Genomic DNA, 144,179 nt, shown 5'->3' with positions numbered 1-144,179 from the left:
TGCGCCCTGGGCGAGCGCCTGCCTGTTTGGGGTTGTTTTTCTCCTCCGGACAGAGCACCTAGGACCTAGGGTGTCCCTTCTCCCTCTTCCCCTACTCCCAGACAGTCACTGAACACGTCCCTCGCCTGTCCCAGAAGCCCTAGGACATTCTTATTTATTGCCACCCACGCCAGTGTCGGTTTGGATGGCGATTTGGATGATGTTTTTATCCCCCCGAGAGCGGAGAGATGAAGAGCTCCTGAAGCCGACTGAACCTTGAAAGCCCCAAGGCAGGAGCGCCAGGAGTTTCTCGTGCGCTAGACCACACTAGTTCATGGTATCCATGCTACTCATCTATGTGTATCTACATATCTATTCTTTTTGGAAATGGCGTGTGTGACCGAGGGAATGAGGAGTCCTGGCAGCGCTCCCCTCTCCCCCCCCAAAGGAACCCCGGGAACAGGGGTGGATTGGAACCTTGAAGGATTTTTTTTCAGAGATCTTGGAGAGCGAGCGCCCCTTTGGGCGTTGAATGTACGAGAAGGAGCGTCGTCGCCTCGTGTGGGGACCCAGTATTTACCCTCCCAGAATTGCACCGACTAGTTTGGGGCAAACTTGTCACTATGGTTTGCTCCCAAGAAGCCCCCCCCCCAAAAGGAAGAAGGCAACCCCAGAAACCTTCGGCAGAAACTTCCTCGCCTTTCTTTCTCTTTTTCTTCTCTTTTTCTTTGTTGAAGGAAGTTTCAAACTTGTAGCACTTTGCAGTTGTTTGTAATCAAATGACGGTTATTTTTGTATTCAATGTGAAGAGGCCTTGCGCGCCATTCCAGGGACCCTGGGCAGTGGTGCGAGGGGATAAGAGGGTTTCCCCTGTCTGCACGGTCACCCACACTCCCAGGACCTGCCCCCCACCATTTTCCCTCCCTCCCCACAGGTGATGCAGTCAGTCTGCAGCTATTGCCTGTCCCCCACTGTGCACTCTGATGCTAGCGTATTAAGGCGAAGAAGGTTCCTGACATTTGAAAGCTCTAAGCGCTGTATTTTTCCCCCCTTTAATTTATAAACTTTTAGTTTAACGTGCCAAACAGGATGGTCTGTGATTTCTGGGCCTCTCTGCATCACCTTTTGGGAGAAACCAATAACGTGGACTTATTGAGGAGAACACATTTTCCCAATATCTTCACAGTGTGGGACAGGGACACCTGCCTGTCTCGCCTCCGGCCACCCACCCATCCAGAGTTGCTATGCTGCTTCTGGACTGCCCTGGTACATACGCACAGACACACAGACACAGACAGACACAACACCCCACCACCACCACCACCACAACTAGCCCAGAAACTCTTGGCTAGATTCACAAATGGTCTTTCTGAGTTTGAGTTTGAGCTGCATTTGAGTTTCTTTTCTGCGCCTCCTTTCTCTCTATGGTGGTGGCCATCAGACACTTGGTGATCAATTTCAGACTTTTGGAGTTTTTTTTTTAAACTTCATTTATTGATTGGTTGTTTTGGGGACCACATCTGGCGGCGCTCAGAGGTGACTCCTGGCCCTGCACTCAGAAATCGCCCCTGGCAGGCTGGGGAACCATATCTGATGCTGGGAGGGAATCAAACCGGGTCCTTCCTGGGTCCCCCACATGCCAGGTAAATGTCCTTCCTACTGCTGTGCTATCTCTCCAGCCCCAGCTTCAGACTTTTGGAAGCACCCACAATTGAGCCCACCCACATCTTCACCCGTTGACTAGATCTCTGCTCCTAAGTAATGGAGCATTTCTCTAGCTGACACTATTTTTTTTTGTGTGTGTTTTTTTTGTTTGTTTGTTTTTGGGTCACACCCGGCGATGCTCAGGGGTTACTCCTGGCTGTCTGCTCAGAAATAGCTCCTGGCAGGCACGGGGGACCATATGGGACACCGGGATTCGAACCAACCACCTTTGGTCCTGGATCGGCTGATTGCAAGGCAAGCACCGGTGTGCTATCTCTCCGGGCCCTGACCCTATTTTTATTGCATTTGGAGAATCAGCTAGCAAAACACACATATACAATAGAAAATTTGGAAGCAATTTGAGGAAAATCTGGTGCTGAGACAGAGCCACCTGCTTTGTCCCATCACTAACCTTTTCACCAGCCTCAAGCCCACAACCCCTTGAGAGGGTGGCATGATGCCCTGGGGAAGCCCACCTGGGGTCCAAATAGTAGAGGTGACCACACTGTGCCAGTGTTGGGAACCCGCAGAATGTACAGATAGAAGAAATCGTGGCTCCTGGGTCTTAGAAAAGCTTGCAGGTTTCCTTGCAGGCTCTTCCACCCCGCGTTCTGCAAATGCAGCTGGACAATGCCAAAACCCAGGCCTGGGTACTTGGAATTTCACCCCATAAAGGGAGAATACTTCTTCCTCATCCCCATCTTTCTCAGCTGGTGGTTTCTGGATATCTGAACCTCAAAGACAAGGATCAAATGGCAGAAGCTCTTTGGGCAGGCTCAATGTGTATTTTAAACCAGGGTGAGGAAACAAAGGCATTGTGCTGTGCCCAAGCAAAAATGCCCTCAAGATGCAACTTCTCACAAACCAATCCACCTCGCCCACAAATAATTTCCTCCATCATTTTCTTCTGGACATGCTTCGACATTCCACTTTCGTTTCATAATTAATCACAAAGCTATTTTCCTTGTAAAAAAAAAAAAAAGTCAACTTGGCTAAGATTTCCACCCTGTTCCACCCACAGGTTTCAAATGTGTAAAGTTTGTCCTTTTCCTTCCAAAATGCATTGTAAGAAAGTAGTGTGTGTGTGTGTGTGTGTGTGTGTGTGTGTGTGTGTGTGTGTGTGTGTGTGGTGTGTTTCTCTTCTATCCTACAGTGTTTTAAATTGGAAACTTACTTCCAGGTTTGGACATCAGTAATCTTTTGGGTCTGAAAAACTCTTCTGGGTTCCAGGCTTTTTTGGCCTGCTGTATTGGCGTCACTTGGGGATTTTTCTGCAGTTTTACTCTGTGCTGACTTCAAGAGAAACCTGGAGAGCTGACACAGGCTAGAGGTGTTTCTGTTTCAGCCAGAGACTTTCCCATTGTCTTCCCAGTCCAAATCTTTGCCTGTTGCTCCCCACATCACTGGTGGTGGTGGTGGGGGTCATGGTGGAAATCTGCAGTATATCTCATTCCCTTCCCTTTTCTTTTTCAGTCTGCTTGCCTACACACACACACCCTTGCCTGTTTGGTTTTGTTTGTGAAGATTGAGATCCAGCTCCCTGTTGTTCAGGCTCTATTGAAGGAGACCTTCCACTCACCTCCTGCACCCCTCTACCAAGTTGGGAGTCCCCTGAGTGCCAAGATTCTCTGAGTCTGCTGGACTTTCGGAAGGCAGCCAGAGGTGTTTTGGGACTTGGCTCTGTCCTCAAGGGGTTCACATTTGAAATGTTTAAGGGATGCTGGGGATAAAACCGGGGTCTGCAAGACAAGTGCCCCACCCTTCTATCCTGTTGCTCTGGCCTCCAGTAGATTTTTTTTTTTTTTTAGTTTTTGGGTCACACCCAGCAGTGCTCAGGGGTTACTCCTGGCTCCACACTCAGAAATTGCTCCTGGCAGACTCAGGGAACCATATGGGATGCTGGGATCCAAACCACCATCTTTCAGCATGCAAGGCAAATGCCTTACCTCCATGCTATCTCCCTAGCCCCAAGACTTTTGATCTTTTTCTTGTTCTCAGGGCTGTTGGGCTCTTAGTGAATCTCAGAGCTGGTCTAGGGAACTGTGGAATGAATCCCCCTATCTCCTGCCATCCATCGGATGGGTAAACTATGATGCTGGTGAGATTGGAGAAAGAATGGGAAAACTTATGTCCCCCTCAACTAAACTCCAACTCCAGAGACCTTGTCTGGGCAGAAATTTGGGGACCAGGTAGTCTGCCAACTATGGCTGGTGTGTGTGTGTGTGTGTGTGTGTGTGTGTGTGTGTGCGCACACACAAGTCCATGTGTATGTCTGTGCTTATACATGTTTATGTGGATGTGTGCACATGCCTGCTGGCCATGACAACACCAAACCCAGTTCCTAGTGCCTCATGCTGGGTCATCCTAGCTTTCCCCCAAGCAGGAATCTTCCTATAAAGCAGGTGATGAGCCAAGGCCAGAGTCTACCTTTTTCTGCCAAACAGGGATAAGAAGTGAAAGAAATGTCAGTTGGATTCCCTCCATTTTAACTCCTGTGATTTAAGACTCACCCATGAGTACCATGGGAGGGTCCCTGGATGCTATCACAGCTGTCTTGCCCAAAAAGTTTAATCATGGGGTCACTTACCCACTCTAGATGGTTTTGAAGTTTCCTAGTACATTCTGGAAGTCTGTTTAGATAGCCTGGAAGAGGAGATACCCCCTTCTCTCTCTGTATGTGTTTTAGGGGTGTCAGAGTCATGCTGCAGCCCCCAAAGACATTTATCTTCTAAAATTAAACCTACCCCCCAAATCCCCTACTTGGAGCCCAGATATTCTGAAATAGTCTCCCAGGTGGCCCTTCAGCCTAGTCAGATGGAATGAACTCAGCCATTTTCCCCCAAATCACTGAAGGGGCAGAGGAGCTTTGGAGTTGAAAAATTTCAGGCAGGACACAAGTGACCACATCTCAAGCTGTAGCTGCCACAAACTTCCCTGTCTAGGTTCAGGTAGAACCCCTCCAAATTCCCAAAGAAGCTTAGTAATTCCAAGATGCCGAAGACTGGGCCAGTGGAGGGGTAGGATCTAAGGTACTCAAGGGTGCTGCTGAGCCCCCCTTTGTTGGGGATAGCTGGCTCAAAACTCAGAAGAAAGGAAAAGCTGAAGTTCCTTATCCAACAAACGCTCCCAGAGGGTCAGTCAAACAATCCAGACAGACAGACAGACAGACAAACCTCAACCCACTGTCACAGCTTTCACTGCATTTTTGTTTAGGGCTTTATCAGGAAAACCTTGTTGGGCGTGCTGAGATCTTCTACATGTAGTGCTCTGGAAGAGCACTTTTACCTCAGATGGGGAAACTGAGGCTCAAGAAGGTGATGTGAGATACCCAAACTCTATTTATGGATGGAGTCAGGGCCCGTCAAAGTTCAGGGACACAGTTTAGGCTTCAGATGGAACAGGATGAAATCAGACACCCCCCCCCCCAATTGTGCTCAACCAGATCTCCTGATAGAAAATATGGAAAATAGCTTGAAAATCGATGCCAAGACAAGGTTGCAAAAATATTAACTATTAAATAAGCCATTATGTTAAGTTAGGAATGGTAATGCCAGGCACTGACTCGGGCTTTTGTGCGTGGTTACATAGAGGTCATTCATCTTGCGTTGGGTCGTTCGCATTTTTAAAGCTTTTATTAAAGAAAGATTCGGGTGCCAGGGCTCCGCACTCAGGACGCAGGGGTGGTCCGCTGAGGGGTCCAGGTTCAATGTGAAGCCTTGCTTCATGGACTTGGGCTGTCCGGCTTGTGTGTGGGGGGGGTGACTGTGTCCCCTATTAGTCCCCTATTACGAAAAAGAGCAGCTTCCAAATTTGGGGCATCACTCTAAGGAGAGAATAGTGCAAACAAAACAGCCCTGCCGGGAGCACTTCTTCTGGGCTTTTGGAGGGGAGAGAAAGGCAGAAGCTGGGTGCTCTCTGGCAAGACCAGGCTGCTCGGGCATCCGAGGGGCCCCCACCCCGAATTGCACCATTTGGATCTGGATGGAAAGTCAAGTTCAAAGGGAGATGCCAGAATGTCAAGAGATCAAAGCAAGCGCACCACGTTCCCCAGAAACTCGGGTAAGGTAAGCACGCTCCTGTGCCCCCAAATTCCCTCCGTGCGGTGCTTGTGTGGGAAGAGCTCCTCCAGCTTAGGCTAGCTTCTCTCTCTCTCCCCCCCCCCTCAAATTTCTCCCTTAGCGCCCCACCCCTCTGAGCTCTAAGTGAGGCCAGATCGAAGATTGCATCTTCTCTGCAAGGGCGTCCCTGTGCGCTCCTCCGACGTTTCTTTCTTTTGCGCCCATCTGCAGAAGGCAAGTGTGGAGTTGTGAGGGTCACAGGACTCCCTCCAGCCCCACACCTTTAGATCCCCAAATTCAGGTCTCCGGGCTTCAAGGGAGGTCCTGCTTCCCACCACCCGGGCGTGCGCCTCCGCGCTGGTGCGAGATGCCACAGGTGAGAGAGGCTCCCTCCAGAACGCACAGCCGCGGAAGGTGGGATGTGGTCACTTGAGGACTCAATGCCCTCCCCCCGCCCCGATAGATCCAGCCACCGTCTGGTTTTCTGACTTGGAATCCAGACCCTCGCTCTCAACTACCGGCTGGATATATCCAGAGGTTATTAGCTGCTCTTCACTGAGTGAAAAAACTGAAAAATAAATAGTGGTGAGATGTTGCGAACACATAGGATGGAATTCTAGGCACAACCTCCTTCCTAGGACTTGCAGTCACTGGAATAGAATTTAAAATTTAAAATAGATTTTAAAATCACGAATCGTGACCCTTTCTAAGTATCTGGGGATTATGGCTGGTCGAATGGATGTGCTTTGCTTTTCTTTTTTTCAAAAAGAATTTGGGTTCCCCAGTTGCCACCGGGAAGGCCCGGCCAAGGTCATTATCTTTGGGCCTCCTTCCCAGGCCTGGGTGGTCAGCTGTTTTGGAAAAGTCCAGCTTCCCCCCAAACCACGGTGCTCTGGAGGGATAAATCCTGAGGCTATTTACCTCTGCGGGCACATTGAGTTCCTGGGAGTTCCCTGCCCTAGGCTGAAAAATCCGTTAAGAAAAAGAAGAAAATAAAGGGAATGCCACCAGCACTTTCTCGTCCGTGGTCTCCCCAGAAATCAAGGGTGGGCTGGGCGCCCTCAAACAAGAGCCAGGAAAGTCATTTATTTTAATAAGCGTATTAATATTTTTCAATGGCTCCTCTTGTGCGCGCCAAGGCCTCCCTTGGTGGGCTCATGCTGGGCGCTCTGGGGGCAAGTTTAGCCCGGAGGGGCTGCGGGGTGCTATTGAGGGCCAGTCGGAGATGCCAGCCTTGCAAAAACTGAGGAGAATACAATGTGTGGAGTTGACTAAGGGGTTCAAGTGACCATAGAGGAGACCCCAAGAATCACCCCAATTACCCCCGCCCATCTTGGAGGCGCTTACAGGTTTGGAAGGAGAGTGCTCATTTTGTTTGGGTTTTTGCTCAAAACCCTAACATGAGCACTGGAATATGCAGTTATCTGGGCTGGGCTGGGTCAACATTATCTGGTCACCTGGACAGATGCCCCTTCCCCAGTCTCAGGGACAGATGCCCCTCCCTCATAGAGGCTTCCTTCAAAGTCTCTCCTCTTTCCAAGAGAATGGGGGGACACCATCTATTTAGCCCCTCGGATTATGGAGAAGGGAACTATGACCACACCCCATACAAAGTGAGACAAATCAGAAAGAGGACAACAGAAGAAAACATAGGATAAGCGAAAGTATTCTTTGATCCAGCTCTCTGGATCCCTGAAGTCTTGACTCAGTGGTCCCCAATCTTCCTGGAAATCAGCCTCCCTCCCCCCAGCTTCTATTGAAGACCCTTCCCAAGTCCTTAGGTCAAGTCAGCCTATTTTCAAAGGTGCAGTGCTTGTTATTGGCTTGTTATTGGCTACAAGCACCAGGCTCTTGACTTCTCAGAAGCCATTAACCAAGGCCTTGTCCCACAGTGGCCCTGGCATCTGTGGCTCTTTGGCATCCTCCACACACCCAGGAAACAAAGAACTCATGACCAAGTTCCTAGATCCATCATTTTACCCTTACCCTTGTCTTTCCCCTCCATGCAACCGCAACCTCCAGCTAGCTGTCCAAGTGTAGACCCCTGGGCACTCTGCTCATTTTCAGCCAACCACTGATAAGCCCAGGGCTGGGTGATGACTCTAGGGATCAAGTTCCCTGAGCTCAGCCACAAGATTCTTTCTGGGCCCTGGGACTGTGGGTTTAGATTTGAGCAAACTCTGCTTCCCTCACCCCACTCCAAACCTACTCAGTTCTCTGATTTGTGATCCTATGAAAAAGCCCCAAGATGGGAAATGACCACAAGTAATCAATCATTCAGTTGTAGGTTGATACAAGGAAATGGTCCCATTTTTGAAACTGGCCATGTGCCAGGCAGTGGGAGAGACACATGCATGCATGTGTCTCTTGGGTGCTAAGGGAAGAGGGATTCAATTGGACCTATGCTTGGGGAGTTTCAGGTCCTCTTAATTGCTCTGGGCTGAGTCCTGAGGGTTGGTTGCTGAGTTGGGACCAAAACATCAGTTAATAGGAAGATGCAGGCTTGTTGAATGCCCAGTTCAGACTCTGGTGCACTCATAATTTTTAGATATGTGTCTTCCTGTAAAACATTGTCTGGAATAAATCTTTCTGGACACCATCCACTCAGGTTGGCCAGTTCTGGTCCCTTGAGAAGCCATGATGGAAGACACTGATGATCCACCAAGAATGTGTTTCGGAAGAGCTGAACTTGGTCACTTGGGCCCAACATCCTTTTCTCTTGCCCCCGGGGAGGCACATGGAAGCTAACTCCCCCCAACTCCAGATCACAGGAGGGATGTGGAATGGAGCCCTTCAGAAAGACCTAATTGAACTGCCCTGCAGAAAATATGGAGACTTGGCAACAAAAATGGGACAATTTTTCCTCTATAGCTGGAGCTACAAAGTGCTCATAGCTGGATCATTCATCCAATGCAAAAGCCAACGAGGGAGAACTCCCCCCCAAAACTATTACCTAAGAAGGGCCTGGAGAGATAGTGCAGAGAAGGCAACCCATCTGAATTCCATTCCCTTAAACCTACAGTGTCTTTTGAGCACCTGAGTGTAGAGCCAGGAGGAAGCCCTAAACATCACTGGGTGTGGCCCCAAACAAACAAACAAACAAACAAACAAAGAACTAATATATGCTCTAGCCTGTAAGTGAACTGAATGTGACTGGTTGTAAACTCAAGTCAACTCCCATGGATGCCTTTGAGGGAATGATTTTGTGTTTCTCTTGCATTTGTAGGCTAAAAACAGTCCTCTGTGAGATGGTTAAGGTTCTGAAGGTCCCACTGTGTAGTCACTTAAAGTTTCCGAGGGAGGGAACTCCTTTTGCTTCTTCCTGCACTAACGTACTGGAGTCTCTTTATTGGGTTGACAGTGATATTTTCAGGCACTATCTGATGGACTCCCTATCTTGCTTTCTTTTTTTCTTGAGTGGGGGGTGTTGTTAATGGTGGTTGAGGTCCTGTCTTCCCACTCAGACTTGAGAATGTGATGGCCTGAAATAAGAACTTGGAGGAAAAGCAAACATTGGATAAGTTTTGTTTGTTTTGTTTTGTTTGGGGGTCACACTCAAACAATAACCCCAGAGGTGCTCAGGGGTTATTCCTGGCTCTGCATTCATGAATTACTCCTGGTGGTGCTTGGGGATCATATGGGATGCCAGGAATCAAACCCAGGACTGCTGTTTGCAAGGCTTGTGCCTTCCCCCACTGTACTATTGCTTCTCTGGCACCATGTATGAGAACAGGAGGGAGAAAAACCGGGGCCATTGGTGGCTGGAAATATGCACTGATGAAGGGTGTTAGATATTGACTGAAACTCAATCATAAAACACTTTGTAATTGTACAACTCCTGGTGACTCAATTAAATAATTTATGTATTAAAGAAAAGAAATGGAATCTTCCCAGTGGTGGCCAGGCTTCACCTGATTGATGGATCAAACAAGAATCCTTTTCTTTTGAGTTAGATGCCAGCATGAAGTGCCAGGGACAGAGAAGGCACTAGAAAGGAAGGCAAAGCTGTGGGGTGGCAAGTACTACTGAGAAGTCAATCTAGGAAGGTCTTTGCATCTTTTGTCTCTGTCAGACTGCCTCCTCTTTCCAGAGAGAGTGAGTCTCAATATTGGACTAAATTTTCTTGGTGTTGTTTGGGGACCACACCTGGCTCTGAGCTCAGAAATTAGTCCTGGAGGGCTAAGGGGACCATATGGGATGCCAGGAATGAAACCCAGATCAGCTGCCTGCACAGCAATCACTCTCCCCGTTGTACTACAGCTCCGGTCCCACAGTGCTGGACTGAACTAATCCAGTTCCTAGGTGTTCCTGGGTATTGGGTTGACCCTCTCTTGCTTGCTCCTGGGGGGTGGCAGTGCTCAAGGCCCCTCTGAGGAAAACAGGATCGGAGGATTCCGTATCCAGTGCTGATATTTCTGGAGAGCACTTGTGGAAGTGAGGGGACTACATCTCTTGCTTTTGTCTTCCTGGAGTGCTTTTGTCTTCGTGGAGGCAAATATCCCCCATGCTATTGGATTTAGACTTCAGCCAATTGTTCTTAGGCCTGCCTGGAAGCAGTGTTCCTGCCTTTCTCCCACTCTTCCTTCATGTCTCCCCATGTCTCCTCATATCTCCCCATGTCTGTGGCTACTCTGGCTTGGGTTCTGTCGAGACTGCCTGGCTCCCCAGTCCTCAGGGCTGGCTGCCTTCCCCTTCCCACTGTTTCTCACCACAGAGGCTCCTCTGCGAGGTGCCCAGAGGGTGCAAGTGATGCCCGAGGAAGCGCCTTGGCCAAGAGCTCACTAACTGTCTCCAGTCCAAAGCAGGAGTCTGAGAGGAACAGACTCAGGCTGCCTGATCCCAGGCCTTCCGGGCCAGAAAGGTGTGATGGTTGACAGAACCAGGTCAAGTTGGGCTCTCCTGGCTTCTGCTCCCGAGCATTGTGGCTTTGGGGTGATGTCCTGCATCTCTGGCCCAAAGTCATCCACTAGAATTTCTTGGAATCTTAGCATTGAGGGTAGACATAAGGTGGGAAAAGAATAAAGGAAAAGTCATCCTGGGGACACCCCCCTCTATGTCCCCCTTCAATCAGCACTTTTTTATTACAAAGAAGGGCAAGGTTCTTTGTTCCCCAAACTCTTTACAGGGGATAAGAAACTTATGTGGGGTGTTCTTTTTATGACTGAAACTCAACTACAATCATGTTTATAATCATCACGGTGTTTAAATAAAGATATCATTATAAAGAAGAAGAAATTGTTTTCCTGTCTTTTATTGTTTTCTTATGGCCACCCTGCTGTGCTCAGGGCTTACTCCTGGCTCTGTGCTCAGAATCACTCCTGGCTGTGCTCAGAGAACTCTATAGGCTTCTTGGATTGAATCTCAGAATTCGTGGCTGCACGCAAGGCAAAAAGCCTTCCACACCCCTTCTACTATCGCTCAGGTTCTGAGTGTGGGACACTTTGAACCCCTTTCTTAAGAGCAGGGATAAAGAGAAATCTACCTTGGGTTTATAGTGTTCTGAGTTCTCTCCCTTCTCTCCCTTCTCTCTCTTCTCTCTCTCTCTCTCTCTCTCTCTCTCTCTCTCTCTCTCTCTCTCTCTCACACACACACACACACACACACAGACACACACACACTGTCCTCTTAGATCTTGGATCTTGGCCTTTTTCAGAGCTAGATAGACAACACCTTGCAGCTGCCCAAACCTTAGGACCACCCCCCACCCATTGCAGATACAGAAGCTCCAGGAAGGTAGAAAAGGACCCCTCAAGTTTGGAGTCCATCCATCCAGTGCTTGGCGCTAAATCTATTCACAGAAACTTCAGACAGCAGGAAGTGGCTGGGGTGTGAGTGACTGGGGTTACCTGTCCTTTAAGGAGGAGGGGACAAAAGTTGGGGGCCAGTGACTGGAGGCAGGTCTACCAGGATTGCCAAGAGAGGGACCTGAGAACTCTCCTACCTCAGGGAGGGCCAAGGAGGAAACTTCAAAGCTTCCAGGGACTGCAGTCCACACTTTTGCTCCCCACTCCCACTTTTTGAGTGTGGAGGGAAGAGGAGGAGAGAGGATGAGGGGTCCCCCTCCTTGGGGCAGGGCAGGGATATTAATTCTTGGGGCAGTTTCCCATTAAGAAAACACCACGGGCTCCAGCCTACCTGCTCCCCGGGGCTGGCCCTGCGTCTCCTGAAGGCGAAGCCTGTATATTTGTAGTTTGATTCCGCCCGTCAAGGCTAATTTCTCCCTACAACTTAATGGACTGGGCTTGACGTGTGTAATGATTCCTAATCACGAACATTATTTTCGCTAGCGGGCAGACAAATTCCAGTTGTGACAGATCCCGTTTCAGCCATAATGACGGAAAATTACCATTTCTAATTCTCCGGTTTTTGACACCTAATTCCACAGACCATATGTGGCAAGTGTGTGAGTATGGTGTGTGTGTGGTGGTGGGGAGAGTACAGCACCCCGGGATCCTCCAGCCCCAGTAGCCACAGCAAAATGCTCAGATTGGTGCCTTCCTGGCCAGGTCTCCCATTCAAAGCACCCCCACTTTTTTTCTCTTCAGAGGGATGGAGCTGAAGAACTTGACTCTGCTATCTGCCTTCTCTGTTAGCTGGGGGGTCGGCCTTCTCAAGGGGCCAGAAAAATAGCAAGCAGGAAAGGCCGGGCATTTGCTTTGCACTTTATTTGCCAGATTTATCCCCCAAATCCTCCAGGAGTTATTCCTGAATACAGAGCCAGGAGTAACCTCTGAGCACCACCAGGTGTGGCCCCAGAGCAAAACAAAACAAACAGCACAAAGGAAGATGAATGAATGAATGAATGAATGATAATAATAATAACAACAATAATAATCTTTAACTGCTAAGACAGGTATATTCTGAGATCCACTTTTTAGGCAGGGACCCCAAGAGGCCTGCAGGGAGCTGGCAGTACTCTTCAGGGCTGGTTGTTGGCTGGGACACTTTCCTTATACATTTGTGCGGTTCCCTTCCCTAGAAAGGAAGCCCCACAAGGAAGGAGTCTCAACTTCATTGACCAGAGTTGCCAAAACCTCCAGAAGAAGAGTGCATCCCTCCCCCCCAGAGGATATCATTTGCCCGTGATTGTCACAGCCCCTGTCTGACCTGGAAACTGGCTAAGGGTCTCCATTGTCTTCCTAAGGTGCTTTGCAAAAGTGTGTCCTGCCCAGCAGTGCTCACAGAAGCAGGGTGTGAGTTGTGACTCCCCCATTTAGGTGCTCAGAGGAACTAAAACAGGCACCCTCTCTCCCAAGTTCCAGGTTTCTTCTCAGTTTTCCAGACTCTTAGGAGCCCCTACATTGTTTAATTCACTTCAAGAATCAGGACTTCCAGGTGCCCTGCTCCCATTGGAGGGCAAAGGGAGGAATCTGGAAAGCTGAAACAATACGTCAAGCCTGGGGTTTTCCAGGGGCAATGCACATCCTGCAGGAAGTGGGGAACCGCCAGAATCTCCCAACTATGATCTCTGCAGACCCGGGAACCAGGTGCCTTTTGTCCCTCCCTGAGAGGAGCACGTGAAGCTTTGTGTGGGGTCCCCAAGTGCACCCTACCATCTGAAGGGCCCTACTGCCAATCCCAGAAGGCTGGTGTGGTGACACTGGCATCAGACCTGGGAGCTAGATTTACATCAGAGGGTGCAAAGAAGCCTGGGCCAAAGGCAGCACCAAGTGGTACCTGGCTCAGGTATCCAGAGAGCCCTGACAGCCCTCACCAAGTGTGGCCCACGGGAGGAGGGGGGTTGTCATGGACCTGCAGGGTCAGCTAGGGATGTCAAGCACAAACATAGCCTTGGCCCATTAGGTACCCTGCCTCCAGCCCTGAGCCTTGGAGATGCTGGAGGAATTCTAGAAGGTTGAGGTCACAGAGCAGAACACCCCATTCCACAATGCACACCAGCAGCAATCCAGACTGCAACACCAGTCTAAAGCATCCAACTACATGCCATATTGGGCACCTGCCACAGTGGATGCCAGGCACTTGGGGACCACCCAGCTAACCTACCATCCCATGCCCTAGCCGAAGTGGTTGCTGTTGCCTCAACCAGGAAAGAGAGAACAGAAGACTGATCCATTATAGTGCTAAAGTTGACTTCTCAGTTGCTTGTGGGCCTCAAAGCCCAGTTTTGTTAGTTAAAGAGAAAAATGTTAGGGAGCAGAGAGCCATTACTATGGGTGGATTCAATCCCTGACACGATATAGGGTCCCCTGAGCCCACCAGGAGTGATCTCAGAGGACAGAGTCAGGAATATGCTCAGAGCACTGCTGGGGTGTGACTCAATAAACAATAAACTGACCCCCCAGTTCTCTCTCCTCACCTCTACCTGCTTCCTCAAGGGAAGACACCAAAGGAAGGGCATTTGCTTTAAAAGAAAAGAAAAAAAATGGGGCCAGAGTCATAGCACAGTGGTAGGGCATTTGCGTTGCACACAGCCAATTCAGGGTGGACCCAGATTTTATTTCCCACATCCCATATGATCCCCTGAGTCTCCCAGGCTCCAAGCCTGCCAGAAGCAATTTCTGAAATTTCAGAGCCAGGAGTAACCTCTAAGTGCTGCTGGGAGAGGCCCAACTCCCCCAAAAGATAAAAATTGGAGAGAGAGGGGGTAGAGAGAGAATAGAGTACTTAATTGCAAAAACCTTTCTCTCCAAGAACCTCTGTGAACAAAGAAGTTGAAGAGTTATTTTATGCATAATACAATTAAGGCATGAAAACATACTGATAGAGAGCACTGCAGTAGGTGTCCCTGTCTTGCAATCATATTCTGCACCAGATTCTGTGGATAAAAACATTGGAACATTATTATGGACCTTTGTAGTGTGAGGTTGATTGAATACCTGTTTGATGGAAACTACTGTTTTATTGTGATATAAAAGAGAGTAAAGGCTTTGTGTTTCTCCTTCTCCTCGCTAGACCTTGGTACCTAACATGTTCAGAGTATCTAGCATTTAGACTGGTGTGTTTCTTCTTGGAGTTTCCACCTATAAGTGATATCATTCTGTATTTATCCTTCTTCTGGCTTACTTCATTTAGGGGTGAGGGGGTGTCTCACCCCAGCCTTTAAAAGCCCACCAAGGAAAGTAACCATTTCTACTGTACAGCGTGGACATCAGAAGGGTCATATTGGATGGTTCTGGGGACTGGGATCCTTGGAAACTTCTCTGACTGACAAGCAATGCTCCCACTTTTCTTTTTTGATTTTTAAAGATTACTACATTTAGATGCCATGGCTTACAAGGTAGTTCATATCGTTGTTTTTTGTTTTTCACAGTTTCAAAATAGTTTATAACAGAAACCCAGCTACCAACATGTTTGTAATCATGTAATCAATAAATAAAGATTATTTTAAAAAGAGAGATGATCTCTCATTTGCATGGTACATAGATATATATTGATGGAACTATGACTACTGAAAGAAAACGGAAACTGGTATTCAGTAGGAAACAGGCCATTTGAGGGTGTTGGGAAATAGGATGGGTGGAAAGAAGACAGTGGCATCTTTAGTGGAGTGAAGTGTTAGGTATGAAACCCAATCAGCAACAGTATTAAAAACCATAGCGACACACAGACACACAAACACACATATAGGTATATAACTAAACAAAATGAAACAAAGTTGTTCGTGATTGAATTTCAATGTCCAACACCCTTCACCAGTGCACATTTTTGGCCACCAATGTCATCCCCCCCCCCAGTTTTTCTCCTGCCCTGCCCCCTGCTTTCCCTTCTGCCTGCCTCTGGGGCATCATTCTCTCTCTTTCTCCTTCCTTCCTTCCCTCCCTCCTTCCCTCTTCCCCTCCCTCCTTCCCTTTCTTCTTTTCCCTTTAGACACTGGTTTGCAATAATATTATTACTGAAGGGATATTATGCATTTTACTGTATCCCTTTTTATCACCCAGTCCTTATCTAGAGTGTTCAATTCCAAATCTCACTGGCATTGTGGTCCCTTCTGCCCTTACTGCACTCCCCCCAAGACAGCAAATCCTAGATTGGCTGTACAAGCTGGGGTAGGTGTGCTTTGCAGACTCAATAGACACCATTCACATTCTACTGGGCTCACCAGATAGCCCCACTAGGATGCTGATGTTCCCATTGTTATTTCCTCTCCTGGGTTGGGATAGACTGACTGGGTTAGTTGATTTTTCAATTAAAAAAGATTTTTCCCTCCTTTCCCACCTCCCTCTTTCTTCCTTCTTAAAATGTCAGTCAAATGAGACTCCATTATTTATGGTTTGCAAGCAGCTAGAAGACAATCCTAACCAGGCATCCCAATGTTCACTAGAAAAATGGCAGCTTCTTTAGTTTTGCTTTTGGTACACGCCAGTTGATGCTCAGGGGTTACTCTTAGCTCTTGACTCAGGAATCACTCCTGGCTGTGCTTGGGTGATCAAATTGGATGCCTGTGATGAGACACAGATCAAAGGCTTGTAAGGCAAGCATTCTACCTATGTACCATTGTTCCACCCCCTAAAAATGGGCAGCTTCAAAAATTAATATCAATGACAAGAAAAAATAAAGGCTAAGTAAGACCTTTGGGATATAGCTATTGAAAGGTACCAGGTGTATTTATAGGAGAATACCCTTCCATGCTAGAAATTTACACCTGGCTCTATAGTTTTGGGGGTGCTCAGGAGGCGTCCCTACTCAGTGTGAGACAAGCTTCTTGAAGCCACTTTTTCACCGACCCAACTGTGGTGTTTTTTAAGCCTTTCTAGAAAGTACATTTTATCAATGAGTAAATGCAGAGCAAAGAGGCCTCTTCTTTTGTTTTTTTCTTTTGGAGATACCTTAGGGTGGTGATCTCTCGGCATGCTGGGGTCTCCATTCCTGTGGTCAGTCAGGGTAAGCCCTAATGTGGGGAGTTCAAAGGCAAAGAACTTGATTTACAAGCTTGCGGGCTTGCTGGATGCCTTCAGCCCCCTAGCTCAGTGCTCTATGCCTGTCTGGTGGCTGGCAGGATCCACAGGGCTTGCTCTTAGTGTCCCTTAGGGAGGGAAGGAAGGAGAGGAGGGGGAGAAAGACAGAGGAGAGGGGGAGGGAGAGAGAGTTAGACAGACATCTTACACTTTTTTGGCTGGTCCTCAGTCCAGAGTCCCTTGAGAGCTCGGGGTCTTGGGCTAGCATCTTCAAGGCACGCCATCTCTGCAGGATCTTTGCCCCAGTATCTTGAGGAGAATAGGGCTACATTGCAGAGAAAATGACCTCTTCCCATCAGCTAAGCTGTCATGTTTATACTATGAAAAAAAGGGGGCAAGCACCCCCCAACACACAACTTGCACAATTTAAAAACAATCAAGGTACAAAGAACCAAGATTTTCTGGGACCGGGACCATGGACACTCGATCTGATCCCTGAGAACTTACAGCCTAAGCTCATATGGGTACAGTGGGGAGGGTGGTTGTCTTAATTCTGGTTTAATCCCCAGCATCCCACATGTTCCCTAGAGCCTGACAGAGTAATTTCTGAGCACAGAGATAGGAGCGATGCCGGACAGCTGTGGGACTTTGGATCCCTCCCCTTCCAAATCACAGAAGCTCAACTTTCTGCACCCGGCAGATTCCTCTGAATATTTGCAAGAGAAAAAGATGAGGCTCCCGGTTCCCCTCCTACCACAGACTGGAGCTGGCAGGAAGAATTCCTGTACCCTGGATTGGACTCAGGTAGCTGTGTTGACACATGTTCGCATGATCCAGAGACACTCTACATTTTGTGGTCCCAGGCTAGGCATCAAGGTCTGTGAATTATCCACTCCATTTTTGCCGGTATAGACCAAGGGTGTCTCCGTGCCACACTCAGAGTTTTAATTTTAATTTAATTTTAATTTAATTTCTGAAAGGCTCTGATGGGAAGGACAAGCCCATTACTCACCCATTGTTCCTCTGAGACCCTATGAGTCCAGTGTCTGTGTAGGCTGTAGGGATTTCTTAGGGTGTTTTGCTGCAGTGACCCCATGAAGTCTTTCAACACTGGTGGAAAGAGCTTTGGTCGCATGGTCGCTGCAGTGGCGGGTAAGGGTGTAGGGGACACTCAGGGGTCTCAGGTGCCCAGATGGTCTCAGATGTTTGATTGGGATGGGGTTGAGGGGTGCAGCCCTGGCTTTCTTGGGGGGATGACCCGAGTGGCAGGGATCAGCTAGGCCAGCGACCCCACCCACCTTTTTGTTCCTTCTCTAAGGCTGGGTTGGGGTGGGTTGGAGGCTGAAAGGGGGGTTCGGAGAGGGTTCTGCGCTCAAGCTGCGGGGTTCACGCCGCCGCAACCAGGCACTATCCCCCTCCACCCCCCAAGACCGCCGGGGTCAATCCCTGCGGGTGGGGAGGGAGCGTGGACTCAGTCGGTTGCAAGCAAGCACTCTGGACAGACCCCTCCCGATCTAGGGTAGGGGGTTCTGAGGTTTGGGGTACTCGCTCCCCTCTTCGCTGTCTAAGGCGCTGCCCAGTCCGGGCCCAGAAAAGCTCCAGAATCTATAGCAGAACACAAATCCAGAGTGTTCCACTGTGCATGTTTGTGTCTGTTTGATTGCATTTGTGTGTCTGTGTGTGCAGGCTTCTATGTCTCCGTGAGCACGCGTCTGGGTGTCTCTGTGTGTGCTGTTGTGTGTGTGTGTGTGTGTGTTGGGTTTTAACTGGTGACGGTGACGGTCGACCTGGAATCTGCCTGTTTACCCCTGGGGTGGTCCTGGAACACGTGGTCCGGGACCTCCCAGGGAGCCGGAGAGGCGGGTGGTGGTAGAGGTGGAGTCTGGATTCGGTTCCATTCCAAGGGGGGCCCGGGCGCCACGGGGCTCAAGCGCTCCTGGCCTTGCATTTGGGGAGATGGCAGCTGGTGGGTTGGACACTTGGTGAGATGCTGAGCCGGGCCTGCACTCACTCTCGGGGTCACCTTCCCCTCCAGCTTCGCTTTGGTTTCTTGGGGGGTTAACTCGGGCACAGTTTGTGGGTCCTGAGCGTGTCTTCAAGAGGTGGGGGTTCTCCTGGCACGGATAAGGGGGCTTCCCACATTGCCAGTCTCTGCTTGGGCTCCCTGGCTCCCTGGCAGGACAACCAGCCGCACGACAAACATTCTACCGGCTTGGACTGTGGAGGAAGCAAAGCAGATTTCCTCACTGCAGAAAGAGGAGGTTGTATTTGCTTTATTAGGGTCCCCCAAAAAAACACTAGTGCACTCTTCAGACCCCCGCACCCCAACAGGCTACACTCCTAGATTTGTTCTCCTGGCTCAGAAAAAGGGGGGTCGCTTCCTTTGGTAGTGTGGGCTTTCTGGGGGTTCATGCCAGGCTGCCCAGCAGGAGGGTTTGCAAAAGTTTGGCTCCTAGCAAGGTGTCCTTCATGGCGAGGGCGGAGCAGGGCCCACCCCACACTTCGGACCCTTTGCTCCCCTTTCTTGGCTGGTGGAAGCTTGACTTAGACCCACAAACAAACAGTGTCTGCTCCCCTTAGCCCCTTCCAGAGGAATGATTTGATGTGATTTCTCTTTTCTTCCCCCCTCCCCAAGAAAACCACAGCGTCCTCTCCTTTTCCGCCCCCCCCCCCTTTTGCTTGACCGCTTATGAGAAATTGATGGAAAAACATCTTCACTGGCCTTTGGGTTCTCCTAGAAAAACAACCCCAACTCAGACCTCACTAAGAAGAGGGAGAAGTTAAAAAATTCAGTTCTTTCTTTTCGACTTCCCCAGGTTTTAAGAGGACAACGGCAAACGTGTCTGGGCTGCAAAATCTTCAACCTGATTCCTGGCTCTTGGATCTAGATGGCTTGGCCATGAAAGGGCTGAATATATATATATAAAATGTGGATTCTGGCAAGTTCTAGAATTTTCTTCTTGCCCATCGGACTAGAGTTCGACTCATTAAGATAGAAAGTTTTCGGTTGATTCTTTTCCCCTTCAGATTATCAGAGTAAACTGGGAGAAGATGGAGAGAAGGGAATTCAGAGAAAACGGGTTTTCCCTTGGTCATCATAACCTCTGGATTGCTTTTATGTGGAAATTTAATATGAATTAAGTGGAAATTCCTTATGAAATAGAAATGATTTATGTCAAAGTTTGCCGTGTTATATCAACCCTGAATCCAGGAATGAAACAATTAAGGAGCACGTATAGGCTTATTAATTATGCATCTTGCACATGCCTAGGAAAATGACATTTTTTTTTCATGACTATGAGAGTTGTTAGATGTATAAAGTAGGTACATTAGTGGGCACATTAACACACTAGGGAAACTTGAACTTGTTCATTTCCTGACTTTTATGGGCCTGCTTGGGCTGTATGCTTTGCTCTGCTCAAACTCTCACGCTCTGGATCTCTTCTGGAGTTCCCACTGAGGAGAAAATGCAGGTGGTTCCTGTCACATCCCCATTGTTATTGTCTTTGCTGCCTGAGTCTGAGTAACTGCCCCACAATCACACTGGCTCTTAGTCAGGTGAGGCAGGCACTTTTTTTGTTTTGGGCTACTCCAGTGGTGCTCAAGGTTATTCTTGCCCTTCACTCCAGGAATCACTGCTGGTGGTATTTGGGGGATCATATGGCATGCTGGGGATTGAACCTGTGTCTGCTGGTTGCAAAGCAACATCCACTGTACTATCTTTTTGCCTCGTGTGTGTGTGTGTGTGTGTGTGTGTGTGTGTGTGTTACTATCAGAGTCACTCTGGGCATTTTGAAGAGCTTACTCTTGACTCTACATTCAGGAGTCGCTCCTAACTGGCTCAGGCTTCCATATAGGATGCCAGGGGCCTACTGTATTGTCTCTCTGGCCCCATTTTCTGTGTGTGTGTTTCGTTTGTTTGACATTGGAGCGACACCTGGCAGTGCTCAGGGCTTCTTACTGGTCAGGCTCGGAAGAGCATATGTGATGCTATGGAGAGAAGCTGCATTGAACATGCTAGCAGGCTGTTGTACTATCTTGCTGGGTCCCTGAACTTCTCCTGAAAGTGCCAGAGGCCTTTCTGCATTCCAGTCACCGTGCAGACACCGCAGAGTAAGTCCATCATTATGTTGGCGCTATTTTGTTTGTTGCCAGAAGTCTGCTTGATTTGTCACACGGACTTTGTCTTGCAGATATGACATCTAAATGAATACCCTACTTCCATAACTGAGTTCTGTAGCCAGTTCTCTTCATGCAAATGAATTTCAAATAACACCCACACAGGCAAGTTGACACCGGTGGTCCTTTTTTTTATTTGTTTGGTTTTTCTGGGGGGAGCCTTACCCGGTAGTGCTCAAGGATTACTCCTGGCTCTGCACTCAGGAATCTACTTCTGATGGTGCTCTGGCTACCCCATGGGATACTGGACACTGAACCCAAGTCAACTGTGTGCAAGGAAGACCCCTCCCAGCTGTATTATAACGGCAGCCCACCAATGGTTCCTAATCTAGGATTTTCGACTGCTGGATTCTCAGTTATTAACTGAGAGTGATTTTAAGAGGATAATTAATTCCAGAAACTGGTTATTCAATAAACACGATAGGCAAGTAATAGAGTCCCTATCCAGTTCAGTTTTCTTTGTAAGTAATATAAATCAAGCACACACACATATACACAACACACAAACACCATAAAGTATTTGGGGGGTAGAGTTTGGGCCATACACGTAATGGTGCTCAGGGGTTACTCCTGGCTCTTTGCTCAGAAATCGCTCCTGGCAAGCTAGGGGACCATTTGGGGTGCTGGGGATAGAACCCAGGTTTGTCCCAGGTCAGCCCTGTACAAGGCAAATGCTCTACTGCTGTATTATCTCTCCAGCCCCATCACAAAGTGTCTTAATTGAATCTGGACTGAAGGGAAAAAAATGAGGCTCAGAATTCTACTTCACTATACTATGAGGAAAAATATAAAGTCAGTTTTTTTTTTTAATTTTTTTTTTTTTTGTTTTTCGGGCCACACCTGTTTGATGCTCAGGGGTTACTCCTGGCTAAGCGCTCAGAAATTGCCTTTGGTTTGGGTGGACCATGTGAGATGCCCGGTGATGGAATCGTGGTCCTTCCTTGGCTAGCACTTGCAAGGCAGACACCTTACCAATAGCGCCACCTCACCGGCCCCTAAAATCAGTTTTAAGAGAAACCTTAATAATCATTTAAAATACTGTTGTGGGGGGGCCAAAGGGATAGCATGGAGGTAAGGCATTTACCTGGCATGCAGAAGAATGGTGGTTCAAATCCTGGCATCCCATATGGTCCCCCGAGCCTTCCAGGAGCTATTTCTGAGAGTAGAGCCAGGAGTAAACCCTGAGCATTGCCGGATGTGATGCAAACACCAAAAATAAAATAAAATAAAATACTGTTGTGGGGCATCAGATAGTACAGCAGGAAGGGCACTTGCCTTGCAAGCAGCTGACCTAGGTTTTACCCCTGGCATCCATATGGTCTCCTAAGCCCTATAGAGAGTGATCCCTGAGTGCAAAGCCAGGAATAAGTTCTGAGCACTGTTTGTGTGGATGTGACTCTCCCCCCACCAAAAATAAATAAAATACAATTTGGTTTACATGCAATGGGCACAATAGTTTTGGGGATGGAAAAGGACTTTTGAAGAAAAGTAAAAATCTCATGTGTCACATGTATGCTCTTTATATAAACAAATATGTATTTATCAATATATATTTAAGGGCTTCATAAATGGTGCAAATGTGAAATGTTTTTATGGTAGAAATAAGCATTTGATATTGAGTCAAGTGAAAGTTGGGCTGAATATTGATACCACTGAATAAAATTTGATGAGCTATTTAGTCTTTATCATCTTAAAATTTGTTCCAGTTCATGAAAATAAATGGGCCCCATTGAACTTGGTGATAATAATGATAGTTACTGAGGGCTTCTTTTATGCAAGGCACTGGACTGGATGCCTTATAAACATGATTTTATTTTCTTTTAAAGAAATTTTTTGAGGGGCCAGAGAGATAGCATGGAGGTAAGGCATTTGCCTTTCATGCAGGAGGTCATTGGTTCGAATCCTGGTGTCCCATATGGTCCTTCGTGCCTGCCAGGAGCAATTTCTGAGCCTGGAGCCAGGAATAACCACCCCTGAGCACTGCCGGATGTGACCCAAAAACCAAAAAAAAAAAAAAAAAGAAAAGAAAAAAAAGAAAAAAAAAGAATTATTTGACATGATTGCCACAGAACAATATTGAATAAAGAAGAATACTAGAATTGAGTGAGTACAACTTTCTGGTCATATCTACAGCAATTGAATTGAGACCTTCTGGTCATAAGATCAGAATGCTAGCCAGCACCTTAACTTCAATCCCTCCATTGGCATAAAGAGTCTTGTTTTTCAGAACAGTCCTGAATTCACGGAACCTTGTATTAAACCAATGTTGACTAAACTAAATGGTTCAAGTTGGAGTGGTAGAATTGGCTCTGAGTTTAGATTTGGAGAAAAATTACCTGACTTTTAAGGAGGTGGTCTTATTTGTGAGGCCTAAAAGTTTTTACTACACTGGCCTGTGTGAAATGTTATTTTTTTGGAACAAAACCAGTAGTATGATTCAAGAATGGAAATGGCAATATAAAGGATGAAATGCTGGAACCTTTTCAAGCTGTGAACAAGAGGGAGTTCAACTGAGGGGAGTTTACTTCAAAATTTCATATCAGACCTTTTTAGACCTCTGCTAGAATTTGTGTGGCCTCTTCTGCTAAAAATACTTTCTTTTTTAAACATTTGCTTGCTAACATGTAGAACCCCCTGACCAAATTACCTGGCCTGCGGAGGAAAGATACTCAGTTTTGTTTAAATTTTGATACTTAACTTTTTGAGTGTTGAAAAGAACTGAGAATCAATCCTTGCAAAAATTCCTTCCATTTGCAAGCTTGCTAATGCAGGATTTTCAAAAAGGATAGTTGGCTGAGGCAATCAAATGTCACTTGACTATGCAGAAGTCAAGAAAGAACATGTTCTTCAAAGCAAATCTATAAAAATGTTTTTGTCACTTTGGAAAAATATTAGGTGCTATGTAAGTTAGTTTCCATTTCTCATGAACATCTTCCTTATTTCCTGTTGCCTTGTTGTTGCCTTTTAAATACATATATTGGAACCCAAGTTATATAGCATTTAGCTATACTATAGCTTGCCTTGCAAGCGGCCTACTTGGATTCAATCCCCACCATCCCATTTGGATCCCTGTAAGAACTGCTAGGAATGATCCCTGAGTGTAAAGCCAGAAGAAAGGTCTGAGCACAGTGGGGTGTGGCCTCCAACCTAATATATATATGGGATATATATAATATATATATATGTATCACACACACACACACACACACACATATATATAGCCCAGGAACAACATAAGTTAAAATTAAATAGTTTAATAACTATCTTCAATTCTCTTCAACAGAAAAAAAAAGGAAAGCACAATTAAGATACATGCTATTGAAGGTTGAAATTTTGTGTTTGGTACTAACAGTCCCAATACTTAGAAAAAGAATCATTCTGGGCTTAAAGAATATTTTATTGAATAGTGTTTTTAGAATTTGGCAAATATTGGTTGAGAAGGCCGAGATGGGACCCTTTTTTGGCAAGGGAAGCAAAGCTGTCATTTATTGGGGTCTACTTCCAGCTCTAAATATGGTGTAGAAGATTGTTCTTGGGAGGGACCATGCAGTACTTGAGAACAAACTCAGGACACCAATATATACAGTGTGTACTCTATCTGTGGAGTATTTCTCTGGGTGCCCATGTTACTACTTCTTCATTTTTCTTCTTCTTCTTCTTCTTCTTCTTCTTCTTCTTCTTCTTCTTCTTCTTCTTCTTCTTCTTCTTCTTCTTCTTCTTCTTCTTCTTCTTCTTCTTCTTCTTCTCCTCCTTCTCCTTCTCCTTCTTCTTTTTCTTCTTCTTTTTTCTTCTTCTTCTCCTTCTCCTCCTCCTCCTCCTACTCCTACTCCTTCTTCTTCTTCTTCTTCTTCTTCTTCTTCTTCTTCTTCTTCTTCTTCTTCTTCTTCTTCTTCTTCTCTTCTCCTTCTCCTCCTCCTCCTTCTCCTTCACCTCCTCCTTCTCCTCCTCCTCCTTCTTCTTCTTTTTCTTCTTCTTCTTCCTTCTTTTTCTTCTTTCTTCTTCTTCTTCTTCTTCTTCTTCTTCTTCTTCTTCTTCCTCCTCCTCCTCCTCCTCCTCTTTAATAAATTTTATTGTGACCAAAAGTGAATAATAAATCTTTCACAGTAATATTTAAGGTACATAGTGACAATAAATCAGGGCTATTCCTACCACCAGGGTTGTCCTCCCTCCCCCAATTTTCCCAGCATGTGTCCTAAATCTCCCCCCTTTGCCCCCCCCAGAGTGCTAGTATAACTGTTCCCCTCTATGTATAGCTTGTTGTAGATAGGATATCAATTATGTTATTGTTGACTTTAGGTTTGGTGTTTAAGTCTGATCATATTTTATTTCCACTCAATGCTTATAGGGCTGTTTGTTCCCATGCAACTTCTTAAACCAGGAGTCATTGCTAGCATCTTACCTTCCAGAGGGACAAACTTGGAGACATTTTTCAATTCTGTGAATACTGCTGAGGACAAGTTTTTTTTTTGTTTTTTTTTTGTTTTGTTTGTTTTTTTGCTTTTTGTTTTTTTTTTGGGCCACACCTGGCCATGCTCAGGGGTTACTCCTGGCTGTCTGCTCAGAAATAGCTCCTGGCAGGGACGGGGGACCGTATGGGATGCCAGGATTCGAACCAACCACCTTTGGTCCTGGATCAGCTGCTTGCAAGCTGGTTTGCAAGGCAAATGCTGCTGTGTTATCTCTCCGGCCCCCTGAGGACAAGTTTAAAGCAATTTTCCTGAATTTGATTTGTAATTGTTTGATTTGTAATTCCAGCACTTAGGCCAGGCACTGAGAGGTCAGTAAAGAACAGTGATATTCACATTGGTGTGATTTTTCATTTCTTGGAGCTGGGTTGTTCTGCAGGGTGATCACTTCACATGGACCGGATACAGGGCATCAAGAAATGCAGCATTTAAGCAGCTAATGAAGTGTCTGAGAAAGGCTGAGCCTACACATCACTCATGTGTAGCCTGAGTTTGCTCAGAGTGAGCAAAGGAAGCTCTTAAAACAAACAAAGAAACAATCAATCAAAAACAACTGAAGTTTAAAGTAGAAGATCATGGACTGTCTGCTATCTCAGGGAGGCCACAGTTATGTGGAGCAAAAAATTCTGACTGTGTTTTATGCATTTTAAGCATTTTTATAAGAGGCAGCTTGGCTTTGCTCCGGTAATATTTTTGCGCACCCTTTTTCTGAATGGCCTTATAAACATGGAGCTGTGGATGGTGTGAATTTGGAAGCTACAGAATTCAGACAAAGGTGAGTTCATAATCTCAACACCCTGAGAACTCAGTAGGGGCCCTCTAGCTCAGGACTCGGTAATTAGGCAAATAAAAGAGAAAAGATGACTTGGATACATTCTTCTTACATTTTTGCAATCTCTCAGCCATTTTCAGGTTTCACTTTTCATTTTAAAAACAAAAATCTCATAGGCCCCCTTCCAAACTATTTAAATTACCCTGCCAGCTCAAAAGAAATAGGCAGCATAAATTGCTTTTGGAAACTCTGAAAGAAAGGTACCTGTATTTCTAAACGGAATGTGGTAGAGGCCTTAATTAGGTATAATAGAAGATTTTATACCTTCAATCTGCTAGAAACGAAAGTGAAAACACTTTCTCTTAGGAGTAAATGTTAAAAAAGGGTTCAAATGCAACAACTAAAAGGTTATTATACAAAATAGAGTAATTTTTTTCCCTCTTCCTTAGTTATAATTATGTCACTTTGGCTAAGACAGAGTAAAAAAGTTCCAGGAAGAAAATTTAAGGCTATCTAACTTGCCATCAGAACTGGTACCTTGATGTTTGTAAATTGTTATGCAGTTTTTGAGATGTAAAAGGCACATTATTTGATTTATAAAAGGCATTTTTGTGAAATTTCCATTAAAAAGAAAATCTATGATGAATGCTAAACTTTTGGTATTTGAAGAAAATTACTTAATGTGCTTTTTCCTCCTTTAAGTCTGTTTATATCCTATTACTGTGTCCTTTTGAATTTAATGCCACAATGACAGCGATAATCTAAATGAAATTTAGAATGAGGTGTTTAAATTTTCAAAGATAAGCCATTAATCTGCATTTGTTTAAATAATTTAATTTTTATATTTGAATAATGGCAAGGTAAACACATAAAATTTCCAATTTAGGCTTTTCCTCCTACTCCAGTCAGTACTTTGATTTCCATATAAAAGAAATTCATTCTAAAATTTAAGTTTTTAAGGTTAGCATTCAAAGCTTCTTTGACCATTAAGAAAAATTAGCATACTTACAAAAGAATAAATATTTTCCCGGGAATGCGAGAAAACTCTCATTGGAAAAGAAACTCAGATTCACACTGACAGCAAATAATTTGGAGAAATTTTTATTAAATTTATGAGGGTGGCCCTCATAACTGCAAAAGAACATACTCTCTCAGAATTTCTCTTTGTCTTTTCATTACTCGGGCAATCGGAAGTGGGCATAATTTATTACTATTAAGAAACTTTATGAATGGTCTTTCTCCTATTTCCCCTTTGGAAGCTATTAGATAATCTGTTTTTGTAATACTGGGGCAAACATTTGGTTGAATAAATTTTTTTTTAGAACAGACCACATAATCATGGGATTATTAGAACTCTCATAATTTCTGAAGGTATCTTAAATCTACGTGCTTTTTCTTCTTGTGCTGGGTTTCCTAAAGGTACAATCTTGAATTCCCATTCTCAAAAGTAAACAAACAAAAATTGTTCCCCAAGATACACATAAAACACACATTAAAGGTGTTTCCTGCTCTATGTTTTTTTTTTTTTCTTTTTAATTATCCGTCTACCTTAACACCCAGCAGTGTTGTGGATTTAAGAGAGTGGGACATAATTGAGTAAGTAAATTACCAAAAACCTACACAACCATGACAGACACTTAGCCATTTCTTAGTTCTAATGTTCTCGTATTAGCACATTAAAATGAGCAGAAAGGAGGCCCTTCATTATGCCTTGCTTTACGGGAGCACAATAAATTCCTTTTGCTGACCTTCTCGCAAATTCAATGGTGTTTTTGTGCAGTGTCGAATGAAGAGATATGAAGCATCGGGGAGATTGAAGGATTATTCTGAGTATTTAGAGAATGTGTAAGTAGGTAGTAATGGCCCCTCGGAACAACCAGATCTGCTCCTCTGCATGAGAAAGTACCCCTTATCCAACATTTCAAACTGACAGCTTGTAAATGTAAATTTTATTAAATGCACTGCAATAAAAATTTGTAGGTTTCTGTCACTTTGAATTTTAGTGGCTCCCAATGAGGTCTCTAGCCTTTTAAATTGCAGCAGGTTAAAACAGAGCTCTCAAGCATCCAGCGTTTCAAAACTAGCTCTTTTTTTCCAGGCTTCACTCTGGGTCTTTGCTCATAATATCCTTTGCAGGATTCCAGAAGGGATGTGTTGGTTAGGTCTCTTAGCAGGCCTGCATTTTTCCCTGGGCTCTCTGTCACAGTTCATACAATATGTTTCTCTCATACTGGTTGAGATTGGGAGGAGGGTGGATTGGGCGATAGAAACAGAGATAGAGAGACTGCAAGATTTAAAAAAGAAAACAGAGACACAAAGATAATGAATCAAAAAACCAAAAAGACAGTGATGAATACATTATTTCAGAGTGTAGATGAGTGTATTTTAAATGTTTGGGTTTTTTTTTGGGGGGGGAGGGTTATGCTTAGGGTTTCACTCCTGGGTTTGTGCTTAGAGATTACTTTTGGTGAAAATCGGGGAAACCATATGAGGTGTTGGGGATGAAACCTAGATAGGTCAGATGCAAGGGAAACATCCTAAACACCAAACCATCTCTCTAGCCCTGCTATATTTTTATTTGTTTGTTTGTTTTTTTTTGGAGCCACACCTGGCAGTGCTCAGCAGGGGTTAATTATGGCTCTGTGCTCAGAAATTACTCCTGGCAGGCCTGAAGGACTATATGGGATGCTGGGGATCGAACCCAGGTCAGTCATATGCAAGGCAACCTCCCTACCTCTGTACAATTGCTCCAGCAACCTGGCTGTATTTTTTCCTTAATAAATCAAATTCATTTTTTCTGAAGAGTGCAGGAAAGAAATACCGATTGATATCATATAAAACAAGCATAGAGTGAGACAATATTGTGCAAGAAAAAAATTTGTGGTTAAAATTTCCCAAGGTTTTCTAGAACTTGGGAGAAGGATAGAAGCCATGCATCCATATACCAAGGCTCCCTTTAATAGAGAAAAGGAGAATTGGCATTTGGTTAAAGGAAAGCCCAACACTAGATTCAAATACCAGGTGTTCCTTATGTATTATTTCTTTATTGTCCTATGGAGAAGCATTTTCTATTGACATTTGAGAAACTTTGGAGTTTAACCCTGGTAATTGAATATGCCTATGTCAAGAAATAAGACTTTGCCTGGGTGAATGTTGTTGCTCTAAATGACTTTTCTGATGAGACCTAGGAGGGAGCATTTGGCCACCTGCAGTGGTTAAATATCCCCCTGGCAGTTTTGTTCCAGAGTTGAAGTATTACCCCATGGCTTTGGCTACATTCCAGTTGGGGCTAATAGCACTAGTTTTTTCCCAGTTTCCTTTGCAGCTTTAATTGGGGTTGACCCTTTTCTTCTTCACTCTATGGAGCCTTCTTTCCCCTTCAACATTCCCACTCAGGGAAAAAAAAAGACACAGTGACCACCCCCTCACAGGCCACATCTTGGCCCATCAGTAGAAACTTCTGTACATAATCCAAATGGCTAAGAGTAAACTTTAGCATTTGCATACAGTGAACATAATAGAGGACTTTAGCCCTGACAGCTTGGAAATGCTATTAGGGGCATGCGTACAATCTTTCTTTGAAAGATATTTTTGTTTGCTTGCTTGATTTTATTTGGGGGGGGGGCACACCTGTCAGTGCTCAGGGATTACTCCTGGGTCTGTGCTCAGGAATCACTCATATCAATACTTGGCAGACCATATGGGATGCAGAGAATGAAACTCAGGTGGGCAGAAAGCAAGGCAAATGCCCTCCCCATTGTTTTATTGCTATGATTCCTACATGACTTTTAAATTTTTATTTATTTTTATTAAGGCGCTGTTGAATTACAAAGTGATTCATGATTGGGTTCCAACAATACAAGGTTCTAACACCAATGTCTTCACCAGTGACTTGTGAAAAAATTTTATTTTTAGAGTGCATTAAGGGATCACGTAAAACAGGTAAACTTCAAAGTTTTAATAGTGTATATTTTTTTATTTAATGGTCGAAATTAAGAATGACTTGTAAAGATAACTTGCACCACCTATTTAGGGATGACCATTATCAATGTTGGGACCTGAATTCTGAACAAGGAGGGACGCCATTTTGTAAAGGCCATATGGCAGGCTTCTTCTTAGGTTCTGAGTAGGGAGAGAAACCATTTTATAAGAACCACATGGTGGAAGTCACAGGTTGGGGCTTCACTAGCTTATTTACATAGACCCTACCCCAAGCTACCTGGCTATACTAGGTAGCCTATGAGGGAAGGACAAGGGAGCAGTAGGATACCCCTAAACAAGAGCCAATCCTTTTAAAGATGATCGGAAAGCTAGAATCTTCTTATATTCCTTCCCTAGATAATCTTCCTCATGACTTTGGGCAGGTCTCATCTCCTTCAGGGGATCACTCTGGCTGGCCAGTGTGGGGCCCTTTTTGGCACACTGATTAAAGTAATAAACTTTATTCCAGACCCTGATAACCAAGATACTCATCCCATTTGGGGAAATCAGGTTTTCCTTTCTGTATGTAAAAGTCTAAAATTCTTTCTCAAAGCCTTCTGTGGGTCAGCTAGTATTTACTGAAAGAGATTCCAATTCTGCTGTCTTTTCCTATTGCTACATCTCGTGAACAGAAAAGAGTTGATTGTGGGGCATTGCGGTCAAATAGTTGTCAAGGTTTCTTTAGCTACTAAATTTAAATTTGAGAGACAGACACTTCCTATTACTACTTTCTCATCTTCCACTGTAAAATAAAAATCCATGAGTGAAGTGGTGAGACCTCCTCAAGCACCATGTTTCTAACCCCTTAGGCAGATAGGTCTAAGGAAACTGGGTAGCAGTAGAGAAATAATACCAAGCCAGTCAAAAGATTCATTGGAGTCAGTTTGCTTTTTTTTTTTTTTTTTCAAATTAAAATGTTTTTATTGGTATTTGATAGATTTTTTTCCTTTATCTTTATTTAAACACCGTGATTACAAACATGATTATAGTTGTATGATTACAGTCATGTAAAGAGCACCCCCCTTCACCAGTGCAACATTCCTACCACCAATTTCCCAGATCTCCCTCCTCCCCACCCCCCTACACCTGTACTCGAGACAGGCTTTCTACTTCCCTCATTCATTCACATTTTATGATAGTTTTCAGTGTACTCATCTCTGCAACTGCACTCATCACTCTATGTGATGAGCTGCATGTCCTGAGCTGCACCTACCAGCCCTCATCTCTCTTGTCTCTGAGATACTGTTAAAAATGTCCTTCATTTTTCTTAAAGCCCATAGATGAGTGAAATCATTCTGCATCTTTCTCTCTCCCTCTGACTTACTTCACTCAGCATAATAGATTCCATGTACATCCATGTATAGGAAAATTTCATGACTTCATCTCTCCTGATGGCTGCATAGTATTCCATTGTGTATATGTACCACAGTTTCTTCAGCCACTCATCTGTTGAAGGGCATCTTGGTTGTTTCCAGAGTCTGGCTATTGTAAATAGCGCTGCAATGAATATAGGAGTAAGGAATGGATTTTTGTACTGTATTTTTGTGTTTCTTGGGTATATTCCTAGGAGTGGTATAGCTGGATCGTATGGAAGCTCAATTTCCAGTTTGTGAAGGAATCTCCATATCGCTTTCCATAAAGGTTGTACTAGACGGCATTCCCACCAGCAGTGAAAAAGAGTTCCTTTCTCTCCACATCCCCGCCAGCACTGCTTGTTTTCCTTTTTTGTGATGTGTGCCAATCTCAGTGGCGTGAGGTGGTACCTCATAGTAGTTTTGATTTGCATCTCCCTGACGATTAGTGATGTTGAACATCTTTTCATGTGCCTTTTGGCCATTTGCCTTTCTTCTTTTTCAAAGTGTCTGTTCATTTCTTCTCCCCATTTTTTGATGGGGTTAGTTGTTTTTTTTCTTGTATAGTTCTGTCAGTACCTTGTAAATTTTGGATATTAGCCCTTTATCTGATGTGTATTGGGTGAATAATTTCTCCCACTCAGTGGGTGGCCTTTGAATTCTGGGCACTATTTCCTTTGAGATGCAGAAGCTTTTCAGCTTAATATAGTCCCATCTGTTTATCTCTGCTTCCACTTGCTTGGAAAGTGCTGTCTCCTCCTTAAAGATGCCTTTAGTCTCAATGTCCTGGAGTGTTTCACCTACATGTTGTTCTATCTACCTTATAGTTTCAGTTCTGATATCAAGGTCTTTAATCCATTTGGATTTTACCTTTGTACATGGTGTTAGCTGTGGGTCTGAGTTCGCTTTTTTGCAAGTGGCTAACCAGTTGTGCCAACACCACTTGTTGAATAGGCTTTCCCTGCACCATTTAGGATTTCTTGCTCCTTTATCAAAAACAAGGTGGTTATATGTCTGAGGAACCTTCTCTGAGTACTCAAGCCTATTCCACTGATCTGAGGGTCTGTTTTTATTCCAATACCATGCTGTTTTTATAACTGTTGCTTTGTAATACAACTTAAAATTGGGGAAAGTAATGCCTATTCCTTTTCCCAAGGAGTGCTTTAGCTACTCGAGGTTGTTTGTTGTTCCAGATGAATTTCAGAAGTATTTGATCCACTTCTTTGAAGAATGTCATGGGTATCTTCAGAGGAATCGCGTTAAATCTGTACAATGCTTTTGGAAGTATTGCCATTTTAATGATGTTGATCCTGCCAATCCATGAGCATGGTATGTGTTTCCATTTCCGCCTGTCCTCTCTTATTTCTTGGAGCAGTGTTTTGTAGTTTTCTTTGTATAGATCCTTCACATCTTTAGTCAGGTTGACTCCAAGATATTTGAGTTTGTGTGGAACTAATGTGAATGGGATTGTTCTCTTAATGTCCATTTCTTCCCTATCATTATTAGTGTATAAAAAGGCCATTGATTTTTGTGTGTTAATTTTGTAGCCTGCCACTTTGCTATACAAATCTATTATTTCTAGAAGCTTTTTGGTAGAGTCTTTAGGGTTTTCTAAGTAGAGTATCATGTCATCTGCAAACAGTGAGAGCTTGACTTCTTCCTTTCCTATCTGGATTCCCTTGATATCTTTTTCTTGCCTAATCGCTATAGCAAGTACTTCCAGTGCTATGTTGAATAGGAGTGGTGAGAGTGGACAGCCTTGTCTTGTACCAGAATTTAGAGGAAAGGATTTTAGTTTTTCTCCATTGAGGATAATATTTGCCACTGGCTTCTGGTAGATGGCTTTGACTATATTGAGAAAGGTTCCTTTTATTCCTATCTTGCTGAGAGTTTTCATCAAGAATGGGTGTTGAACCTTATCAAATGCTTTTTCTGCATTTGATAAGGTTCAACACCCATTCTTGATGAAAACTCTCAGCAAGATAGGAATAAAAGGAACCTTTCTCAATATAGTATTAAATACTTTGCTGGACCCTCATTCGGTGCGTATATGTTTAGGAGAGTGATTTCTTCTTGCTGAACAAATCCCTTGATTAGTACATAATATCCATCTTTGTCCCTTACAACTTTTCTGAGTATAAAGTTTGTGTCATCTGATATTAGTATGGCCACCCCCGCTTTTTTAAGGGTGTTGTTTGCTTGAATGATTTTCCTCCAGCCTTTGATTTTGAGTCTATGTTTATTCTGACTATTCAGGTGTGTTTCTTGTAGACAGCAGAAGGTTGGCTTCAGTTTTTTGATCCATTTCGCCACTCTGTGCCTCTTAAATGGTGCATTTAGTCCATTGACATTGAGAGAAATAATTGTCATGGGATTTATTGCCATCTTTGTGTAGAAGTTTGGTGTGTTTTTTGTTCTGTCTTGTTTTTAGAGTAGATCTTTCAGTTTTTCTTTTAAGGCTGGTTTTGAGTCTGCAAAGATTTTGAGCTGTTGTTTATCTGTGAAGCCGTGTATACATCCTTCAAACTTGAAACTTAGTTTTGCTGGGTGCAGTATTCTTGGCGAAGCATTTATTTCATTGAGTTTTGCCACTACGTCCCACCACTGCCTTCTGGCCTTGAGTGTTTCTGGTGACAGGTCTGCTGTAAATTTCAAGGATGCTCCCTGGAATGTAATTTCCCTTTTCGATCTTGCTGCTTGCAGTATTCTATCTCTATCGGTGGGTTTCATCATGGTGACTAGGATGTGTCTTGGGGTGTTTCTACTGGGGTCTTTTTTAGCTGGTACTCTTCGGGCATGCAGGATTTGGTCACATGTTTTCTTTAGCTCTGGTAGTTTCTCTGTGATGATGTTCTTAACCATTGATTCTTCCTGAAGATTTTCTTCTTGGGTCTCTGGAACTCCAATGATTCTAAAGTTGTTTCTGTTGAGCTTATCAAAGACTTCTATTTTCATCTGCTCATATTCTTTGAGTAAATTTTCTATTGTCTGATCATTTGATTTGAGGCTTTTTTCCAATCTCTTCTGCTGTGTAAAGTTGTTATGCATCTTGTCTTCTAAAGCACTAATTCTATCCTCAGCTGCTGTTAACCTGTTGGAAAGCTCATCCATTATGTTCTTCAATTCGTCTACTGAGTTTTTCAGACCTGTTATCTGATCTGATATTTCAGTTTGGAGTTTTCTGATTTCTATCTTCATATTCTCTTGATTTTTATTAGTGTTCTGATTTATACTTTCTTTGATTTCTGTTAGCAACCTCCATATTTCGTCTCTAAACTCCATTTCTGAAAGACTGCTTAGGTAGTTGGCCATTGTTGGGTCATCAGAGTTTCCATCTTCATTCTCTATAGTTGAAGTTGGTCTTTGTAGTCTTCCCATTGTCACGCTTACGCTGTGGGTTTTTCTATGTGTTGTGGTGGTACTCATTGGCTAGGTGGAGCGCGCGGCCGCAAAGCACAGCGGAGCGGCCACGCTCCGGCCCACAAACACTCACCTCAGCAGAGGCAAGCCATCAGAGGATGCCTGGGGAAGCCCCCAAATGTCTGCCAAGCTAAGGAAACCAGCAAAATTCTCTTGTCCACAACTCCAACAGAAAACACACGCCTCAGCCGAGACACACCTTGAAGAGATTAATCGTCAGTTTGCTTTTTGCCTCAATGTCCTCTCTCTGCCATGTGCTGCTTCTTTGCCAAAAGCCAGAACTTCTCTTTCTTTATTCTCCAGAACCAAATCCACCAGGGTGGGGGAAGGTGCTATAATCCAAGTGGCCTTTTAAATATTAAAGGAAGGGGTTATTAGGAAGAGAAAGTTGGGGAAACACCTTTGTTTAGGGTTTTAGATAGGTATTATCATGTATTCCACTATCACTCCTGGTTGGATTTGTTGCCAAGAGTCACTCCCAGGACCAGTATTTTCTTGGGTCACCATCAAAAGAGAGAGAGAGAGAGAGAATAAAAGTAGAGGAACGGTCTTACAATCGCAATTCTCATTTGGAATTGGGGGGGTTGGGTCACACCTGGCATCGCTCAGGGGTTACTCCTGGCTCTATGCTCAGAAATTGCTCCTGGCAGGCTGGGGGGACCATATGGGATGCCAGGATTCAAACCACCGTCCTTCTGCATGAAAGGCAAATGCCTTACCTCCATGCTATCTCTCCGGCCCCAATCTCACTTGGAATTTTAACATTCACATTGGGTTATCATATTTTAATCCTCCCCATATTTTTCTTTTTATTGCAAATGGCACATAATATTTGATGATTAAAATACAAACTAGAGAAAATAAAATAATTTAGTTCTCTTCTTCACTATCTTTTTGGTTTTTTTTTTTTTTTTTTTTTTTTGGTTTTTGGGCCACACCCGGCTGTGCTCAGGGGTTATTCCTGGCTGTCTGCTCAGAAATAGCTCCTGGCAGGCACAGGGGACCATATGGGACACTGGGATTCGAACCAACCACCTTTGGTCCTGGATCGGTTGCTTGCAAGGCAAACACCACTGTGCTATCTCTCTGGGCCCATTTTATAGCGAATTTAAAAAAAATTTATGGCTAAGTTTGTTTTACTCAATTTATATCAAACATAAAAGAGGAGCTCTAGTGGTAGTATAGTGGATAGGGTGCTTGCCTTGCAAACAGATAAAAAGGGTTTGATCCCAATCACCTTATATGGTTTTCTGAGGCCCACTGGGAGTGATCTCTGAATGCAGAGCCCTCAGCAAAATGAGGTATTGGGGTGTGTTCTCCAAACAAAAATCACACACACACACACAAACACACACACACACACACACACACACAAACACAAGAACCAATCACAGAATAAAACCAAACCTAAATAAAATCACACCATATCTTTTATGTAACTTGCTTTTTATTGTTGTTTTGGATTCACACCTGGTGGTATTCAGGACTAACTCCTGGTTCAATGCTAAGGGCTCACTACTGGTGAAGCTCAGGAGACCTTCTGAGGTATTGGATATTGAGTCCACAAAGACTACATGCAAAACAAGTACCATACCCACTATACTGTGCATCTTGTATTCTCTTATGTAACTTAAACATTTGTTTTGGGGTCCACATCTGGCAGTATTCAGGATTTACTCCTGACTCTGTGCTCAGGTTTTACTCCAGGTGGAACTTGGGGGACCTATCTGGTATTAAGGAATCTAAGCTATGTGCAAGGCAACTACCTAAACTCCATGTACAATATCTCTAATCCAACCTGCTATTTTATTTTATTTTTTTGCTTAATAATATTACTCAATGAGCACTTGATATTAGTACAGATAGATGCACCTTACTGAGTTCTTTATTTAAGTGTTTGTTTTGGGCAGTACTTAAGTATACTGGGAATGCTCCACTGATACATATTCTAGCTGTGCATTTAACATTTGGATGTTCAGGTCTGTCAACATAGTGCTAGTCTGGCCAGTGGTGTTTGGGGCTTCCAGGGCCACATTAGACAACATCTAGACAACATTTTGGGGCTTCCAGGACTATATCTGATGGTGCTTAGGGGTCCATGAAGTGCCAGGAATTATAATTGGGGCCTCCCACATGCCAAGGATATGCCCTAGTCCTTTGTGCTTTCTTAACTATCCCTTATATATATTTTTAAAAATGGGATTTGCTGGGGCTGGAGCAGTAGTACAGCAGGGAGGGTGTTTGCCTTGTATATGGCCAACTCAGGTTCCATTCCCTGCATCCCATATAGTCCTGAGTTTAAACTATAAAATATAAAGTCCATGTGTTGGGTGAGGCTTCCCTTGGCACTGCGCCTCTAGACCCTATGGTCAGCAGGTCTGATCAAGCAGGATAACAGCGGAGAAATAATTCACAAGCAGTCAGTTAAAGTTTCACTGGTGTCAGCTTGCTTTTATTCCATGGTTGTATCCTGTGTCCACCATTAGTCTCTCTCTCTCCTCTCTGTTTCTCTTGCTTCTCTTTCTCTCTTGCTTCTCTTTCTCTCTTTCTCTCTTTCTCTCTTTCTCTCTTTCTCTCTTTCTCTCTTTCTTTCTTTCTTTCTTTCTTTCTTTCTTTCTTTCTTTCTTTCTTTCTTTCTTTCTTTCTTTCTTTCTTTCTTTCTTTCTTTCTTTCTTTCTTTCTTTCTTTCTTTTTCTTTCTTTTTTTTGGTTTTTGGGCCACACCCAGCCGTGCTCAGGGGTTCCTTCTGGCTGTCTGCTCAGAAATAGCTCCTGGCAGGCACGGGGGACCATATGGGACACTGGGATTCAAACCAACCACTTTTGGTCCTGGATCGGCTGCTTGCAAGGCAAACACCGCTGTGCTATCTCTCTGGGTCTTGCTTCTCTTTCTTTTTGAGCAGCTTATCTCTGCTTCTCTTCTGCCCCTCTCTTTTCCTCTCCCCTTTTCTGCCCCTCTTGCCTCCCCTCAGGCAGATTCTCTTTATTTAAGCCCATTCCATCCCAGGTGAGGGCAGGTCTGATTCTCCAGGTGAGATTAATATCTCAAAAGAAGAGGTTGGGGGGCCCAGAGTGATAGCACAGCAGAAGGTCTATTAGTGTAGCAGGTACATTTTGAGTTTAGATTGTTACAGTTTGGGCCTGTTGATTCTTTTGTCTTTGACTTTGGCTTGGGTATTTAGTTCTGACCATATTTTCCCCACCCAATGCACCTTAGACCATTTGGCCCTGGCTCCATCTTATTTTTTTTTCTCAATTTGTAGAAAGATGTAGAAATATGTGATTCATGTCCCAAGGTTCTATGAAACAAACATGAATCCCTATCTAGAAGATATAAATAAAATTTAAATAAAAGGGTAGGTGTGGCATTTTTTGTTTGTTTGCATAGGTGCAGTAAATATTGGGGAACTTAGACAGCAATCGTCAAATGTTATGCGTGAGGCCACAAGAGCTCAACTTCTTTTGGTCTATTGTTCTTCTGGTGTTGATACCAGACATCTTGTCTACCATGGTGCTCCGCAAGAGATTCACTCGTTATGGTAAGTATCCTTTCTGGCTGTGGGGGAAACTTCTGGTGGCTCTTAGTTAGTCATGTACCTTCCTGACAAGTATCCTTGGCTGCAGGAAACAACCAAAGTTGTGTAGCTCTGAGCTCTGTCTGCGTTGGAGATACAAAGACCTGGTTTTCTACTCCCTTTGGAGCCAACTCAAAAGACTTCATAGAATGTCTTAGGCCTGAGTCCTCAGCAATACTTAGACTAAGCTTCTCACTCTGCCCAATCTCCACTTTTCTGCTGGCTGCACTTACCAGAGCAGTTGCCAATAAAACTTCCCACGGTTTTCTGGTTTGGAATTAGTTCCAGAGAAAGCAATCCAAGAGACCATCTGCTTTTCCAAGTCTCTTTCTCAAAAGAGAGCTTGAAAAAATTCAAGTTACGATAAGAAATGTTCAGCACAAAGGAATATCAATGGAAAAGTCATTGGTCCCTTGGGATAAATTATAAAGCTTCAAGGCTAAGTGTGGCCTAGAACTAGAACAGAATGAAGAAGTGCAGAGAGGGAAGAAGATACAACTTGGGAGATGGGATGATGAAAGGGGTCATTTTTTGAGAAAGAAAGAAAGAGGACTGACATCAAGCATCAATAAGTATAGAGGCATTATTACAAGAGTGATTTTTAAAACTTACTAAAATTTCTTCTAGGTGTAGGGATGTCAGAGTAACTGTGATGCCTTATTTAACCTTCCCAGCTTCCTTAAAGCCAATAAGCCATCACCATGAGCACAGAGGCTAGAGGAAAAGGAATGGCAAGTTGTCAGAAAGGGGGAAAAATCTGGGAGAGCTGAGCAATGTCAAAAAGAAAGTGACCCAGGGAAAAGAGAGGAGGAATCCTAACTTCAAAGCACAGGAGAATTGAAAGGGAGATGTGTTAGGGTTTCCTACAGAAGAGACAATGCAAGTAACTCTCCGTTTCCTAGCTCTGTGTCCTCCCTACAAAATACTATCTAGGTACTCTTCTCTCAGTCTCCCTGCACGGTCCCCATAACTATGGCTGAGAAACCAAGCTGGCTGGGTTATTTTTCTCAGTCAATAATTTCGAATTCAGATTCAGAGTCTGAGAATTTATTTCTGCCTGCCACTGAAATATGGATGGAAGGTCAGAGAATAAATTCATTTTTCCCTTCAACTGAAATATCAGCCATCTACACTGGGGAGCTAAGGTGTGATACATTTCCTGGGATGGGACAATGGAGTGATGAATACCAAGATATTATATGCAGGAGAAATAATGTGCCCTTAGGAAAAAAAACAGAGAGAAAGAAAAAGAAAAAAGAAAGAGAGAAAAGCCTAAAGAGTTAGGCCTCTAATTCCAAAATAAGGAAGTTGGAAGTTGTGGGGATGTAATTGATTAGAGTAGCCTCTATACATAGCTAACACTGCTTGGCTGAATATTTGAAGGGTGTTAAGAAAGTTGGTTTTCTTTCTCATTTAAAATTCTTTTAGTCATTGAATTAATGACTAATGGCCCTGGTTGGAGATAACTCAGTTGACAAGAATGCATGCCTTGATTTTTGGGTGCCTAGCCCAGATTCTTTCCACAGCCACCTCTTGGTTTCCTGAGTGCTACAAGAATTGATTTCCACACAGACCCTGATGAATCTCTTAGCAGCACCAACTGAGTTCCCAGAGAGAAAAACAAAACAAAATGAAACAAAATGGCTCCCTCAAAAACTGCCTTTTATAAATCAACTTTAGTCATATAATTCTATCCAGGATGAGATGTTTTCTCATTTATTATTCCACAGATCATTTTGGTTGGGTTTTTGTAACTTTTCATCTTGATATTATTTCATTCTTGCAAACAAGTTGCAAACAAATTGCTGATGGTTAGTTGGTAGACCCAGTGGTTTTGGAGGCCTTCAGTGCCACATTTTGTGGTGTTTGTGGTATATGGTTCCAGGAATCTGAAAATTTCCCACATACAGTGCATGTGCTCCATGCAGCTATCTTCCAATCTCTGCATTGATATATAATTAACTATAAACAAGTGGAAAAAAAGCAAAAATATATCAATTGTGTATAGAAACAAAGTGATTGTGCCTCAGCTCTCCAAGGTTGCTGTAAATTAGCACCAGGAACCAGTGATTTCAAAGAACAGGCATCCTACAGCCTTGACTGCAAAATGTAGGGAGAAGAACAGAGATGGTATTGGGGTGGAGTGGGGAGAGGAAAAATGATGAGAAAGAGGAGTACTGAGACAGCAGAGGACTGGGGCCTCCATGTACTGGTAATGTGGGCTAATGGCCTGCCTCTAGACCCCAACCACAGACTCAATAACACTGAATCCAAATTACAATCACCAAACTTTAAAATGTGCCTGTCTAACTCCAAAGGCTCAACTAGCTCTAATTACAGCTTAGTCAGTCCTCAGACATTGACTTTAATAACATCATGAAGCGATAGAACCATTGTTTTAAGCTGACTCTTGTTGATCTAAGCTTTGATAATTCCATTGGCCTTTGTGTTGTAATAAGCAATAAGAAGCAAATATATTTGTGCCTGCATGGAGGCAGGCTATGGTGGTGGGTGGGAATTTGGGGACACTTGTGAAGGAAAGGTCACACTGGTATTGGGATTGGTGTTGGCTCACTGAATGCCCAAAATAAACATATTATAAAAAAACTTGGTAAATTACAGTGCTATCATAAAAATTAGGGAAAAAAATGTGTCTGTTAAGGTGATAGGCCATGGGTGGCAAAAAGGAACTTGGGAACCTGGTGGAGAAAAGTTGACACTGGTGGTGAGATTGGACCTGGAATATATATGCCTAAAATTCAACTGCCAATGGTTAAATAAAAATATAATTTCGGGCCCAGAGAGATAGCACAGCGGTGTTTGCCTTGCAAGCAGCCGATCCAGGACCAAAGGTGGTTGGTTCGAATCCCGGTGTCTCATATGGTCCCCCGTGCCTGCCAGGAGCTATTTCTGAGCAGACAGCCAGGAGTAGCCCCTGAACAACGCCAGGTGTGGCCCAAAAAACAAACAAAAAAACCAACCAAACAAACAAAAAAACAAAAAAATATATATATATAATTTCACGGGTTGGGAGACTGCCCTAGGCACCATGTTTTTAACCCCTGATGGACAGGTCTGATGAAGCAGGGTAACAGTTGAGAAATAATACCAACCCAGTCAAAAGATTAATCAGAGTTAGTCTGCCCTTTTCCCTGGCCTTTCTGCCTCATGACCTCTCTCTGCCCACAGCAAAACCAAAACTTCTTTTTCTTTATTATCCAGAATGAAATCCACCAGGATGAGGGAGGGTCCTGTAATCCAGGTGGGCTTTTACATATCAGAAGATGAAATTAGGGAAAAAGGAAGTTGAGGGAATACCATTATTTAGGGTCCTTAATATCACCTTATGATTTGTAAATCATAGTTCTTTAATTAAAAACATAGATGTTTGGGGCTGGAGCCATATATAGTAGGTAGGATGTTAGGCTTCACTCGCCCTAATTCAATGCCAGGAGCATGGTTCTGCAGCGGATTCTCCATGAGAATTAAGAAAAGAAACCAAGCAAGCATAAGGGTGAGAAGCATGGAGTTAGGGGTCTTCCAACCTCCTGGTTCCTGAGCCTGACAAACTGATCTCTCTTTATGGACCAGCTCAACCCACAACCAGGTGGGGGAGAGATAGAGAATGACAGACAAATGACATATCTTCAACTAATCTAGTCTAGGTGAGCCTTTTACATATAAAAGAGTTGAATCAAAGAAGAAGCTGGAGGGCCCGGAGAGATAGCACAGCGGCATTTGCCTTGCAAGCAGCCGATCCAAGACCAAAGGTGGTTGGTTCGAATCCCCGGTGTCCCATATGGTCCCCCGTGCCTGCCAGGAGCTATTTCTGAGCAGACAGCCAGGAGTAACCCCTGAGCAACGCTGGGTGTGCCCCCCCCCAAGAAAAAAAAAACAAAAAAAAAAAAGAAGAAGAAGCTGGAGAAAGTCAAAGATATAATCCCACAATAGGGCATTGGTTCTGAATACTGCTATCCTAGGTTTGATCTCATTCACTCCCTATTATCTGCCCCACCTTTCAGCAGTTCAGGAATAATTTCTGAGCACAAAGCCAGGCATAAACCTTGAGTACAACTAAGTGTGTCTGCCCAGTGACCTCCCCCAAAAAAGAAAAGAAAGAAAAAAAAAACACATTTGCTCTTACATGTTTCTGGAGGTGGGAAGCCCAAGGTACATGGGTTAGGTCTGGGCCATGTTCCTTTGAAGATCTTGAATAAATTCTTTCTGGCCTCCTGTAGTTTCTGGTGACTCAGGCTACCTCACTTGGGGTCTCTCCCTGAATCTTTATGTAACACCTCCTAATTGTCCCTAGGCCTTCCAAAGTGCTCTTCTCCATCTTCTCTCTCCCTAGAAGGACACCAGCTTGATTCAATTATGGACTGACTCCAAAGACCCCATTTTCCCTGAGTTACATCTGCAAACACCTCCACTTCCACAGGTGCTTGGAGTTTGGACTTCAACACTATTTTGTGGAGAAGTAAAACTCCAGCCAAACCCAACTGCTTGCATGCCTCTTAGGTGAGTATTCTTCCAGATGGCGATAATAGAGAACACATATTCAGAAGATGGTGACAACAACGTCTCCCTTCCCAGATCTTCTCTGCCATGCATCTTTGCAAACTCTCTCCTGGACAGATGAAGAGCAATTCCTCTCCTTTGGAACTGGGGCCAACTTTAGTGATTTGCAGTAATGAAAAGAATGCAGTGGAGGTGGCATCCAATGGATGTTGGCATTCGGAGACTTCATACATTCTGCAGCTCCTGCCTAGGCTTTTGGGGATGGATGGATATTCTCTGGCACACCTTCTCAGGATGCACTTGGAAAGAACAGGAAGCACGGGAGTCTCTGACAGAGTGAGAAGCTACATGTGGAAGCTCCTCCTGGCAAGCCCAAGGCTGTAAGACACCTACACAAGATCCAAACATACATCAAGCACAGGGAGGCTATGGGTTATTTCAGGCATTTGTGAAACTGCAGATCATTTGAGCCTCTCCAGCTGTTGGCCCCAGACATTGCAAACCGATGACAACCCGCCCTGCTGTGCTCTGTTCACATTCCTGACCTGCAGAATCCTTGAATACAATAAAATGGTTGTTTCATGCCACTATTTGGGGGTGATTTGTTAGGGAACAACAGTAATTAGAATGGGGGGAGATCACAACTCATTATTGGGTTGTAAAAGGAGTTTAATTAGGCACTAAAAAGTCAATGAAAAACCATCATTGTTGTATTTTTTTAGATGTTTATATAAAAACAAACAAGAAGATCAATTTGCTACCAAGTGGGTGTTTTTGGTAGCCACAATTGGGAGGTGGTGTTTGAAACTTCTATTTTTTGATAAAATATTCAACAGAAAAGATGCCCAGAGAATCCCACAAACTTAAAGACAAACATGTGAACAAATTATATGATAATGGAGAAAAGAGAAGGAAAAATAAGCACTTGTTAGGGAAACAGGCTTCAGTTTGCAAAGCCAGCTGGAAGGTATGATGTTTCTTTGTAGACTGAATACAAACAGTGCAAAAAGGAGACAGTTGATAATAGAGGTTAAAAAAAAGTGCTGAAGGTTAACTGGGCTTGAGGAATATTATCTTATGGGCCGAAAATTTGTGATTTTTATATAAAAACTGAAGGTGACAATAATTTCTTTAGTTTGGGGAAAGAAATATGCATCATTTAGACCCTAAATGGTCTAGTCCTTATTATGGGCTCCAATATGAGTATAATGAGATACACCATATGAGATACTAAATTAATTTAATTAATTTTTTTGTTTGTTTAGGGGCCACATTTGTCACTTCTCAGGGTTTATCCAGGCTCTGTGCTCAGTAATTATTTCTGGTGGTATTTGTGGGACCATATGGGATGCTGGGCATTGAACCAGGGTCAGTTTTGTGGAAGGTAAGTGACTTTTTTTAAATTAATTTTGAGAGCCACATTTTTTTATGTTTTGTTTTTGTTTTTGGGTCACACCCAGTAGCGCTCAAGAGTTACTCCTGACTCTATGCTCAGAAATTGCTGCTGGTAGGCACAGGAGACCATATGGGATGCTGGAATTAGAACCACCATTCTTCTGCATGAAAGGCAAACACACCACCTCCATGCTATCTCTCCGGCCCTAGGTAAGTGCCTTATCCACTGTACTATCTATCTGAATCCCCATTATCCTAACTTTAAATTATTGAGAAAAATTAGTTGGCACATTATAGAAAGAATTCTTTTTTCTTTATTTAAACATCTTGATTATAAATATGTTTGTGATTAGGTTTCAGTCATGTAAAGAACACCATCATTCACCAGTGCAACATTCCCACCACCAATGTCCCAAATCTCCCTCCATCCCACCCCACCCCCACCTGTACTCCAGACAGGCTTTCTAGTTCCCTCATTCCTTCACATGGTTATAGTAGTTCTCAGTGTAGTTATTTCTATAACTGCACTCACCACTCTTTGTGGTGAGCTTCTTGAAGTGAGCTGGAAGTTCCAGCTCTCCTCTCATTGTCTCTGAGGATTGTTGCAAAAGTGACTGTTAATTTTCTTAAAACCCGCAGATGAGTAAGACTATTCTGCCTCTTTCTCTCTCTCCCTCTGACTTATTTCACTCAGCATGATAGATTCCATGTACATCCATGTATAGAAAAATTTCATGACTTCATCTCTCCTGACGGCTGCATAATATTCCATTGTGTATATGTACCACAATTTCTTTAGCCATTCGTCTGTTGAAGGGCATCTTGGTTGTTTCCAGAGCCTGGCTATTGTGAATAGTGCTGCAATAAATATAGGTGTGAGAAAGGGGTTTTTGTATTGTATTCTTGTGTTCTTAGGGTATATCCCTAGGAGTGGAATAGCTGGGTCAAATGGGAGCTCAATTTCCAGATTTTGGAGGAATTTCCATATCGCTTTCCATAGAGGTTGGACTAGATGGCATACCCACCAGCAGTGGATAAGAGTTCCTTTCTCTCCACATCCCCACCAGCACTGATTGTTCTCATTCTTTGTGATGTATGCCAATATCTGTGGTGTGAGATGGTATCTCATTGTTGTTTTGATTTGCATCTCCCTGATGATTAGTGATGTGGAGCATTTTCTCATGTGCCTTTTGGCCATTTGTATTTCTTTTTTATCAAAGTGTTTGTTCATTTCTTCTCCCCATTTTTTGATGGGATTAGATGATTTTTTTCTTGTAAAGTTCTGTCAGTGCCCTGTATATTTTGGATATTAGCTCCTTATCTGATGGGTGTTGGGTGAATAGTTTCTCCCACATGGTGGATGGCTCTTGTATCCTGGGCACTATTTCTTTTGAGGTTCAGAAGCTTCTCAGCTTCATGTATTCCCATCTGTTTATCTCTGCTTCCACTTGTTTGGAAAGTGCAGTTTCCTCCTTGAAGATGTCATGGAGTGTTTTACCTACGTGTTGTTCTATATATCTTATGGTATCAGGTCTGATATCAAGGTTTTTAATCCATTTGGATTTTACCTTCGTACATGATGTTAACTAGGGATCTATGCTCACTTTTTTGCAAGTGGCTAACTAGTTCTGCCAGCACCACTTGTTGAAGAGGTTTTCCCTGCTCCACTTAGGATTTCTTGCTCCTTTGTCAAAAATTAGGTGATTGTATGTCTGGGGAACATTGTCTGAGAACTATAGCCTATTCCACTGATCTGAGGGTCTGTCTTTATTCCAATACCATGCTGTTTGGATAACTATTGCTTTGTAGTACAGTTTAAAGTTGGGAAAAGTAATGCTTCCCATTTTTCCTTTTCCCTAGGAGGGCTTTAGCTATTTGAGGATGTTTATTATTCCAGATGAACTTCATAAGTGTTTGATCCATTTCTTTGAAGAATGTCATGGGTATTTTTAAGGGGATCACATTAAATCTGTATAATGCTTTGGGGAGTATTGCCATTTTAATGATGTTAATCCTGCCAATCCATGAGCTGGGTATGCGTTTCCATTTCTGTGTGTCCTCTCTTATTTTTTGGAGCAGGGCTTTATAGTTTTCTTTGTATAGGTCTTTCACGTCTTTGGTCAAGTTGACTCCACTGTATTTGAGATTGTGTGGCACTAATGTGAATGGGATTGCCTTCTTGAGGTCCTTCTCTTCCCTATCATTATTGGTGTATAAAAAGGCCATTGATTTCTGTGTGTTAATTTTGTAGCCTGCCACCTTACTGTATGAGTCTATTGTTTCTAGAAGCTTTTTTGGTAGAGTCTTTAGGGTTTTCTAAATAGAGTATCATGTCATCTGCAAACGGTGAGAGCTTGACTTCTTCCTTTCCTATCTGGATTCCCTTGATATCTTTTTCTTGCCTGATGACTATAGCAAGCACTTCCAGTACTATGTTGAAGAGGAACAGTGAGAGCGGACAGCCTTGTCTTGTACCAGAATTTAGAGGAAAGATTTTTTAGTTTTTCTCCATTGAGGATAATATTTGCCATTGGCTTGTGGTAGATGGCTTTAACTAGATTGAAAAAGGTTCCTTCCATTCCCATGTTGCTGAGAGTTTTTTTTAATATCAAGAATGGGTGTTGGACCTTATCAAATGCTTTCTCTGCATCTATTGATATGATCATGTGATTTTTATTTTTCTTGTTGTTGATGTTGTGTATGATGTTGATAAATTTATGGGTGTTAAACCATACTTGCATTTCTGGGATGAAACCTACTTGGTCATAGTGTATGATCTTCTTGATAATGCATTGGATCCTATTTGCCAGGATTTTGTTGAAGATCTTTGCATCAGCATTTATCAGGGATATTGGTCTGTAATTTTCTATTTTGGCATCATCTCTGTCTGGTTTTGGTATCAAGGTTGGCTTCATAAAAGCTGTTTGGGAGTGTTCCCGTTTTTTTAATATCATGGAAGAGCCTGGCTAGGATTGGTAGTAGCTCCTCTTGAAAGATTTGAACTAATTCATAAGAAAATCCATCTGGGCCTGGGCTTTTCTTTTTGGGCAGATATTTGATTACAGTTTCAATTTACTCAGTAGTGGTGGGGGTGTTTTGATATGCTACATCCTCCTTACTTAAATGTGGAAGGTTATAAGTGTCCAAGAATTTTTTCATTTCTTCTAAGTTCTCATGTTTAGTAACATAAAGTTTCTCAAAGTAGACTCTGATTACCCTTTGGATCTCTGCAGTATCTGTTATGATCTCCCCTTTTCATTTCTAATATGGGACATTATTTCTTTGTGAGTTTTGCCAATGGTCTATCAATATTGTTTATTTTTCAAAGAACCAACCTCTGCTTTCGTTGATCTTTTGGACTGTTTTTTGGTTTTCCACTTCATTGATTTCTACTTTCAGCTTTGTTATTTCCTTCTGTCTCCCTATTTTTGGTTTCTTTTGTTGGTCATTTTCTAATTTTTTGAGCTGCATCATTAAGTTATTCAGGTAGGCCCCTTCTTCCTTCCTGATGTGTGCTTGTAGAGCTATAAATTTTTCTCTCAAGACTGCTTTTGCTGGGTCCCATAGATTCTGGCAGTTTGTGTCTTCATTATCATTTGTTTCCAGGAAAGTTTTGATTTCTTCTTTGATTTCATCTCGGACCCACTGGTTGTTCAGTAGCAGGGTGTTTAATTTCCAATTGTTAAAGTTTTTCTTTGTGTGCCTTTGTAGTTCACATCTAATTTCAGAGCCTTGTGGTCAGCAAAGGTAGCCTGCAGAATTTCTATCCTCTTGATTTTATGGAGGTATGTTTTATGTGTCAGCATGTAGTCTATCCTGAAGAATGACCCATGTTCATTGGAGAAGAATGTGTATCCAGGTTTTTTGGGATGGAGTGTTCTATATATATATACTAGTCCTCTTTCTTCCATTACTCTTTTCAGGGCTAGTATGTTTTTGTTGGGTTTCTTCAGTCTGGTTGACCTATCAAGTGTTGATAGGGCCATGTTGAGGTCTCCCACAATTATTGCATTATTATTGATTTCTTCTATCATATTTGACAGTAAATGTATTAGATAATTTGCTGGTCCCTCATTGGGTGCATATATGTTTAATAGTCTGATTTCTTCCTGTTGCACATATCCCTTGATTAATATATAGTGTCCATCTTTGTCCCTTACCACTTTTTTAAATATAAAGTTGGTGTCATCAGATATTAATATGGCTACTGTAGCTTTTTTGAGGGTGTTGTTTGCTTGGATGATTTTCCTCCAAACTTTGATTTTGAGTCTATGTTTGTTCTGACTATTCAGGTATGTTTCTTGTAGGCAGCAGAAGGTTGGGTTCATCTTTTTGACCCATTTTGCCACTCTGTGTCTTTTAATTGGTGAATTTAGTTCATTGACATTGAGGGAGATGATTGTCATAGGATTTAATGTTGTCTTTGTAGATAAATTTGCTGTGTTTGTTGGTCTCTCTTGTCTTAAAGTAGACCTTTCAGTTTTTCCTTTAAGGCTGGTTTTTCATCTGTGAAGTTTCTGAGCTGTTGTTTATCCATGAAGCTATGTATCCTTCCTTCAAACCTGAACATGAGTTGTGCTGGGTGCAGTATTCTTAGTGAGGCATCCATTTCATTCAGTCTTGTCACAATATCCCACAACTGTCTTCTGGCCTTGAGAGTTTCTTGTGACATCTCTGCTGTAAGTCTTAGGGATGCTCCTTTGAATGTAATTTACCTTTTTGATCTTGCTTCTTTCAGTATTCTTTATCTGTGGAATTTGTCATTGTAATGATGATGTGTCTTGGGGTGTTTTTCTTTGGGTCTCTTTTAGCTGGTACTCTTCAGGCAGGCAGGATTTGATTGCATGTAGTCTTTAACGCTGGGAGTATCTCTTTGATGATGTCTTTGACAGTTGTTTCTTCCTGGAGATCTCCTACATGGGTCTCTGGGACTCCAATGACCCTTATGTTGTTTCTGTTGAGTTTATCAAAGACTTCTATTTTCATTTGTTCACATTCCTTAAGTACATTTTCCATTGCCTGATCATTTGTCTTAAGATTCTTTTCGATTTTTTCTGCTGTGTTGAGTTTTTCTGCATCTCATCTTCCAGTACTCTGATTCTCTCCTCAGCTGCTGTTACCCTGCTGGCGAGGCCATCCATTTTGGTTTTAAGTTGAGCTACCATGTTTTTTCAGATCTGTTATTTCAGTTTGGAGTTTTCTGATTTCTGTTTTTGTGTTCTGTTCAGATAGACCTATGCTTTCTTTGAGTTCGACAAACATCATCCATATTGTTATTTTAAGTTCCTTATCTGAGAGCTTAATCAGATGGTTGGAATTTTTTAGGTCATCCAAGCTATCGTCTTCATTCTCTGTGCATGGTGTTTGCCTGCAAGGTTTCCCCATTGTCAAGCTTGTAGTGTGATTTTTTTCTGCATGTTGTGGTGGGGTTCATTGGTTAGAAAGAGTGCGTGGCCACAAAGCAGAGTGGCCGTGCTCTTCTGTGGCCTCTAGATGAGGTTTTTTTGGGGGGTGCACTTCCTAGGCCTCTGAGGAGAGCTTCACTTATTCAGGGATGACAGACAAGCAAAGCAAAGAGTTCTATTCAAGTCTTCAGAGTCATCCAAGGCACAGCAGGAGGGGGAGCCAGCCAAGAACTCTCTGTAGTAGGCAGGAATGCTGATGAAATCCAGTCTCAGCACTATGGCCCAAGATGGCTTCTGCGTCCTTCTGACTCCAGGCAGAAACCAGCAGGAATCAGTGTGTGTATGTCCTGACCCACTTCTGAATCAGGTAGGATTATCAGCACGACCGCAGATGAAATCTAGTCTCAGGCAACTCTGAAGCAAGCAGGATCACCGGCCATGATAGAGAGAATTCTAAGATGCTCAGAAAGATTCCTACCTACTTATGTACAATTCTGTTTGTGACTATGAGGTAATGATGTTCATTCCCATGATGAAGGTGGGTTGACTTCAAGAAGCTGAGGTTATTTTGGGTAGTTCCTAGTTCTGTACTCAGAAATCATTCCTTGTGATACTCAGGGGGATGGGTCCTAGGTTGCATATACCTACCTATATACTATGTACTATATACTATGTACTATATACTACATACTATACCTATCCTGCCCCTAATCATGGGAAGGAAGGAAGGAAGGAAGGAAGGAAGGAAGGAAGGAAGGAAGGAAGGAAGGTAGGAAGGAAGGAAGGAAGGAAGGAAGGAAGGAAGGAGGGAGGGAGGGAGGGAGGGAGAGAGAGAGAGAGAAAGAGAGAGAGAGAGAAAGAAAGAAAGAAAGAAAGAAAGAAAGAAAGAAAGAAAGAAAGAAAGAAAGAAAGAAAGAAAGAGAGAAAGAGAGAAAGTTAGATAAAGGGATTAAGGAAGGAAGGAAGAGAGAAAGAAAGAAAGAAAGGAAGAAAGAAAGAAAGAAAGAAAGATAGATAGATAGATAGATAGATAGATAGATAGATAGATAGATAGATAGATAGATGAAGGGATTTTAGGTTCTTCCTGATGTAAGAGACTCCAAGGTAAAAAATGGTTTGGTATTAGGGAGGTTGTTTTATTTTTGAAAATGGAGGGAGAGAAATGATTAGGAATGCAGGCTCTGTTTAAAGTTCATTTAAGTTGTTCCTCTTAAATGTCAATACATATAATTGTATCTATCAAGTTTATATAATGACAGGTTTATTTCTTCATTTCTGTCCACTGTAATTCTTTCTTTTTCTTGTTATGATGCTGATTGTGGTCATCAGTATGTTCAAGAATATCAGTAATGGGGCCAGAGAGATAGCATGGAGGTAAGGCGTTTGCCTCTCATGCAGGAGGTCATCGGTTCGAATCCCGGCGTCCCATATGGTCCTCCCGTGCCTGCCAGGAGCAATTTCTGAGCCTGGAGCCAGGAATAACCCCTGAGCACTGCCGGGTGTGACCCAAAAACCACAAAAAAAAAAAAAAAAAAAAAAAGAATATCAGTAATAGAGCGATTCCTTGCCCCCACCTCAAATAGAAACCTTTCTTTGGAGGAAGGGTTCTAGGCATACCTGGGAGGACTGAGGACTATTTTCAATGACAACTCCTGACCATCACAATAATTTTATTCTTTTTTTTTCTTTTTTTTCTTTTTTTGGTTTTTGGGCCACACCCGTTTGACGCTCAGGGGATACTCCTGGCTATGCGCTCAGAAGTCGCTCCTGGCTTGGGGGACCATATGGGATGCCAGGGGATCGAACCGCGGTCCATCCTATGGTAGCGCTTGCAAGGCAAGCACCTTACCTCTAGCACCACCTTCCCGGCCCAATTTTATTCTTTAATTTCTAAAATCATAATGTTGTTTGAGTGTCAAACTAATTTTGTATTCCTGGAGTAAGCATTTCTTGTATCTTTAATTAACTTCACACCATCTATATCTTTCCTTCTCTGATTTTTATTGTCATTGTTTTTTTGTTTTTTTTTTTTTTTTGGTTTTTGGGCCACACCCGGCGGTGCTCAGGGGTTCCTCCTGGCTATCTGCTCAGAAATAGCTCCTGGCAGGCACGGGGGACCATATGGGACACCGGGATTCGAACCAACCACCTTTGGTCCTGGATCAGCTGCTTGCAAGGCAAACGCCGCTGTGCTATCTCTCGGGGCCCTTTATTGTCATTGTTATGTTTTTATTTTAATTCTGTCCTTTCAAGCTTCATAAGCCATTTTAAACTTTTAGATTTATTAGCTTATATAACATTTGTTTTTTCATCTTTTAATATGTATATACTATTCTTTTGCTCTTCTAATATGCTGATACAGCTGAGATAATATTTCCTGTGCTAACCTTAATTTCTAAAATTGACTTTAGGAGTTGGAATAATAGCACAGTGACATGGCGTTTGCCTTGCAAGTGCCAACCCAGGACGGACTCGGGTTTGATTCCCAGCATCCCATATAGTCCCCTGAGACTTCCAGGAGCAATGTCTGAGTGCATAGCTAGGAGTAACCCTTGTGATTTTTATCTAGAATTCTAATTTTACTCTTTATCTGGTCTTATACATACAAAAAGGAAATTCTTGTTAATTAAGAGCTTTCCTCATCTTTTTAAACTAGAAATCTGATTGACAGGCATGGTGGGTTGGATGGTGAACCTCCAAAGATTGTGACTTCTGGAACCTCTAATGAAATATGTGAAAATGTGTCTTTGCAATAATAATTTAATGAAGGGGCTGGAAAGATAGCAGAGCTGTAGGGCACTTGACTTGCATGTGGTCAACCCAGATGGACCCAGGTTTAATCCCTGGCATTCCACATGATCCCAGGAGTTTGTCAGGAGCAATTTCTGAGCACAGAGCCAGGAGTAATCCCTGATCATTGCCAGGTGTGACCCTAAAAACAAAACAAAACAAAATTATATGAAGAATCTTAAGATCATCTTCGATAACTTAGTGGGCCATTTTTTATTAACAGTTATTATTCCAGAAATACACAGAGGAGGAAGGGACAGAAGAATTCATGTGAACAGAGAGTCAGGGACTGAAAGTATCCAGTTAAAAGCTAAGATAAACTTGGGTTATCAGAAGTTGATCAAGGCCCATTCAGAGATATTATTTTCACAACAATAAACTTCCATTGGAGGCAGTCTGTCATGATGGATCTAGCCAATGGGTACTGCAGTCATTCTTTATAAATTCTGATAATTAAATCCTTTTTCTTTGGTTTCAAACCTCTACTAAGAAGAGCTATTTTTTTTTCCATTTTTTGTTTTACTTTTGTTTGGGGGCCACAAAGATTACTCCTGGTTGTACACTTAGCAATTACACCTCTGAGTGTGTTCAGAGGTCATATGGGATGCCGGAGATTGAATCAGGATCAGTCCCATATAATGTAAACACCCTACCCACTGTACAATCCCCCTGTACTACCAGTCTTTTTCTTTGCTATTTATTTATTTTTGCTTTTTTTTTTTGGTTTTTGGGCCACACCCGGCGGTGCTCAGGGGTTACTCCTGGCTGTCTGCTCAGAAATAGCTCCTGGCAGGCACAGGGGACCATATGGGACACCGGAATTTGAACCAACCACCTTTGGTTCTGGATCGGCTGCTTGCAAGGCAAACACCATTGTGCTATCTCTCCGGGCCCTATTTTTGCTTTTTTGGCCAAACCCAGTGAAGCTCAGGGATTACTGCTGACTATGTGTTTAGAAATCGCTCCTGGCTTGGGGGACAATATGGGATGCTGGGGATTGAACCAAGGTCTGCCCTAGATGGGTTACATGAAAGGCAAACGTCATACTGCTGTGCTATCACTCCGGCCCCCAATCTTTTCATTTTGAATATGGACAATCATTGTCTATTTTCCTGTGGTAAATCCCATAGTTTTCTAATTATTGCTGTATTTTTTGTAACACTTGAATTTTTTTTGGGGGGGGGGTACACCCAGCGGTGCTCAAGGGTTACTCCTGGCTATCTGCTCAGAAATAGCTCCTGGCAGGCACGGGGGACCATGTGGGATGCTGGGATTCGAACCAACCACCTTAGGTCCTGGGTCGGCTGCTTGCAAGGCAATCGCTGCTGTATTATCTCTCTGGCCTGACACTTGAATTTTTGTTTTTCTTTCTGAAATTAAGGTGAAATTGTGATTCTATTATTTATTTATTTATTTATTTACTTATATTTTTGGGTCACACCTGGTGGCGGTGCTCAGGGGTTACTCCTGTCTCTGTGTTCATAAATCGCTCCTGGCAGGCTCAGGGGACCATATGGGATGCAGGGATTCAAACCACCATCTGTCCTGGGTTGGCTGCGTGCAAGGCAAAAGCCCTAATGCTGTGCTCTCTCTGGCCCTAAAGGTGAGATTCTTTGAGTCCCTGGAAAGGTATATTTCTAAAAAGTTAACATTGCCACTTGTCAAAAGCACAAATAAATTTTATTGTTGATCTGACATTATGGGCAGTATTAAATGAGGAAAGATGTATTTTTATTTGAAGTACACATGTTCTCAATTGTTCTTGAAGAATAACTGCAAGCATATATTTCCAAAATTTATCTCCCAAAATTTAAGAAGTTATGGGGCCAGAGAAATAGGATAGCAGATAGGTTGATTCCCTGAGCACTGCCACGAGCAATTCCTAAATGCAGAGCCAGGTAAGAGTAAGCCTTGAGCATCACTGGGTGTGGCCCTTAAAGACTAAAGAAAATAAAAGAGTTAGAGAGGAGTGGGCACTGGGGTCTGGGCACACATTTCACATGTATAGGACCCTAGATTTGAATCTAGGCATTGTATCATTTACCACACAGAAGAACTGGGTGTAACCCTGATGATCCCCAAGTTCCATTAAGCTGACTGTGGTGGCCCTTGTCACACTACATGGCCCAAGCAGTACTGATTCTTTGGACTCCTACATTGAAAATTCAGCAAAGTTGTTCAATTTTCAGTGAGAACTGGTCCTCAGCTTATGAGGAGCCCCCAATTCTAACAAAAAGCCACCGAGGATTATTGTATAGAATAATTTTCATGAATTTGCTTGTCACTGTACTTTTTTCTTTTCTCTTCCTTCTTTTCCTATTTTTTCTTTTCAATAATTTTGTTCCCACTTATCTAGGAACAAATGTATTATGATTAACAGGCACTCAGATGCAATGATGGTGTTAAGAAATGACAGAATTTGGGGCTGGAGTGATAGCACAGCAGTAAGGCATTTGCCTGGTATGCTGCTGACCTGGGACAAACCTGAGTTGGATCCTTGGTATTTCATATGGTCTCCCTAACCTCCCAGGAGCAATTTCTGAGTGCAGAGCCAGAAATAACTCCTGAGTGCCACAGGGTGTGGCCCCAAAACAAAGAAACAAAAAGTGACAGAACTAAATATCCAAGCCAAAGTCAACAACATCTTGATCAGGAAACCAAAACTTTAGCAACCAAATTAAAAAAAGGTGCCTGCTATCTGCCAGGTTGGGACGAGTGGTGGTGGCATGGAATGGACTTTGAGAATATTGGCGGAAATATTGACACTGGTGTTGGGATTGGTGCTGAAATACTGTATGTCTAAATCCAATTATTAATAACTTTGTAAATAACAAGGATTTAAAGAAAAAATAGAAAAAATGTTACTGAGGCACCCCCCTTGTTTGCACTGAGGTGAAAATTGGAATGTGTGTGTGTTGAGACATATCCCCCCTTTTCATCATTGTTTTTTTTTTGTGGGGGGGGGGCCACACCCGGCGCTGCTCAGGGGTTACTCCTGGCTGTCTGCTCAGAAATAGCTCCTGGCAGGCGTGGGGGACCATATGGGACACTGGGATTCGAACCAACCACCTTAGTTCCTGGATCGGCTGATTGCAAGGCAAACGCCGCTGTGCTATCTCTCCGGGCCCCTTTCATCATTGTTGATGTGGTTGTTGACTGGGGACTGCGCACATGCCTGGCACTGTACTTGAGCACTTCGCTATGGTGCTCATTGGGGAGATATACCAGACTGCGGTGCCCCCTGAGGTTGGCACTTCTTTAGTTTTGGCACTCCCACATAATATTCTGAGGGCATCAGACTCTTCATTTGAGACATGCAAGCAACATGCAAGCAAGATATGCAAGGTGGTGGTGTTTGACAGCAGCTGCTTCAATCTGCCAGGAACTAACCTTGGTGATCCTGGCACTCTATATATCACTTTAGTTGTGTTGCTTCGGGAACTGCACCCACTTCTGATGCTCACATAGATGGTTGTGGCATGACTGACAATTGACCGCAGTGCCAAGGGCATTGTGGACAGTCAAGTTGTATGCTCTTGCTCGGTGCATATGACAACACCAGAGAGTTTTGCTCATGACCACACATGTGCAAAACAGGTATGGCTAAGTCACTTCTGGGCGCATGCTCGCTCATGTATGATCTTAAATGCCATTATTTGCAGCTTTTCAGCTGCCCCCCTCTACCTTGCATATTCTTTTTCCTATTCTGAGATCGCTTTGCTTTTTTATAATTTTTTTCCTTTAGAATAACTGACTCCTGCTCCTCTGTCCCCTCCCTTTTGCTGCCAAAATTCAGAGTTAATATTGCCATTATTAATGGCCAACTATCCAGTAGCTCAGAAAGTACTTTGAAATAAATTTGATTTTCAAAGTTTCCAGGATGGGTATTAAATGGCCATTATTCCCCTGACAGCTTGGATCTCTCCCCTCTCTTGGGTCACCAGTAAAGGTCTTCAGAGGCATTCATATCTGTCTCATTGACTCATAAGAAAATTGATATTTGTGTGTGTGTGGGAGGACTCTGGGCAGAGAAGCAGGCATGGTTGGCAGTGTGGTCCTAGGGTGGGGGCCAGAGGCAGGAGCCCCCCCCTACCCTGAGTACTCAGCTGTGACCTCCACTCCTGGAATGCGGCTTCAACATAATTACAGCACAGCAGGAGTTGCTTCTGGAAACCAGGTGCTTGATGTGAGATTCATTTGTCAGGAGGATTATGACGCTCAACTCTTTTTCTAGACTGCTGTGGCCATTTAGTGGAGCAAGGACAAAAAAAAGAGGAGTCTGGGGAACTAATTAGGAAGGAGGGCTCCCTTTCGGAGTCCTGACCTTCACCCCATGGAGAAAGTATGGGATTTACTTTCCCTTAAGTAAGGCCAGAACATAAATAGTTGGCCAAAAAAAACAAAAACAAAAACAAAAACAAAAAAACAAAACAAAACAAAACACTTTGGTCCAAGTTTTTTTTTTTTCTGGTAATGCACAGGCCTTATCATGGAGAGGAGCAATAAACTCCAAACACAAGTACAGCATCACAGAAAAGCAGACAGAAGGCAAGTCAATCTATCTTTATTACATGCTATCATTTTGCTCTTTACTGGTAGAAAGAAAGCATGTGAATATGTGATGGCTATTAACAGGAGATGAACTCCCATTTTGGGGTACTTTGGGAAGTTACAGAGTGTTACTGTTATGAATCTAGGTGTTAACCTTCTATTATTCTGCTCAGTATGTTGTGCTTCTCTGGAGGCATTTTCTTTCTTTACCCTGGCTCCCTAATTTGTTTTTGTTTTTGTTTTTGGGTCACACCCGGCATCGCTCAGGGGTTCCTCCTGGCTCTATGCTCAGAAATCGCCCCCCTGGCAGGCTCGGGGGACCATATGGGATGCTGGGATTCGAACCACCAACCTTCTGCATGCAAGACAAACGCCTTACCTCCATGCTATCTCTCTGGCCCCTCCCTAATAATTTTAGTCAGTGTCATATTTTATTCATGGATTCCCTTATTTGATTCTAGTGTAGGCCACACATTTAAGACAGTGTTAACATTTATGGTTTTGAAGTATAAAGTTTCCTCATCTCCCCGTCCCACACAATTTTCTAAAACCTTCTACCCATGTCCCCTTTTTACTTCTTGCCCCTTATTTAGATGCATTTTAATGTCTTCTATATTAGTTGTATAGTCACTTTCTCGTCATATTTTCTTCGGTTTCTTAAATTGTGTTCCTGTGGTATTGATAATACAACTCAAGTTAAGATTGACTTAATATCTCTGAGCTAGTAATAAATTGAGCTGAGGGTCCAGGGATATGGCTTGGAGGTACAGTGCAGATATGAAGCCCTGGGTTTGATACCCAAAACCACCCACATCCAGTGGCACTGACACTTGGCCCTTGGCAATACAACAAATATCTGGGCCACAGCAACCAAAAGTGTTCACCCTCAAGTAAGTATCACAAATAAGTGTGTCTGCCCTCCAGATAAACCAACAACAAAGGGAAGGTCAGGGTTAAAAATCACACCCATGTTTTAGAAGTCATATATTTCCATACTTTTTTTTGGGGGGGTGGGTGGGTTGGGGCCATACCTGGTGGTTCTCAAGGGTTACTCTTGCTTCTGTGCTCAGAAATTGCTCCTGGCAGGCTCAGGGGACCATATGGGATGCCAGAAATCGAACCCAGGTCCTTTACAGGTAGGCAGCATGCAAGGCAAATATCCTAGTGCTGTGCTATTGCTCTAGCCCCATATTTCTATACTTTCTTGTGTACGTTCTTAGCATAGATTGGTAGAAAGTTGAATAATTAGGAAAAGGGGTACTTCACTCCACCATATAAACTATCTTTTCAAAAATTAATTAAGTCCAAGGGCCAGTGTGATAGCACAGTGGGTAGGACATTTGCCTTGCATGTAACTGATCTAGGTTTGACTTCAAGTATCCTATGTGGTTCCCTTAGCCTTCCAGGAGTGTTCCCTGAGTGCAGAGCCAGAAGGAAGCCCCAGACACTGCCAGATATTGCCTTCAAACAAAACAAAATAAAATAAGAGAACAAAAACTAATAAAATCCAAGCTAATTTAAAAGGTTTTCCTAAGTAAATGACAGATTTTAACAGCAATTTCTTTTCTCCTACTTATTTTTTTTCATTTCTACATTTCTTTCTTTTCTTCTTCTGTAATTTTTTACCTCCTTCTTTTAGTCTTATGTTCTGTAAAACAATTTATAACTTAGGTTTATTCTATTTTAAGATATCTCACTTTTGGGATCCATTCAAAGGCGCTCAGGGAATACTCTTAGCTCAGTGCTCACTGGTCATGCCCAATAATGTTTAAGAGATCAAATGGGGCCAGGGATAGAACTGGAGTCTCTTGCATGCAAAGTCTGCATTCTAGCCCACTGAACTGTCTCCTAAACACAAGAGTCACCTTTTCTGATTTGTTAGATCATTATGTGTAAAGGTTCCTCTTGGCACAAAAATTAGGAAAACAAACAGGTATAAGGGAGAAAAGCAGGGAGTTGAAGGAATTTCAGCTTTGTGGATTGAAGGAGCCACAGAGATACAGTGAGCAAGAGAGAGAGAGAGAGAGAGAGAGAGAGAGAGAGAGAGAGAGAGAGAGAGAGAGAGAGAGAGAGAGAGAGAGAGAACAGCCTCTCCTCCCACTGCAATTTTTATTATTTGGGGGGGGTCACAGTGCTCAGGAGTTACTCCTGAAATTGCTTCTGGCAGGCTCAAGGGACCATATGGACTGCCAAGATTCAAACCACTGCCCTGCATGCAAGGCAAATACCATACCTCCATGCTATCTCTTCCGCCCCTATTTTACAAGGTTTTCACAGTTGTATTTCAGTAACATAGTGACAGTGAATTAGGCCCTTCCCACCACCAGTGTTGACCTCCTTCTGCCCATTCCCAGCATGCTTCCCCTGTCTCCACCCTTAGCCCCCTGGACTGCTAGTGTAACGGGTCCCTTTCTTTTGTGTAAAGCTTGTTAGTTAATTAATTGTTAATCAATCCAAATTATTTCAATAAAAACCTACTTAGAAAATAATAAAAATCATTTATATCAGACTGAACTCTTCATAAATGTGGGAGAAATGGAAAGGCTTTTGTACCATTTTTTTTTGGACTGCCATAAACCTAAATTGAAAAAGTGAATAAGTTGAAAACCAGAGGCTAGAGTGAGGGTTTGTCATATGCATACTTATGCTGTGGAGGAGATTGGTGTGAGCCAGAGTTTTAGAATGGATCAAATAAAGGGTATTTTGCCTTGGAGGAATATTTGCATCATGACTATGAGAATAAGTGGGTTTCTATTTCTTCTTAATGTTCAGGGAAATTCATATTTCCCACAACCAAGTTTCTAAATACTCTTTTGCACGTATTCAGTAACTTATTTTTTCAGAACATGTCCATGCACATGACCTTATTTAACCACACAAGTCTTCCTGGTCAGCTGTGATAGTTTGTTTTTCATAGGGGTCCAGGTGATTTGAAAATTTTCCTGCTTTCCAGAATTTAGGTTTTGTCTGGAGCTCAGCGTCAGGAATCACTGAAGCACATCCCCAAGCAATGAGGCAGAACAACAGCCTGAAAGTTGTAACTCAGACACCAAGCTGCAGGTAGCTTTCAGCAAGAATCTTAGGTTTTCTTCCTCAACAAAGCCTCTTAGTTGAGTCTAAGATGAAGATGATTTCTCTAACTTTGGAATTCGTTTATCCGATGATAAAGTTCATTAACCCCTTTGGAAACAGGCAACACCTGGTGATGTTTAGGGGTTACTCTGGTCTCAGCACCTGGATCTGCAATGAGGATTCAATCACTCCTGGTAGTATATGGGATGCCAGGGACTCTGGCTCTTAGTATCGTATCTTAGCTTACACATCCAGGTCTTATAAGTAGATAAATTTTTAAAATATTTTATTTTGGGGTAATAATAAAACATGGAGTTCAGAACTCCTGGTTCTGTGTTCACTATCTGTAGTACTTACTATGTGCAATGATGGAGTCTTAACCAGGAACCAGGGTTGGCCAGATGCAAGGTAAGTTCTTAACCTTGTTATATCTCTGGGTCTACATTAAAAAAACCAACAACTGGAATTTTGTATCTGTTGACTCCTTTGTCTCATTTTCCCAAGTCACATGTCCTCTGTCTGGCACCACCAGCTTAGTTTTATATTTATGAGTTTTGTGTGTTTGTGTCACACCTGACAGTACTCAGGGGTTTCTTCTGGCTCTGTGCTCAGAAATTACTCCTGGTAGGCTCAGGGTACCATATGGGATGCCAGGGATCAATCCTGGGTTTGTCCCAGATCTGCCATATGCAAGGCAAACACCTTACCTGCTGTGCTATTGCTCTATATCTGTGTGTGTGTGTGTTTTAATGTCCATATGTAGGTGCTGGAATGGTGGCACAAGTGGTAGGGCATTTGCCTTGCACGTGCTGACCTAGGATGGACCAAGGTTTAATCCCCTGGCGTCCCCCAAGCCAGGAGCAATTTCTGAGTGCATAGCCAGCAGTAGCCCCTGACCATCACCGGTGTGGCCCAAACACCCCCCCAAATAAGAGTCCATATGTAAAATCATCTGTTTTTTGTCTTTGTCTTATTTTTTTCACTTAGCATAATGACCTTAACATATTTATCTTGAAATCCATGCTGTGAGCACATGACTTAGTAGAAATGAAGTATTTAATTCATTTTATTTCCTAATTGGTTATGAATTAAATGAAAATTTAATAAGAACTGAGTGACAAAGAACCTTTTCCAGTCAAGAAGAATGGAAAAGCAAATTTCTGCCATATTGATTCTTTCATGGACAAGGACTTCAGTCTTTTTTATTAGCAGTATATTCCTCAAACCAACATTTGCAAAGTCCTTGGACTTATGCCCTTCTTTCCTTCTTTTTTTTTTTTTGGGGGGGGGGTCACACCTGGCTGCGCTCAGGGGTTACTCCTGGCTCTGCGCTTAGAAATCGCTCCTGGCAGGCTCTGTGAACCATATGGGATGCAGGGAATCCAACCACTGTTTGTCCTGTGTTGGCTGCATGCAAGGCATATGCACTATTGCTCTGCTATCTCTCTGGCCCACAATGCCCTTCCTTCTAATTCTCAAAACATCTCAGTAGTGTTGATAATTCCATCATGTTGGTGATGGGAGGAGAGGAAGAACCTAGAAGTAAATACCGATGGGGTTGTGACTACTGGGGCCTGGCTTGTGTAGAGATTCTCTGAGGGGTCTAAGATTGTATCAACTTTCTTCTACCTATACACACTAGACTAGGCCTGACAGCTGAAATGCCTGCTGGTCCTTAGACCAATGGCTAGAACCACTGCAGCAAACCATTAATTTTCAACTTTTCTACATTGTGGAGGAGTTCCAGCCACAGAACTGTAACTGAAGACCACCGATCTCCAAGAAACCGCTCTAAGGTTGTGGGATGCATCATCTATGAGGCTGAGGGTCCGAGTTACATTGGGGAATGATCTGTGCTTCCTATATGTCAGGCTCTAACTACACCTCTACCCCCTAAGCTACACTGATACCTTTCTTCATTTCCAGCTCTATAAAGGAGAAAGTTAGAGACTCAAGATGACAGGTGAGGAAACTCTGGCTCGAGATAACATGTGCATTGTGGTTTGATCTGTGCTCCCAATTTTGGGCCAAACCCAACAGTGCTTAGAGGCTACTTCTGATGTTGCTTGGGGAACAATATATGGTAGTGCAAAGCAAGCAGATTAGTTCTCAAGGTATCTCTCTGGCTCCAGGTCTGTGCTTTGAATGCCAATGCCACCTAGGTATGTAGGACACCCAGTATTAAATAACTTTTTTTTGGGGGGGAGGGGTTCACATCTGGCAGCGCTCAGGGGTTAATTCTGGCTCTATGCTCAGAAATCGCTCCTGGCAGACTCGGGGGACCATATGGGATGCTGGGATTTGAACCTTCTGAATGCAAGGCAAATGCCTTACTTCCATGCTATCTCTCCAGTCCCTAAATAACACTTCTAATACTTTTATTCTTTACAAGACTTTTGCCTGTAGGTTAAGTTTTTTGATAAGAGGCTTCACACATAAATGGGGTTAATTTTATATATTTCACGGTGTTCTTATGAAAAATTAACATGAAAATTCATGTAAAGCAGGGGTCTCAAACTCGCGGCCCGTTTGCGGCCCTCCGTACAACATTTTGTGGCCCGCGGCCAGCCTTCAAATATCGCACTATTCGCGATCATTCGCTTACTGAATAATCGCAATAAAAATCGCATTAGTAAGAAAAAAATCGCATTAAACATTCGCATACTCCGAGCAGTTCTGTTTGGGGTATGCAAATGTTTAATTCGATTTTTTTTCTTACTAATGAGATTTTTTATTGCGAATATTCGGTAAGCGAATAATCACGAATACTTTGCACCTAGCGCAGACGTCATTTTTTTTTTTTTTTTTTTTTTTTGGTTTTGGTTTTTGGGCCACACTGGCGATGCTCAGGGGTTACTCTTGGCTGTCTGCTCAGAAATAGTTCCTGGCAGGCACGGGGGACCCTATGGGACACCGGGATTCAAACCAACCACCTTTGGTCCTGGATTGGCTGCTTGCAAGGCAAAAGCCGCTGCTCTATCTCTCCAGGCCCGCAGACGTCATTTCTGCTGCTCCTGCCCACATCCCCCCCCCCCTTTTTGTGAAATCCCTTATGCGGCCCTGCCTCACCCCGACTTTGCCTCCTGCAGCCCCCAGGTAAATTGAGTTTGAGACCCCCTGATGTAAAGTAATTAATAGTGTCACAACATAGTAAGCCAGTGTCATAATGGTAGGATTTATCTCTGTATTTAAAATTTAACTTTTGCAACCCAGGTGCCCAACAGATGAGTAGCTAAAGAAACAGTGGTACATCTACACAATGAAATACTATGCTGTTAAGAAAATGAATTCATAAAATTTGCCTATACATGGATGGGCATGGAGACTATTATGCTGAGTGATATGAGGCAGAGGAATCAGTATAGACATAGAATAGTCTCATTCATCTGTGGGATATAAGAAAAAAAAATAAAAGGCAGTATGGCATTCATATCCAGAGACAAGAGATGAGCATCAGGAGGACCAGCCTATAATATGAAGCTTGTCATAAGGAGTAGTGAGTGCAGTTAGAGCACTAATGGCAATGACAACTACCATGACAATGATAGTGTGAGAGAGAAAGAGAGAGGCAGAATGCCTGTCTCAGAGATAGGCAGGTGGTTGGGGTGGGGGAGAGAAATGGGGAACACTGTGGTAAAATCGCACTGGTGAAGGGTGGTGTAGATTCTATGACTGAAACCCAACTATGAACATTTCTGTAACCAGGGTGCTTAAATTAAAAAAAAAAAAGAATAAAACTTAAAATATGCTATTTTCTCACTTGAGTAGCTGAGAAACACAAAATCCAAAAGTAGGAATAAATTATAAGGGTCACAAATGGTCCAGTTGGATAATCTTACCAACACATACCTGACACCAAGTTGTCAGCCCCACCAAGTACATTTTAATTTTCATCGAATTGGCTCAACTCTATTCCCTTCCTTGTCAATGAGAGATCCCATCGTACTTGCTCTGCAAAATACGGTCCAACATCAGGTACTCTGAGAAGTGTGGCCTGATATCTTTTTAGGAAGAGATAAAAGTTTTACTACCCTTGTTATCCTGTTAGCATCACAGTATCAGTACATAATTCACAATATGTATTATGTGATTGTTTCTCAGTTCAAATTCAAACAAAATTTAATCAATTAAAAATATAAAATTTCTGTTTTAGCCTTCATTGGCAGGACAGTTTCCAAACCTTTTCGACTTAGGGGGTCCTTCTACATACATAAGACTTATTGTGTGTGGGGGTCAGTGGTATCTTACAAGTCTGAAGACTCCATTAGTTAACCTCCAATGTGAACCCCAGTGAGCACATATGTGAAAACCACTAACCAGGAGTAACAACCAAGAGTGTGGAACCCCTGTAATCCAGCAGCAGTACCTACAAAAGTAAAACGAGGGCCCGGAGAGAGAGCACAGCGGCGTTTGCCTTGCAAGCAGCCGATCCAGGACCAAAGGTGGTTGGTTCAAATCCCGGTGTCCCATATGGTCCCCCGTGCCTGCCAGGAACTATTTCTGAGCAGACAGCCAGGAGTAACCCCTGAGCAACGCCGGGTGTGGCCCAAAAACCAAAAAAAAAAAAAAAAAAAAAAAAAAAAAAGTAAAAAGAGAAAAAAAAATACATTATATATACATATACATACATTTTATATAGAGATGTGTATGCATCTATATATACATTTTATATACATATTTTTATATACAGATGTGTATTTTACATATACATACATATACATTTTCTATATAGATACATACCTTATATGTAGATGTGTGCATCTATATACATACATTTTATATAGAGATGTGTGTGCATTTTATATATATATATATGCGTGTGTCCATGCATATACACACATTCAATAGTGGGCCCCAAAGGAGTCCTGTTTAGGAAGATTCATAGTTTCACATCAGGCATTTTACTACAGAGAAGGGAGAGCAACAACATTTCGTTGCTGCCCAGGGAGACAAGCCCCGGCCACTCGCCGCTTCCGCGTCCCGTTGCCACGGCAACCGAGACGCGCAACTCCCGCGTCTTCACGTTGCCTGGACCAAATCCTTTTCTTCGGGGGCGTTCTACGAATCCGCCAGCATCCGGGAAATCCACCCTGAATTCCATTTTATTCCCGCCGTTTCCTCTCTCTATTACTATTTATATCCACGGCTATGACTTGATTATTGAGAGTTTTCACTCCCCGGGGCCGTGTCGGCCTCGCTCAATTCGCGAGCTCCCTCCGTGGACGGTCTCGCGAGCGTTCCAATTCTCGCGAGAGCCGGAGGCAGAGCGCGGATTGGCTGGCGGGCGGGGAGCACGTCACGACGTGAGGTCAAAGGTCAGGCCCGGGCGCTCTGGGCGGGTAAAATGGCGTCCGGCGACTGATTTGCCCAAATTCCCTCCAGCCGTCGCTGAGATCCCGGGGCGGGGGGGATCCTGCTTCCCTCTCGGCGGCCTTCCTCCTCTCCCCCGCCCCTGGAGAGCCCCCCTTTGCTTTGGAGGGGTGTCTTTGTTCCCTTCGGGGAGGAGAGGGAGGAGGAGGAGGCGTTGGGTCTCCTTCCCAGGATACCCACCACCATCAGCATCACCAGCATGTCGGACTCAGAAGAGGACTGCCAGGACAGGCAGCTCAAGATCGTGGTGTTGGGGGACGGCACCTCTGGGAAGGTCAGTGCCAGGGCACCCCCAGACCCTGCAGGAACCTTTGGGACCCTCCCCATCCCTTTCGCCATGCCACATTCTGCACTCCTGGCATCCCCTCCTGGAGTTGAGTGGCCTGGCCTGGTGCATCTTGCAGGCCAACCCCGAGCTGTCTTGCACCCTTCAAGTCAGAGCAGCAAAAAGCAGCTGCCCCCCCCCCCCCCAATCAGCTCCTCCACCTCCTACTCGGCTGGGCAAGCTCCTCCTTGGAGGTCTTGCAGCTTCCAGGTCATCTGACCCCTTTTGCTTCTGGGGTTGGGCATCCCCAAATGCAGCTCCCCCAAATCTCTCCCCACCGCGGGGCTCTTGGCACCGAGAGGACGAGCTCGGGCAGATGTTGTAGGCTGTTGCTGCTGTTGCTGCTGCTCCTCCCAGGGGTCAGATCCCACCTCCCCCAGCTCACCCGCAATCTGTGGATGTTTAGCTGGGTGTCAGGAGGGTGGCTCCAAAGGGGGAAAGTGGAGGGAGAGGAGAGGGGAGGGCAGGGGAGGGGAGGAGAGGGAGAGAAAAAAGAAAGAAGGAAGAGAAAGAGAATGAAAGGAAAGGAAAGAAGGAAAAAAGAGAGAAGAAAAAAGTAAGTTTTTACGATTTGAGCGTGCTCACTGCCTGCACCTGCAGGATTTGGGGTGCGCGCCGATCCCGACCGGTACGTAGTTTGCAGAATTTGCAGACCCGTACATCAGCACAAGCATCCTTGCACTGGCATCCCGAGGTCGCCCCAAGGTGGGCTGCACACACGCACACACAGGGGAGCCTTACCTTAGTGCTGTCAGTAGTAACTTGCTAGCGTGCTAGCTGTGTGAGAAAACCGTGGCCAGCGCTCCTATCCCAAACCCCTTATCTACCCGGGGGCAGAGTCCTAACCCTGGGTGCTGGCAAGCCAGCAGAGGAGCAGGTATGCGACCTGGTGCTTACCTTTTTTTTTTTTTTTTTTTTTTTTTTGGTGTGTGCAGAGGCTCCAGATGATTTCCTTGGAGCCTGTGAGTGAACCCCCCCCCCCCCCGTCCCTTCACCCCTGGGCAATAAAGCGAAGGGGTCTCAGGTGTAGCTGTAGGGGTGTCTGTGTTTATATTTGTGTGTCTATGTGTGTGTGTTTGTGTTAAAGTTCTCTGTGTGTTGCTTTTGGTTGTGTGGGCAATCAAGTGAAGGGTTTTAGAGGTTGTGTGTGTGTGTGTGTGTGTTTGTTGCTTTTGGTTGTGTGGGCAATCAAGTGAAGGGTTTCAGAGGTGTGTGTGTGTGTGGTGTGTGTGTGTTTGTGGTGTGTGTTGCCTCCTTGGATGCTTGGTTTATTGTTCTTTATTGCAGAAGGAAGACTACTTCTTAGTGTTAAAGAGCTGGGGAAGGAAGGAAAGAGCTTCAGGATCACTTGTCTTTATTATGTACACTGAGAACAACAACCTTTGGAATGGAGAAACTTAGATGTACCTTCATTGTTTCTGACATCTTACTCTATAACAGTTATTTTATATAAAGCTTTCTCCATATTTTCTTCAGAATGCCTCGCAACTATTTCCTAGTTTTACATTCAACTAGTCACTGATTTTTTTTCCCCATTTAAAATTATGACTGCACGACATATTACTAGGTAAACATTGCACAATATTCCTTAACAATTTTAAAACAAATTTAAATTTTTTCTCTCCGTATTTATGTATTTTCATATATGAGTTGGCATTTGTTCAATATTTTATGTCTGGTGTTTTTATTTAAATTGCCATATAATATCATTATTAATTGAGCCTGAGTAATTATGCTTTTTCGGAGAAACTTTATGTAGTATAGGACAAGGCAGTCTTTGTTTTTTTCTAAAAGCATGTCATTTACTTTTGTTCAGAAATTTTCTTACACAGATAACAGCAACATTGCCTTTTATTTTTTCATATATCAGATTAATTTTTCTCTTACACCTTATTCAATTCTCATAGGCAGCTACCAACAGTACTATGCTGCTTTAAAACCCTTTTCTTTTTCTTTTTTTATTTTTATTTATTTATTTATTTATTTATTTTTTAAAACCCTTTTCTTTTATAAATGCTGCCTCTCTTTTATTCTTGTAGCCAGTTTTAACTCCTGGCCATTTTCACTGACATTACTTTATACTGTTGGTTTTAACTTGGAGCTTTTTATTTTTAGCACTTAAGATGGGCTAACGTATTGAGTTGTCTGCCTGCCACCAATAGTTTCCCTTTGAGAAATTTAACTCCTCTAATAATTCATTCTTCTATTTCTTTCTTGTTTTGATTCAGATATTTGATTTTGTTGCATATTTAATTTTTTTGAGGCAGAAGCCTTTGGTGTCGTCTTATTGTGATATGGAAAATGGTTGTTCACTTTGAATTTGCCTTAGAAGAGTATGTATACAATGAGAAATTATTAAATGTGAAAATCTAGATAAACAAGGAAGAAGTTCCTCCTATTGATGTATGTCACAACTCTTTAGTTTCCAAATTTAGATGAGATGATATTAAAACCATTTCAGTGCTCTGTTCTCAATGATCTCTACTTTCAGGGCCTTATTCGAAATCCCATTTAAATATAAATATAAAGCAAACTTTATGTTTGTTTCAAACATACGAGGGTAAGGTTTTCAAACTCTAAGTTCTGTTTCCAAGAAAATATATTCAGAACTAATCTGTTTAATCATTAATTTATAAATATTGAACTTTGACAATCTTATATGCAAATAAAATATTACCTTAAATGACATTATGCCGATGTTTCTGACTTTTAAAAATATTTCCACCATTACCATACTACATTAAACATTTGAAACATCTGTAATTGGATAGGTATTGACAGTGCTTTTTCCTCTAGAATTATGTCTCTGTAGGTTGATTTTGTGCTTTAAATTTAGTGATAAGACAATGAAAAAGGAAAGCTTTAAAAAAGAATGCTTGTTTTTTTTAAAATTTGATCTCTTGGTTTTTGTGTTGTTGCATTATTTTCAGAGAAGCCAAAAATATATTTCATTTTGGTGGAATGAATTCAACTTCCCCAAATCTAACTAGCTTAGAAATGTATTATAAATGCTAACATTTAAATATGAAAGAATTAGCATTAGGCAAAACAAATTGCCATTTATATAGGAAATAAGGTTCTTTAGTCAAAAGGAATTTTAATGTTTTTTTTGTTGTTGTTGTGTTTTGTTTTTGTTATAAGGAATTGAAGTTTGGCCAAGTTTTCTTGTGCACTGCTGGACTTACATCAGAATATTATAAGCTGTATTGGAAATTTTATCATAATTTTTATTAGTTTTGGAGTTGACCTCTTTTTAACTTAAAATTAGATTTTCTTCACTTAGAGGGTCTGTCTTGAAGACCATAAAACCATACAGTTATCCTTCTCTTTCTTGGGGAATGTATATAAGTAAATGGTTCATTTAGAATGTTTAAGCAGTTTTGAATTACTGAGTTATTGTTGTTACAAAAAACATGAATCATTCTTTCGCTTTGCTAGGCAATGATACTTTTGAAGAATTCACCGGCGAAGTTGAATACAACTTCGAGTTACTTAGTAATTTGGACAAAACAGTTTTTTGGCCAGCTTTATGTTAATTTTGCTTTAACGTCTTCATTTAAGATATATCTTGTTAGTACATTCTGTAGGATTATTGTAAACCTTAGCAGGGGTCCTCAAACTTTTTAAACAGGAGCCAGTTCACTGTCCCTCAGACCACTGGAGGGTCTGACTATAGTAAAAACAAAACTTATGAACGAATTCTTATGCACACTGCATAGATCTTATTTTGCAATGAAGAAACAAAACAGATACAAATACAAATGTGGCCCGCGGGCCATAGTATGAGGACCACTGCAAAGTGAGGCAACATATGCTTTACTTGTATTAAAAGAAGAAAAACATCTATAATTGGGTTTTCCCTTCCTTAGTGCTTATTATTAGCTGAGGGCACAAAGTATTTAGTATTTAGATGAAATAAGCTGGAATTCTCTAAGATCTCTATTGAACTGATGATTCGGGATCCATTAGATTCAGAACTTCAGTCTTGTTATTTTCGTTTTCTCTGTTGGTAATTTTCAAAGCCTGATTTCCAGCACGGAGAAAGTCTGTTTTAAATAGGGGATTTAAGCAGATGTAACCGATGAGTCTTAAGTCCCCACTCCTGCAGCCTTGTAATTACAATTTATTGGATTGAATGACAAGTTCTGCCCGACCTTGTAACTGATTAGAACATTTGCTTGCTGGATTAATGGGAGTAGAAATATTAAGCTTACTTAACATTTAGTAGCCTACTTCAGCTTGCATTCTCAAGACATTAATTTTGATCCTCTGTGCCTCGATTCTCTTTAGACCTCCTTAGCGACGTGTTTTGCTCAAGAAAGTTTCGTAAAACAGTACAAGCAAACTATAGGATTGGATTTCTTTTTGAAAAGGATTACCTTGCCAGGTAAGAAATGAAAACATCTGAGGATGGTTTGCGCAAGAAACTTTTAGGAAATTATACAAGTAGATTATGGGATCCGATATCTTTTTGAGAAGGATAATATTACTCGTGTAAGGGACAAAGAAAGTCTTTTAACACATTAAAAAAATCTTAAAATAAGAGATTTTGACTGAAAAGCGTTAAGGCAATTTTGCGGTTGTTTCTGCATGAAATGAAAGTATTCGTAGTAACAAGTAACTCTGGGGGAAGATAACTTTCATCAGCATCTACCACGAAGACATACTGTCTGTGGATGTGAAGAAAAAGTTTGTCTTCCCTCATTCTTTTTATTGTCTCTGACCCCTTACAGTATTATTTTTAGATTAAACAATAGTTATTTTAAAAACTGAAAATGTTTTAGGAAAATCAAATTCTATGCAGTTATCAGAAGATAATGTGTGAACTAATGTGAAAAGACTGGAAAGTATTATGTTTTAAAATACTATTTGGTTCGCCTCTCTGCTTCAGTTTTTATTTGAGAAAAAGTTGGAACAGAGGTATAGTGTAGCGATGGAACTTCTGTACTCTAATATGTGAATGCTGTTTTATGCAAGGCAGCATGAAATTGCTGGCATTTAATAGGCCACTAAAATTTAGGGTCCCTAGGCACTCATAAAAATACAGTTTGAGCATTCAAGATGTTTCAGGGCACCATGCAAAGAACCTATTTAGATGCCAGTTGCAGCACATTTTGTGGGAAATACGGGGAAATAATAACAACAACAAAAAAAGAGTGGTTTCTGTTTTAAGTTAGGTTTTGAACAATTGGGGCTTTAAAATGCTCTGTCCATTCACTTGTGATGGTTACACTCTGTTTAAGGGATTTTTATTAAAGCAGTTTGTCTTGATTTGACTTTAGCTACTACTAGTCCCTTCCTCTCTGCTGGGAGGAAAGCACATTTGAATAAAAACGGTTGCAAGTGTACTCTGAGCTTCATAGATTGGATTATGAAGGATATAGTGGCAAGTTGGGCTTTAATAAATTCCAGTATTATTGAAATATGTTAATCTCTCAAACACCCCATTTATCATGCAACTCTCCATGAATGCGTTGGAGCAGCTAGTGAAAAAAAGACTCTTGGTAATTGAAAGTATTCTGCCAATCTCACTAGGAATGTACTCTATTATATTTCGTGATGGTCTAAATTCTGCTACCAATGAAAATTAATTAGAAGATATGGCATGAGAAAAGAATTCTGATTTTCCATTACGAATTCATTGTTCAGCAAGAGGTTTTTAATGAGGACCATGTGTGTATTTTCTTTCATTTGTATTTTAATGTATCTGCAACCGAAAATTTAGTTTTTTTTTTTTCTCAGTCATATGGCTAGGTTGATGCTATATTCAGAATATTTATAGCCATCATTAGTGAAATATGTGCATAAATCACATAATATACATTCTGAAAGCTTAGAGTTTTGAAACCATGGAACACAGAATCTTGATATTGTAGCTAGGTATTGCCTTTTTTAAAGTTTAATTAGCAAAGGCACCAATTTTCTATATCATCAATACTGTGTGTTTTTGTTTTCCTGAGTTTTTAGGTTAGAGATTTGTTTAGTGTTTAGAGCAGGGGTTTCAAACTCAATTTACCTGGGGCCGCAGGAGGCAAAGTCGGGGTGATCCTTGAGTGCAAAGTCAGTAGTAAGCCTTGAACATTGGGGGGTGTGACCCAAACAACTAAAACAAAACAAAACAAAAAAAAGATTCCTCTAGGGCCACAAAATGTTGTATGGAGGACCGTTTGCGGCCCACATGAGTTTGAGACCCCTGGTTTAGAGGGACAATTACCTACACAAATATTAATGTTTTCAAGTGGGTTTTGGACATTTACGCATGTGATTTCTCATCTATTGCACAATGCTAGCAAGTTAAAAAATGTTTATTATTTTGTAAAAAGTATTTAGACATTTTTGAATTCCAAATTCACAGTCTGACAGTTTGGAATTAGGAAATACGTTGAGTAAAAATGACATTAATAAATGTATACTCAATAAATAAACACATATGTCCTAATTTCCCTCATTAAGTTTTTATTTTGGTGGGCAGAATTCCAGAAAAAAGACTTTTTTTTTTAAAAAAAGTAATTGTCTTAAAAAAAGTAATTGTTTTTATGTTACCTAATAGATTCAAAATTATGGTAGGAATTTCAGTAGAAAAAATTGCCTAATGTATTTTTTATTTTATATTTTATATTTGTAATAGGTCTGTTACAAAGTGAGGTGACTAAATACAGGGTTCTCAGTGGACCTTTTATCTCCTTTGTTTTGAATTCATTCTGAGTATCAGATTCAGGATGATTACTATTTGTATCATTTGCTAAAATGTTGCGGGTCGTATTTGGACAAATGTCATAGTTGTTCACAGCCGACTCAAGCCCTGTGTCCATTTACATGTCAGAGCTGGGCTCTGCCCCTGTCTGTCCATCTTATTCACATTCTCTTCCTGCCAGTTTTCAAGGCCATTACTCTGGAACTCCTCCCCCGATTTAGACTATTTCATAAGCCGGTGTATAGCTGTATAGTCTGGATGCAACCACTGTGCAGATTTTCCAGCTTCTAACAGTATGTCTGTTGCTCTGAGAATCTGCTGATAGAGCTTCTTAAGAGCCAGAGTCCAAATACTGTCAGGAAACTGGTGGGTCCTGGGCCAGTCAACAGCGCTCTCCTGTGAAAGGGGTTTCTGAGTCTTGACAGCGAGAACTGGCGTGTGTTTTTCATTATGGCTCCACTGGACGACACTTAGACCAAGACACCCAGTATACTTTGCCATGGTCACTTTTCAATCCTTCTTGGTGGCTTTGATTCATATATAAAAAGCAACTTATCTTTATTTTCTCACCTTTTTTTAAAAAAAAAGAAAATGCGTCCAGATGCAAGTCTTAAGTTAGGAGCAGAAGTTTCCTTGTATTTTTTGTTAGGATTAGGTTTTTGGTAATTTTCTGATGTTCTTGATTTATACTAGGTGGATTCCTGATTTAAAAATTTTTGCAGTGTGCTCGCTTCGGCAGCCCATATACTAAAATTGGAACTATACAGAGAAGATTAGCATGGCCCTTGCGCAAGGATGGCACGCAAATTCGTGAAGCGTTCATATTTAAAAAAATTTTTTTTTGCAAAGTCAAGGATTCAGATACTCCTTTTCCTTTGTTGGTATATCATTTTGGAAATGTCTTAGGATATGGTATGCAAAGCCTAAAATGAATATTGACTTGAATTTCATCTTTTTATGATCCCTGAATAAAGAATAAAGAATGAAGACTCACTCTTTATTTTATTATTTTATTTTAATATAATATAATTTTTTTTCTTTTGCTGGGGATGGATTCTCCAGGCTCACACTTGTGAGGCCTTTATTCTTTTCTCTTTTTTCTTATTTCTTTGTTTTTTGTTTCTTTCTTTTTCTCTTTCTTTCTTTCTTTTTCTCTTTCTTTCTTTCTTTTTCTTTCTTTCTCTCATTCTTCTTTCTTTCTTCTCTTTCTTTCTTGTTTTCTTTTTCTTTTTCTTTTTTTTCTTTCTTTCTTTTTTCTTTCTTTCTTTCTTTCTTTCTTTTTTTCTTTCTTTCTTTCTTTCTTTTTCTTCTTCTTTCTTTCTTTCTTTCTCTTTTTTTTCTTTCTTTTTTTCTTTCTTTCTTTCTTTCTTTCTTTCTTTCTTTTTCTTTCTTCTTCTTTTTTCTTTCTTTCTTTCTTTCTTTTCTTTCTTTCTTTCTTTCTTTCTTTCTTTCTTTCTTTCTTTCTTTCTTTTTCTTTCTTTCTTTCTTTCTTTCTTTTTCTCCCTTTTTTCTTTCTTTCTTTCTTTTGCTTTTTTGTGTCTTTCTTTCTTTCTTTCTTTCTTTCTTGTTTATGAGCCACCTGGTGACACTCAGGGGTTACTCTGACTATGTGCTCAGAAATCTCTCCTGGCTCGAGGGACCATATGGGATGCCAGGGATCAAACAGAAGTCTGTCCTGGATCAGCCGTGTGCAAGGCAAACGCCTTACCGCTGTGCTATCGCTCTGGCAGCGAGGCATATGTTCTGAATGACATTCTTAACCCGTATTCTTTTTGAGGCTTTATTTTTTTATTTTTGTTATTATTTTATCGGGCCTCATGATTGTAAGGCGTGTGATTTTTTGCTGAGTCACACCCCTAGGCTCCTATTTTATTTTTATGCGTTAATAACCCTGAACTTTCTTTTTTTTTTTTGCTTTTTGGGCCACACCCAGTGACGCTCAGGGGTTACTCCTGGCTATGCGCTCAGAAGTCGCTCCTGGCTTGGGGGACCATATGGGATCCAACCGCGGTCCGTCCAAGGCTAGCGCACGAAAGGCAGGTACCTTACCTCTAGCGCCCACCGCCCGGCCCCGACCCTGAACTTTCAAATGTGGATGTTATAAATATACTTGTAGGTATAAAAATATAAGGAGATGAGTTTTACTGAAGTATGTGATTTTTTTGTTAGTTTGTTTTTTAGTCATACCCGTTGGACGCTCAGGGGTTACTTCGGCTATGTGCTTGGGGGGGACCATATGGGATGCCAGGGGATAGAACTGCGGTCCGTCCTAGGGCTAGCGTTTGCAAGGCAGACACCTTTACCTCGAGGAGCCACCACTCCAGCCCCAATCAGCTTAATTTTTGATAACATTATAGATGATTCTTGAAAAATAAAAGATCTTTTTTTTTCTTAATGAAATTGGGTTTATACACATTTTTGAATAAACTTAGTCTATGGCTTTTTGGTTTTTGTTTTGCTGATTCCTCTGTGAGCATTAATGTGTGGTGTATGTGGGAATGAGATGGATGATAAACTTCAGTAGCTGTCATTAATGCTAATGGAAGTTCCTCATGTAAACCTCCTGCATTTTGGCAGATGGAAGAAGACCTACATTCAGATAATGGGGAAAGACTGTAACACAAGCCTAACACAATTGCGTTGGGACAAAGCGTGGTGGATTTATCAGCACCAAACTTTCTTTCATTTGTGAAGTGGAAAGAAGGGACTGGACAGCCTTCAGTTTTAGAGTTCAGCATTGGTGTTAAAATTCGCTTGTTAATAGGTTTTCCTGTTTGGAAATTTAAAATAAAGACTTCTGAGCCATTTTAAGTTTATTGGGTTTGCTTATCCTCGTATAACAATAATTTTTACTTCTAAATGGGAACTCATTTATTTTTTATTTTAAAAATAACTATTATTGAAAACATTGTGAATTATAAAGTCCTTCAGAGTTGGATTTCTGCATTTAGTGACAGTGGGAATTCTGGGCCATTTCACTACCAGTGTTGATCTCCTCTCCAGTTTCAGCATGCATACTATACCTACACCCTTTGCCCCCTGCCTATCAGTGCAAGAGGCCCAATTTAAGTACAGTTTGTTATAGTTTGGATCTTTTGATTCTATGTTGTTGACTTTGAGCTGGGTATTTAGTTCTGTCCTTTTTTTATTCCACCAATGTACCTGAGACCACTTGATCCCTGGCCCCCATCCTCTGTTTTTTCCTTCTAAATTTTGTAGAGAAATACAAAATAATGAGGTAAAACAAAGTAATTCATGTCACAGGGTTCTATGAGAAAGGCCGGAGCCCCTATCTAGAAATGAAAAAATAAAATTTGAGGAAATGGAAGGAATGGCAGATTTTTCTTTACTATAGGGATCCAGCCAACTTTGGGGGGGAAATTAGACAGAAAATACCCTTGGCCTAAGTAAAAACAGCATCATGTCATAAGATCAACTACAGGCTCCAGCATAATAATAATCCAACCCGAAGGCCTTTCTTCATGGTCCAGGGAAAGTTCTCAATTGCAATAAGGATTCTGAATTAGAGATCTTGGTTTTTGCACAGATCCTGGGTGTTCAGAGTGTCCTTGAGGACTCATTTTAAAGTTGCTAATGAGAACTGTGTCTTTGACAAAAAACATGGATTTTATTAGGAGATTGTGTGATTTTTATTAAGAAAAATACTTTGAAGTTTTAAAGTAAACTACATACTACACAGTTTTGATTTTTTTTTCATAGTTATGTACCGATAAGAGAGGATGACGTATATTTGAAGCAACCAAATAGCTTGCAAAAATAGTATTAAATATTTCTTTTTCACAGGAAAGATAATTGTTATCTTGTTTTATGGAAATGGAAACATATACAATGAAATTTGTTTCAGTGGAAATACTCTTGAACAGTACGAATATATTCTCATATATATTATGTAGTTATTGGGTGTATATACTACATCAGTTTTTGAAGAGGCTATCGTGTACATTTTATAGATGGTTAAAAACATAATTCTTGATTATACTCATTTCATATAACTGCGTTACTAAGACTAGACTGTTTAATCATTTGACTAATGCTAGGGGTATTTTTAAAAATAAAAGACCTTTCAGCATATTTCAGAATCAATAGATATAGTATGAGTAGTAGAGTAGGTTAGTATATAAAATTCAGTTTTGATTTTTAAGTATTTTTCTTAACCATATACTATTAAGGAAATTGTTCTTTTGTTAGTGAGACTTAGAAAGTTTATGAATAAGAATTTGCTTTTATTTCTTTTACTTTGAAGGTGAGCTATAAAAGTTAATTTATTGGTGAGTTTGGGTCATTTCGGTGGTGTTTGGGTGCTATGTTAGGCTCTGCAGAGGGGTTACTCCCGGAGATATTTGCAGTCTAGGAAGTGCTGGGATCAAACTGGGAGTCTAACCTAGATCAGCCTGGTAAGTGCAAGATAAGTGCCTTATTCACTGTTCTCTCTTCCTCAAGTAAGTTTTAATGTGGTTCCATGGAAATACCTTAGTAGGATATTCCTAAATTCCTGTCTCTGATCTTTTTTCAACAACATTATCCCAGAATCGCAACTATCTGATTATGTGAAACTACAGAATATAAGGTGGATTAACTTCTGAATTTATTGTCATGACTTAATGGCTTGTGAAACTTGTATTTTTGTTTAGCTTTTCTGTGTTCTTAATTAATTTTTTTTTTAAATATTCCAGGAAACCTGAATGTTACCCTTCAAGTCTGGGATATAGGCGGCCAGACGATAGGAGGCAAGATGTTGGATAAATACATCTATGGTGCACAGGTATAATATGAATTCTTTGGCTGTTCTTACTAAAAACAATCCTCACACACATACAGATGGGTACACAGACACACACGTGATTTGTTCTTGCTATATTAAAGATTGTAGCTTAGGAAACGTTACAGTAGTGTTGAGGTTTCTGGTTTGCTATAGAAATTTACCACACCAAAGTCCCCAAGACTTTCCACCACCGTCTTTTTGTCACTATTAGTCTGTCTTGTCCTTTCCCGCATCTTACTTCATTCGTATCTGTGATGAAGAAAGATTTTTACATTTGTGCTTGTTCTTTGGTTTCATTCGTCTCAAGTGATACTTGGAGTGATTAGGCTCGATGACTGCTATGACTAATAACTTTCATATGCTACTTATATCACTAGATATTGCCAGCTGCTGAACAAAGGCAGTGATAAATGTCACTTTTATATTTATTAGCTGGTTTGGGTAAGATGAATACTTTCAGATCAAGTCAGTTGATCCCTTTCAGAAAAAACAAATGGGAGGGGACAATTTAATTTTGATTTGAGTGGCAGGTTATAGAAGCATGTGTATTTATGTACTAGGAATTAATTTCCTAAATATTTTTCTACTATCCTATGAGATTATTTTAAAGAGTAATTTACTAAATACATTCTTTAGATTTGAGAGATATATCAATACATCCTAGTAGATACTAGACATGACTATGTGTACAAAGCACATACATACAGTATTTTAAAGTGATCATGTCTTTTTAGAAGATAATTTACGTGGAGTAAGAAAGAGCACCTGAGTGTATAGACTAGAAACCTTTGGCCACATGAATGGCTACCTAGAGTAAAAAGCATCTTTTAAATTAGAAGTATAAAATAATGCCTGGTAGTAACATAATTTATAAAGTAAATTTTTGAAGACTGGAGCAATAGCACAGCACTTGCCTTGCAGGTGGCTGACCTGGGTTCAATTCCCAGCATCTCATATGACATCCCCCCCCCCCCCCCAGTGTCATAAGGAGTGATTTTTTTTTTCTTTTTTTTTGGTTTTTGCATCATACCCGGCAGTGCTCAGGGGTTACTCCTGGCTGTCTGCTCAAAAATAGCTCCTGGTAAGCACGGGGGACCATATGGGACACCGGGATTTGAACCAGCCACCTTTGGTCCTGGATTGGCTGCTTGCAAGGCAAACGCCGCTGTGCTATCTCTCCGGGCCCAGGAGTGATTCTTGAATGCAGAGCTGGAATGATCCTAGAGCATTGCCAGATATGGCTCAATAACTTCCCAAAAAAGAAAAATAAAGATAGTTTTTTGGCATATTATTATTATAAATATATCTTTTTTTTTTTTTTTTTGGTTTTTTGAGCCACACCCGTTTGATGCTCAGGGGTTACTACTGACTAAGTGCTCAGAAATTGCCCCTGACTTGGGGGGACCACATGGGACGCCGGGGTATCGAACTGCGTTCCTTCCTTGGCTAGCACTTGCAAGCACTTACCTCTAGTGCCACCTCTCCGACCCCAGTTTTTTTTTGTTTTTTTTTTAATATCCTCATGAGGCATCAGAGGGGGGAATATTCTTTTTTGTGGTTGTTCCATTTTAGTTTTTAGCAGTGCTCAGGAATAGCCCTCCTGGCTTCACACTCAGGAATTACCCTAGCAGGTGCTTGCAAAACCATATGGGATGCTGGGGATTAATTCTGGGTCGGCCCTGTGCATGGCAAACTTCCTACATGCTTAATTATTGTTCCTGTATTGATGGGGTAGTATTCCCAATCTACATTTAGTTATTTTTTTGGAGTTTGATGTTGAGAATCACAACTTGGCTTTGTAGCCCAACATAGATCATGAATGAATCCGGAAGGACTGAGGAGATGGCTCAATGGGCCTGAGCACATGCTTTGGATTTGGGAGACTGATTCAATCCCTGAGCACTAGGACCTCCAAACACAGAGCCAGGTGTAGATAACCTCCCATTGCCACTGGGTGTGGCCACCAAACGAATCAAACAAAAAGAAATGAATCAGGATGATGGAGACATGTTTAATATCTCTTCTGTCCAAAGCTGGATACTTGTCCAATACTACGACCATCACTGTGAATGGAAAATGAACTTGGCATGAGTGTTTTCCAATACATGAGAGTTCATGGTTCTTAATCTTGATAGCAAATACCTTTCTGCAGTAGTGATGTGTTGATTTGACACTTGAAATGTTTTTATTATTTGGTTTTGGGGGGGGAATCACACCTGGCAGGGGCTTGGAGCACCAGAGATGCAGCTGGGATTTGAAATGCCTTCACTTTTGTACCCTCTCTGCAAACTGCATGACATTCCCCCTCTACCCTCCGAGAGGTGCAGTCTTTAGTAAGGAAAGGTGGAGCATAATTGCTACTGTGTACAGCACCCCTCACAAAAGAGCTGAGCCATCTGCTGGCAGGTCAAGGATGGTAGAGCTGTGGTACAGCTCAAGAGTGCACGCGTGTTAAATGAATAAGAGCAGTAGAATGGCCTGTCTCGAATACAGACTGGGGGTAGGGAGGATCATCAGTAGGGGTAGGGTAGGGCATCAGTAGTGGAAATGTTGCACTGGTAAGGGAGGGTTCTTTCTATGACTGGAACCTAACTACAGTCATGCTTGTAACTATGGTGCTTAAATATTTCATAAAACAAACAAACACAAAAACTCATCTTAGAATTCCATGCTGAGGACCCGATGCAGTAGTGGTTAGTTATATATTTGCTATCTTTTCCTGGAATACATTTATAGATCCCTCTTGTGTCTTTTTAACAATTGTATGCTGGTTCTTTTTTTAATATTTTATTATTGTTTGTAAAATTTATTTTATTGTTATTTTTTAAGTTAATGACTATTTAAACAAGGTTGTTCATAATACAGTTTTTTTTTCACAATTGCCAACTTGTTAATCCCCAGGTACCTTTTTTTTTTAAATATAATTTTTATTTTGATCATAGTGGCTTACATATTGTTGACAATAATATTTTAGGTACATATTTACATAAAATCAGGGGGGATTTCCATCACCAATTTGTTCTCCCTATACCTTCGTTTTCGTCCTACCTCCCATATCCTCTTCCCTCACCCTCGGGGCTGCTAGAATATGTGGTCCCCTCTGTACCTAGCCTACTACTTAGTAGTAGTTTGGTCTTGGTGCCTCCCTTATTTCCCCCTCTAACTGAGAGGCAGGGCTAGCTAGTTCAAGTTACGTGGTTTTGTTTGAAGAAGAGAAAAGTAATAAACTGAGGTAAAAGTCTAAGTACCCGAAAAATGGGCAGAATTCTTCTAGACTAGAGTCTTTCATCATCGGTTTGAGAGACAAAGGAGAAAAAGAAGGTGAAACACTCTACCAGTACAAAAAGAAGTGTCAAATATCCAGTGAGGACTCCAACTATAATAATAAGCACCACAAAAAAAAAGCCATGGTCTTGAGATAAGAAACATGGCAGAGCACATAAAGAAAGAAAAGAAAAGAAGAGAAAAAAAAGTATAAATGGGGGGCAACAACTTCAATAACCACCCCAAAACAAAGAAATTAACCAAAAATAGATAGGTAAATAAAAATAATAATAATAATAAATAAAGATAAAAAATAATATATAAAAAATAAACAATGTTTTGTGCTTTTTGCTTTTTTTTTTCCCCTCCTGCCCTGGCACAAGTAAATATTGGGGTCATTCGAAAAGGAATTCAGTTGGCCTGAGAGATATGGGGTTTCTCCACGTCTGGAGTATATTGCCATGGGATTAACTATAGACTGTTCAGGATCATTTACTCTCCCAGTGGTGCTTTCATGGTGTTTGGAAGACTTCTGCTCCATCCTGGGTGATGAAATAAGACCTCTGTATCTAGAGATCTTAGTATCTGCACAGGTCCAGGAGTGGGACTTATGATGAAGTCTTTCTTTGTGGTTCTAGAAGTTCTGTTCCCTCAGTGTCACTTTAATCCATCTTCTGTGGTTGGTGGTCTTGGTCTTTGCACTGAACCTAGGATGGCATCTAGGATAGCATCTTTCTTTGTGTTTCCAGAAGCCCCACTCCGTTGCAGTTGTCTCTGCCAGACCTTTGGAACTGGGGATCATGGTTATTGTGCAGTTCGTAGTTCAAACCCTAGACTAGGGCTTTTTTATTGGTCCCAAGATATATACAGTCTGGTCATGGTTCTAGCAGCCAGTCATCTAAATCGCGATCTTGGCTTTTGGACCTACCAAAGGGTGACAAGGTCTTCTGATTTTGTCTTATCGTTAGCTGGTTAAGGTAGGATAACCTGCTCTTAGGTCAAGTTGTTCCCATTTTCCTCGTTGTCAGGATTCATATTAGGGGCTGGCACTTGTTTGGTGACCCAGCAGTATTAAGGCTGTCCCGGATGGGATTTGTTTCCTGCAGCAGTTGTGAAAGAACGGTGCCTTTTCTATGTCTGGGATTGAGTGGTTCAAGGCTAGATGGATGGGGTCTAATCACCTGAGGTCTAAGTTGAGTCCACGTGACATATTTTCAAGTGTAGGAGATATCCCTGTATTGTAAACAACTATGAGTTTCCTATCCCTAGTAGATAAGAGCTCTTTTTTTATATGTAAGATTTCCCCTTTTTTTTAGTGTGCCTTTGCAGGGAGAAATGGTGCTACATTATATTGTCAGTGTATTTGGGGGGTAGACAGACAGGAAAACAGAAACAGGTCATACACCAAAAAAGATAAAAATAGGAATAGAAATGTATGTGCTCACATATGTATATGTAGAAACAGACATTTTTTAAAAAATGAATTAACAAAGTATTTAAAGGACCAAAGTGATTGCAAAAGACTACCTTACATTTGGGGAAAAGCAGGTAAGAGGTGGTGTAAATACAGGTCTTATACTTATGTTGGAAGTACAGGTTTTCCCATTGTCTTTTGGGTTTTTCTTGTGGTATGTGGGTTCCCAGGCACCTTTCCATCACACCCCCTGACCTTCTTCAGATTGGCAAAAGATTTGCGGCATGGAGGTCTTGGAAGAGTTCTTGCATTGGGGCTACTTTTGGAACTAAGTCCGGTTTCAAGTAACAGTCCACGTTAGGGGGAGTTGGTAGGGAGGGCCGCGCAGCATGAGTCCGCAGGGGAGTTGGCTGCCTTTTCTTTCAGGAGACGAGGTGTGGGTTTGTCTGGGTGTCCCTTTGCTTGGGTGCTGGGTACTGGTTCGTTGGGGTAGGAGGTCAATCTTGATGCCTAATAGATTAAGGACTGAGGGTGAAGAGTTTTAATACGGTGGGAGGTCTGGATGGGATTGAGGGGAGAAGGGATAGTTGGATTTCCAAAGGGGGGAAAGGGAAGGTATATGGAAGGGGTTAGGAAGGGAGAAAAGAGAAAATAGAAAGAAAGGGAGAAGAGAAAAGGAAAAAAGAAAAGAGAAGAAAAGAAAAAATAATAAAAAAGAAAGTAGTGAGAAGAGAGGAGAAAATAGCAAGGGAATGCTAGTTTGCTTGAATGTGTTCGATGAGTAGAGCCTGTAGTTTAAGTCTGTACATCGTAGTTGCTGCTTCTGTGGTCTGACTGGTCACGTGCTTCAATTCCTAAAAGGCGGTATAACCTAGAGATTAAGTATATGTTAAAGAGTTTTCTCGGGACCATCTCATAGTGCAAGCTGGGTATGGTATCTCTTGTGACTGAGCCCCGAGCTGCCATCTTAGTTTGTCCACCCTTTGTATCCAAGAACGCCTGTGGACAGAAAAGCTGAGAGGTTATTTTAAATATAGTAAGATAAAGGCATTAGGGCCTGGAGAGATAGCACAGTGGTGTTTGCCTTGCAAGCAGCTGATCCAGGACCAAAGGTGGTTGGTTCGAATCCCGGTGTCCCATATGGTCTCCCGTGCCTGCCAGGAGGTATTTCTGAGCAGACAGCCAGGAATAACCCCTGAGCACCTCCAGGTGTGGCCCAAAAACCAAAAAATAAAAAAAAAGTCCCTGGGATCACAGGTAAAGAATACCACGGGAAATCACTGACTCCAATGAAACATCCCATAACACTATGTTTTAATGCCTTTATTTTATTTTTTTTTATTTTTATTTTTTTTGGTTTTTGGGCCACACCGGGAGGTGCTCAGGGGTTACTCCTGGCTGTCTGCTCAGAAATAGCTCCTGGCAGGCACGGGGGACCATATGGGACACCCGGATTCGAACCAACCACCTTTGGTCCTGGATTGGCTGCTTGCAAGGAAAACGCTGCTGTGCTATCTTTCCGGGCCCCCAGGGACCTTTTTAAAATACCTATTGACACAGCCAGGGCAGGGGAGAAGGAACCCTGGCCTATTTTTCTTTCTTTCTTTTTTTTTTCTTTGTTTGTTTTGGGGCCAAATTGGCAGTGCTGAGGGGTTACTCCCAGCTCTGTGCTCAGAAATTGCTCCTGGCAGGCTCAGGTAATCATATAGGGTGCTGGGGATCAAACCTGGGTTTGTCCTGGGTTGGCAGTATGCAAGGCAAATGCCCTACTGCTGTGGTATCACTCCAGCCCTGGCCTTGGTTTTTTATTTTTATTTTATTTATTTTTTTTATTAACAATTTTTATTTTGACCAGAGTGGATTACAATCATTCACAGTAGTATTTTAGGTACATAGTGACATAGAATCAGGGACATTCCCACCACCAATGTTATCCTCCCTCCACCCCTGTTCTCAGCATGCATCCCATATCACTCCTCCTCTGCCCCCCCCGGGCTGCTAGTATAAGTAGTCCCTTCTGTGTCTAGATTGTTGTAGATTGGGTATCGATTCTGTTGTAGTTGGCTTTGGGTTTAGTGTTTAATTCTGATCATTTTTTATTTCTACTCAATGTTCATACAAGTGTTTGGTCTTGGTGCCCTCCATTATTTCCCCCTCAATTTGTGAGGCAGAACAAGATGGTTCAAGTTAAGTGGTTCTGTTTGAAGGTAAGGAAAAAAGGGGGGGGGGGATAAATTCAAACAAGCAAAAAACGGGAGGAGTTCTTCTAGAGACTATAAAGATCAGTTTAAGAAAAGAAAAGGAAAAAGGAAGGAAAACATAAAAATAATACAAAAATTCAATCCCTCCCCCCAAAAAACAAAACAAAAATAAACAAAAAAACTAAAAAGCACCACAGCAATACAGATAACAACCAAACACACTAACCATGATCCTGAAATAAAGATGAATCAAAGCACAGGGAAAAAGAAAAGAAAAAACAAGCAACAATTACAAAAAAAATTTTTTTTAAATTTTATTTGTGATATATATATATATATATATACACACACATTTATTTATTTATTTATTTATTTTTTTGCATAGGCACAGGAAGCATTGGGGAGATTAGAAAGGGAATTCTCCTGGCCTAAGAGATACAGGGTTTCTCCACCCTTGAAGTTTACTGTCATGAGTATAACTACAGGCTCCGTACATGCTCTTTTACTCTCTCCTTGGTTCTTTTGTGATATCTGGAAGTTTTCCGCTCCATCATGGATGATGAAATCGGGCCCTGTGGCCCTTAGTATTTGCACATGTCATAGGATGGAGTGTTTCTGTACAGTTCCAGAAGTTCTGTTCCATCACTGTTGTTTTAATCAGTCTTCTGTAGTTGGTGGTCTTGGTTTTTGTACCGATCCCAGGATGAAGCCTAGGATAGAGTCTTTCATTGTTTCCAGAAGTTTTGCTCCATTGTAGTTGTCTCAGTCAGACCTCTGAAATTAGAGACTTTTTAAAAAAACTTTATTAAGTACCGTGGTTACAAAATTGTTTATGATTGAATTTCGGTTATGCAATGTCCAACACCCTTGACCCAGGCACATTTTCCACCACCAGTGTCCCCAATTTCCCTACTCCCTGTCCCCTCTGCCTGTCTCTGGAACAGATATTGTTCTTCTCTCTCTCTCTCTCTCTCTCTCTCTCTCTCTCTCTCTCTCTCTCTCTCTATTTCTCTCTCTCTCTCTCTCTCTCTCTCTCTCTCTCTCTCTCTCTCTCTCTCTCTCTCTCTCTCTCTCTCTCTCTCTCTCTCTCTCTCTCTCTCTCTCCTCTCTGCCCCATCTTTCCCCCTCTCTCTTGATCCTTCTCCCTCCTATTTTTAAGTTTAGACATTTTTTTGTTTGTTTGCTTTTGGGCCATACCCAGATGCTCAGGGGTTACTCCTGGCTATACACTCAGAAATTGCTTCAGGCTTGGGGGACCATATGGGATGTCGGGGATCAAACCAAGGTTTCGTCCTGGATCAGCTGTGCGCAAGGCCAATGCCCTACTGTTCCAGCCCTACACTATGTTTTTCAATATTGTTATTGAAGGGCTATTATGCTTTCAGCCCCTTTCCATACTCATTTTTTGTTCAGAGTGATCATTTCTAACACTAATTGTCATAGTGGTCCCTTTTCTGTCCTCACTGCTCTGCCTTGCTACTTGTGGCAAGCTTCCCACAGTGGATTTTCTGGCCCTTCTCTCTATTGTCTCTAAATCTTATTACCATGCTATATTTTCTATATATGAGTGCAATTTTTAAATATATTTTATATATAACATTTTATATATATTTTTACATATTTTCTTTAAATGAGTGCAATCATTTTGTTTCTATCCCTCTCCCTCTGACTCATTTCACTCAGCATAAATACTCTGTATACATTATATTTATTTATTTATATATTTATTTGTGTTTTAGTTTTGAGGTCACACTTGATGATGCTCATGATTTCTCCTGGCTCTGTACTCAGGAATTACTCTTAGTGTTGCTCAGTTGGACCATACAGGGTGCTGGGGATCAACCCTAACTTGTCCCGGTGTGTACCCTACCTACTGTCTATCACTCTAGCCCATGAATGTTGTTCTGGCTCTTGGATTAATCTCCAGGATTTTATTAGTTCCTATTGTTAAAAACTAAAACAGGGGGCCGGAGAGATAGGCTGGAGGTAAGGTGTTTGCCTTTCATGCAGGAGGTCATCGGTTCAAATCCCGGCGTCCCATATGGTCCCCCGTGCCTGCCAGGAGCAATTTCTGAGCCTGGAGCCAGGAATAACCCCTGAGCACTGCTGGGTGTGACCCAAAAACCACAAAAAAAAAAAAAAAAAAAAAAAAAAAAACTAAAACAGATAATTCACTATACGGATCAGGGAGATATTTGTATTTTGCCTATGGGAATCTTTTTCACTTTTCAGAAGGTTAAATTGTATGTGTACTGTGCCTGCTAAAATTTAGATCTGAGTCTTTGAAATGCCTTACATGACTGTTAAGTGTGGTAACTATGTTTGTTCCTTGAAACCACTTTGTTCTTTGCTGTTAGTATGCATATGATTTGCTGGCAAATTATGCTTACTGGATACAGTGCTAAGAGAAATAGATCGAAGCCCTACCATATAATATTAAGTAACATGCACTGAAATTCAGCCTTGAGGTTCACAGAGAGAAGTTCTGGTATTTTCTGGAATTTTCTTAGTGGATATAGTGTAGGGAAGGCATAGAAAATGGAAGTGTTTTCTGAAGAAGTTGCAATAGGGGAGGACTTATTAAACTCATAGTTAGGTTTTCTAAAGATGGAGAATAAATTGGAAACGGATACTCAGAGTTGTATGGGAATAAAGATACCAGAGGAAGATTAATGGCAGGTAAAAAAAGGTGTCAATGACATGAGACACAGTAGTGGGTTTGGATAACCACTTGATTGATAAGGTAATTAGTTTCATTGGTCCCTAGTAGGTTCTTCTATAATTTTACTGGCTCCTAAGATGTGCTGCTTTTCTGAGGTTGAATACTTTAGCCTGTTTAGAGTACAGGTGGGGAAGAGGGAGATTTGGGACATTGGTGATGGGAATGTCACAATGGTGAAGGGGAAATTATTTACATGACTGAAACCCAACTACAATCATACTTGTAATCAAGGTGTTTAAATAAAAATATTAATAAAAATGGGATTTTTGACCATGGTTATTACTTGTTTTTAAAATATTTTATTACTTTATTTAAACATCTTGGTTTACAAATTTGCTCATAATATAGTTGCTTTGGGCATTTGATGTTCCAGCACAATCACACCCCCAATGTAACACTTCCTCCACCGTTGTCTCCAGTTTCTCACCCTTCCCTTGGCAAATACAAATAATTTACTTAATATTGCTTGTTACAACTAAATGATAATGGGATTATCAGAAAACAAAAGTCATTAAAAGAAAAAATTTGGGGGTTGGAGTGGTGCGCAAGGGGTAAGGCATCTGCCTTGCCTGCGCTAGCCTAAGATGGACTGTGGTTCCATCCCCTGGTGTTCCTTATGGTCCCCCAACCGGGAATGATTTCTGAGCGCATAGTCAGGAGTAGCCCCTGGGCATCACCGGGTATGGCCCCAAAAAATTGAAAAGAAAAGAAAAAAAATCGAAGATTATTATATCTCACAATAAAGTCATTTAGTCATTGTCTGAAGATTTTCTAAGTTGGTTTTTTTGCTAGTTGAACATTCTGTGTTAATTGGTTTTGTCTCTTGAGCTTAAGTGGCTTCTATGATAACTTCACATCTAATTTGGTGCTTTCCTGCTAGGATGTCAGTATTGAAAAATATGCAGTCATGTGCTTCAGGAATTTGAGTTTTCCTGAAGGAGTTTGAATATGCTGGGTTAATGGATGTGGTAAGGCCCCCCAAGTCCTGGAGGCTCCTATTTGCTGCTCTGAAATAGTTGAGCACTTAAACCTCCTGAAGTGGAGGCCTTGGGTGTCATTAACTGTTATGGGAGTTGTGGTAATTCGCATCTCTGAAAGAAGCCATGCATTTCATTTCTGAGAGCAAACTTTTGACTAGGGTTGTTCGTTTATTCCTTTACTATGAACGTCAACAGTGATGCTCCCTTATACATTTTTTATTTTGTATTTTCTGGGGTACCACACCCAGTGGTGCTTAGGATTACTCCTGACTCTGCTCTCAGAAATTATTCCTGACGGTCTCAGGGAGTATGAGATGCCAGGGATTGAAACCCAGGTTGACAGCATGCAAGGCAAACACCCTACCTGCTGTGCTATTGCACTAGCCTCTGCTTCCTTATAATTTTTTAAGAATGTGACTGACTGTTGAGTGTAACTATACCACACTAACCATCCAAGTACCAGTATCTGTCCACCACTTCTATTGGGAACTCTTAGTGTCCTCAGTCACCTGGTAGACATAAACTTTTGCTTGGAATTGAGGGTTGCTGATTGCCACTGAAAGCCATTGCAAGTGGCTGCTGCCTGGACATTGGCTGCAGCCTCTGAGACCAATTCTGCCCAAAAGCTTCTGTGGAAGCTACGTAATCAGAGATGAGCTAGCATTGCCTAAGGATGGTGCAGTATAATTGCCGCCTAACATCACATTGCAAGTTGCAGCTGCCTGACCATTGGCTGTGGCTTTTGGGATCAATCCCACCCAGAAGTGTCTAGAAACTGCGTGATCAGAAGTGATCTAGTACTACCCAAGGAGGGTGGAACCTGATTGCCTCTGAATGCCATTGCAAACAGCTGCTGCCTGATCATTGGCTGCAGATTTTGGGACCAACCCCACCAGGAAGTGTCTGCGGAAGTTACGTGATTGGAGGTGAGCTGCCACTACCCAAAAAGGCTGAAGCCAGTGGGGCCCAACAGCTCCACTGTGCTCTTCAGCAGCACACATCTTCTAGATAAAGGAATCCTAGCACACATCATGCAGAAAATATCAAGCTACAGGCATGACACTGGGAAAATGATGCAGGCCAATACCATACAGAGAGAATGAAGATGGCAGCTCTGATGACCTGAAAAGTACCAACCGCCTTTTTAATCTCTCAGATAAGGAGTTTAGAGAAGAAATATGGAGGATGGTCATAGAACTCAGAGAAAACAGATCAAGCTGAATGGATCACAAATAAGAATCAAGATGAGATGAAAATAGAAACCAGAAAACGACTGGAAATACGTGATAGGTGAAATGAAAACCTCACTGGAAAGCCTTTCCAACAGAGTAACAGCAGCTGAGGACTGAATCAGTGAGCTGGAAGATAAGGTGCATAACAACTCCATACAAGAGAGAAATGAAAAGAGCCTTAAAACAAATGATCAGACAATAGAAAAAAATCCTCAAATAATGTGAATAGATGAAAATAGACATCTTTGATAAACTGAACAACAACAACAAAAAATACATAAGAATCATTGGAGTCCCAGATACCCAGGAAAAAAATCCTCTGGAAGAATCAACATTCAGGGGAATCATTACAGAGAAATTTCCAGAGCTAAAGAGTGCATGCAACCAAATCATGCATGCCCAGGGAGTACCAGCTAAAAGTGATCCATCTGAAGGAAAATGCACCCCAAGACACATCCTAGTTACAATGACGAATCCCATAGATAGGGATAGAATACTGAAAGCGGCAAGATCAAAAAGGGGAATTAGGGGCTGGAGAGATAGCATGGAGATAGGGCATTTGCCTTGCATGCAGTAGGACCGTGGTTTGAATCTGGCATCCCATATGGTCCCCTGAGCCTGCCAGGAGCAATTTCTGAGCGTAGAGCAGGAGTAACCCTTGAGCGCTGCCGGGTGTGATCCATAAAAAAAGAAAAAAAGGGAAAAAAGTAAAAAAGAAAAATAAAGAAAAAAGAAAAAAAGGAAATTGTTTCAAAGGAGCATCCTTAATATTTAACAGCAGACCTGTCACAAGAAACCCTCAAGGCCAGAAGGTAGTGGTGAAATATGGTGATAAAACTTGATGAAATGAATGTTTTGTCTAGAATACTGCATTCATCCAGACTAAAGTTCAGGTTTGAAAGAAGTATACATACTTCATGGATAAGCAACAGCTCAAAAACTTTACAGACTCAAAATTAGCCTTATAAGACAAAACAGACCTAAAGACATACCAAACTTCTACACAAAGATGACACTAAATCCCATGACAATGATCTCTCTCAACATCAGTGGACTAAATGCACCATTTAAGAGACAGAGTGGCTAAATGGATCAAAACGCTGAATCTAACATCTTGCTGCCTACTAGAAACACATCTGAAGGAGGTGATAGCTCATTCTCATTTTGATTGGCCTTTCCCTGACCATCAATGATGATGTCTTTTTTCCCCCCTGTGCCTATTGGCTCTCTGTATGCCTTCTTATTTGCTCTTCTCTCTCCACATGCCAGGCAAGTACCATGCCTACCATACTGTATGTACTATGATGCTGACCCCCTTAATAATCCTAAAGTAATATTTTTAAAAATCCTGTATTATGGGCATTGTTTTGGGAATATTTTGGAAGATGGAAAATAGCAGCCTAACTTGCCAAAATGCATCAGACAAGCAATGGTTAAAGAAAAGAAAAAGCACATGTTATGTATATACGTTATGTATAGATAAAATGTGTGTGTGTGTGTGTGTGTGTGTGTGTGTGTATTTTTGTAGTTCACTCAGCAATCTAATTTTGATTGAAGTATCTGGAGATCTAGCAATTCTGAGTGACAAGAATTAGTGTGGATAAGTTAAAGGAATATGGACTAGAAGATAATAACAGACTCTTTGGAGAATCTCCATACCATTTTTTATGTACTTTGAACCTGACAACAATCTTACCAACAGCGAATGAGGATTCTTTTCTTACTGTGTCTCTGCCTACACTGGTTGTTTCCAATTTTATATATATGGGACTTTGAGTTTTCTGTTTTGCTTTGTGAACACTTTAAATATCTTGGCTATTAGTTCTTTTGGGAGGCACACCCAGCAGTGCTCAGGGGTTACTACTGGTTCTTTCTCAGAAATTAGTTGTGGTGACAAACCTTTGACCTTTTTTTTTTTTTTCAGTGTACATTGTTTGATCTTTTTTTTTTTTTTTTTTTTTTTACCTTTGACCTTTTAAGGATATACCTTAGGAACCCAAAAACATAATATAGAAGTGTCTTCTGCATACCTATATTCATTGCAGCACTATTTATAATAACTAGAATTTGGAGACATCAAAGATGCCCTTCAACAGATGAATAGCTAAAGAAACTGGTAATATGCACATTGGAATATTATGCAGCCATCAGGAGAGATGAAATAATGGAATTTTCCTATAAAGGATGGAAATAGGCTGGAGAGATAGCACAGCAGCAAGGTATTTGTCTCGCATGTGTCTGACTCAGGACAGACCTAGTTTGATTCCCAGGATCCCTTATGGTCCCTGGAGCCTGCCAGGATCGATTTCTGAGTGCAGAGCCAGAAGTAACCTCTGAGAGCAGCTGAATATGGCCCCAAAACAAAACAAAACAAAACAAAACAAAACAAAACAAAACAAAACAAAAAAATCCTACACAGGATGGATAGACTTGAAAACCTTTATGCTATGTGAAATAAGTCAGAGGGAGAGAGATAGACATAGAATAGTCTCACTCATCTATGGCTTTTTTTTTTTTTAAAGTAAAGACATTATTGTAATAACTGCAGAGATGATAGAGAAGGGCCCGAAGGATCGGCTCACAACATGAAGCTCATCACAAAGAGTGGTGAATGCTGTTAGGAAAATAACTACACTAAGAACGAGCATGACAATATTAATGAATGGAGAAGTAGAATGCCCTTCTCGAAGGCAGGGGTGGCGGAGGTGGTAGTTTGGGGACAGACACTGTTGGTGGGAATATTGCACTGGTGAAGGGAGCTGCTCTGTTTATGACTGAAACCCAACTACGAACATGCTTGTAATTATGGTGCTTAAATAAAGATTTAATAAAAAAATAATTTTTCTATACCTGATTGCTTCTACTTTTTTTTTTTTTTGGGTTTTTGGGTTTTTGAGTCACACCCGGCAGTGCTCAGGGGTTACTCCTGGCTGTCTGCTCAGAAATAGCTCCTGGCAGGCACAGGGGACCATATGGGACACCGGGATTCGAACCAACCACCTTTGGTCCTGGATCGGCTGCTTGCAAGGCAAACGCCGCTGTGCTATCTCTCCGGGCCCTGATTGCTTCTACTTATAGTCTAAATCTGGTTTTCTTGTCTGTATACTTAACCTTCCCCTGGAAAGGTTTATGTGTAGATTCTCAATAGTGTTGACAATAATTTACCCTTTACTTTCACTGAATTTAATTAACATGACATTTAACTTCTTTTCACAAGCAGATATAATGTCATTCCTCTGCAGTTAGCAATAATAATAAAGCAAACAAGGACCATATTTCAATTGTATCTGCTTCATTTCAATGCTTCTGCAAAAGCAAGATTAACTATTAGTAGCAAATAGGGAAAATGTATTATAGCTGGGATGTTATACAAATGGAGAGCATACAATAACCATAAGTTGAAACTAACTCATAGCTATACAGTATACTTAACTTTTGTAGTGTATTTGAATGACAGTGATATAATGTTTCTGCAAAGTATAGGGAACATGGGATAAAATTACAAGATAGCTAATTGAATGGGAAAAATATTTGCATTCAGCACCAAATAAATGCTTGGCAGCCAGAATATATAAAGTACTAAAATATATATATATAAAAAGACATTATTGAAATAATACCCAGAGATAATAGAGATAAGGACTTGAAGGACCAGCACACCATATGAAGCTTACCACAAAGAGTGGTGAGTGCAGGTAGAGAAATAACTACCCTAACAGCTATCATGACAATGGTAGTGAGTGAGGGAAATTGAATGCCTTTCTCCAATATAGGCAGGAGGTGGGAGGGAAATAAGGGGCATTGGTGGTGGAATGTTGCACCTGTGAATGTGGGATGTTCTTTTATTGACTGAAACCCAACTACAAACATTTTTGTAATCATGTTGCTTAAAGAAAGATAATGCTTCAAAACAAAACAAAATGAGACAGACCATCATTTTGTTATCCTTGTAGTTATTTATTTCTGGCGATGTTCTGTGGTGGTGTTAGAACACCTTTCTCATGAAATGACGTTGATGCTTGAAAGTGAACTCAAGGGATTATTTACATGACAGAAACCAAACCCCCCCTGGGGCCTTCTCACACCAGCCCCAATCAGTTAACTTGGCTGTACCAGTGTGTCCTGGCTCATGACGTCTGAGTTGTGCACTTGGCTGCTGATTGCCTGGGTGACTTCTTTAAGACTTGAATCCCTGGAGGTGTGGCATTTATAGTCCTTGGCACCCAATGCCTAATACAATGCTTGGGCTTCTAGTTGGAAGGCAGATGTTTTGAGAATGAATGAGTGGACTTCATCTGCATTCACACTTTGATGCAGATCTGGACTTTTGTCAGTTAATCTGACTTTGGCCTTAGTTTTTATAAGTGAAGATAATAGTATCGACATGAAATGATCATTGTGAGCATTGATGAAAAGGTTTAGTGGTCTATCTGGCATACAGATAGATAAAAAAAAAAAGACTTATGACTTATAGGAAGGAGACATAAATATTATGTAAGGGTCCAGACGACTGTGTGGGGGGCTTTGTATTGTTCGACCACAAACTGGATGAGTATAGAACATGCGACACTGTTATTTCTGTGTGTCTATATTTCTTTTCACAGGAAACAATGGTATATATTTGAAGGAATCTGATAGAAGAGATAAGAAGCAATCCCTTTGTTACATTGTGCTTTGTTCCGGGTCTTATTACAGTATCATTTCTAGCGCTATAGGCTCATTTTAAAGGGGATGTCATAAAACTGTGTAGTGTGTCCTCGGAAGAACCAACAGCTGTGATTAAAGGACAGGGTTCTTTGAGGCCAGTTTAAAGAATTGAGCATATGCTGGAATGATAGCACAGTGGTAGGGCTTTTGCCTGGCACATTCTGACCGAGGACGAACCCAGACTCAATCCTTGGCATCCCAGATGGTCCCGTTAGTCTTCCATGAGTATTTCTGAGTGCAGAGCTAGGAGTTACACCCAAGTGCTGCCAGGTGTGGCCCAATTCCCCTCCCCCCAAAATATATTTCTGAGCATATATGAGGTGTTTCAGGAAAGAGATGATAAAGGAGTTACTGGTCAGTTCTCATCCAGTACCTGAAGGGTTATTTTAATGAGGATAATTTCAAGTTCTTTTAATGCACATAGGGCCAAGAGAGGAAATGGACTTATTCATTGAAAGAAAATGAAATAAAATTGTGTTAAACATTGAAATTGACTATCAAGGGATGTATGGAATCTTCATTATCATTTTTAAAGAGGGGGAAATATTTCAAAAGGGCAACAACAGATGGTTACTTTTTGAAAGGTTGAAAGTTTGACCTCATAGGTAACAGGCAGGATCGCACACTTGGCAGCTCTTCTCAATTCTGTGTGTGATTGGATGCTTTTTGTACTTTTTGCATATTCCAGATTCCATATGGTGAAACAATTTAAGTTTGATAATATCGATTTTCTTGGCATTCTGTCTGTTTATTATAACTGAAGACATTTCGGTATTATTCGTGTGCTAGAAATGAATTTACTTGAAGTCAGCTTTTGTCTGTAAAACAGTCCTGGTTTTGTGTTTTTCCTTTCTATTAGGCATTTCCGAACCATTAACTTAAGACCATTCAGTCTTACTATCTTCTCAAGTCTTTCACTATAACTGTCCTTTACCTTTTTGACAGGGAGTGATCCTGGTGTATGACATTACAAACTCACAAAGTTTTGAGAACTTAGAGGACTGGTACACTGTGGTGAAGAAAGTGAGCGAGGAATCCGAAATGCAGCCGCTGGTGGCCTTGGTGGGCAATAAAAGTAAGTTATCAAGGCCTGTTAATATTGGTCAAGTTTATGTACCTGTCCTATAGTCTATATTATTAAACTAGGTTAAATATAGGTCTAGCTTTTCCTGGAGGGAGTAAATTGCACACCTAGAAAGTTCCTGAAGCTGTATAAGGTGACATTTCAGTCCCAGTGTGGGTATCTTGTCTTCTCTTTGGTGTTGTCCGTTGCCTGTGGCAGTACATTCTGTGCTGACTCTGTTTAGGTTTCCTGGGTTTTAAGAACCAACAACACAGATGCAGTTGACTTACGGGGCTGCACAGCTGCTTCAGCTCTGTCCCCCAGGTCCTCGGAGATGCATTGCACTTGGTACACCCTGTTCTAGGAAAATGATGCCTGTGAGAAGAAGTTGGCATCATTGTTCCAACTTTTCAGACCTACCAGCTCTCAGAAACTCCCTTAGCTGAATTTTGAGGCTTATTCTGAAGTCAAATACTTTTTTAAATTTTCTTTTCTTTTTTTTTGACCACATCTAGTGGTGTTCAGGGGTTACTCCTGACTCTGTGCTCAAGTATTATTTCTGGTTGGCTTAGTAGACCTGATGGGGTGGTGAGGATCAAACTGGGATCGCTGTGTACAAGTCAAACGCCCTCTCTGCAGTGCTATTATTACTCTGGTCCCAACTCTGATTTTCTTTTGGAGACTATTCAGAGAAGAAGAAATACATGTGAAATGAAGAAGGGATAATTGGAGATATTTCTTGGGCAGTGGTATATACAGAAAGGGGTCTCTTAATCTTCTATGATCCCCTTTGACCTTTCTTTCACCCCCTTTTGCCCCCATTTTGTTGATTAGCTTCCTAGTGTGCTTAGACCCCCCCCCCCCCCAATTTATAGTTTTCACCTATGCTACCTTTGGAATTGATTGGGGGCCCACCTGGGTTTGTATGGTCCCAATTGAGAAACACTAGTATAGAGAGAGAATATACCGTAAGTCCGAATTCAGAAAAGGGCTATTATTTGGTTGATAGTCCTACAATGCAGATAGCTGGAAAAGGAGGCCTCGGTAAGAGTTTTCAAACATGTAAAGTATTATGATATTATCTAATTTTCTCCAAGTTGTCTGAGGTCAGGAAACGAGAAAATGAATTCAAATTATACCACGGAGGCTTAGGTCTGAGCTGTTTCCTGACTCGAAACATTGCAAAGCAATACCCAAGCTTACTACCAAGAGGATTATTTTCTGCAAAGGTCTTGAAAAAGTCAGAACATTTTTGGTCTATAATTGTGTAGGAAATAGGACTTCCTGAAGCCCAAACCAGGATTTCTTCATTATGTGGTTTTGCTCGCTTACTTGAACATTTAATAAACCCAAGCCTTACTTTAAAACCATTTAAAAAACAGGTGTGAGTGTCATTTCTCTGAAGAGTTCACGGTATAAGTAGTGTCAGGCATTACATAAAATAATGTTACGTATCACAAAACAGATAACGTGGGCCAAATCTAACAGGTTTTCATTTTTAAACTGGAGTTCAATTCTTCTCATCCATTTTGTAGTTTGGATGGAATGGAGCAGAATTTTTTCAATTCGTCAAACTCCCCTCCTCTATGGCATAGCTGAAGTTTCTAAGAGATGAGTTTCCACTTCTGAGTTCAGCTTTTTATTTTCTTAAGTGAAATGTTATAGAAGTTCAGTTTATATATTATGGTTCAATTCGTGGTTTATTGCAGGTTTCCCATCACTGTTGGGGAAATTATAGAGTAGGCAGGGGGGCTGAGCTTTGTTTTCATTTCTTCCAGGATATAATCTAGCCTCCATCTGGAGTAATGGGGTAGTGGCACCTAATTATATACATTATGTTATGTGTTTATGTGATTGTATGTAGCATCTACCATTGGTCAGTGTCAGAGACAGGATATCAGACTAACTGATCCATTATTGGGCTGTGCTGTTGATGCTAGGCCCAGGTTTTACAAACAAACTTTTATGGAAGCGATATTAGTTTATGCAGAACATTAATTCAGAATATTTGAGATGGAAACAAAAGACAAGAGGTTCTTATTTTCTTCTTAGCTGTAAATTTTTTCTGGATTTGTAATAGTCTTAGAATGAGATTATAAGTTCCAGTATACAGTCACACAATGCTATATATTTAAAAAGAGATTAAAGATAAATATTTCCCTATATATTATTTACTGCATAATGTAATGCTGGCTTTATGTCATATGATTACGTAATGATAGATCTTACACTTTGGGTTTCAAGGTTTTTGTTATATTAGTATTTTAATGTATACTCATTTTCTCTTTTTGGAGGTGGAATTATCTTCTAAAACAGAAAAATTATCAAAATACTTTTTATTGGTTAAAGATAAATTGATATGAAACAGGTTGGAAGACATCTAAATAGATGTGTATGTTTATTACCTAAGCATTTTTGGTCTAAATGTGCTTTTTCTTACTCTTTGTATCTAAATTTTTGTAAAAAGAAAGTATATATTGAAACTGTTTGAGTTTTTGAAAATATTGGTAACAATAGCCAACTTTCAGCCAAAGTTTAGTAGAAGAAAATTTCTTTTCTTCTCTTTTTTTTTTGGTTTTGGGTCACACCTGGCAGCGCTCGGGTTACTCCTGGCTCTGTGCTCAGAAATCGCCCCTGGCTTGCACAGGGGACCATATGGGATGCCAGGATTCGAACCACCTTTTGCATGCAAGGCAAACACCTCCATACTATTTCTTCGGCCCCATTAGAAGAGAATTTCTGTATAAAATGAAAATATTAGTAATAGTAGCCAAATTTTAGTCGAAGTTCAGTAGAAGATTCTTCTAAAGGTCTGCATAAAGTGTGCATTTGTGTGAGCATTGTAAGTGACATTACTCTATGCTAGGAATTTTATAATTAATTTTTTGTATGCTTTTTAGGGGGGAGGGGTTACACCCGGCAGTGCTCAGGGGTTACTCCTGACTCTACACTCAGAAATCGCTCCTGGCAGGCTTGGGGGACCATATGGGATGCTGGAATTCGTTCTGCATGCAAGGCAAACACCCTACCTTCATGCTCTCTTTCCGGTCCCATAATTAGTTTTGAAATAATTTGCTTTTTATTAAGTTATAGTAAATTCTTTAGTACTTGGACTGAGAATAGTCTTATATCTAAATGAATTACGGATTTTATTGTTTCATGACATATTGAATTTTATTTGTGGTTGATTTAAAAAGTAGAAGAGGTTAATGAAGTGGCCAATAGGGAAGAAAATGTCTGCATTATTGAAATGGTCAAAACTGGCAATTTGTAAATTATTATAGTTTGGGGTTTTGGGCCATACCCGGTGGAGCTCAGGGTTTACTTCTGGCTCTGCGCTCAGAAATTGCTCCTGGCAGGATTGGGGGACCATATGGGATGCCAGGATTCGAACTGTTGTCCGTCCTGGATCCGCTGAGTGCAAGGCAAAAGCCCTATCGCTGTGCTATCTCTCCAGCCCTGGAAATTTGTCAATTATATCAGAATATAATATGTAAAAAGCATATGATACTTAAATGCATTCTATATTCAGGTACTAGTGTTCTTACTTTGTACTATTAAAGATTTTTAGGCCTGTGGATATGACTCCATGGAACTCTACAGTACTTGATTTGCGTGTGTGAGACAATATCATAATTTCTGACAGCAGGATAAAAAAAGATTTATAAATGAATATTTTGTGCTGGAATGATAGTTGATGGCAAGGCTCTTGCTTTGCATGCTGCTGACCTTGGTACCACATATGGTTCCCCAAGCCCCACCAAGGTGACCTCCAAGTGCAGAGCCAGGAGATAAGCCCCAGGCACTGCTGGCTGTGGTCTTGGAACCAAAAGCGAATCCAGAAAAATAAAGTATTAAGTTTGGTTAAAATCAGAGGGCACAGAGCTCAGACAAATAGCTCAGTGGGTACAGTGTTTTCCTTGCATGTGGCCGACCCAGGTTCGATTTCTGGAACCCCTATGGGAGTTTCCCAAGCCTGACAGGAGTAATTTCTGAACATAGATCCAGGAGTAATCCCTGAGCAACCTCTGGGGGTGGCCCAAAAACAAAGAAGGAAATCCAAGGACACTGATTTTATACAGTCTTTGTTAATATGCCTACTTTCTCCACTAGAAAAGGAGTGTAATATCCTATAACTTACTTAAATCTTTAGCTTTTTATATTAAAGTTTTATTTATTTATTTATTTATTTTTGTTTTGGTGGTAATGGAAACACTTGGCAATACGTAGGGGCTATTGTTGATTTTATGCTTTGGGATTGGCCTTGGTAGTGCCAGGGAGGGAACCATGCAGTGCTGGGGCTGAGCCCAGGCCTCCTGATGGCAGAATCTGTGCTTCAACCTTCTGTGCTCTCTCTCCATTTTATTTATTTCTTTGGTTTTCAGGCCACACCCAGTAGCACATGGGTTGTTACTTCTGATTCTGTGCTCAGGAATTACTCCTGTCAGGCTTGAGGGACCATATGGGATGCCTGTGATTGAACCTGGGTGGGTTATATGCAAGGAAAACACCCTACTCATTGTGCTATTGCTCTAGCTCATATGCTCTCTTTTCTATGATATGCTTTTGTTGTTGTTATTTGTTTGGAGGCCACACATACTGATGCTCAGGGATTACCGTTAACTCTGCCTTCAGGAATTACTCCAGATAGTGCTCAGAGAACCCCATGGCATACCAGGGATTGAACCAGGGTCAGCCGCATAAAAGACAAGTGCCCTATCCTTTGTGCTGTTGCTCTAGCCCCCATCCTACTTCTTGAACCCTCAATTTCCTCCTCTGGAGATAGGGATATACTAGTTTCTGGAGAAATTGGTTTTAAAAAGGAAAGGTAGAATGAGCTAATGTATGAAAAGTATTTAGCTGGGTTTTGAACATAGGAAGTACATACTATTAATTATTAATATTATTGATCATAATACCTTTTACTGTTGTTGGTCAGTGACCAGAGAGCTAGCTGGCATGTGTTCTTTATTCAGGAAGCCGGGATTTGAGAGGTCTGATCTCATACCTTAGTGGTCCTTTGAGCATAGAGATAGGGATGACTACTCCCAACCCCATCACTGTCATTTGTGTTCCTAAAACACACAAACAAACATCCATGACTATAGCTTCATGGCAGGTGATCCCAAGTTTCAAAGTAGTTAGTATAGCAACCAATCGATGTTTTACAGTAGCAATCTTTTTTTTACATTTTTTTTGCCCCACCCATTGATGCTCAGGATTTACTCTTGGCTGTGCGCTAAGAAATCGCTCCCGGCTTGGGGGACGGGATGGGACACCAGGAGATTGAACCGTGGTCCATCCTAGGCTAGCCATGCACAAGGCAGATATCTGCCTTACCACCACTCCAGCCCCATTTTTTTGCATTTTCTCTTATTGTTTGTTCATGGGACAGTTCATTTAGCTAACCAGCCAATAGTCCTGAATCCTGGCTCTGTGTGTTGAGTGGACATTCATAATTTGCATGAAGGTTGAGTTGAAGGAGGACTTGCCAAGTGACTGGGACCTTTGAACCTAGGTCTTAATTTTCTTCTTTTTTTCCCTCTCGTCTAGAATTTTCTAAAGATATGGCTGCTTTGCTTTGGCTCTGGCTGTTGACCTTAATAAGTATAGTTGTGTAGTTCATGAAAACCATTCTTTTCTCTAGTGAGCTCAAAATAAATCCCTGCTCCTTAGCTTTTAGAGAGGGAAAGAATGTTCGGCCATATATGCAATAACCACTATGTTTCATGGGAACGAGCTGATGTGTGTCATTTCCAGTCAAAGGACATAGGCTACCAGGTACCAGACGTACCTTGTGAGACTACCTGAAAGCAGTGAGCACAGTCTACGGTAGAGGGAGGCAGCTGTCCTTAAAAATCCTTCATAGAACCGGAATAATGCGTTTCTTGCTCAAGGTCTTATACTGCCAACATCAAGTCATCAGAGCCCTGCACACAGTGCTTAGGAATTTTCCATCCAAGTCAGCTTGGTTTGGGGGGTGGGCTTGGCTTCCACTGCTGGACATACCCGCAGCACCACCTCTCCTGTTCACTTCTGCCTTTGCTCTTCTTCAGTTTGGTCTCCAAGTGTCCAATCCTGCTCTAGGATTTTACGTTTAAAAGTCCTTATTATGTCACAGAGTAACTATAAACCCACTTTCTCACTAAGTGATCTGCCTCCCTCCTGCTTCTCAGACCTCCACACTCCTTTGCCTGTGTGAAGAAAGTAGAATTATCCTCCCCCACCCTCTTTTCTTTCTGCAGCATCTCAGCTCAATCTGTACCTTTCGGCTTCTTCTACATATCTATGCTGGGTTTGTTGGGTTTGTTTTCTTCTTTTTTTTCTTTCAGGTTGTCCTTGCTCTGATTTGTTGTTTGGTCATATATGAAATGCCACCTCCCCAGCATTGTCTATGGACCACTTAAGCTATTCTGTTTGTGTAGGTTCATTGCCATAAGAGTTTTAACTTCTCCTTGGGGTTGGAGCGATAGCATAGCAGGTAGGGCGTATGCCTTGCACGTGACAGACCAGGGTTCTATCCCAGGCATCTCCTAAGGTCCCCTGAGACCCCCAGGAGTGATTCCTGAGCGCACAGCTAGGAGTAACCTCTGAGCAAGCACCTCCAGTGTAATCCAAAAGCCAAAAAATGTTTTACTTTTGCCTGGTCCAACTTAATGACTCTGATATCAGGATAAAAACCTACATATTTTTTTGCACTTGTTAATAAAGTTTTAAATGTGCTGCATTATTAAAAAATACCATACACTGAGAATTATAACAACGTGAATGAATGAGGGAAGTAGAAAGCCCTTCTGGAGTACAGGTGGGGTTGGGTGGGGAGGAGGGAGATTTGGGATATTGGTGAAGAGAATGTTGCACTGGTGAAGGGGGTGTTCTTTACATGACTGAAACTCAACTACAATCATATTTATAATCAAGGTGTTTAAATAAAGATATTAATAAAAATCTCATACAATAGAAAAAAGTAGCATTTCATAATAATAAAGCTAACCATAAAATAAAAAAAAACATATCATAACCTGCATTAAAATATAGGGTTTGAAGGCACAGTTCAGAAAGGAAGGGACAGGGACTGGAGAGATAGCATAACAGTGTTTGCCTTGCAAGCAGCCTATACAGGACCTAAGGTGGTTGGTTTGAATCCCGGTGACCCATTTGGTCCCCTGTGCCTGCCTGGAGCTATTTCTGAGCAGATAGCCAGGAGTAACCTGAGTGCCACCAGGTATGGCCCAAAAACCAATAAATAAATAAATAAATAAATAAATAAATAAATAAATAAATAAATAAATAAATAAATAAAGGGACATTCAAAACTATTAGAATATTTAAGATATTAAATTCAGAGTCCATCAATCTGTCCTGCCACGTGGCATTTGTAATTTGTCATTTTGTTATTTTCCGTCCTTAAGCCGCCATGCTTTGCCTCCTATCTGATCCATCAGCTGGTTTCTGCCCTGCCTTGAGAACATTCTCAGTCAGCAAGATTGTAAACAGAAATTAGTAGGGGTTGCATAGGAGCTGCCCTGGCCCTGATTTATAGCCTCTTCGGAGAGGCCGGCGTTTATCAGCAACTTGTCCTGGGCAAGTAGGAGCAATCCTGCTCCGGAATAGAGTGGAAGGATGAAGGATTTCTGCTCCTCAAGATATTAACCAGATCCCTGCCCAAATAAAGACTGATAACTCAGATTCTTAACCCATCTTCATGACAGATGAGGGTCCGGGGAAGAGTGCATCAGCGGTAATTAGCCACGCTCAGTGTATATTCTTCCTAGCAGTGATGGATGCTGCTCAGCCAGCTATCTGGACCCAGGAAATGATGTTTTACACGGCGAGGGGCAAAGGGCACATTTTTAATGGTACCCTGTACGTTGTGTTCCCCGAACTCAGCAGAAAGTGTATCAGTAAAACAAGTACATTGCAAGTTGAAAATTTTACTGTTCCTCCATAAAATTATCGCAAGGCTTTTAAAAGACTATTCTTTAACTTTGTAATAGAGTCGCAGTCAGTGGTAGTTACAAATGTGAGGCTTGGAATGCTCCAAGGTCCATTGATGCCCACGTCACTTGCCTCTTTTACTTAGGAATCTTCAAAAATTCTTAGGTTATCTGGAAACTGATAGGTAAACCTGTGAAAATAGGCATACGGCTGCTCCAAAGTTGAAGAATTCAGAGCATCTTCTATAAAATTTATGTTTCTAGTATGTAATAGCAAAGAAGCCCATTTCCGTATCAGTTTGAATGGTTATAATTTAAGAAAAGTATAAACACACTCTTAAGGATTTCAAGAATCTATTCTGCTTATCCATCTTAAATAAAAGTTTTCTCCTTCCCCCATTTAATGCTTTGATTCTTTTTGCTTGTATTCTTTGATTTTTTTTTTTTTTTTTTGGTTTTTGGGCCACACCCGGTAACGCTCAGGGGTTACTCCTGGCTATGCGCTCAGAAGTTGCTCCTGGCTTGGGGGACCATATGGGACACCGGGGGATCGAACCGCGGTCCGTTCAAGGCTAGCGCAGGCAAGGCAGGCACCTTACCTTTAGCGCCACCACCCGGCCCCAGATTTTTTTTAGTTTTGGTCCTTACCAGTCATGCCCAGACTGACAATTTTGGTATCAGAGTTGAAACCTGGGTTGGTCTCCTGAATGGCAAATGTTCCATGCATTATACTCTCTCTGGCCTTAATACTTTGGTTTTTAAATATATCTAAGTGGTTTATCCCATGGACCAAATATTTCTGCTTGTATACCTTTCCCCTCATATTAATTTGTCAAATAGAGTTATGATAACTTACTATTGTAATAAAGGAAATTGAATATCAGCATATTGAAAATTGATAGCTTTGTTAAATACTGAATTAGGATATTTGAGTATTTATGTTGAAGGCTGCTCTCTTACACAATACTTCACATTTCTACTCTCAGAGCATATTAATAGCATCACAAGTATCATTGGTTCATAAGTTTTATCAAAATAATTAAAACTGCTGTAATCAATAACTGTAGGAAGAAAATGTCAAATATTTTTTCATAGTAATCAAAACTGACAGTTGTTGCATTTTAATGTTGATGATATTGTGGCATTTTATAGTTTATTAGGGAACCTGCTTCAAACTTTTGACAGTTACAGTGTACAAAGATTTTGCAGTTCTGTTTTGGTTGAATCATAAAAACATTTTGATCAAAATATTGTTTTTTAATTTCTATCCATCTTTTTGTTATAATAAAGAAAATTTATTTTAAGTTTTCTAAGTTATTAAATTATTTTTATAGATCTATTTTGTTTTATAATCTCTTAAAACTAAGAAATTATTAAATATTACATAAGTTTTAAAGCTTAAGTTATAAAAAAGCTATTTATGTGGAAAGAGACTTGGAACATTCATTATTTCATCTATTTTAAGTAAATTATAATTTATTTAGTTTGTGCTTTCAGGGATTACAGAACAAATCCTCTAGAGAAGAAAGGAACACTAAGGTGGAGGATCAGACAATTTGAGCTTTTTGTTTGCTAGTCTGTCAGCTACATGATTGGGGCAACCAGATTGTCATTTCATATCTATTCTTTACATATGTAATATCTGTGAGAACCAATAAACACATGCTTTGTATGCAGGAGGATGGTGGTTGGAATCCTGGCATCCGGTATGGTCCCTGGAGCCTGCCAGGAGCGATTTCTGAGCATAGAGCCAGAAGTAACCCCTGAGCGCTGCCGGGTGTGACCCAAAATCCAAAAAAAAAAAAAAAGAATTACTGGGTCTATTTTTGTGTAGATCTTTCAGATGCAGAAATGAACAGACAGAAGAAGCCCATGTTCTTATCTAGCAGGGTGTTTGAGTGAAGAAAGATGGACAGTAATTAAAAAGTGGGAGCTGGATTGGTAGAGCAGAGCAAATGGCACTGGCCTTTCACGAGATTGACCCAGGTTCATTTCCTGGTTCCCTTCCTTCCTCCCTCCCATCCCCTTCATTTTCCTCCCTCCCTCCCTCCCATCCCCTTCATTTTCCTCCCTTCTCCCTCCCTTTCCCTCTAACCCTACACTTTCATTCTCCCCAACGTTTTCTACCCTAACCCTCTTCACCTCTCTGCTCCCTTCCTTTCCTTTCTCTCCATTTCCTCCCTTCCCCTTCCTTCACCTTCTCTCCTCTCCCCTGACTTCCCAGAGGGAATTGGACAGACAGAAAAGGGCTTGTTGTTTCTCACTTCACATTACTTCTATGTTCTAACTTTCTTTGTTTTCAAACTAGCTGATTCTTCTGAAAAAAAAAAAAAAAAAAAGTCACTCCCCCCGCTATAAAAAGAGGAAAATGTTATTTTTCCTCTAGAATCGTTCAGGTGTTCCATAACGAAAGCTTTTCTGGGTGGGCAGGACCTTCTACCTTGCTCTCTGCGGTCTTCAGTATCTAGCTCAGTCTGTGGCTAGAAGGCACAGAAAGTTCTCAGTAAACACTTGGCAAGATGACTTCGAAAAGGAATTCTCTGCCACCGTGAAAAACTGGAACTACAATCTTTTGGGCGATAAAATGTAAATTCAAAACAGGAAGAATTTCTGTTTTACCTCCTCCCAAAGCAGAAGCACGTTCAGATACAAGACTCCCAAGACTGTACTCGTTAATTCAGAGGTGCTCAAGAGGTTGAAGATGCATGCGCCTGGCACCAGCCCTCACCCTTGCTGCTTGACTGGCACCACAAGGTCCCCTGAGCATCATCAGGTGCAGCCTAAGACAACCCGAAAACAGCCAGGTTCTGGATGCGGTCCTGTTTGCCCCAGCACGACCAGGGTGGCCCAGATAAACCCTGGCACCACAGAGCCTGAGCTGCACGGCAGTCTTGGACCTTCACGTTCAACTGAAGCCATGTTTGGCCCAGACTTATTGGGAGGACCCCGGGTCCCCTGTGCTGCTTGAGAGATCCCTTCTGCCCCAAGATAGGACTATGTATTTTCTCTTTCACTAATGTATATTGGATAGTGAGTTATAGCACTTTTAGGGACTTTCTTTCTTTGTTTCTTTGTTTCTTTGTTTCTTTGTTTCTTTGTTTCTTTGTTTCTTTCTTTCTTTCTTTCTTTCTTTCTTTCTTTCTTTCTTTCTTTCTTTCTTTCTTTCTTTCTTTCTTTCTTTCTTTCTTTCTTTCTTTCTTTCTTTCTTTCTTTCTTTCTTTCTTTCTTTCTTTCTTTCTTTCTTCTTCCTTCCTTCCTTCCTTCCTTCCTTCCTTCCTTCCTTCCTTCCTTCCTTCCTTCCTTCCTTCCTTCCTTCCTTCCTTCCTTCCTTCTTTCTTTCTTTCTTTCTTTCTTTCCTCTTCTTTCGTTTTCATTACTTTCTCTATCTCTTTCTTTCTCTATCTCTTCCTTCCTCCTTCCTTCCTTCCTCCTTCCTTCCTTCCTTCCTTCCTTCCATTTCTGGACCACACCTGGCCACATTAAGGAGTTACTCCTGGCTCTGTCCTCAGAAATCACTTCTGGCAGGCTCAGGGGACCATATGGTATGCTGAGTATCAAACCCAGGTTGTCCAAGTGCAAAGCAAATGCCCTATGCGCTGTGCTATCACTCTGACTCTAGAAACTTTAATATAGAGAATTTAATAAGGACTAGTTAAGGGCCAGAGACGTAGTACAGTGGATAAGCAGCTTGCCCTGAATGAGGCTGACCCAGGTTTGATCTCTGATGTCCCATAGGGTCTCTGGAGCCCACTAGATGTGACCCCAAAACCAAAAACAGTAATGACAACAACAACAATATCAATACTGGTTAAGAGAACACACTTGTAAATCAGGCCACTTTTGCTCAGTTATGGGCTCACTTATTAACTTTGATCATTTTCTCATCTGTATAGTGGAAAAGATCATAAAAAGCACCTACCTCATAGAGAAGTGGTTTTAAGTGTGTGTGTGTGTGTGTGTGTGTGTGTGAAGTTTCTAGAACTGTGTGTGTGTGTGAGAAGTTTCTAGAACTTTTTAAGTGTGTGTGTGTGTGTGTGTGTGTGTGTGTGTGTGTGTGTGTGAAGTTTCTAGAACTTTTCCTGCCATATAATGAGTGCTTTATGTGTTGATGATTCATTTCTTCTCCAAATTCTGTCTTCTGGTTGTGGGCAGTGGGAAGATAGATTGATAAGCACATACACATTTTTAAGATTTAAGGATCTAAAGGTCAAAAGCATAAAAATTTTGTGAACTGTTTTTTGAATAAATAGTACATTTTTTGGTTATAAGTGATGTTTAGAAGCCAACCTTAATTTATAGTTTGGACGTGTATTTTTCTGAAAAATTATTTGACTTCACTTGATGGAAGTGATATAATTTTGATATCTGATCTGAATGGTGAAAGCTGGTGTACAGTTGCCATGAATTTTTATCGCAAGTTTATTTTGCTATGCAGACTTGTGTCTAATAAAAAAAAAGATGCTGCATAAACCATTGGCTTGAGTTTGAATGTGCTTCTGTTTTTGGGGTGAGGTATAAATGTTATTTCTGGCTGTGTCCTTCATACTTAGCTCTTCTTATAACAAATGGAAAAGCCTTAATTGTACCTCAGGGAATAGTTAATCCACAGTGGACATATGGTGGACAAAAGCTGAGTCTAGTAAATGAAATAAAATTATAAATGGTAAACATCTGAATGCTTACAGAGTCTGGCAGCTATGAAAAATAGAGTATTGTTGAGATTAGCAAGTTCCGTGCTCCGCATAAGATGTATTTTTTTTCTTGGCTTGTTATATAAGTATGTGTATATTTGATTAAAAGACACATTCTCAATTTTTATAGAGAGCCAATTTGTCTTTTCAATTGTCAGTTAGTCCTTGTGATGTGGCTTTGATGTCCACAAAAGAATCTGATGCTCTGATGTTTTCTGAAAAGTTCCTGCTCATTTGATTGGAGGCAGCTAACGAGCTTAACCCAGAACAGCTCTTGGGCCTTATGGATTTGAGCGTCATATGTGGTCGCGCACTGCTCCTGCTAAAGGTTAAGTATTAATGGAAAATGGTCACAGCCCTTTTTACTTAAAGAAAACATGTTACTGCTAAGTTTTCTTTTGATTTTACTTTTACAGTTCCATTGAATGTCTTCATTCATTTAGCCATCTAGAAAGCAAATATTTTTGCACATGCAGCGGATAATAAGTGTTTTTAGGTCTACTTGTGTGGCATGTCACAGGTCATTAACTGCAAGCAACCACCTGACTTGGGGGAAGCCTGGAAGCATCATTACAGTGAAATAAGCTTTTATTTAGGGATCCCTGTAGCACATTGATTTATAGAAATGTCACCAATTGCTACTGTGGAAATACATTCTCATTATCATTCAGGGAATGTTAAGAGATTAACTGGTGTAAACGGTAGGAGAGATCTATTACCAACAAGGGGAGAGAAAGAAGAGATGCTATTGCGGTCTGGAGTTTCTTTAGCATGACTTTGAAAGAACTAGATGATTAATTTAGCCGAATTTAGAGATTCTTTAGGATGTTTTGAAATCTGTAGGTGATGCTATTTATGTTGACTTAAGCCTTGTGCTCGGTCCTCTGTGAACTGGGATGCCCTGAAACACCGTATCAAAGACAGCAGCAAATCTAACACAATTACTTCACACAGTCACTTGTAAAATTGTAAGTTCTTCTTGGGGAACATGGCTCCTACCTAGGCAGGCAAGTCATGAGATTGACTCAAGTGAATTGAGGTGTAGTGGAAGTAAAACAAACAGACAAAGTAATGGACAAAGGAAACAGAAAAAAAAAAAAAAAAAAAAAAAAGCTTACATTGTGTTATATAAGTGGGAGGGGAGACTTGTCAGCTAAGGAAAAGAGGAGTGTGGAACTCAGACTGAGTCTTGCAGATTAATTGCATTTGGATATATCATTGGGTAGACTGAGTTTCTTGCAAAATGGGGCTTCTTTTTTCCCTTGTGTACTGGGGGTTGAACCCTGGATCTCACACACGCAAGACAAGAATTCTGCCTCTGAACTGTATAGCCTTGATGATCCAACTGTAATTTAGAGAGAAGTTGTCAGAAATCTTGACTATTTTTTAAATAATTTGATTTATTAAATAAGGTTTGTATCAGGTATTTACCCTTTTCCTAAAGCAATGTAAGGTGTATTTTAATTTTTATGTAGGGTTTGATAGCTAAATTACTTAGAAATTATAGCAAAACTAGATTATGGCACTTGAGTTTACGTTTTTGTTTTTGGAACAAAGTTTTTTTGCTACTTTGTTTTTGCAGTAGCATGAGGAGAGCTAGAACTGTGACTCAGTGATAGAAGTTAGAACTTATATGTATGAGATCTTGGGATTGATTCCTGGCTCGGGGAAAAAGAAAAACTTCTACTTATTCATCCAACCTATTTTCACTTCTGGTGACTTCCATAGTTTTCACCGAGCTTAGGACTTAGTTTTACTGCTTTTTATTTCTCAATTCATTTGCTTCAATTAATTTTACATATAGTTGAAATAATCAGCAAGTATATTTTCCTTCCTGGCTTATTTCACTCATCACAATCACCTCAAGTACTATACATTTTTCTCTATGTATGTCAATAGATGAAACAATGACATATCAGTTATTTTATGAGCAGAGTAGTATTCCATTTAGTTTACATACCACAATAGCTCTATCTAATCATCTTTCTCCAGATGTCCAATTACTGCATATTTTGGTTGACTCTGTTTTGTCTATTGTGAATAATGTTGCTTTGGGTATGGAGGTGTAGATTTTCTTTTAGTGTTTGCATAGCCTTTGGATAAATGCCTAGGATTACTATTGCTGGATAATAGACTGTTTTCATTTTTTTTGTTTATTTTTGGGCCACACCCCACAGCACTCAGGGGTTACTTTTGGCTCTGCACTCAGAAATTATTCCTGGTGGTACTTAGGGGACCATACAGGATGCTGGGGATTGAACCTGTTTGCAAGGCAAATGCTCTGCCCACTGTGCTGTCGCTCTGGCCTAGTCACTTATTTATTTATTGTGGGGATTGGGCCACAGTCAGTGGTGTTCAGGACTTACTCCTGGTGTGTATCTCTGTTTTCTTCTATGTGTTTTAAGTTTTGGATTTAAGGTACAAATCTTCAGTTCATTTTGAGCTAATTTATGTATGGTACCACATCATGACCTATTTTATAAGACCTGTTTATAATTGAGTTTTTAGTGGTTGAATTATGTTCTTAATAGGAAACTTTATGAGAATTCCCTTACTAGATATTGTTCCTTATTCTGCAGCCTTCTTTTTATTTTCTTGGTAGTACCCTTTCATACACAGAAGTTCTTAGCTTTGATGAAATCTAATTCATCTCTCACTCTTTTTAGTTTATATTTTAAGTGTTATATCTAAGAAACTCTTTAATTCAAGGTTATGAAGATATGACTCTTCAAAAGTTTTTTCTAAGACATTCATTTTTGGCCACACTGAATGGTGATCAGGGCTCTGTGTTCAGAGATCTCTTCAAGTGTATGAGGGGGGCTATATATATATATGCTATTGATTATTGGAATGGGATCAGCCACATGGAAGGCAAACACCTTAACTTATGTATTATCTCTTTAACCTCTAGGAAGTTTTATAGTGTTTGCTCAGAACTTTAGATCTTTGATCTATTTTGAATATTTTTATATGGTACAAGTAGGACTCCAAATTAATTCTTTCACCTGAATACCTTATTATCTTGATAACATTTATTGAAAAGATTGCCTTTTTTTCACTGAATGAAATTTTGTTGCTGTGGACAATTTCCCCTTCACTATGTTCTTTTTATTTCATTTATCTTCTGTGGATACCTCCTGAGGCTATGCTCTAGTCCTAGACGCAAATTTTTTAAACAGGGGGCCAGTTCACTGTCCTCAGACTGTTGGAGGGCCGGATCATAGTAAAAACAAAAACTATGAACAAATTCCTATGCACACTGCATATATCTTATTTTGAAGTGAAGAAACAAAATGGGAACACATACAATATGTGGCCCATGAGCTGTAGTTTGAGGACCACTGCAAGGAACAGAAAACACCAGCAGTTTTTGGCAAGCAAGGCAAGCAGTTTAGTGCAAGAGTTGCATTGTTCCTCAGGCCCCATGGTGTTCAGGATACCCAGGCTGTCCTAGCAATGCTGGGTGGGGGTGAGGTGGGGGCGCTCCCAGTTTCACACCTGTTGATGCTTAGGAGGCCAAATGGTGCCCGGAGTTGCAGCAGGTTGACACAGGCACTTGAACTGTTTACTATGTTACTTCCTTTCTTCCCATAGATATATTACAGGGTCAGTACAAGTAATGGGGAATTAAAGAAAAATTTAAGAAGAGTTAAATAGCCAACGTATGAGGAAGTTTTTAACTTGAGTTTTGTTCTTTGCAAAATCCCAGGATATGTTAGTGTCTCGACAGGACAGATAACGCATCCTTTCTTTATCCATACTATTCTGTGTGAAAGATCTAAGTGAACTTGGACTTATCTATCATCCAGAACTTTTCAAATAAACCTCTATAAGACTTTGCTGGTAGGAAATTCTTCAGTATGAATTCCTACAGAGAATGACAGAAATGCCGGTTAAAATAAGGAAAAGCAGTTTATGAATCTCCTATTAGTCTTTTGGCAGATGTAGAAATGATCTTCATGACTTATGCACACACGTTAGAGAAAGCAATAAAAGTTGTAGACTGTCTACTTTTAAATGGTTTAGGAATTGACATTGTCACTTTTTTGGCTGGAACTGCCATCTTCCAGTAAATCACAGAAATGACTCACACAAAGGGAAAGGGGAGAGGGACCCCAATATATGGCCTCTAGACCTTTAGAAATTGTGGTGATGCATCAGCCCAGTTCCATAGATCCTGGAATTCTCCGGCGCATGCAGCTGCATATATGGCCACATGATACTTCTACATTCCTCAGTACTGACACCCTTGTAGGAACACACCAAATTAGACATGAAAGTGGTACAGAAGCCCCTAAGCTTAACAAACAGAAAGAAACAACAACATAAAATACTCAACTAGCAGCAGACAGCTGAATAAACCTTCAGTCAATAACTTAATGACCCCATTATGAGATACAACAAAATTTTCACAAATTTTTTAACTGAAGTTTTTTTTGATATATCATTTAATTTTACATGGGAGGTATATATCATTTAGTTGTAATAAACAATGTAAACTAAATAAGTTTGTGCGTGCCAAATGGACAAGTTTGGGCATGGGTTTGGGATACTGGAGACAATGGTGTAGAAAATGTTTCACTGTTGGTGGGATTGGTGTTGGAATATTAACTTGCCAGAAACAACTGCATCAGAAAGGGAAGGAGGAAGGGAGGGAAGGAGGAGAAAGAAAAGAAAAAAGATGATAAGATTATAAAGATGATTCTCTTTAGTACAAGTGTCCTGGCCTGTCCCCAAAATAGTATTTAAAACAAATCAAACCAACCAACAAAAAAGAATACACGAACTGGGGATTCTTAATTTTCTTGCATTAGCAACTCTTTTAATACAGTTTGATTTACTGTGTCCTCATGGAAAGATGGTGTAAGAGAGTGCACATGGCAGCGTAAAATTAAACACATGCTCACAATCAAATTAATGTATTTCATCTGTCTTCAACTAATAACAATCTGTCATGTTATCTATCTGAGTAGGGGCATAAACAGTTTATTTTGTGTTTGGAGTAACTTCCTGGAGGTAGTTAATGTGACAAGTAGTTTGTTTGAATTGAGTATAACCAGATCGACACACTAGATGTTTCCTTGATAACCTAAAAATTACTGTGAAAATCTGCACAAGTGTGATATTTATGTTTTGCTTTTATTTTCTTAGTTTAAACTGTGGCATATCTTACAGTGATTTCATTAAAGTTTTTCTTCTGTGTCCCTTTGTAGTTCACATATAATCTCAGAGCCTTGTGGTCAGCGAAGGTAGCCTGCAAAATTTCCATCCCCTTCTATTATGGAGGTATGTTTTATGTGCCAGCATGTAGTGTATCCTGGAGAATGACCCAGGTACATTGGAGAAGAATGTGTATCCAGGTTTCTGGAGGTGCAGTGTCCTATATATATCTACTAGGCCTCTTTCTTCCATTTCTCTTTTCAGGTCTAGTATATTTTTGTTGGGTTTCAGTCTGGTTTAATCATCTAATTCTATAGGTTATTTGGACGGCTGCAAATACACTAAAGTACACTTAAAAAAAACCCAACAATAAAACTTATATAATCCAGTGTTAAGACAAATATTTGAAAATATATAATAGCTAAGTGTTATAATTAGTTACTAATAAATAATTCTTCAGTAATAGTATAAAAGCTTGACTTTTAAGAGCCATTTTAAAAACACTTAACTTTTGCATTTAAATTTTATAGGTTCTTATTCTTTTAATCAGCATCTTTGTAACTATGTAACTATTTTTCTTATTAGAAAAAATGTTTAATAAAAGTTAAAATTGTTTAGTGATCCTTCTGGAAGTTGATCTTGTCTCTTCTCTGTGAAGCTCTGACTGCATTTGGTGTCATGTGGCTTTGGTTGCTACTGATGATTAACCAACCAGTGGGTTCTTGGTTAAGATACCGTGAGCCTCAATTTCTGTCTCTGAAACGATAAGAATCCTGTCTGTACTTACCATGATTGTCCTTATTGTTTTTTCCTTTATATTTTAAATTTGAAGAGTCTAGGGTACATCTGAAGTCTCCTAAAAAGGCTTCTCTGTATCTGTGTTTTGCCCTTTTTCTGTTCTTCATCTTAATAGTAGTTTGAGCAATTTTCCCGAAGTACCCACCTCTTGGTGCCATAGATGGCCACCCTGCAGTGCTTTTCCATTGCCCTATAAGAAGGTTTTGCCCCTTTGTGTGTGCCCTCCCTCACGTCTGCCTGTTGTATGTGCTTTCCTCAGCTGTACTCTGTCCTTTTCATCTTCTAGGTTCGTCTCCTAAGTTTTCTACTCAAATCTGATCCTTTGCATCTTCCATAGCTACCCTGTATGGTATTGTCATCATTCTATCTTGTTATCTTTATTCTTAATATTTGGAGGGGGCCACAGCTGGCAGTGCTTAATGGTTGCTCCTGACTCAGGACTCAGGAATTACTCCTGGTAGTCTCAGGACCATCTGGGATGCTAAACCCAGGTTGGCCACATGCAAGGCCAACATTTTACCCAATGTGCTATTGCTGTTTTCCCAGGTTCTTGTCATTTTGTTACTTTTTTTTTTTTTGGGGGGGGGGGGCGCACCTGTTTGATGCTCAGGGGTTACTCCTAGCTAAGCACTCAGAAATTGCCCCTGGCTTGGGAGACCATGTGGGACACCGGGGGATCGAACCACGGTCCTTCCTTGGCTAGTGCTTACAAGGCAGACACCTTACCTCTAGCGCCACCTCTCCGGCCCCCATTTTGTTACTTTCTAATCTGCTTAATTTCCCCCTCCTCCTACTGTTTTAGATTATAATAGTTACAGACAGCCTGTGTATTTATATGTTTATCATCCCATCTCATTCATATGAAAAATCAGGATATATCTATTTGATTTTTAATTTTGTTTCCTTTTGCTTATTACAGTACTTGACACACAATAAATGTGTATTTAATAAGTGTTTCACATACCCCCTCTTGGCCACACCCAGTGATGCTCAAGGCTTACTTCTAGCTCAGCACTCAGGAATCACGTCTCGTGTGCTCGGGAGACAATATGGGATGCTGGGAATCAAAGCCATATTAGCTGCAAGGCAAGCACCGTATTACAAGCTGTCCTATCTCTCTGGCCTCAAGAGATGCGGTCTTTTTAAAAAGTCATGAACGATCTCCCTCATTTCTATTTTTTTATCACCCTTTGGTATTTACAATGACACAGTTAATCTGAATTATCTTTAGGTTGAATTGTAATGTTTTTCAGGAGGAAGCAGCATACGTTGAAGTGTAAAACTTTGCCATCTTCTATAGTTATTTTTTTGCTGGGGATCAGATCCTTTTCTCAAGCATGTAGGGTATCAGATTTACTTTGTTCATCTTCTATTTTTAAGGCTATAATGTAGATAATAGTAACTTTTATATAATATGACCAGACAAAAATTCATCCAAAAAATACAGAGAATCACCACATTTTAAAAATCCTAAGTTTCTTTTGGTTTGTTATTGAATCTAGGAACAGAATGGTGTGAGAGAGATTGTTTGGATACATCAGAACAGGGAGAAGGTTTGAATGTATGTCCATATACTGTATTTCTGTTTTGCTCATGTGTGCTGGAACTGGATGAAAATATTTGGTATTTGGTGTTTTCACTTAGAAACTTTTTTTTTAGAATTGCTACATCATAGTGTTTGGTAGTTCTAGCTTTGAAATGTTTAAGCATAATTTTGTTTTAGATGCTTGTATTTGTTGTTCCTTTTGCTTTAATAGCTCTTTAGCTTTACTGTCTTTTTAAAATTGATGTACTTACTATAAACATGGTTTTTTGCTTTCGTTTTGTTTTTGGATCACACTCAGGGATTACTCCTGTCTCTGAGCTCAGAAGTTGCTTCCTAGCAGGCTCAGGGAACCAGGGCCCATCCTGAATTGGCTATGTACAAGGAAAATGCCCTACTTCTGTGCTATCTTTCTGGCCCCTATAACCATGTTTTTGACATACAGACATAATTATAGGTTCACTCATTTGTATATAGTAATATACAATATATAATATACTATATATAAATATTGGATTGATATTCATATCCTGTAGCTTCTGTTTCTCTGAAGAATCCTAACATTAAGGATATTTCCCCTTGGTTTAAGGATATTTCCCCTTGATTTTATTTAAAAACCATGGTTTTAAAAGTTGTTCATAGTAATAATTGTTTCAGGCATTCAGTGTTTCAGCACCAATCCCATCATCAGTGTGACCTTTCCTATCCCCATGTCCCTAGTTTCCCATCCACTCCCCAGCCCTGATTTCTTAGCAGGCACAAAATAACTTGCTTTATAGTATGATAACAAAAATGGTATATGGAATTTTCAAAAAGTAGTTTTTCATAAAAATTTTGTGAAAATTGTTACATCTACAGTAGTGTTTTAAAGTCATTGAGGATTTTTGAGCTGTTTGTTGCTAGTTCAACCTTCTGTATTACTGTTTTTATTTATTGAGATTAGTTGGCTTTCTGTACTACTTTCCCATCGAGGGTGTCAATTTTGTGAAACTGGAAATTGTCATGTGTCTCCTGGAGTTCCAGGATTTTCAGAACTGGGACTATTTTTGGCCCACCCCTACACCCTCCTGAGAAGCCTTCAGAGTTTTCAGCCCAAAGACGGGGGCGTACCTGTGACTTCCATCAGTTTAGCATCTCTTGTAAGATGAGTTGTGAAGCTGGACCATTTATATGATGGAGTTTGTAAGGGTGTGGAGTGGCTGCCAGGGCTTCAGCAGGGCTGGCTCTTAGTATCTTTTATCTGTGTATTTAAAATAGTACTTTACATATCCCTTTAATTTTCTCTGTAAAAAAAATCCATCAGCATTTGCCATACTAGATATTTTCCTTGTCTATCTCATTCCCCTTATTAAATTATGAACTCATTGTCATACTCCCAGCACCCAGGACAGTACCTAACTATGAAAGTCACTCTATTGTATTTTGGCTAAATGAGTGAATGATCAAGAAAAGGGTTATCCACCAGAATTGTTAAGCACATGTATTAAAAGGATTGTATGAATGAGGTATGTGTATGCTAGTTGGGATTTAACCAGAGTTGACACTGTTTAAGTCAACATCATAACCCTTGTCCTATCTCTGTAGCTTCAGTGAACATAGAACACAACTGAGGTCATATATGTAGGGCCTTCTTGTATCTTATCTTATATCTCAGAATCTTAGTCACTTACAACTACTGTTAGGACTCTTCACGGACTTTCATATTGGTTTATAATTCTATGGCGACTGTTAGAAACTCTGGATAGTATCTTTTTTTATCTTTGGTTTCTTAATACTTGGCACAATATTTGGCTTATAATTGGCACTTAATAAATGTTGGTTAAGTACTTTTTAAAGTGTACTAGCAGTAGTTTCTTATGGTTATTTTTAGTTAGTCAAAGTTTAGCTCAGATAGTAAGTTGCCCATTTTCACAAATTAAGTTACGTGGTTATTAGGGAGTGTGGGGAAGGAGAGGAAAACGAAACCAAAAACAAAATTGGGGAAAGTAAACTCAAGCAGTGTGAGACCATTCTGGTAGAAAAGACACAGGCACCCGTGTTCAATGGCAAACTTTGTTGTTATTGTTTTTTGATGAATAGTGATTTAATTGGGAATACCCCTCCACCACCACCACCACCCCCGAATTTGTACTTATTCTTGTATTAGGAAAGTGTTGTAGCCTCAGTGTTATAACAGAAGAGGTGTGTAAGTAAGTGTCAGTGCTAATACCTCAGTATTTTTGTCTTCGTTGATTTTTGTCTTCATTGATTCCTGTGTATCTCAATATTTTTGGTCTGTTCTTGTAAATAAGGTCTCAGTCATGTTTAAGGAACAGAAATTGTGGCCAGAAAAGAAAAAACTGCTTCATATTACCTAGGGTAAGCAGTATAAATGGGCCTGGGAATCTCCCACTCGTTCAGAGATCTCAAGAAGGATCTTGAGTCTACAAACTTAATGCCTTCAATATAATTTTAAAGAAAGCCTTTTCTGTATGCCAGAGCACATTTTTAGTGGATAATCAATTGCCACTATTATGGAAGACTTACGGAGTCATAAGATTTTATAAGTCACTTGGGTCCCTTCCTCAGGAAATCAGGTAAAGTTTTTTTCCCCTTCTATTGACTCAAAGAGCCTAGATGTCCTTAAATCTATGAATACATTTGCCTTTTAATTTGACAGTATTGAGTTCACACTCTGATAGGTGTGTGTTGCTACTCAAAGGAGATGCTGTTCAATGAACGATCACATATGAAAAAGTTGACTGCTATGTGAACCCAGCTTTGGGTTTTACTTTAAAGCACCCATGACTGGCCAAGGACAAATACATTTGCTTATTACTTTCAAAGTGAATACATTAAGTCTTCTGAACTATATCTTCGTGAGAATAACCACGACACTGAAGAAATTAAATAGTGAAATATGGGCATTTTGAGCAGAAAATCAATTCTATATTTGTGTTATCATTAAAGGTTATAGGCAGTAGAAATACTTATACAATAATGGCTTGGGAGAAAGTACATCTTACTTTCATGATGCTTAATTACTATCCCCACATTATACTCTTATAATAATTTATTACGATCGTATACAATTAGCCCTTTACTTGTTGCCCTTATATGCTGTACTCAAGGAACTTCCAATAACTTAGATATATTTGGAGTTTTTTTCTAGTTTTTAGAGTTAGATAAGGAAGCAGAAAGAGACTGAATAAGTCATGTGCAAGATGACACAAGTAGTGAGAGACTAAGGTGGATTATACAGTATTTGTTGGGAAGTAAACCAGACTTGAACATGTTAAAAAATGTATGAGTCCCTCTAATAAGGAATTTTGTTCTCTCTTTACTATCTTTGTAGTTGATTTGGAGCATATGCGAACAGTGAAGCCTGAAAAACATTTACGGTTTTGCCAGGAAAATGGTTTCAGTAGCCACTTTGTCTCAGCAAAGACAGGAGACTCTGTAAGTAAATTGCTGAATCCTGAATGTTCTAGGTGCCGCTTTTCTTTTAGCCACTATGCTCCTGGGCTGAGTCCTTTCGCTCTGCAACAGCTGGAGTGAACCAATTCCCACAGAACACAAAATATCACAGCCATGCCATGTGTGTACTATTTTTTATTGCCTTTTAGAATTCATTTAATAATTTTAAGACTTCAAAAGGAATTTTAAGATGAGAGTTAAAAAGACTATGAAGTATTTGTTAGTCTCCTCATCCAGAGATGACCGTTCATAGCATTCTAGTATTCTTTGTAGTCCTTTTCTTTTTATGTTTTCTTCGTCTGATTCTGAGGATCACTACTGCTAGCAAGTTCCGTGTAATAGGAGATGTTTTATTGTTGTTTTGGGGTTTTAAAATGTGGGGAGCTGGGCCCGGAGAGATAGCACAGCGGCGTTTGCCTTGCAAACAGCCGATCCAGGACCTAAGGTGGTTGGTTTGAATCCCGGTGTCCCATATGGTCCCCCGGGCCTGCCAGGAGCTATTTCTGAGCACACAGCCAGGAGTAACCTCTGAGCACCGCCGGGTGTGGCCCAAAAAACCAAAACAAACAAACAAAATGTGGGGAGCTGTGATTTGGCAATACTTTTTATGCATGTAGCATGGCATTCAGTGAATCGCTTGCATTTCTGCATTCTGGTTTAATCACTTAAGAATTATTGCACTTAAAGCGTTGCTGTATTTGTCAAATAAAGCTAATTTTGGACTCACTTGGGACATCATACTTTTTCTAATTCTTACTGTTGATCTTTTTTTTTTTAAATAAAGTTCCATTTATTTGAAAGTAACCTAAGCATGCCTGTTTTAAATAATTTATACCTATTTCTGTTATGTAGGTCTTCCTGTGTTTTCAGAAAGTTGCCGCTGAAATCCTTGGAATCAAATTAAACAAAGCAGAAATAGAACAGTCACAGGTGATTATACTGACCTTTGTATTTTAAAAAATAATGTATTTCTTAGCAGTCGTGTCATCCTTTAATCCTTTCATATTGGTGCACTCACTCTGCATCTCACTAAATGTTTTAGGAATAAACTATGAGTCTGTTGATGTGCAGAAGATGGAGGATGCTGCTTTGTGTCAGATTAGGATATTCTTGAAGTATCATTGTGCTTTTCCTTGGAAAATTCAGCTTATGTAATAAATTTCATCAATGCCTAAGTAATGGATTGAAGTACAAACTGCATTATTTTTTACCTTATTAAAATTTTTAGATATTAATATATCCTTTTTATATTTCATTTATTTTTCAGTATTTAAGGTTAATTAGTGAGTGCTAACTCCATTTAAGATCTCTACTTGCTATGAGAAGGTATTCTTTTCTATTTTGAAAGTTTGTTGTTTGTTTTACTTTAATACACCTTACATTATTGATAATGACTCGTGTTGTTAATATTTATTATTGTATGATTTTTTAATTGAAGACTTTAGAGTTTATTCACTAGTTTATCCAATTACTTAAGACAAAGAAATAACTATAAATACTATCAGTCAAACACTTAAAAATATCTCTGGAGGGCCGAGCGATAGGACAGTGGTAGGGAGTTTGCCTTGCTCGCCGCTGACCCAGGACAAACCTGGGTTCCATCCCCGGTGTCCTATATGATCCCCCAAATTGCCAGGAGTGATTACTGAGCACATAGCCAGGAGTAACCCCTGAGCAATACCGGGTGTGGCCCACAAAACATAAAAAGAAGAAAAAAATAATATGTCTGGGGGGCTGGAGTGATATTACAGCTACAGCAGGTAGGGCATTTGCCTTGCATGCATCTGACCTGGGTTCGGTCCTCATTATCTTCTCTCGTCCCCTGAGCATTGCTGGGTATGGCCCAAAAACAAAATAAAAAAAAAAATTTCCAGGCCAGAGGGATAGTACAGCTGGTAAGACACTTGTTCTTTAATGGGCTGACCTGAGTGTTTTGTTTTTGTTTTAAGTCGAGCACAGCCATGTTCACAGCCAGGTTACTCTTGGCTCTGCATTCAGCAGATAACTCCTGGCTGGCTTGAGGAACCGACCATAAATGACACCGAGGAATGAACCCAGGTCAACTATATGCAAGGCAAACACCTGCTCTCTGTATTATCTTTCCAGTCCCTTTCTTCAGCCAGCAACACAGATGGTTTTCTAAGCTTCTCCAGAGCCAGGATTAAGCCCTGAGCACAGCTGAGAGTGGCCTCTAAACAAACAAACATTAAAAAAAACAAAGCAAACGGCCTGGAGAGATAGCACAGCAGTGTTTGCCTTGCAAGCAGCTGATGCAGGACCAAAGGTGATTGGTTCGAATCCCGGTGTCCCACATGGTCCTCCGTGCCTGCCAGGAGCTATTTCTGAGCAGACAGCCAGGAGTAATCCCTGAGCACCGCCGGGTGTGACCCAAAAACCAAAAAAAAAAAAAAACAAAAAACAAACAAACAAACAAACAAAAAAAGCAAACAAATTACTGCCACAAAAAAAAAAATGTAGTTCAAACTTGACTGCTAATTCTGCATGATGTTAAAGAAAGAAGGAGAACCAGGTTTTCTAAAATACATGCAGTGATAGAAATTGCTTAACTTCAGATGGTGCCGAGGGGGCCTATTTTATCCTAGTAGAGGGTAAGATTAAAAAAAATAAAACCAAAAAACCTCTGATTCTTGTTTTTTCATATTTGATAATATCTTTATTTAAACACCATGATTCCAAACATATTTGTAGTTGGGTTTCAGTTATAAACAGAAGTCACCAGTGGGACGGTTGCACTAATGAAAGCCTTTAATTCTAACTGCACATCAGAGTGCTACAGTGATAGCACAACAGGTAGGGCGTTTGTTTGCCTTGCATGTGGCTGACCTTGGTTCGATCCTCAGCATCCCATATGGTCCCCGAGCCTGCCAGGAGTGATATCTGAACACAGAGCCAGGAGTAACCCAAATGCCGCCTGGTGTGGCTGAAAAACAAAACAAAACAACACCCACCCACCCCCCAAAAAAATCCAGCACAGCAGTTTATGTTTGATAGAATAAAAACCTTAACCTGAGCCTTTGGTTATAGTTCAACCCCTCCAAAGTGGTTTGGGTCAGAGGCATAAATAAAGTTCATAAATTATATAAACATGATTTTCTTATTCCCCTTCTCTCTGTCCCCATCCTACGTATCTAAAATGATACTATCTTTTCCAATCTCTTCACTTGTTTCCTTTTTTAGAGTTCTGTGTTTTATTTTTATAATCTGTGTGTGTGGTGTGAGAGAGAGAATAATTGTTGGGCAATATTTTGCTGATACGGCTGCTTTTTGGACTTGATTAAAATATTTGGACTGAGAATTTGCCACTTTCCTTTTCATTATTCACGAAACATTTATTCCTGCATTGACTTTGGCCAGCAGTGGAGTTAAAATATTTTGTATCGTGTAAATTTTCTCTTCCCCTCCCTCCCCATAAAGACAGTTCTTTTTTGTTTGTGTTTTGTTTTGTTTTTGGGTCTCACCCAGCAGTGCTTAGGGATTACTCCTGGCTCTGTGCTCAGAAATCTCTTGGCAGGTCTGGGGGACCATATGGGATGCCGGGATTCGAACCACAGTCCTTCTGGAGGCAAGGAAAACACTTTTATCTCCATGCTATCTATCTGGCCCTATGAAGACAGTTCTTTGATTTTAGCTTTATGAGGATCCAAAAGTGAGAAATTTCTAGGATTTGTTTGAATCCTTGAGGCCACATGAGTCTTTCCTATTGTTCAATCTCTCAATAATTTCTTTCTGTTTAGTTAGTAATTCCATAAGTTATTTATCAGTCATAAGTAATTTACTGACCACAGGCTATATGCTTGGCTTCTACAATAAACTTGTCATAAGCTCTATAAATTACTCATTTAAAAATGAGTAAATGCCAGGCACTGTGTTAATTATTTGTGCTATAGTAACTCTTCATTGTATGCGCAGAAACAGAGACTGTGGTCGGGCTAAATAACCCTCCCCACTAACCTTCAGTGGGGATCCAGGATTTCAAACCAGGCCTCTCCTTTAGGAGGAAAATTTCCCTGGATGGCTTGGAAGGGGCCATTTAAGAAAATGATTCAAAGGTGGTGTCAAAAAGTTGTAAAGCTTTGGTTGGACCTTGGAAGCAACAGTGGGGTGAAATAAGTAGCCGTTACGGTGGAGAGGGAAGGCGTTTGGGGAGGAGATCACAGAATTAGGATCGCCAGGTTAATATGTTTTATTTGCATATTAGAGTGGAAATATTTATTTGTTGTGTTGAGTCACACCCAGCAATGCTCAGGTGTTTCTCCTGGCTTTGCACTCATGTTTCATTCTTGGTAGGCTCTGGGGACCGTATAGGATGTTGGGGATTGAACCTCAACCTGCCACATGCAGTGCAAGTGGACCTCCCCACTGCACTATGGTTTTAGCCCCTGGAAGAAATGATTTTTTTTATAAGGCAGGAAAACAATAGAGAGCAGTTTGGATGGATTGGAGTTTTTTGGTATCTGAATGGAAAGAACTCAAATGCAAGTGATAACTGGATAAGGATAAGGTTTGTCCCAGGATAAGATTTCAGAATCAGGGCCCAAATGGAAGGATGAAGGTAAAAGACATTTCATTAGAGTCCTTTGAACAACTCTATAAGAGAGAAGGGGAAATCCACGGCCACTCAGGTCTCTTGTCCAGAGACATGGAGTAAAGGCCAGTGACATACATCCGCTCTCGAGGGTGCGTCTTGGGCCTGCAACCTGTGCAACCCTTCTTCCTGAGCTTTGTGGGTTCTCAGGTTAAGGGGTAACTCTAGAAAGGTGCAATAACTTTAATCCTCTAGAAAGGCCGAATTTAAGGGAAGGTTGGCTCCTTTGCTGGGCTCTGCCTTGTTATAGAGCTTGGCAGTTACTTGGACACTAGTGATAGATTGAATCCAGGTGCATATGACCCAAGTAGGTATTGGATGTGCTATACATCTCCCAGCTTTCTGGTTCCCCTCTCCACCCACTCTGTGTATTTGCACCCACTCGTGGTTTTTTGTTTGTTTGTGATAAGGCTTAAAGTTAGTTCCTTTTTTTTTTCTAGTTGGGTTTACTGGAGTTCATTAATGTCAGGTGGAATTCAAGCTAGTAACGCCAACTTTGGTGAGGCTATGAGAATCCTTTGTTGCATAATGACAAGCCTCATTATCCTTTTCTTGATCTTGGTGCTTGGTGCTTTTGCCAACTCAATCACTGATTTCACAATGAACATTTCTCCATGAATTTCCTCTATGGAAACACTTTCTTTGAGTTCATTTAAAAGAAAATGAAGTTCAGGGACTCGAGCCATAGCACCACAGGTAGAGAGTGTTTGCCTTACATGCAGCCAATGACCCGGGTTTGATTCCTAGCATCCCATATGTTCCCCTGAATATCCCAATACTAAGCCTGGGCTCCGCTAGATGTGGCCCCCAAACAAAACAAATAAGAATGAAGTTTAGGTAGCATATTTATTTGCTGCAGTAGATATTATATTGGACCCCATACCATAAGTATATGTGCTATAAATCTAAATAGAAAGCCTGTTTCTATCATTTCAAAGTTTGTGGAAAAATTTTGGTCAAATATTGCAAAGTATTTGTTGCTACCTTTGGAGAGAGAGTTTATTCAAATGCCCTGTCACATGGGAGTAGAACTGCCATATACATCACTATCTGACGTCAATATTTTCCGCAAGGTGTCTTCTTAATTATACTTACTGATTGTTTAAGACACTCCAATGTTATTTCTAACCTCTTATTTTTCCCATTTATAAGATTTGCAACGGAGCGAAGGGGAAACAGAAAGGAATGTAGTTTATTAATATAGCAAAGTTTTTTTGTGGTTCTGATTTGTTCCAGGGACCACACTAGACCATGAGACACATAGATACAGGAGAGAAAGCCTTTTTTTTTTCCTGGCAGCTCCCAGAGGAGTGGAACAGAAGAATATTTATGTAATTTTGTTTTCTTCTTTTCTTCCCCAGCTTTTCTCTAATCTAGTGCAACTTTTTATTTAACAAGTGCCATCGTATCACAGATGGTTCAGTTATTTTTTTGTTTTGTTTTTGTTTTTGGACCACACCTGGTGTTGCTCAGGGATTACTCCTGGCAGGCACGGGGGACCATATGGGACACTGGGATTCGAACCAACCACCTTTGGTCCTGGATCGGCTGCTTGCAAGGCAAACGCCGCTGTGCTATCTCTCTGGGCCCCATTTTTGTTGTTTTTAAGAATGATAAAACCTTTAGGAGAAAAAGATTAATTTACCATTAATAGGAAACTTGCTCTTACCTCTCTAATCCATAAGCTCATGTAACAAGAAATTGTATACTTTTATTTTTGTTTTTTTTTTGGTTTTTTTTTTTTTTGGTTTTTTTTGGGCCACACCCGGCGGTGCTCAGGGGTTACTCCTGGCTGTCTGCTCAGAAATAGCTCCTGGCAGGCACGGGGGACCATATGGGACACCGGGATTTGAACCAACCACCTTTGGTCCTGGATCGGCTGCTTGCAAGGCAAACACCGCTGTGCTATCTCTCCGGGCCCTTATTTTTGTTTTTTTAGGGCCATGCCCAAATGGCATTTTGAGCTTATTAATTTCAATGTGGAATTTGAATGGTCCTCTGACTTACGCTTCTTCTTCCCACCTCCAAGAAAATTACTTCTTCCTCTGTGTTCCTGCAGCATAGTTGAGTCTGCTCTTTAAAGTACTTATCTGACAGCCATGCGCATTCACTCCTAGTCCCTTAGTCTATCGCATTTTGTGATGGAATCCCCGAGTCATTTTCATCTGTAATGTTCCATCACAGAGAACTGGCACAAAAGAGGGCCACAATACTATTCATTAAAGCAACTAATACTTAACACGTAACTAAAACTTACACTTTTTTTTTTATAGCAAAACCCTGTCATTTTATATTGCCTCCTGGAATATTTTTTATATTATGTGTAATTGGGGCCAGGGCGATAGACAGCACAGCAGGTGGGATGTGTTTGCCTTGCATGCAGCCAACTTGGTTTCAGTTTCCAGCATCCCATATGGTTCCCTGAGCCTGCCAGGATGATCTCTGAGTAATGGCTGAGTATGGCCCCAAAAAACAAACCAACAAACCCAACGTAGGTCTCAGACATTGGATAGACAGGCTAATAATTCAGTGATCAATCATTAAAATGGGATCATTAAAAGCAGTACTTATTGTATCTTCTTTCTTGTATGTATATTTTGCTGTTTTTTATGTGGTGTATGGGTGCATGTTAATTTTCTCCAACTTTATGCTTTCTTTTTTTATTAAGTGTCGGTCTTCCCTTCCATTTTAGTCATTGAATGTGATTTCTGTTTTTTTTTCCCCCTTTCTTTCCCCCTTCTTCATCTTGTTTGTGTGGTACAGAATTGACAGCATATTGTCAGGGCAGAAATAGTGAAGCACCCAAAAGAATATCACCACCAGTCCACATTCTTCAAGAGTTCATTTCACTCTATTTCTTTCAGTAGTGCAGGTATTAATGGATCTGCTGTTGCCGTTGGGGCTTGGGGTGGGGGAGAGAACTAGTGAACAGTGTCTTGTTTGTTATTGCTTAGGAAAAATGAAGTCCAAGTGGTAATTGTATATTGTTGGGAATTAATAGTATGTAACTCCTGTTAAATCTATCTTTTGCCAGAAGACTTTGGGATTGAATAAAATCTAGGGAGCAGACTAAAAGAATGTTTCAGTTGCTTTCCAACATGTGTGCATATCTGGTTGTGTTTATGACATGAGCAATGAAGTGGAGAATGAGGCAGTTATTTCATTATTCATCCTTAGTCTTTTCCTGAAATTGGCAATGGTAAAGAATATTTAAAAAATTTGCCTCAGACTACCCTTTTTTTTTTTTTTAAATCTCCTTGGTTATGTGGACCTAGTGGCATAATGGAAAGTAGTGAAAGTTTTGATTTTTAAAGAGTCACTTGGAGACGAGTATGAGGCATTGGCACTAAGTTTATCATTTAAGATATAACCAAAGAGGAAGAGTAATAAAGCTTCATGTAGCTCATATTTAAAAGCAGGTATGTGAGGCCAGAGCAATAGCACTGCGGTAGAGCATTTGCCTTGTATGCAGTCAACTGGGATAGACCAGGGTTTGATTTTCAGCATCCCTTATGGTCCCCGAGCCTGCTAGGAGTGATTTCTGAACCCAGAGCCAGGAGTAACCCCTGAGCACTGCCAGATATAGCCTCAAAACCAAATAAAAGAAAAGAAAAGCAGGAATGTGGTGCTTTTCTCTAACAATAACTTCTCGTCCTGAATTTTGTCAGTCACTATTTATATAGCCCCACGTGAAGTGAAGTGGTTGGAAGCCAGCCAGGATTTGGGAAGCACAGTCTTCCAAACTGGAAAACTTTGAAAAGTTGGCCTGTTCATTTGCTGGTACACAGATGGGACTGGAGGGAGGGGATTGGAGAAAGTCAGCCAGGAGAAGGAGAAGCACATCTGTGGGGTAGAAAGAAGCCCATTAAGAGAATAACAGAAAGCCCAAGACAACCGAGCCTCAGCGCTGACCTACACAACTGAGCTTATTTAGGCAGAGAGGGTGGAGGGTGTCACTCTGGTGCATGGTCTGGGGTTGGAATGTTGTGTGCATGGAATCTTCTGATTAACAGCATTGTATGTCATGGCAACTAAAGTACAAAAAAAGCTAAAATGCAAAAAGCAATGGATGACTTACTACTTGTAACTTTTATGTGGCCCTTCTGTAATATTCAGATCATACTAATTCACAAATGGTCATTAGTATTCTAAAGCTATGGCTGGTCTTGGTAATGATGAGTCCCTACTTCAGCATGAGGTGTTTCCTGTCAGTTCTTTTCCTACCAACCAGGCCTGCTTCATTGATGGCTTCTGTTCTCAGGCATTCAGCCCCAGTTCAGGACGTGACAACAGACTTTCTAAATGTCCTGACATTAGCTCTGTTTTCTTTCACGACAGAGGGTGGTGAAGGCAGATATCGTCAACTACCACCAGGAGCCCATGTCAAGGCCGGTGAATCCTCCTCGAAGCTCCATGTGTGCCGTTCAGTGAGCAAGAGAGTCTGGCTGCCCATCACCTCTGAGGACCCGAAGCAACTTGTTGGACCAGAGACCACATCTCTGCAGCACTCTTGACACTTTCCTGCCCACCTGCTTCTTCCCCCTGCAGCTGCTGGCAGTCCCTTGGATCGGGGTCATGCTGAATTCAGAAGCAAAAGAAGGCCCAGTCTCTGGACTTAGGCTGCCTCAGTGCAAAGAATAATGTTTCTCGCCATGTCCTCATTCCTCTTTTCTCTGATGATGTGAATGTTTTTAAACAAAGAAGAAGTTTGCTACACCCAGCTCATCAGTTGGGCTTATGCCTTGGCACCATTTGATCCTCTGGTCTGAACTCAACACACAACAAAGTAGACCTTTAAATCAGTAATATATTTTATCTACAGATAATTCATATGGCTTTCTTTTCCTACCTATTGTGAGAAAAAAAAAAATATATATATATATATGAAGCTGGATATAACAACATGCTTGAAATAAAGCTGTCATAGAACTATTTTTTTCATTTTTTTTAAAAAGTAGCTCATACATTAGTATTTGATAATGTATTTTTATTACTGTGTTACAGTCATTGCTCATTAGTAAGACTCAGGTTCTTTGGCTTTAGAAATCTGGATAAATGCTCAGCAGATGGGCGCAGGGACTTTCTGCTACTCGCAGATGAGTCATGACTGTTGTTGAAATCATTGTGGATCGGATCAGACTGTACCTGATGTTTCTCTCCTGCAGATAATAAATTTATTTAAATTACTTTTACTGGGGAGTTTTCTTCTAGCCATCTTCCTTTCAGTCACAGAGTAAAACAAACAAAGTAAAGCAACCGCCGCAAAACCTCTCCCAAATTTGTGTTCGATGTTGAACACAGGATGAGGAGTGGTTAGTCACTTCAGAGGCAGTAGAGAATTTGCTGGTAGTCATTGGAGTCCAGGCTCAGTAGCCTGGGGTGTTTCTGGCCTCTGGTCCACCTTCACTGCCTGCAATTCTGCATAAAGAAACCTCAGCCTCAGTTCTTTGCAGACCCCTGCCTGAAGTTCCACCCCCTCTCCAGATGTCGCTTTGCGCACCAGGGTTCTGTGTGGTCACTGTTGTGTTTATTATCAGAGCACTAAGGCACAGTACTGAGCATGTTAAATGTTCCAGCTGCTACTGGACACAGGGACAAAACCTCACCCACCCTGCACCCCAAAACATTTACCACTCAAGTTTTGCCTGGTGATCTCTTAGGCTGTGCCTTCTGTCTTGAATCATAGTCACAGTGTCCTTGTGTTCTGTGGTTTAGTAAGCCAGATCTGTTTTCTTTCTTGTCTCTCCCCTCCCCAAATCTCTTGTCACAGTAGGTGCAGGGAGGCTAGAGGAATAGGACAGCAGGTATGGTGTTAGCCTTGCATGTGGCTGAACCTGGGTTTGATATCAGGCATCCCTTGAACCTGCCAGGAATAACTTCTGAGTGTTGTTGAATGTGGTCCCAAAACTAACACCCCCCCCCCCATAAAACAAGTGGGTGCAGAGATTCTGGAGTTTGGCTTCCATAAGAAGTTTTAGAAAAATGAATTTCACATCCTTGGCTACTTAAGGATGCTCGTGTTTATAGAGATGAATAGAATCAGACACAAACCTAGATTCAGGAGGGAACCTTTTCAAGAAGAATTTGAAGTTGAAGAACAGTTTTGAATTGTGATTTTACTCTTAGGTTCTAATTTGTCTCTACTGAGAGTTCAGTGTTTTTCTAGGTCAGTAGCCTTTTCCAGCCTCTGGGGTCACGCAGGTTTTTCTTTTCTTGTCTTCTGAACATATTAGCTGGTGTTCTAGGGGGAATAAATTTATCCTCCCCATGTTCTTTCAGAAAAGACAGAGTTCAGCAAATGAGATCTCAGTCTTTCTAGGACTTCATGGACCATGTTTAGAGATATTTTGCTGTTTGACAAGCTGTGGGTTTACTGCACAGGAGCAGTAGTTCACTTCCCTTTCAGGAAGTTGACCGAGATTCAATCCTGGCATCATACATGGTTCTCAGAGTCCCTCCAGGAGTGATCTCTTAGTGCAGAGCTAGGAGTAACCTCCCAGTAACACAGGATATGTTCTGACAAATTTTAAGTAAAGTAAAAACTGTGATTGAATTTTGTGAAACTAGGTTTTGCCACAATTTCACTCTTCACTTGGGATGACTCTTAGTTATTTTGTATTATTTTTCTCATGTGTGAAAACTTAAGAATTTTTTTCAGGTAATGATTTTTTTTTTTAAATTTGGGGCCATATCTAGTGATGCTCATGTGTATATCCTGGATCTGTATGTACTAAGGGGTCATTTCTGGTGGTGCTTGGCGGACCATATAGGGATCGAACCTGGGTCAACCACATACAAGACAAATGCTCTCCCCGCTGTGCTATCTCTCTGGCCCTCTCCAGGTACATTTTTGTTATCGCAGTGTAAAAAGATGTGACAGCATACACATGTAATTACACAAGGGAAGTGCAGCAGACATTCCCTAGGAGGCAGACAGTAATGGTCAAGGCTTATGATTAGGCTGAACTACTGATGCTAAAGAAGCCTGAGGGGCCGGAGAGATAGCATGGAGGTAAGGCGTTTGCCTTTCATGCAGGAGGTCATCGGTTCGAATCCTGGTGCCCCAAGCCTGCCAGGAGCAATTTCTGAGCCTGGAGCCAGGAATAACCCCTGAGCACTGCCAGGTGTGACCCCCCCCCCCCAAAAAAAAAAAAATCCTGAAAAAAGGAATTGGACCGAGCTGGAAGCAGGAGAGAGAATGGCCCTGGTAGTGTCACTCTATCCTGGACACTGCCAGACACTAGTTCGGTGAGCCATTTCATTCTCACACCCATTTATAGGAGGAATCTTTGACCTCATTTTACAAAGAAGTCACCAACATGGATGATGAGTGCAAGTGTAGCCATTCTCAGAAATGGCTTTAGGAAGAATTGGGACTCTGGTGTGGCTGGAACTTGACTGGGACTGTTACAGTAATAACAGTAGAACTACAGTAGTGCCCCTTCTTGTTGCTGACCAGCCCCCTGGTGATAGGGAATCTTCCAAGAAGTGACAGTGGCTGGCACCGCTTCCTCTGCCTTCACACTATCCTGGCCTACAGTGTTGTCAAGCCCTGTACTGGTGCATGACGACCAACTCTTGGGGATAGACATAGCCTCTGCCTTTGGTTTCCATGTTTACTGCATCTCCCAGCATGGCCGCCATTGAGAAAGACGGGCACTTTCACACTTGCAATGCAGCATGGAGGCCAACGCAGCGTGGAATTCAGCTCCCTGAATTCCAGATAATGATTTTCTCCCCATCCCCTGGTTTTTATTTTTTGCAACAAAAGTGTAGGATTGATTTTTGCTTATTTTACTTTGCCTGCTACCTCTCCTTCTCGCTCCAGTTTTTAATTAAAAAGAATTACAAGTCTTTCCATCTAGTTTTAGGCAGGCACTTAAGTCTCCCAAAGACACTATAAAGTTTCAAACTCAACTGTGGTCATGTCTGCTGCGTAGGGAAACTTTGGAAAAACAAAAACGTGTTCAACCCCAACTGGTCATTGGGTGCTGCCTCGCCAGCGCACCCTCTATTATGTGGGGCGAATCGTTTTGAGAGTGGTTTTCTTGAGAAGCTCAAAGAACCTCCCCTGACCGCTTTATTATTCTGGGAGGAGGTAAGCCAGGACCCTTTAAAGTTGATTCTTGGAACAATGCGACGGAGCATATGAATTGGGGTAGTGGTTTAAACACAGACTAGCTGTCTGGCCTGACCCACGCTAATGCCTGCTGGAAGGCTTGACATTCGGAGGGACAGTTGAAAGATGCAAAGAAAATGGAAGCGTAGACTTCTTGTGAACAGGGTAGTGGACTGTGGCCTGCCTTCCTGGCCTAGCCACCACATTCTCCAGCAGTGGTTTCCTGAGCCCCTCATGGCACCCTCTTTCCCTTTGCAGCCTCTCGGTGAGAAGATTGCATCTTCCTGTACTGGGATCTATCCGGATATTATTCATCCTTCTGGCCACAGTGAAGGGTTTAGGGATGAGCAAATAATAGTATTAGAGCTTGTAGAACTGGAGGGAATGTTCACTGAGGTTTCTGAGAAAGATGGAAAGAGGACGTGTGTGTGTGTGTGTGTGTGTGTGTGTGAAAGTAAACGGAAGGGAAAGGAAAGAGGTCATATCTGTTGCTGTTTTTGTAACTGAGAAAGATGGAAAGAGGACGTGTGTGTGTGTGTGTGTGTGTGTGTGTGTGTTTGTGTGTGTGTGTGTGTAAAGAGCTCGTATCTGTTGTTGTTTTTGTAACCTCCGGTCTAACACATTCCTGGGGGGGGGGGGAGAGAGAGAGAGACAGACAGAGACAGAGACAGAGAGAGAGAGACAGAGACAGAGAGAGAGACAGAGACAGAGAGAGAGACAGAGACAGAGAGAGAGACAGAGACAGAGACAGAGAGAGAGAGAGAGAGAGAGAGAGAGAGAGAGAGAGAGAGAGAGAGAGAGAGAGAGAGAGAGAGGAGAGAGACTTCCAACTTCAGGAGTAACAAAGAAGCTGAGTGCCCTAAGCATCACTTGAGGAGGATTCAGAAGATCAGGCTGGGGTTAGAAGGTGTGTCATTCTAGAAGAAGGTCTGTCATTCTAGAACTCTCCCAAGTGATGCCAGCACTGCTGGACTTGGGATTACACTCGGAACTGCAAGAGGAGGGTGTTTGCATGTGGCTGACTAGGTTAGATCCCAGCATCCCATATGGTTCCTCAAGTCTACAAGGAGTGATTTCTGAGCACAGAGCCAAGAGTAATCCCTGAGCATTGCCAAGTGTGGCCCCAAAATAATCTAAACCAAACCAACCAAACAAATTCAAACATTTAACAGTCCTGCTTCCAAGAGGTGTGGGGTGTTGTTGGGCCTCACAGCACGGAAGATTACAGGGGATGGAGGCTGGAGTCTATGTGGTTGTTACTGTGCCCTGTGCCTTGAAATAAGGCCGCCTTGCTCCTAACTTAACTTGCACCCCCAGGATCCTCTTGGACCCAGTTGACACATGCACCTCTACATTTAGGTCCCTTTCTTTATCTGTTGAGGTTGGATCCATCCCTACCATCTCACTGACCCCCACATCCAGCTTCCTTTGGAGCCCCCTGCTAATTGCTGCAAGCATGCTGACCGAGTGAACATGACCCATGTATGTGATGGGGAAGGTGGAATTAAGCTCTTTTCTTTCAATCTCCCTTCCATAATGCCGGCGCCATTTGCTGTCAAGAAGGACTTTCTGAATCTGACTACAGAGCCTCTCATCCTTCCCATCCTTCCTTTCCAGACATCTAATCCTCTTTGTTTCTGCTGGCCACTTCTAGCCAAGAGGCGCTTCAGCTTCACACACCTGCTGTGCTTTCCTTGAGTGTCCTTTGGAGAAACCCAATGCAAGAGATGTGATGAAATACTGATCTAAGAGAACCAAATGTCCAAGCTCACTCAAAAGCCAGATAGATGCCTGGAGGCTGAAGCATCCCTGGGCTCCATTTCCCTGGTCATGATGGCTGAGTGCAAGTCTTGGATGGGCGTAGGCAGTGGCCAACTGTCTCCTATGATGTTCACCTCCAATGAGGTGACACAACAAGATTCCACTTTCCCATTGGACCATAACTTGTCTATGGAAGCTATAGCGGACTTCTGAGAGTATCGCATGGTGTGATTTCCCAGATGAACTCTTAGCTAACATTGCAGCATCCACCTACTTTTGAAGAGGACCATCATCGAAAGAAAACATTCCATGTTTTCTTACACCCCAGAAGAGTGTACCACCAGCATTGCTTGCCTATCTTTTGTGACACAAATCAAGGAAGTTGACACATTCTGAGTTTGCGCCTGAGCTGTCTGTCCCATAGATTTTTGAAACTCAGAAACCCGGCATGAATACATGAATTATTGAGGTTTTATGCTTCTCTAGAGTAGATTATAACTCAGGGAGCATTTGTAGATCTCGATAGAGGGGGAAATGGAGGCAAGGGGCATTTTGGTAAGCTAACACTGTACAATTGGACTGATGCAAACCCTGGTTCGTCTAACTTGGAAGGCCGAGTTCTTGGTCATTTACTTGCTGTTCTTGCTCCCTCTTTGGCATTCTCTTTTTTTATTATTATTATTTTTTTTATTTTTGGGTCACACCCGGTGGTGCTCAGGGGTTACTCCTGGCTGTCTGCTCAGAAATAGCTCCTGGCAGGCACGAGGGACCATATGGGACACCGGGATTCGAACCAACCACCTTTGGTCCTGGATCGGCTGCTTGCAAGGCAAACACCACTGTACTATCTCTCCGGGCCCCTCTTTGGCATTCTCATACCTGACTCCTGTCATGTTCATTCACACAGTTGTAAAGGAACAAAGTGTTTTTATGTCTGAAGATGTCAATGAATCCTGTCAATGATCCCTATGCACATAATACATATGGTCAATGTATGTTCATGTGGCCATGTATTCCTATTGGGGAAGCCTAGAAAAGAAGAAATTAGTTACATTGTCCATGAAATTAGGTTGGAGTTTCTTTCTGCCTAGGACTTTTCTTTTTAATTTCTATAAAAATGTTCCTCTTGCCTGAAGAGATAGTTCAACAGACTTGAATGCATATTTTGCAAACAGAACACCAGGCTCTCCCACTAGCACTGCATGGTGCTTTAAGTACCCCAGATTAATAACCTCCTAATCCAACATCCAAGAACCCAACAAACTGAACTGGCAATAATGCCTAAACACTGGTGGGTGTGACACCCAAGCAACACCAAGTGAAAATAATCTTATTATTTATTTTTGCTAAATTATGTATGGAAAACTGCAGAGAAAAATCAAGACCTTAAATCTCAAGGATATTGTTGAGATGTTTAATAATTACTTTATTTAAACACTGTGGTTATAATGTTATTCATAATGGGCTTTTTCCACAGATACAAAGTTGTTAATGGGGCCGGAGAGATAGCATGGAGGTAAGGCTTTTCCCTTTCATGCAGAAGGTCATTGGTTCTAATCCTGGCATACTCCCCCCACCCCCAGCCTGCCAGGAGCGATTTCTGAGCGTGGAGTCAGGAGTAACCTCTGAGCACTGCCGGGTGTGATCCAAAAACCAAAAAACAAACAAACAAAACAAAAAAAAAAGTTGTTAATGATTGTCCTGCAATGTACAACACCTTATTCCAGTGCACATTTCCTGTCACCAATGTCTACAATTTTTCTCTCACCTTTCCCCTGGCTGCCTTTAGGGCATTTTACCTCTCTCACATCTTTTCTTTTTTCTCCTCTTTTAGACCCTGTACTATGGTTTGCAATATTGTTAGTGAAGGGTTCTCATTAGTATCACTTCATCTCCTTTCAGCATCCAATTCTTGTCCAGTGATCATTTCCAACTATCTTTGTCTTAGTGGTCTTTTCTCTGCACTAACTCCAATATTATTGCCACTTTAACAACATCTTCTAGCTCTATTCTCTGTATAAACTCAATTGTTCAGAAACTACTGACAATATATTAGTTGCAATGTATTGAATAACTTGCTTTGGAATGTGCTTTTCATTCACAACATAAATATGACAGTCAATCTCCTACCTTCATAAGCACAAATGTACATCCATCTTTCTTAATAGTTTTCTAGTTTTCAAATATATGTAGTATTTAATAACTTATTGACTCATGGAATTTCCTTCCCAACCTTTCACTCTTTAGTAAGAGCAATAATGGTAAACCTGTGGTTTTTGTTGAGTATCTTATGCAGACCTTTCTCTCGGTGCCTTTATATATTTACATATTTACCATTGGAGTCAATTGCTGCAAGTTTAATGCTTGGCTCAAAAGGTGTCTTGAAAACTCTTTATTTTCCATATGTTTTTTGCTAAACTGTGTTTCAGAAATGCTGTGTGCTAGGCCCTGTAGATAGCGGTGAAAGAGTTAAATGGTCCCACACTGGCCCACCCTGGAGCATCCTGCTGCCTTTAGGCTGATCTTTACAAATTTTTGTAACTTCTCATTGTTCCCTCTGCATCTAGTAATATCCCTAGAGGCCTTTCTTCAGAACCACTTGGGAGTGAAGTCATTCAGTGTTATACAAAAAGCCTAAGATGGCCCGGAGAGATAGCACAGGGCGATTGCCTTGCAAGCAAGCAGCCAATCCTGGACCAAAGGTGGTTGGTTCGAATCCTGGTGTCCCATATAGTCTCCCATGCCTGCCAGGAGCTATTTCTGAGCAGACAGCCAGGAGTAACCCCTGAGCAACGCTGGGTGTGGCCCAAAAACAAAAACAAAAACAAAAAGCCTAAGATACCCAACTCTTATCCAGAGGACCACCTCCTGGATTCTTCTCTCTCCCTGACTTCTAGGTTGGTTCTGTACCAGAGGAAGTGTGTTTATTTTATGCTCCATATTTAGCATTTAAATTCTCAGGAAAAACTTAAATGTCCATGGGATTTTGCTCAAGTTTCTGGTGCCAAACTTATAGCTAGGGAAAAAAATGTAAACTCACCTTTCCAGTGTTTGTCAAATAAAATGTTCTGCCGTGATAAAGCAAATCCTTGCTTGGCCTGGTTAGAAAATGAGGCCTTGGGCAGGAGAGTTAGCACGGAGGTAGGGTGTTTGCCTTGCCTTGGTGGTTCAAATCCCAGCATCCCATATGATCCCCTGAGCCTGCCAGGAGCAATTTCTGAGCGTAGAGCCAGGAGTAACCCCTGAGCGCTGCCAGATGTGACCCGAAAACCAATAAATAAATAAATAAATAAATAAATAAATAAATAAATAAATAAATAAATAAATAAATAAGGCCTTACTTGAACTGTTTTTCCTGACACTTTGGCTAATATTTCTGTGATCGCCATCAGGGATTTCAATTCTGCATGCTTTTCATTTGCTTTATGGAATATTGCTGGGAATGTATAATGCAGAGAGTACTAGAAGTTACAGGGAAATGAAACCACAGTGTCTGAGAGGTTAGGATTAGCATCCTGGCTGCTGTTCTGGAACTATGGACTTGTGGTCCAATGCATTAGCATCTCTGGGTCTGTGCTCCTGAAGATCCTTACCAGTAGGTGGAGAGTGGAATGGGAGGGTCCAGTTACTGCTCTTTGTTCAGTTTCAGACATGGAGGAAGTGTATCATCATCATCATCTTGAATATTACTAGGACAGTTCTCAAGGTAGCAGCTGTTGATGATATGCTCTGGGCTTCCTTCAATGGCAAGTCCTCAGGGTAGCAGAAGTGTAGTTCTGTCTGTCTGATGATGTCACGGCAGCTGTTTCTAGCCCTTAAATATAGGAATAGCTCTAGGAAGCAGCTGAAACTCATTAGTTGGTGTCTCTATTGAGCTCTTTAGACTGCAAGGAACACAATAGGCAATTGAAAGTGTCGGAAGTGATTAGGAATAGCGGTAGGCCACGGTGACAAATGTAATTCCAGAATTGTTGAAGTTGCTCCAAAAGAGGACCAAGCTCCTGGAGTCCTCACTATCCTCAGTCTGTGGTCCCCAAGGCTGGTTGCCTCACGTTTCTCCCAAGGTGAAAGGAATCATTCCAGACACCACCATTTCACGCCACAAAATCCTTAGATCAGAAAGAGGAAGAAGACCTACTCCATTCTTGTCTCTCTTTATAGTTATAATATTTATTTTTTGAGATTCTAAGAGCCAGAGACTCTAAGAGCCAGAATAATATGGAAGGATATGGTACACAAATTCAACAGAATGCACACCTCATAGGACTACCCTAATTAGCATTCAGATTTAAATTTTAATTCCTATTTTCTGTCTCACTCAATTCTGCTCAGGGCTTAATCCTGGCTCTGTACTCTGAGATCATTTTGAAAGAACTCTGGGGACCATATGGGGTGCCAGGATGGAACCTGTTAGGTGTGTGCAAAGCCGGCACCCTACCTGCTGTGCTATCTCTTCAGCCTCCTCATGTAACTGTTAAAGAAAAAAAATTCCTCCAAAGACCCACCTTTTAGAAGGTATCTCACCTCTTTTTTTGGGGGGTGAACTTACAGCTTATTCCTAGTTTTATTCCTTCAGGAATGTTTATTGAGACATTGTGATTTATAAAACTGTTAATAGTAGAGCTGTTTCAGGCATACGATGTTCCAAAACCAATCGGACCATTAATGTTCCCTTCCCTCCATAACTGTCCCAAGGCTCCCTAGCATGTTTTTACTTACTTACTCCAGTAAAGTGTAAAGAAATACAAATAGAATTATCAAAAAATAAATAAAAAAAGTCAATTTGTGATGCTTGATTACTATATGCCTTCAACTTTTCTTAATCTCTGTAAGGCAACCACATGCACTATTAATGAATGCCATACTCAATGCCACATGGCGAGTTTCTCCTGTCCTTAAAAGGAGGTCTTTAATGCTTCTTGCAAAAGTGCTTTCTGGGCTATGAACCCCCTAAACTGTTGCCTCTTCATGAAGCTCTGTATAGTTCCTTCAAGTCTGAATGCTAATCTAGAGTAGTCTTGGTGAGGCATGCATTTTATTGTTTTTGTTTTCTATCCTTTCATATTATTCTGGCTCTTCGAGTATTATTTAATAGATCTGCTGTACATTTATGGGCTTTTCTTCATATGAAGCTCCCTTGTGGCTTTCAGTATTTTCAGCATTTTAGTATTCTATCTTTTGGATTTTGTTATTTATAGCATAATGTGTCTTGGAATTTCCGAATTGGGTCTATTTTCACTGTGACCCTTAAGGCCTTCTATATCTTGGCACCTATAACCCTTAATTCTAGGAAGTTCTTATTGATTTCTTTAAGTATTGTTTCTTTTATTGACTTGTCTTTCTATTGTTTAGGCATCTAAATGATTCCTATATTTTTTCTCTTGAACTTAACCTATAGTTAGCTGATATGTTATTCATTTCTTTTCAGACTATTTTTTGTTTTGTTTTTGGCCAAACTCAGTGGCACTCTGGGTTACTCCTGACTCTGTGCTCCAAAATTACTCCTAACAGGCTCAGGGAACCATATGGGATGCTGGGGATTGAACTTGGGTCAGCTGCATGCAAAGCAGACACCCTACCTGCTGTACTCCAGCCCCTATTTTTCACTGTTTTTAGTGATTTCCTCCTCCTTGTTTTGAAACTCCTTGATCTTTTGCTCAACTACTGTTATCATGCTATTCAAACCTTCAATTGTTTTGTTGTTGTTTTTTTTTAATCACCTTAATATCTGTCGTTTCTGATTGTAGATTTTTGTTTTTTTGTTTTTGTTTTGGGGGGGGCGGTTTCGGGCCACACCTGTTTGATGCTCAGGGGTTACTCCTGGCTAAGTGCTCAGAAATTGCCCCTGGCTTGGGGGGACCATATGGGACGCCAGAGGATTGAACCGTGGTCCTTCCTTGGCTAGCGCTTGCAAGGCAGACACTTTACCTCTAGCACCACCTCGCCGGCCCCGCTGATTGTAGTTTTTTAAGAATTAAATTCTTTTTCTTTTTGGTTTTTGGGCCACATCTGGTGATGCTCAGGGGTTACTCCTGACTATGTGCTCAGAAATTGCTCCTGGCTTAGAGGCATATGGAACACCAGGGGGGTTCGAATTGCAGTCCGCCTAAGTTAGCGTGTGCTAGGCAAACATTTTAAATTCTTATACTTTCTTGTGCTGTTACTGGCTACTTGTGCTATCGTTTCTTTGAGTTCTATCATCCTAATCACAGTTTTACTAAAGACATTCTCTAAGGATTTACCGAGCTGGTTAGTGTTGTGTTTATATCTTTGGTGGCAATGTTTTCACTCATTGAACTTGGATCTACATGTTGGGTTCTTGCCTTTGATTCTTTGTAGTTACCCTTCTTGAAAGAAGAGATTAGGCTGATTTTTTTTCTTTATTCACAGCCCATCTACAAAGAATGGAAGGAAAAATAACTGTGAGCAACAATTAATTTGTTGAGTAGATCTGTTGACTGTGTGCTTCAGGAGCTGTGGTGAAATCTCTTCACATGGCACAGGTTGGCTGTGGAAGCTGCAGGGACACACCTGGTAGAGACAGGCTCTGTCTTCTATTCCAGAATAGACCCAGTGATGTCAGCCAGAAGCAAGCCTCACCTGGGACGCTAGAGCAGAAAGCAGACTGTCTGGGCTTCTCACCATTTTTGTTAGCCAGAATTTTATTAAATGTCCTTCCTAGGTCACTGATCAGCAAAAATACTGGAGCCAATGATTCTCAAGTATAACTGAGAGTAAACTGGGGCATCTTCAGAACAGTGAGCTGCCTAGATTCTACCTTTAGCAATTGACTTAATTGGGCTCATCAGGGTCTCTTTTGTGTCATTAGTTAAGTTTTCCCCATTGGAATGGGGATTGCCTTCCCCTTTCCTTCTTTCTTTTTAAGTTAATCTAATGTAATTGTATATGATGGGGGTCTGGGTTTATAGTCACACCCAGTGGTGTTTAGGGGCTATACCTAGCTCTGTGCTCACGAATTAGCTGCTTGAGGGACCATATGTGGATCAGGGATGAATAATTGTTGGTTGCATTGAAAATCAAGCACCTTAATCTTTGCACTATATATTCAGTTCACTTTTGAAAATTATTAAAATTAAAATTTATTTTTTCAGGAAGCAACAAAAACAATTAACACTCAACACCATCTCTTTTATATTCTTTCACCCTTTTATATTCTTTTGCCCTTTCTCCATCTCATCCATTTTTTCTCCTTAGGTAATCTAATTTTTTTTGTTTTGTTTTGGTTTTTGGGTCACACCCAGCAGCGCTCAGGGGTTACTCCTGGCTCTGTGCTCAGAAATCTCTCCTGGCAGGCTCGGGGGACCATATGGGATGCTGGGATTAGAACCAATGACCTTCTGCATGAAAGGCAAACGCCTTACCTCCATACTATCTCTCCAGCCCCAGGTAATCTAATTTTTATGGTGTGTACAATTTTCTTTTTGTCTATTTATCAAATACGTTCCTTGTATATATGCATAATTGAAATCAAACAAAACTTGTCTTTTCCCCTCTGACTTATTTCACATCCCATGATCTCCTTGAAATTTCTTTTCTTTAGCTGAAAATAGCAACATTTTATTTTTTAAGAATAACAGTTATATAGTATTGTGTTGTGTATACAGAGGACACTTTTTTATCCTGCCTCTGTCAGTGGACACTTCCGTTTTTGAGGTTCCCTATAGCAGGGATATTTAACCTTCACCGAAGTGTATAACCTTAGGACAGTGGCATCAAGTGAAGTTCTGTAAATGTCAGTGCAGTTACTGTGCAGACATTTATTGTCTACTGGGTGGACATCCTGAGTAACCAATGGAACAATGCTAGGGAGCTTGAAACATTCTGGAAAGAGGAGGAAAAACACAGGAGCTGATTATTCTTGCTCAAGTCCTACCAGTTGGCAAAGGAACAAATCAAAAAGTCCCAAGCTGTGCTATTCTAAAACTCATATAATTACAAGTCTAGGTCTTATAAGCATACCTGTGAGACTATATGTTTTCCATGCCCCACCTAAAAAAATATGGAGGATTTTCAGGCTTCCATCTCCTGATTCTTTTGCTTTTATAGTGGCCACCCAGTGTCTCCTATTGACCAACCTACATGTATCTCTCAATTCTAGCTTCTCAACCCAACCTCCTTAGCTCCATAATGTTGATATTAAGTCTCTTTGAGGATCTCATGTTCTGGTTGTGTATCTATTTGCCCTGGTTTATCTTGCTCATTTGGATTATCTCAGGGATCTCCTTACTAGCCCTCTGCTCACCCTTGAAATTTTTTTCTTTCTTTCTCCGGTACTCTTTATTTTTATTTAACAATCAATTTTTTTTAATATGGAACGCTTCACAAATTTGCGTGTCATCCTTGCGCAGGGGCCATGTTAATCTCTGTATTGTTCCAATGTTAGTATATGTGCTGCCAAAGCAATCACATTTATTTATTTTTTATATATATTTTATTTAAACCTTGATTACATACATGATTGTGTTTGGGTTTCAGTCATGTAAAGAACACCACCCATTCAACATTCCCATCACCAATGTCCCAAATCTCTCTTCTCCCCACCCAACCCCCGCCTGTACTCTAGACAGGCTTTCCATTTCCCTCATACGTTCTCATTATTAGGACAGTTCAAAATGTAGTTATTTCTCTAACTAAACTCATCCCTGTTTGTGGTGAGCTACATGAGGTGAGCTGTAACTTCCAGCCCTTCTCTCTTTTGTGTCTGGAAATTATTAAGCAATCAAAGTTTTAAAAAAAAATTGTAATTAATATCTTTATTTAAGCACCATGAATACAAACAGCTTGTAGTTGGTTTCAGTTATAAAAATGAACATCCCCTTCAACAGTGCAACATTCCCACTACCAATATCCCTCATCTTTTTCCTCCCCCATTGTGTGTATTTTAATCATTCAGAATCATCTCTGACTTGTGAATTCTTCTTTTTGTTCTACAAATTTGGAGTTTTGGATCTAGTGAACACTACAGTAGTCATAGGTATCTTCTGCTTATTGGGGTGTAGGAAGTGCTGTACATGATGCCTTTTCAATAACTTGAGTGAATCGTTTCTAAATAGTTGCTGGTTTGGGAGGGTTTTTTTGTTTTTTGTTTTGTTTTGTTTTTTTGGTTTCTTCCTTTTTTGGTTCTTTTTGTACTTTTGTTACTACTGCCCTATTGTTTTTTGGGCTCTTTTGTTTGTTTGTTTGATTTTTAGTTTTGTTTGTTTTGCTTTTTTGGTTACCCTTTTCTTCTTCTTCTTTTTTTTTTTTTTTACTTTCTCCTTCTAAAGTTATAATGCCTAGATGGACCCCTCCTAATTTTTTTCTTTTTTCCCTTTTGTTTTATTTTTGTTTGTGCTTTTGTTTTCTTCTCGCGTATCTTTCCGTATATCTTCATCAGAACCATAGTTCTGGATTCATTTCGTTCAGCCTCACAATTTGAGGGGGGAAATAGTATCAAGAACAATCAGTCCAATGAATATTTAGTAGAAATGAAAAATGATCAGATTTGAACACCAAACCCATAGTCAATGACAACAGACTCAATACCCAATTTACAACAAGCTGCACAAATGGGGACCAGTGACACTAGCACTATGGGGGGTAATGAGGGAAATATGGGATGCATGCTGGGAATAGGGATGGAGGGAAGACAACTTTAAGGGGAATGGGAATACCCCTCATTCATTGTCACCATGTGCCTTAAATATTTCTGTGAAACAATTGTAATTCACTTTGACCACAATAAAAATTAAAAAAAAATAATGGGTGAATCTATTTATTGTGTATTATTACACACAATTTCTGGCTAGATTTATAATTTATATGGTCATTGGTATGACTGCAAGTCTCAAATAGTGTCCAGGTAAGCTTACCTAGCTAGTTTAACATGAGTTTTAAAAATATTTAATAATTTCTTTATTTAAGTACTATAGTTACAGAAATGTTCGTAATTGGGTTTCAGTCATTGAATGTACACCACTTTTCACCAGTGTAACTTTCATGTTGTTTCACAATTCTTAGGAAGTTACTAACTCGCCCTGCCACAAGCTTCTATATCCAACTCAAGGCCTCAGTATCCAACTTCTTGCAAATCCTAAGCAGTCTCTTACGTTCACACAGTAAGTTTCTTACTTACACAGTTGTCTGTGCGGATTTGGTCTAGATTGGATGCAGAAATGAACAACAATTGGTGTTTTCTAAATATTCATATGTCAATTTTTCCTTGGCTACCCCTAATTCAATGACAATACCCTGGACTTCACCTTTGATCTCCTGACTTCCCATTCTAGGTACTGAGATTGAGACACAGCAAAGCTCTGAGACCTCCAAGGCACTGGACACATTCTCTGCCACACAGATTAATTTTAGAGTCATTGAAATTCTGCCAGCTCTGGAGGGATGATTGAGAGCCAGACTAACTACCAACAAAGGAAGTTGCTCTGTGTCTATTTCAAGATGAGGGAGTTGTAACCACGGCGCCTCCCCCAGTGATGCTGTTCAAAAACACATAAATTTAATACTTTCATGAAACTTAGTCTTCTAACCATAAGTGTTTTCAGGGCTCCCTTTGATGTTTGGGGAGAGAAGGCTGGTGCCAATGTCTTCTGCACACGTGGCGTGAAATATACTCCTCACACAATCCCAGCATCTTGGGTCTCGATTCTTTCCAACCAAGAGATAGTATTTGTTGCGATAGCACAGCAAATATTTATTATGTGCCCAATGATGTTGATAGCACATGATGTTGGAGAATGAGTCTAGATTTCTGGGTCACATGAATGGATTTTCAAATATTATCTTGGCCTCTAACTAATCCCAGATTCTTTCTCTAAACTTTCGTTTCCTCAGATGTAATGCTAACTTAAAATATTTTTGTTTCTGGGATATAGGAAAGACTATGTGGGTAGAATAAGGACGACCCAGTCTAGCACAGTGCCTCATACTAAAATGCGTATTTAGGAGAAAAACTAAGAGTTCTCTACAGATTTAATGTGGGCGGATGAATTGGGGCTCTGATCTTACTACAAGTAGCATCAAAAAACATTAAGGCGGTATCAGAAGTGTATTTGCCACAGAGAGATAAAACCAATGTCAGACTAGAAAATGATTAAAAAGAAATTATATGGGTGGGGGGAATGAAACTATGATTTGACTTTCAATGCAGCTGATTTCAAACCACCAGTGAAATATTCCTGATTTATTTGTGGAAGACAGTTATAATAATATCTATACTAGTACAGACTATACAATAAAAAGTTGGAATCTTTATATGTATATAATA

The 144,179-nt window shown here is 41.2% G+C and overlaps 1 protein-coding gene and 3 non-coding genes across 4 annotated transcripts; 3 read left to right on the top strand and 1 right to left on the bottom strand.

Moving 5' to 3' along the window:
- Nucleotides 1-65,393: 65,393 nt before the first annotated feature.
- On the top strand, nucleotides 65,394-128,204 carry RAB28 (RAB28, member RAS oncogene family). Its single transcript, XM_049790060.1, has 7 exons — nucleotides 65,394-65,716; nucleotides 70,058-70,154; nucleotides 77,156-77,244; nucleotides 94,710-94,839; nucleotides 118,291-118,394; nucleotides 119,265-119,342; nucleotides 127,357-128,204. The coding sequence occupies exons 1-7, from the start codon at nucleotides 65,642-65,644 to the stop codon at nucleotides 127,447-127,449; spliced, it is 666 nt and encodes a 221-aa protein (XP_049646017.1). The 5' UTR covers nucleotides 65,394-65,641; the 3' UTR covers nucleotides 127,450-128,204.
- LOC126033068 (U6 spliceosomal RNA) lies at nucleotides 73,185-73,291 on the top strand. The gene has a single exon (XR_007504225.1). It is a non-coding gene; the product is annotated as a U6 spliceosomal RNA (small nuclear RNA).
- LOC126033246 (small nucleolar RNA SNORA66) lies at nucleotides 120,890-121,022 on the top strand. Its single transcript, XR_007504363.1, has one exon. It is a non-coding gene; the product is annotated as a small nucleolar RNA SNORA66 (small nucleolar RNA).
- Nucleotides 128,205-141,222: 13,018 nt separating the features above from the next.
- On the bottom strand, nucleotides 141,223-141,326 carry LOC126033137 (U6 spliceosomal RNA). The gene has a single exon (XR_007504291.1). It is a non-coding gene; the product is annotated as a U6 spliceosomal RNA (small nuclear RNA).
- Between the last annotated feature and the right edge of the window lie 2,853 nt (nucleotides 141,327-144,179).

This window comes from Suncus etruscus, chromosome 16 (genome assembly GCF_024139225.1).
Source record: "Suncus etruscus isolate mSunEtr1 chromosome 16, mSunEtr1.pri.cur, whole genome shotgun sequence".
Classification (NCBI taxonomy): domain Eukaryota; kingdom Metazoa; phylum Chordata; class Mammalia; order Eulipotyphla; family Soricidae; genus Suncus; species Suncus etruscus.
This window is presented reverse-complemented; position numbering and strand designations above follow the sequence as displayed.

Bases quoted from the DNA above. Each gene is read 5' to 3' on its own strand.
- RAB28 (XM_049790060.1), top strand. From the start codon at position 65,642: ATGTCGGACTCAGAAGAGGACTGCCAGGACAGGCAGCTCAAGATCGTG. The intron at 65,717-70,057 runs GTCAGTGCCAGG...GATTCTCTTTAG, and splicing joins GGGACGGCACCTCTGGGAAG to ACCTCCTTAGCGACGTGTTT. The intron at 70,155-77,155 runs GTAAGAAATGAA...TAAATATTCCAG, and splicing joins GAAAAGGATTACCTTGCCAG to GAAACCTGAATGTTACCCTT.